The sequence below is a fragment of the Panthera uncia genome, chromosome X, assembly GCF_023721935.1.
Source record: "Panthera uncia isolate 11264 chromosome X, Puncia_PCG_1.0, whole genome shotgun sequence".
Lineage (NCBI taxonomy): Eukaryota > Metazoa > Chordata > Mammalia > Carnivora > Felidae > Panthera > Panthera uncia.
In genome coordinates this window covers 13,100,077-13,244,255 of record NC_064817.1, presented here as the reverse complement: position 1 = coordinate 13,244,255, position 144,179 = coordinate 13,100,077, and the positions used below count along the sequence as shown (strand labels likewise).

General features: G+C 45.9%; 1 protein-coding gene and 1 pseudogene across 5 annotated transcripts; both read left to right on the top strand.

Moving 5' to 3' along the window:
- The first annotated feature begins 26,570 nt into the window (after positions 1-26,570).
- LOC125932359 (zinc finger protein 831-like) lies at positions 26,571-27,091 on the top strand (annotated as a pseudogene).
- Positions 27,092-65,166: 38,075 nt separating this feature from the next.
- On the top strand, positions 65,167-126,794 carry RAI2 (retinoic acid induced 2). Of its 5 annotated transcripts, none has more exons than XM_049643536.1 (4): positions 65,168-65,392; positions 122,564-122,722; positions 123,014-124,164; positions 124,947-126,794. In XM_049643536.1, exons 2-4 carry the CDS (start codon positions 122,588-122,590, stop codon positions 124,951-124,953), a joined length of 1,293 nt encoding a protein of 430 aa, XP_049499493.1. In that variant the 5' UTR covers positions 65,168-65,392; positions 122,564-122,587; the 3' UTR covers positions 124,954-126,794. The 5 variants fall into 5 exon arrangements, with proteins under 5 accessions (XP_049499488.1, XP_049499493.1, XP_049499491.1 ...); XM_049643534.1 differs by having other exon boundaries at positions 122,939-124,164; XM_049643531.1 differs by having other exon boundaries at positions 65,167-65,392; positions 122,564-124,164.
- Positions 126,795-144,179: the final 17,385 nt, after the last annotated feature.

Genomic DNA, 144,179 nt, shown 5'->3' with positions numbered 1-144,179 from the left:
GAGACACAGAATCCAAAGCAGGCTCCAGGCTCCAGGCTCCAGGCTCCAGGCTCCAGGCTCCAGGCTCTAGGCTCTGAGCTGTCAGCACAGAGCCAGATACGGGGCTCGAACTCACAAACGGCAAGATCATGAGTGGATCCGAAGTCAGACACTTTAACCGACTGAGCCACCCAGGCGCACCATGTACGTTTTCTCTTTAAATTGCCCAAGCCGAGGGCACCTGGGTGGCTCAGTCGGTTAAGTGTCCAACTTCAGCTCAGGTCGTGATCTCACGGTTTGTGAGTTCTAGCCCCACGTCGAGCTCTGGGCTGACAGCTCAGAGCCTGGAGCCTGGAGCCTGCTTCCAGTTCTGTGTCTCCTTCTCTCTCTGCCCCTCCCCCACTTGTGCTCTGCCTTTCTCTGTCTCTCAAAAATAAATAAATGTAAAAAAAAAAATTTTTTTTAAATAAAGTGCACAAGCCGAGCCAGTGAAGTAGACAGGTGGGGAGTGGTTGGAGCATCTATTTGATAGGGAGGAGGCTGGAGCTCAGAGAGGCCAGACCTTTTTTCCTCAGTCACATACTATGTGAACTCAGAGCCACATCTTGAACCCAGGTGTCATGACTCCGATTCCAGTGCTCCTTTTACTATAAAATTGCCTCTTCATCCTTGGAGACCTTAAGACATAGCCCTATATGTTCACCAGAGGGAAATCTGCATTCATTGAAACTCCTGCTGTTTTGGTGGCTTAAGCATCCCCATGTAGCTCTTACCCTCTCCTTTCCGCTTCCTCCCAACTGCCCACCCCACAAACAGCAAAAAAGCAAAGCTCTGTAAAGCAGGGTTTTTAAAAATGGTCGATGGCCTTGGTTAATATCAGAACTTTCAAGGATCGGTGGGGAGAAGGAGTTGCAGTGGGAGGAGTATTTTATCAATGACACTGTTTAGAATTGCCAGCACACGGGGTAATAAAAAGCAGAACAACTTTTAGTCAGTGTTATTATTGTTTTAAAATTCTCTACAGGCATTGGACCCGTCATTACCTGTACCTGCTTTTTGCTTGTACCTTGGATGGACCACTTCTATTACCCGCCCCCTGTTTAGTATGCTACAAAATAATAGTAATGAAGGAAAGCAAAATCACAAAATGCAAAATCCAATGAGCTCTTGCCTTGCTGTGTTTGATATGTATACATGTCCAGGAAGTGGCTGGGATGTTTTTACCAATTGTTGCCTGTTACATTTAGAAGAGCTTCTGTAAAGAAAAGGAGAGCTTGTCTGTTTCCTTGGGTTTTTCCTTCCGTCTTATCTCCATAGTTACAAGAGTTGGTTCTGTGCATTTTTTTTTTTTAAAGCTGGCATCTCGCCCAACTCAAATTGATTATAAAGGTTGGGAGGGACAGTCGAGATCTGCAGCTTGATTCCCGGTAAGTTGGCTGTTTGGGAGGATAGCACTGACAGCCGAAACAGCCTGCAGACAGGAAGGCAAGTCTAGAGATTCCCTTGTTTATTATGGAGCGCCGAATGACTCACTGGGTTGTGCTCTTCCTTGGAGGAACACAGAAAGATAAGTTTCTGAGTGCCTGGCAGAAATCAGCACAGATTCTTTCCTCAAAGGCTTTATAGCAGAGTTGCCAGATTAAAGACAGGACACCAGTTAAATGTGCATTTCAAATAAGCAGCAGCTATGTTTTAGTATAAGTATGTCCAAACTATTAAATGGAATATAGTCTACTAATAGATACAGGATACCCAGTTAAGCTTGCATTTCAGAAATGCAAATTTTAACAAAGCATCCTGTATTTTTATTTGGTAAATCTGACAGCCCTACTTCTAGAAATCTAGCAAGATTTCATGAAATAGTCTCTTTCAGCTCAGGAATAGCCAATGCTGTTTTTCCCTTGCAAGGTGATGCGGGCTGTTTGGATGTGTTTATTGGAGGGGTGGGGACATGTAGGGGAGAAGATCAAGGGGAAAGAGACTGGACTGGAAGACAGGAGACTGAGATCTGAGTCCTCTGCCAGCAACTGGCTGTGTGAAGCTGGACAAGGCGCTTCACCTGTCTGAGCCTTAGTACCCTAAAAGGAGAGGATTAAATGGTCCCTCTAAGGATAAAATGATCCTGTAGTCCTGTGTTCTTCCCCATGCTACAAATATTATGATGGAATTCATTTTCCCCAGAGATGATGTAGATTGGTGCTGTCCAATAGAAATAAAATGCAAGCTACATGTGTGGCTTTAGATTTTCTAGTAGCCACATTATAAACGTCAAAAGAAACAGGTGAAATTAATTGTACTAGTATATTTTATTGAACCAGTTATATTAAGATATTATCATTGCAGTATGTAATCAATATAAAAATCATTAATGAGATAGTTTACATTCTTTTCTTTGTACTAAGTCTTCAAAATCTGCTGGGGATCCTTGTGGCGCAACTCACTTTGGACTAACCACATTTAAAGTACCAAGCCACATGTAGCTATTACACAGCACAAGTAGAGACTAAATAACTAAATAGATGGATAAATGAATAAATTGTAGAGTTTAACAAGCTCAAAAGTGAGAAATCTGTAGTGGGTTATGGAGAAAACTTAGGCTATTTAAGAACATATTCATAAGCTTTTTAAAATTACCATACAGTTGGCCCTTATTATTCATGGATTCCATATTTGTGAATTCACCTGCTTGCTACAATTTATCTGTAACCCTCAAATCAATACTTGTGGCATTTTGCAGTCATTTGTGAATGTGACATATGTGCAGGGTGACAAATTTGAGTTGTGCAATGCGCATGTTCCCACCTGGGGAGGAACAAGGTGATGTTCTGCTTTCTTGTATCAGCTCTCATACTGCACAGAAGGTCCTTTTTGTGGTCTGTTTAGTGTCATGGTTTTTGCATGTTTTGTGCCTTTTGTGGGTGATTTCACTGTTTAAAATGGCCCCCAAGAATAGTGCTGAAGTGCTTTCTAGTGCAAGAAGGCTGAGCTGTGCCTCATGGAAAAAATGTGTGTTAGATCAGCTTCTTTCGGGCTTGAGCTGGAGTGCCATTTGCCATCAATTCAATGCTAATGAATCAACTCTGTAGTAAATGAGGTTCTTTAAAGAGGAACACACATAAAACAAGGTTCCGTATTGATCCAGAAGTGTTGTGACCTGAGGTTCACGGCCAAGGGTAATGGCTCAGTATTCACCAATACCAGTTCACCCCATGACTACCGCGAATAATGAGCATCAACTGGACTTTGTTTTTTAGAATAGTTTTAGATTTACAAAAAAGTCGAACAGATTGTATAAAGATTTCCTGTATACCCACCTTCTGAACACAGTTTCTCCTATTGTTGACATGTTACATCAGTATGGTACGTTCATTACAATTAATGAACCAATATCAATACATTATTACTAAGTGAAGTCCATAGTTTATTCATATTTGCTCGGCTTTTACTTAATGCCACTTTTCCGGATATCAGGACTCCACATTACACGTAATTGTCACACCTCCTTCTTGGCTGTGATGGTTTCTCAGACTTCCCTTGTCTTTGATGACCGTGATAGGTTTGAAGAGTACTGGGTAGGTATGTTGTAGAATGCTCCCCTTGCTGGGATTTATCTGATGTTTTTCTCATGATTGGGCTAAAGTTATGGGTTTGGGGAGGAAGATCACAGATGTAAAGTGCCATTTTCATCACTTGATATCAAGGGTATGTGCTATCAACATGACTGATGATATTGGCCTTGGTCACCTGCCTGAGGTAGTGTTGCAGATTTTTCCACTGTGAAGTTAGTCTTTATTCCCCTTTCCATGCTGTCTTCTTTAGAAGGAAGTCGTTATGGGTAGCCCACACCTAAGGAGTGGGGAGTTGTGTTCTACCTCCTTGAGGGTGAATTATCTACATAATTTATTTGGAATTCTCCTGCACAGGAGAGTGTCTCTTCCCCTCCATTTATTAAGATATTCGGTGATTTATTTATATCAGTAGGGACTCACGGATATTTATTTTATATTTTGGGTTAGAACCCAATACTACTTTATATATTTTGTTGCTCAAATTCGTCCAGCTTTGGCGATGGGGAGCTTTCTCAGTTTACCCTTCTGACCAGTTAACATACTCTATCGTTGTATATGTGTGTGCATGAGGGGGTGGAGGGGAGAGGGAGAAGGAGAGGGAAAGAGAAAGCACTTCCTTACTTTCTGGCACTACAAGATACTCCAGGCTCATTCTGTATATTTCCTGGAATCAACCATTTCTCCAAGGAGCCCTGGTTCCTTTTATTGGAGACTAGTATTAGAAACAAGTATCTGGGAAGTAGGTTTGCTCATTGTTACTGGGGTATTGTGGCTCAGCTGACAGAACAAAGAAATATAGGTGTGTATACTAACCCATACATACATACATCTCTCTAAATATTTCTATATATATCCACCTGTATCCATATTAAACTAAACCTAAATTCATACTGATGTCTCCAACTAATCCATTACCACATGGATCGTTCTAGCCTCCTCCCCTTGCTGATCTGTAAATTTCCACTCCAACAGTGAGAAATCTGGCTGCCACCATCTGCCATCCATGTACTTAATTATTCAATTCCAGTGTGCATGCATTGAGGTATTTGCTATACAGGAGTACTATAGGCTTGTGTAAAATGAATTTATTTCCATTATAAAATTGCCATATGTTTAATAAAGAAAATAGGAAAACTAGATACAAATTGAGAAAAAGCGTCAAAAGTAGGCCCCGTCACCCCAATACAACCTTTGCTGATATTCAGGGTTATTTTCTTCCCTTCTACCTTCTCACTGGCTCTTTAAAACCAGCCAGACTCTCGCCACACCCCCTAAAGCCACTAGTAGCCACCTCTCAGGACTCTTCCTGTCTCCCACTGTGTGGGCACTAACTCCAGTCTCCATACCCAGAGGCTGACCTGCTCTTCACCCTTGGCCATCCCAAGGACACCAGCATTGCCTTATTTCACCTCTTGAAATGAGACACTGATTTGTCTCAGACCCTACTCCCTAGCCCCCACACCCCAAGACCCAACTCCAGCCTTGTCCTGGTTCCAGTCTCGTTCCTACTATCACCTTTTGGTCCACTTTTCGTAGTTGTAGTCATGTTTTAGGTATGATTTTGAATGTTACTTTTTCTGTCTTAACATTATGCTCATAAGCATATTCCATGTTATTGCAGTTTTCCTAATCACCATTTTCCTATGTTTGTTCCATCAACAGGATTTACCATGTTTTTTTTTAAAACTATATCTTATCAGAAACCTGAGCAGTCCCAATTTCCAGCTATTATAAGTCCCCCTGAAATGACACCTTAGTACCCTATAGCCTTTTCTGTATTTAGAACAAATAAGACACATTAGAATATATTTAGAGTCACTCCCAGAAATTGAGTTATTAAATCAAAGAGTGTTTGAAATTTTCAATGTACATTAGGAAATTTCTTAAACCTGTGTGGTACTAATTCAGCTTAGGTTTCGTGTTGAAAGAGGCGGCCTCAGGTTTCCCACTCCCTAGCCCCAGAGGGCTGCCTTTGGGTATTCTTGGAAGAAACAGAAAGGACCCCAGATCTGACCCAATGAGGCGATTCTTTGGTTTTCTTTTTATATTATGATATGAATCCAGATATACTACAGACAAATCAGGGCCTCAAAGCATTGTAGTAATGGTAGCTGACATTTACTGTGTGACGGGCACTCTTTCTGACACTTTTACCGGTATTCAAGAATTTCATTCTTGCAACACCAAAAGGTGGACATCTGCTGATCTCCATTTTATGGATGGAGATACTGAGGCATAGAGAAATTAAAGAACTTGCCCAAGATCACTTGGTCCATACATGGTACAGACAGGATCTGAACTCAGGCAGTCTAATGCCAGAAGCCATTCTCTTGATGCCCAGTTCTGGCTATGTGAGATGAAAACTATTTATTTGTTTATTTATTTATTTATTTATTTATTAAAAATTTTTAATGAAAACTCTTTTTTAAAAATGTTTATTTGAGAGAGAGAGAATGCACAAATGGGGAAGGAGCAGAGAGAGAGAGAGAGAGAGAGAGAGAGAGAGAGAATGAGAGAGAATCCCAAGCAGGCTCCACACCACTGGCATGGAGCCTGACATGGGGCTCGAACCCACGAACTGTGAGTAAGATCATGACCTGATCCGAAATCAAGAGTTGGAAGCTTAGCCATCTGAGCCCCTCAGGCACCCCACGATGAAAACTCCTAATAAAACAGTCACCTTTGGACACCTGAGTGGCTCATCTGGTTGAACATTGGACTTCAGCTCAGGTCATGATCTCACAGTGGGTGAGTTGGAGGCCCCCATGGGGCTCGGTGCTGATAGCACCGCAGAAGCTGTCAGCGCAGAGCCAGCTTTGGATCTTCTGTACCCCTCTCTCTCTGCCCCTCCCTCACTTGCACTCTCTCTCAAAAATGAAGAAACATTAAAAAAAACCCAGTCACCTCAGTGCTGTGTATTATATACTCTTTCCCAATATCAGCATTATAAAGGGTGCGCCCTTGTCATTCTATGTGTCTTTTTTTTAAAGTTTCCATTATAGAAAAACTTACTTAAATGGGTCAAAGAGCACTATGAATAAAGGTTACTTTCTTTACTGACAAGCTTTCCAAAAGAGAAATTTGCATTTCTTCTGATTAAAAGTGTATCACAGATATAGGTAATGGTTCAGTTTCTAGCAAAGAAGGAAGTGCAAGGTGCTGAGCTGAGCTTATCAACTAACTCATGGGCTTTCCTTGTTCCGTGTGGACTAGTCTTTCCCCACTGCCTCAGGGATTCCTAGAAACAATCTTGAAAAAGGTGCATGAGTGTAGAAAATGTTTTCTTATTTACAAAAAAAAATCATTTCCTTATTTTTCTGCATATAATGTCTAAGAATTCTCCTTCCTATACAAGTAAGGGCATCTGGTTGCTGTGGTCTTCAATAGCTGGAAAAAGCAAAGGAGATGATTTTAAAAAATGGCCTTTGAAAAGGTTAAGATTCCCTCCACCATCCCTGGTATAACCATGTTAGTTACGGTAATACTAGAATCTCAGTAGATGAATCCAGCAGCTGTTTATTTCCCACTAATGTCAAGTTCCATTGGCAGGGCCCTTGTTCAGCAGGTGGCCTTCCATGGCCTCCCTCAGGGCCCAAGCTCCCTCCATCTTGAGATAGGTTCTCAGCGTCAGTGAATGGGGAAAGAGACCCTGCAGGAGGTACCCTTGCTTCTTAAGCACCTCAGCCCAGAAGTGAGATGTGTATTTCCACTCACGTTGTGCTCATAATGAGCAGTCAAAGAGCCACCTGCCGCCGGAGTGTGGGAAATGGACTCCCTGACTAGGCAGCTGCTTTCCAGCCACACCTCAACGTCTTGGAGGGAAAGGCCAATCCTGATGGCTAGTGCATCATCTCTGCCATGAGAACCTTAGATGGAATGAGCCAGGTCCTCAGAATGTTGAAGCCAGCAGAAATGGTGCAAGACTGCCAAGGAAACAATCAACAAAACTAAAAGGCAACCAACAGAATGGGAAAACATATTTGCAAATGACATCTCGGACAAAGGACTAGTATCCAAAATCTATAAAGAGCTCACCAAACTCCACACCTGAAAAACAAATAATCCAGTGAAGAAATGGGCAGAAAACATGAATAGACACTTCTCTAAAGAACACATCCAGATGGCCAACAGACACATGAAAAGATGCTCAACGTCGCTCCTCATCAGGGAAATACAAATCAAAACCACACTCAGATATCACCTCACGCCAGAGTGGCTCAAATGAACAAATCAAGAGACTATAGATGCTGGCGAGGATGTGGAGAAACGGGAACCTTCTTGCATTGTTGATGGGAATGCAAACTGGTTGCAGCCGCTCTGGAAAACAGTGTGGAGGTTCCTCAAAAAAAATTAAAAATGGACCTACCCTATGACCCAGCAATAGCACTGCTAGGAATTTACCCAAGGGATACAGGAGTGCTGATGCATAGGGGCACTTGTACCCCAATGTTTATAGCAGCACTCTCAATAATAGCCAAATTATGGAAAGAGCCTAAATGTCCATCAACTGATGAATGGATAAAGAAATTGTGGTTTATATACACAATGGAATACTACGTGGCAATGAGAAAGAATGGAATCTGGCCTTTTGTAGCAACATGGATGGAACTGGAGAGTGTTATGCTAAGTGAAATAAGTCCTACAGAGAAAGACAGATACCATATGTTTTCACTCTTATGTGGGTCCTGAAAAACTTAACAGAAGACCATGGGGGAGGGGAAGGAAAAAAAAAAAGAGGTTAGAGAGGGAGGGAGGCAAACCATAAGAGACTCTTAAAAACTGAGAACAAACTGAGGGTTGATGGGGGTGGGAGGGAGGGGAGGGTGGGTGATGGGTATTGAGGAAGGCACCTTTTGGAATGAGCACTGGGTGTTGTATGGAAACTAATTTGACAATAAATTTCATATTTAAAAAAATAAAAAAGAAATGGTACAGGAGGGTGCTCCGTGGAACCATCTAGAGAGCACCGACCCCACACTCTCTGCTGACCTGTGCCACGTGTCCCCCAGCTGCCACTGGCTACTGAAATGAGAAGAGAGCTATCTTCCTGAGCACTGGACACAGAAATCCTGGAGAAATCTTGGTGGTTTGACTACAAACTGAGCACAGAATAAGAAGAGTTAATGAGGCATGTGGAACAAACAAATGGAAGTGGTGATGTGGGCTGGTTTATCCATGGGCACTGCCTTAGTTAAGCAACATCAGAACTGCCTGATGTTTTAAAATAAAACAAAACCAAAAAACCAGATGCTCTCTAACTGCATGGCCTTGTGCCTGACATTGGCCACTCTGGGGCTTAGTTTATGCAAAAATAATGATGTGGGCCCAATTGTTTCCAAAGCATCTTCTATGATCCTATGACCTATGAACTACAGAATGGTAATGAGCACTTCCAGAGCCCTGAGCAAAGCCCCCTGTAACATATCTTGATCTGGCTGCTGGTTGCACAGATGTGTTTACTTTGTAAGCATTCACTGAGCTGTACACTTAGGATCTGTGCACTTGCCTTTATGTATGTTGTCCTTCCATTTTAAAAGTTTATAAAGGAAAACAAACCCTTGTCACCTTATCCACCTCTCTTCAAATAAGAAGCCTAACATGGTTTTCAAAGTCCAATTCAGGCCATGAAACATGCACAGGATGTAGACATCCTTCGCTGGGCATGTCCCCAAGATCTTCCCCCCTGCACTTGGTGTCTCTGGGATGGGGGAAGGGCAACTACCTGTTTCTTTTCTATTATTAAAAATTTTTTTTTAATATTAAAACATTTTTTAATCAAGTGTATTTATTTTGAGAGAGAGAACACACGGGAGGGACAGAGAGAGAGGGAGAGAGGGAGAGAGAGCTCCACACTATGACAGCATGGAGCCTGATGCTGCGTTTGAACCCACAAACCATGGGATCATGACCCGAGTCGAAATCAAGAGTCGGTCACTTAACTGACTGAGCTACCCAGAAGCCCTGGCCACTACCTATTTCAAATGCACTCAGACTTTTCTGGAATCCCTGCTCCTCATAGACCTCAAGTCCAGGGAAGGAGAAAGTGAGGCCAAACATGTCCATAATCTTTAAGCCCACTGACTGGTTTTCAGTGACTCTTGGCAGAATCTTTAGCAGGTCTCCTTGGTACTGGGCATGTCACATCTCTGGCCATCAGCCACATGTTGTAGGCCCCTCTGAATGGTCCCTGTTTTCAGGCAGTTCCTGAGCCAGAGGTCATTCTTATGCATGTGACCTCATCTTCAGACCACACCAGATTGGGCAGAGATGGACATGTGTCCCAAGAACAGCAGATCTAGAGGTGACCAGAAGCCAAGTGGTGGCCTGGAGTAAAAGTTCCACATCAATAGAGATGATGGAGATTAACTGGCACAACTCAATCATCCTGGGGACCTGGGTGTGTGTGACAGATACAGAGTCAGCCAGGTGGGGGAGAGCAGAAGAGGAGAGGTGCCTGACAGAAGCCCGGCAGAAGGGCCTTGAGGAGGAGGAGTCACGAGCGGCCGTGTCCATGAATAAGCTTTGCACAGGCAGAAACTAAGAGATTAGCCGGCTAGAAGCTGAGGCAGTTGATTGGCAGGAGCAGGCACAAAAATCCCAACGATGAGGACACTGAGTCACAGAGATGGCAGAGCCTAGAGAAGGCGGCCATGGAGCCATGAGCTGCCAGCAAAGAGGCCCCACAACTCCGTTCAGGCTCCCCTGAGGCCACCCCTGCTGTTCTTTCCCCGTGTGAGCACAAGGTCAAGGCTACTGTCACCTTTATTTAATCTCTCAGTTCCCACATCCATAAAATGGGGCCAATAATAATGCCTCCTCCTCAGCATTTTATGGAGTTTAAGTAAGTTAATACATGTAAGACACTTAGGATAGTGCTTCCCACATACTAGGTGCTCGATAAACATTAGTTATATTGATGGTGAAGATGTTGATTATTGCCACATGTATTCTTAAGCCCGCAAGACCCAAGGCAATCAGAGTGACTCTGCTACTTGAAACAAAAGGGCCTAATTATTTTAACTGGTATTTTTAATTCCAAAGTATGGGGGTCAATATTCACTCAATTCTGGCCTTACCTCCACTCATAACTTTGCTTTCAGACACAGCCCAGTTTCCTCTCTTGAGGCTGTCCTCTAAAAGAGTTGTTTCCCAAAAAAAAAAAAAAAAAAAAAAAAAAAAAAAGGGGGCGCCTGGGTGGCGCAGTCGGTTAAGCGTCCGACTTCAGCCAGGTCACGATCTCGCGGTCCGTGAGTTCGAGCCCCGCGTCAGGCTCTGGGCTGATGGCTCGGAGCCTGGAGCCTGTTTCCGATTCTGTGTCTCCCTCTCTCTCTGCCCCTTCCCTGCTCATGCTCTGTCTCTCTCTGTCTCAAAAATAAATAAAAGCATTTAAAAAAAAAAAAAAAAAAGAGTTGTTTCCCGTCACAGCTCTTAGTGGCATCACCATCATCTGAAGGGACCCTGTGCATCTGTTAGGCACTAGCGAACTTGCCACAAGCTAGAAGCATAGGAACCTTGCAGCAAGTCTGACCCAAGGAGTAAGAAAGAGAGATGTGCACGGTATACCGATGTGAGCTTGGAATGCAAGACTGGCTTTTAACACCAACAGTAAACTGGAAAACGTGTGCCCACCTGACGCAGCATTTTAATATATGTCTTCCTCACCAGATGTCTCGACATCTTGAAGCCTGCCAAAATGTTCAGTTGCAGAGACCCCTGGTAGAAGAGAATTAGCTGAGCTCGGGTTTCTCCAGAGGCTGACTTGGCAACAAGGTCTCAACTACACAGAGCCGGCTTGGGAATGGGTCTGAGGAAACACCGCAGGGGAGCAGGCAAGCGAAACAAGGAAAGGAAGGCAGCCAACTGGGCGCTGTCAAGCCTGTGATCGCAGTGGGCAACTAGCATTGAGCCCCTAGCACTTCCGGCCTGCCACAGAGGAGAGCCATGCAGATTTCAGAGGCCGGGAAAGGTTGAGAAGTGCAGGTCCTGGCCCGGGGAAGTCAGGCTGGAATGCACACAAGTGGTCAGGACCAGGGGAGATGAGCACAAGCCTGGCCGCGCCTGCTGCGAGAGCCCAGGCCTCCCTGGGAGTCGTGGCCGCGTCTGCACTTCTGGGGATCAGGTGGTTGTCTTACAAGCCACACGGACAACCTGCAGTTCGTCAGTTTGCAAATCATTTGGGTTGAGACAAATGTAATGGTTCTCCTAAAATGGTAATTGCATTTTCCTGGAAATCAGCACAGGTTTGTTTATCTGCCACTTGCGTGTTACAGCACATAGCACATGCAGATCTTGAACATGTTGAAAAAGCAGAACAGAGACCCAGCACAAGTCTGTTCACAGACCTGCCCGGAGGACACCAAATGGCATGTTATTTCCTCCCCTCAACTGCATGTCACCAACAAAGGAACCCTCCAGGCCGGAGGTGGTGCTTTTCAGAGATGTCGTAGGAGGCAGCAGATGTGAGGTTTCTGTCACTGGAAGGTCTGGCAGCCTTTCTACAGTGTGCCAGTGACTCGGGTGAATACTCAGGATGGGGAAGGTTGCTAGTTTCATTTACATGCTATTGCTACTCGTTTTGGCTGGCTTACCCACAATGCCCCAGACACCTATTTGAATGGGAAGTGTTCCATATTTGTGAGACAGACCATCTTGTGGAAATTGGTGTTTTGTCACTCTCCCGAACAGTGTGAAGTTAGGAAAATGGCTTGTGTGTCTTGTTTGTGTTGTAAAATTCCAGCATTTTTTTTCTCCATCTTTCTTTATTATCAACATTTTTCTCGAGGGAGCTCACAAAAGCCAAAAGGATCCTTTTTACAATTTTTTTTCAGAACCATGCAACATGAAAAATAAAACCTTCTGTTATGCCTTAATTATTGTTTGCAAAAACTACGAGTACTTTCATGCCATGGTTTCTATATACCACTAACATTACTTGGTAGAAATGTGAAAGTTATCAAAAATCATTTTGAGAATTCCTTCTTTTTCTTTTTCTCTTGGAATATTGATATATTAAACCAAAGTGGCTCTTTGTCCAAGGTCCAATATTATGGTCTTATTTGCCATAGGTATTTACTTTTAAAAGCTATATAATTTCTTTTATATCCTAACTATTATTTTGCGGTGTATTTCTATGCATTATTGAATTATTGTATTTTTCAATTTCATTTCTATACAATGAATTTTGTTTATAGAACACTCAAATTGCCATACATAATATACGTGTATATTAAAATGATAGAGAGAAGCATTCAAAATTCCAACAAGAGTCTCATATAATTGCAGTGGTGTAATGTAATATAATGCAATAAAAATGCAGTTTATCCCAAGGACATATTGGACAGAATGGAAAGGTCACTGTTTTCTGACCCTGATTTTCAAGCTTCTGTCTGACATTTACATTGTATATCATTAAGAGCATACACAAGTATATCATGTCTTTTTCAGACCAATTTTACATAAATTATGTGTCTCTATGATTTGTTTGCATAATGGGGTATTCACTCTTTATTAGAAATGTCCCATAGACCAGCCCCCTGCCGTCACAAGAATGCTAGAAGTAAATCAGAGAAAAGAGGTTGGAGAGTTCTGAGACATTCTAAAAAGAATCAACAGGAGGCTTCTTCCAGTGATAAAACAGACTGAGCTCATGATAAGAACTCTCTTCTATTACTAATATGTAGAAATTCTCGAAAAACATATCCCCAGAATTTAAATATATACATGAGCTCAGAAAAGGATAAAGGAAATCCCCAAGTGCCTGGACAGGAAGAACGGAATCAAAGTCAGAGCACTAAGGCCAAACAGGTACCCCAGGACCATGAAGATCTCACCTCAGACTGCTGTCCTATCCAGGAGCTGAAAAGGGACATGGCAGGCTTGCCAGGAAAGCAAGCCTGGCCCAGGGATGATGAGGAGGCTGGTGGCTGGGCCCCTGGGTGGAAGGAAGCCCTGTGCAGGAGGTGAAAAACCCAGGATTACACCCTACTTGGTGTAGAATTTGAGTTTATATTACCTGTATGGCACAGGAACACAAGCCAAACAACTAACATAAAAATGGATCTGGAACCTTTGAAAACTCCAGAATTCCCAACTGAAACAAATGCAAAACCACTCTGCGGGTCCATTTTCACAGCTAGTGACTCACAGGACTCCAGGAAAAAAAAAAAATACAGCCCACTAAAGAAGAATTCACAATAAACGATTATGGTTGTATAGAATAATGCACCTATTGTGAGGGACAGTTAGAAAGTTCAGCAGACAAGAGAATAGACACCCCAAATTGGGTATTAGAGAATCATCGTAACAACACAATAAATATATTTTGAATAGTTGAAGACATAAAAGAGAGAACCAGAATGAAAGCCCAATGTAATATGAAGAAAGACCAGAGAGATTTGAATGAGAACCAAATAGAGTTTTTACTAATGAAAAATAGAGTCATAGAAATGAGTGGACAGGCTAAACAGTAGTGTAAATAATGGCAAAAAGAAAATTAGTTAAATGGTATATGTGAGGAAATTACCCCAAATGTGGCCGAGTGGAGGGGGAGCGAGCGAGAGAGAGAGAAGTAAAGAAAAATGAACTATGAAAATAATTCGAGGGCGCCTGTGTAGCTCAGTCAGTTGAGTGTCTGCCTCTTGATTTCGGCTCAGGTCATGATTTCGTGGTTGTGAGATCAAGCCCCACATTGGGCTCCACGTTGGGCTCTGTGCTGAGCGTGGAGTCGGCTTAGGACTCTTTCTCTCTCTCTCTCTCTCCCTCTACCCCTCTCCCCAACTTGTGCTTCCTCTCTCAAACAATTTTTTAAAAGAAAGTTAATTTGGAGCAAGTTCCAACATATGTCTAATCAAAGTTGCAGAATGAAAAATTAAAGGGAGACGGGGGCAGAACAATATTCAAAGAGATAACAACAGAACAAGTTCTGGGACTGAAAAAAGACATGAGTTTTTATTTTTATTTTATTTTATTTTTTTTTTTTTTTGTTTTTTTTTTTTTTTTTTTGTTTTTGTTTTTAAGACATGAGTTTTTAGATTAAACAAAGCATATCTTTTCCCAAGCAAGATAAAATAAATCCACACCTAGAAAAATGTGGTAAAACTACAGAGCACTCCAGTAAAGGAGAAAATCTCAAAACCAGAGGGGAAAAGAAAAAAAAAAAAATAGCCTGCGAAGAAACCATACACACTATAATTCAGTCACATGACCAAACCTAACTGCACAAAAAGTGGGAAATGTAGTCAGGCTATGTGTCTGAGAAGATGGCAACATGGCTTTCAGAGACCAGATGCCGTCTCTGCCACAGTATAATTATCACCTTCTGAGTGTTGAGCTCAGAACTGTGGAAGAAGAAGGGAAGATTAAAGATGCTCTTGGGAGATGAAGCCTTTTTAACTATCCTCAAATCACACTACACATAGCACTGGAACTTTCTTCTCTGATATTATTTTGGCTTTAACTGTCGTGAATGGCAGTGAAAGAATTCCCTCACCCAGATCGAATATAACATGTTCTAGAAATGAATCTTGTCCAACTTAAACTCACAGAGAAGGGTGAAAATTTGGGTTTATTTCTCAAACACTGAGTTGGCCACTCATAGAATAATAAACTCAAGAAGATCTCAGTGAGTATCCCAGGTTAGCCCCTGGCCAATGCACTGCTGAGTAACGAGGATCTCATTTGCGTGTGGCACATGACAAACTCAGCAAAAGCCTGTTGAATCCATTTATTCTTAAATTCAACAGACATTTTTTGGATGGCTACACTGAACCATTGTTCTCGATCTGCACTGTCTGATAGGATAGCCATTAGTCATATATGGCTACTTAAATTAACTAAAATTAGAAATTCAGTCGCACTAGCCACATTTCACATGCTCAGTAGATACATGTGGCCGGTGGCTACACTGGACAGCACAGATACAGAATATTGTCACAGAAGGGTTTATTGGGTAGATGCTGGAAGTACCGTAGCAAACACAACAGACACATTTCCTGTCTTCATGAAGCCTAAATGCTGTGTCAGATGATCATAAGTCTATGGAGAAAAATTAAGCCAGAGTGGAAAACAGGGAGTGGGAGTGGAGGAATGGAGGGGAAGCAGTTGCAATTTTAAATACAGTAATCTAGGAAGATGTCCCTGAAAAATGACTGTACTAGTTAACGTAATGCTAGCTGATATAACAAATAAGCCCTCAAATCTCAGTGGCTAAATACAAGAGTTTATTTCTTGCTCTGATCACTGGGTTGTGGGGAGGGACTATGGGATCATTAGGTGGCATCTGTTCTAATAGAGGCTCTGCCACCCACTACACGGAGCTTCCAGAGTTGCTCTGGGTGTTAACCTCAGCTCAGCAGATGGGAGAAAAGGAAAAATGGAGTCTCGTTTAAGAGGTTCCCATGGTCTGTGATGCAGGCCTGGAAATGGTGTGATCGTTTTCACTGGCATTCACTTGGCCAAAACCCAGCCAGCTTAGCACATATCCTTATCTAGATGTACCTATTGTCCCAGCAATAATTCTACAATATGGACAGGGAGCATACGTTTTGGTAGGTCGCTGTCTACTACAGCCACAGTCCCTCAAAGAATTGAGGGAGCCAGCATGCAATATGGGGGGAAGGGGAGAAGAACAGTTTACCCAGAGAGGACAGCAAATACAAAGGCCCTGAGGCAGGAGTGTATCTGGCATAGAGAGGGAAAAGCAAGGGGACCAGTGTGGCTGGAATAGGGAGGGGAGCTAGAATATCCCAGGGGTATCTTCTCAGGTTCCCGCTGACCCACCAGCGAGCCTCTCGGAGTGTGCTTGTTCACTTCCATCTGACCGGCCATAATTTGTTTATGAAAAAACTATGACGATCTTGGCCAACTCCTTTGCCAAAACCCAGTTACACAGTCCATGGCCTTTCCCTGGCTTAATAGTTTGATAGCCTATCAAAACAGTTAACTGGCATGGGCTACCAGGGCTTAAGCTTGGAGGCCCCTCGCCTGCAGAGACCCCTCGTGAGCCCCTGGAAGGGGCCCTGACAACATGTTCACATGTCATGTGATTTTGCAAAATTTGCAAAAATAAGACGTTCTAACCACAGTCGGTTAAGTCCTCTGTGTCAAGTTTACTTCCTCTCTGCCATACATCCACCCTACACCTGGCTGGGTTTTGGTGAATGCTGGTGAAAACGATCACACCATTTCCAGGCCTGCACCACAGCCCATGGGAACCTCTTAAACGAGACTCCATTTTTCCTTTTCTCCCATCTGCTGAGCTGAGGTTAACACCCAGAGCAACTTTGGAAGCTCCGTGTAGTGGATGGCATAGCTTCCTTCAAATCTGCTGGTATCGAAGTGGCCACAGACGTTTTTGAGATCGGGCTGAGGGCAATTTGAGTTAGGGGTGCGCTTAGTGTACTCTTAGCGGGAAATATTTATGTGGTGCACAGTGACTTGTGTGTGTAGTTAATTTATTGTGAGCCGTCCCAATACAAGGGTGTCTCTGGAGTCGTGCTTATTTATTGTGCCAAGACATGTGGCATTGTGACAAAGTGTCCTCTGGCCATATTGAGATATCGGCTGGACCTACAGCAGCAAGTACCAAAGATATGTGCACAGTGGAGGAGGAAAAAGGTCTGGAAAGTATATAGCGTGATGTTGTGGAAAACCTTTCCCATCAGCAGACACAGTGGGGGCTTTGGTTCTCATTAACGCCTAATCAAAATGGAAGTTCTCCGGGGCGCCTGGGTGGCGCAGTCGGTTAAGCCTCCGACTTCAGCCAGGTCACGATCTCGCGGTGCGTGAGTTCGAGCCCCGCGTCGGGCTCTGGGCTGATGGCTCAGAGCCTGGAGCCTGTTTCCGATTCTGTGTCTCCCTCTCTCTCTGCCCCTCCCCCGTTCATGCTCTGTCTCTCTCTGTCCCAAAAATAAATAAAAAACATTGAAAAAAAAATTAAAAAAAAAAAATGGAAGTTCTCCTGCCAGGGGTATAGTTGGTGTGCTGGGGTGAATAGTGTCCCCCAAAACTCATGTCCACCTGGAACCACCTAACACGGACCTTACTGGGAAATAAGTCCTCGAAGATGTAATTAAGTTAAGATGAGGCCATTCTGGATTAAAGCGAGCACTAATCCAATGGCTGGTGTCCTTATGGAGGAGAGGGCACACAGAGACACAGAGAAGGCTGTGGGAAGATGGAGGCAGATGCTGGGGTGATGTGACAGGCCCAGAAATGCTAGGAGCCACAAAAAGCTGGAAGAGACAGGAGGGATTCTCCCCTCCAAGCTTTGGAGGGAGCATGGCCCTGCCGACACCTTGATTTGGGACTTTTGCTTCCAGAAGTGTGAGAGAATACACTCCTGAGGTGTCAGGCCACTCAACTTGCAGTCATTTGCTGTGGCAGCAGTAGGCAATGAATACACTTATTAATGCAGCATTTATGGGGGCGCCTGAGTGGCTTGGTCGATTAAGCATCTGACTTCGGCTCAGGTCATGATCTCACAGTTTGTGAGTTCAAGGCCCACATCAGGCTGTGTGCTGACAGCTCAGAGCCTGGAGCCTGCTTCAGATTCTATGTCTCCCTTCCTCCCCTCCCTGCTCACACTCTGTTTCTCTCTCTCAAAAATGAATAAACATTAGAAAAATTTGTTAAAAATAAATAAATGTAGTATTTATAATTGTAACCACCTAACGTGTCTTTTTTCTTTGATTAATTGGAGCAAATAGAAATAGAATTCTCGTGCTTGTGTGTACAGACTTGTAGCAATACTCTAAGCAGTAAGAACATGTGTGTGTGTGAAGTTTATATGTTAACAGGCATCCCCTCTATCGATAAGATAGATTGCAATCAGCTACGGTGGATGTAAGGCTGAATTATTTTTATTTTTTTTTTATTTTTTATTTTTTTTCAACGTTTATTTATTTTTGGGACAGAGAGAGACACAGCATGAACGGGGGAGGGGCAGAGAGAGAGGGAGACACAGAATCGGAAACAGGCTCCAGGCTCTGAGCCATCAGCCCAGAGCCTGACGCGGGGCTCGCACTCACGGACCGCGAGATCGTGACCTGGCTGAAGTCGGACGCCCAACCGACTGCGCCACCCAGGCGCCCCATATTTTTATTATTTCATTGGAAAATGACGTTGTAAAATTATTGTCATGTAAAGATGTTATCAGAGCATCTAGCCAGAAAAAAGGGAAAAATATTGTAAATATAATTCAGGAAGCTAATTCACACAAAATACTATTATTTTTATGATTTTTGTTTGGGAAATTTGTCAATTTTTTTTTGAAATTTACAATTTGTTGCAAGTTTTGTTCTTACTCTAAGTAAATATTCGTGTTGGTACCTAATTTTATATTTGTTATTTTGTATGATATCTAGTTATTAAATGTTTGTTTATTTTTGAGAGATAGTGCAAACAGGGGAGGGGCAGAGAGAGGGAGAGAGAGAATTCCAAGCAGGCTGCACTCTTGATGTCAGTGTGGAGCCTGATGCAGGGCTTGAACTCACAAACCATGAGATCATGACTGGAGCTGAAATGAGGAGTTGGATGCTCAACCAACTAAGCCACCCAGGCGCCTCCGTGTAGTTTGTAACAGAGCCTTCTCCCACCAGATGCTACAAAGCTCCAGGCCCCTCAAAGCCTGGTCTGTGATTGGGCACGAGAAACTGACTCCAAGGGAATTTTGCATCAGCATCTGTTCACTGCATGATTTTTTGAAATCTATGGGCAAGTTAAGCCCTCTGGAAGCTTGTATCATAAGTGAACCCAGTAATCTCTAGATTTACAGCTATCCTGCACAAACAGGATTTCTATGAGGCAGTGAAAACAGCTCTAAAATTGCTCGTGCTTCTGGTGGTTTCTCCACAGCAGTTCAAATGGCATTTGGGCAGAACACAAGTTTGTTGTTCTAGGCTGTCCCGGGCACTGCAGACCATTTGGCATCCCTGGCCCCTGCCCGCTGGATGCCAGCAATAGGCTCCAGTCGTTGACAATTGGAATCATCCTCAAACATCTTGAAACTTCCCCGAGGCCTGTTGTCGGGGGAGAGGTACTGCTCCCATTGAGAACTGCTGCTGCACAGATGGCCCTGAGATATTCTCTGTAAATCCCACTTTATCAGATTAAAATTAAATTGGAACTTAATGCGAGGGAAGGGCCCCTCGCTTTGTGCCTCACTTACGGGGCAGACCCTCCTCGGCTCTCCCACATCAGCCTGTCACCCCCACAAGTAAGCCTGGGAAACATATTATGAAAATGTGAAATCATGAGATTCTAACATCCACTGCAGCACTGGTCCTCAAATGAGAGTGATTTTGTCCCCCAGGGGGTATTTGGCAATGTGTGGGAACAGTTTTGGTTGTGACAGCTAGGGAGTGGGTGCCACTAGCATCTAGGAAGTGGAGGGCAGGAATGCTTCTGAACACCCTTCAGTGCATAGGACAGCCCCCATGACAAACATTGATCTAGCCCCAAATATCACTAGTACCAAGGTTGAGAAACCCCGATCTGGACCTTAGATGGATTCCTGAAATAGTCTATGTAAGACCCATTTTATTTAAAAAAAAAAATCAAATTCTATTTTAATGTCATTGAGACTTTGTGTCTACCAAGTCCTAAGGCTTTCAACGAGGCTGACTTGCCTGGGAACCATAAGCAGTGTGCCCGGGGCAGTCCAGTCATCCTCTGAATTGTTGGGAACCTTCGGGCTTTGCCTCCTTTCCCTTTCCCATACCTTTCAGGCTGCCCCCAGCCCTTCTCGGGTCCGACAGGGTTTGCCTGAGCCCCCAGGGAGTCCTGGTCTCACCTAGCCTCTCTAGGCAATTATGACACAGCCGGTCTATAAATACTCACCGGACCTTTCCTTTTTGGGTACACAGGAATCTTACATTCCCCAGCCTCTCTTGCAGTCAGCTTGAGGACCAAGTGCTGGCTCATGAAATGTGGGCAGAAGTGCTACATGCTATTTTCCTGGATGCCTTCACTCCGGGGTAGCAGGGAGGGCACCCAGAAGGGCCCTATCGAGGGAAGCCAACAGTAACCATAATGCTGGCCTGTGAACCCACTAAAGGAGGTGCTACAGGGGCACAGAGTGACCTCAGGGTTGAGGGCTGCAAGGTGAACCTGGGGGCCCTGGGGAGTCCCACCTGGACTTCAGGAGGATACACAGCATGTATAAGAGAGAGCCAGAAGAGAGAAAGCGGGGCCATGAGGAGCTGGGTGCCACAGCTCTAGGAGTTGCCAGCTGTACACCCCAGCAGGAGAGACAGCAGGAGGCACAGGGGCGAATGGACAGGGACACCGTTGCTACTGAAGCCTGCATGGACCCAAAGAATGTCAGGAGGACATGGCAGCCTCAACTCTATGTCCACACCCCTGTCTCTTGAGGATGCTGGGTGGAGCTCAGAAAGGGATTTTTCTCAGATAGTCCCCTAAATTTTTTATTTTTAAACTTGTTAAACATTAAGAAAAGTTGAAAAGTAATACAGTCATCATCTGTGAACTCTTCAGCAAGAGGTACCTAACATTTCTCCTGACCTTATTCCATTATTCTTTCTTTCCACTCTGTTCTTTTTCTGCCTCCCTCTCTCCCCCTCTTTTCTCCCTCTCTCCCTCCCTCCTTCTCTCTCTCTTCCACCCCCTCTCCGCACTCCTCCTTCCCTTTCTCTCCCTTCCTCTCCCTCTCCCTCTCCCTCTCCCTCTCCCTCTCCCTCTCCCTCTCTTCCCTCCCTCCCTCCCTCTCTCCCTCCTTTTGCTGAAACCTTTGCAAATAAGTAGCATAAACTGTGTTACAATCCATTCCTCCCATTAGGCTTTGTGATGGTCAATTTTATGCATCAACTTGACTGGGCTAAGGGATATCCAGACAGCTGGTGAAACATTACTTCTGGGTGTGTTTGTCAAGGTGTTTCTGAAAGGGATTAGCATTTGAATCAGCAGACTGAAGAAGAGCTGTCCTCACCAATGTGACCTTGAGGGGCTGAATAGAAGAAAAAGGCTGAAAAAGGGAAATGTGCTCTTTGCTTGAAGTGAGAGAACCATATTCTCCTGCCCTCAGACATTAGTGCTCCTGGTGCTGGCCTTGTAGACTCAGACGAGTACTTACACTGTTGGGCTTCCCTGGTTCTCAGGCCTTCAGAACTGAATTACACCAGCTTTTCTGTGTCTCCAGCTTGTAGACAGCAGATCAAGGGGCTTCTCAGCCTCTAGAACTGTGTAAACCAATTCCTATAATAACTTTCCTCTATCTATCTATCTGTCTGTCTCATCTATCTATCCATCCATCCATCCTTCCATCCTATTGGTTCTGTTTCTCTGGAGAACCCTAATAGGATTTTGGTGCCAAGAGTGGTTCCAGAGGAACAAATTTTTAAGGATGAATATTCTGAATTGGTCCTGGATTTCTGGAATTGGCTCTCTAACCTCATTAGATTTAAAGATATTAATGAGTCTATTCTCAGCAGTAAGCAGAGTGGAGATAATTTTGTTACATAGCGTCAACCCCCCTCCACAGTGGCTATGGGTGCTTTCCCTTCCAGCAGGAATGTTTGCCAGCAGCCTTGCCAGCAGAGGGTTTTGTCAAGTCTGTGAATTTTTGCCCAACGGATGGATGAGAAATGTAGTCTCACTGTAGTTTTAACTTATTGTGAGCGAAGATGAGTGTTATTTTCTTATATTCAAGAATCGTGTATTCTTTTCTCCAGACTGTCTATACTTGTCCATCTAAAAATTTTGCTTTTGGTCTTTTTCATCTTGATCTTTAAGAGCTCTTTATATCTGTGAGGGAGATTAGGCCAGAAAGGGGCATTTTTAAACTGAAAGAGAAGTTTTAAAACTGGGAGACATGAAGGCACGATGGATTGAAAAGTTGAACTTGCTCTGCTTATAAGCAGGAGGGAACACGAATATGATTAGGTCCTACCCAGAAAAACAAGTAAGAGCTTTTTCTTTTTTTTTTTTCCTGCATAGAAGTCTCGCGTGAACAGAGCTGTGATGCACCACATATGGCTAACACTCCAGAAGAATTTCAAATCAAATGGGCTTTCCCCCTGGACTTCCTAAAAGTGAGACCAGCTGCTGATACATGTAGCCAATTTGCCAACCAGCTCCTTTTTAAAGAACAAGATGCTGGGGCGCCTGGGTGGCGCAGTCGGTTAAGCGTCCGGCTTCAGCCAGGTCACGATCTCGCGGTCCGTGAGTTCGAGCCCCGCGTCAGGCTCTGGGCTGATGGCTCGGAGCCTGGAGCCTGTTTCCGATTCTGTGTCTCCCTCTCTGTCTGCCCCTCCCCCGTTCATGCTCTGTCTCTCTCTGTCCCAAAAATAAATAAAAGACGTTGAAAAAAAAAATTTAAAAAAAAAAAAGAACAAGATGCTGATGTGATCTCAAAAAGAAAAGTCTTCCAGAAGAGGACAGACACAGTTCTGGTTTTTGAACACTGTAACCGGTGGCATGATTAGGGCTGGCTCCTCTATCCACGAGGCCAGGTGTTTCATAACGAACAGTAACACTCTCTTGGCCCTAATTTGAATTTGGGGCGTGTGTTTAAAGTAGAGAACAGCAATAGAAAAATGTGGAACTCAAGCTCTTGCTCTCCAGATAAACATCTTGTAGTAACGACAACTTGAGAATGTCCTGAATAGGAGAGTTGGCCATGCAGTGTCCACACGGCATTCTCTTCGATGAGGAATGAAAAGGAAAGGAAAAGAAAGCAAGCGCCCGAAGGGAAAGCATCTTGATTCCTCCCTTGAATCTTTGCTGTGGCTGAGATGTTCTCCAAGAAGAGAGGCGTCAGGCAGGACAGGTCCCGGAGCGAGTGTTTCCGGTCCTCTTCTCAGCCTTAGAGAGACAGCGTCAGCTTGTATGTGGACGCGCAGCGGTGCAGACTGACCCTTGCAGGGACGCTCACTCAGCAGGCTGCTCACCCTGACCATCGTAAGAGGAAAAGGTAAGCGGAGAGTCCGGAGGGAATAACAGTGGCATTTTAATGTGATAATAGACAAAACCTGATTGGAGTGTGGTCGGAAAAAGAGGAGAGCAGGTGAAGATGACAAACATAGCTCATTCTAGGAATTTGAGTGCAAAATGGAGTAAATACATGAGGGCTGTCCGTGGCATTGGATGTGGAAGCAGGGGATATATATGTGTTTTTAAAGTTTTGGAGTTTCTCTTTACCACGTGTTTGTAAGCTGGTCCGGCTTTCTCCAGTACAGAGAGAGAACTTGATGAGCCAGTTGCTGGGGTGAGTCCTTGAGGAGGCAAGCAGGTAGGACTGGCATCACACACCCACGACCTGGGTCGGCACTCAGGGCCCCATGCTCTGAAAGGCCCTGAACTCTCTTTAATGCTCTGTTGTTGCCGTCTGGAAATTCTTGATAATTTTGCCTTTGAAAATGAAGTCCAGCAGAACTTAGGAACAAGTACCAGGGGCTTGGAGCCTCAGCTCACACGCAGTCCTGCCTCCTCTACCTCCTCGGGACAGGCTCTCAGGCACCTGCTCCCAAGATGTCTGGTGCCCCGGGCCCCACCTGGCCTCCCCCTCACCCGTCCCCACCCCATGCCTGGGACAGCAGCTGGGTGGCAGGTAGGAGGAGAGAGGGTGGAGAGCCCGATTGGTGCCGTCAGCATCCACTCCCAAGGGGGCCCGGGTGCAGGCTGCTTGAGCTCAGGTGCACACACCCTGGGAAGTTTCAGGGCAGGCTGTGTGGTAGTTGCCCTGCCCTGGAGTTGGCATTGCCACGACATGTCCAGGCAGCTTAGCAGAGGCTGCATCCTGGGGGAGATGAGCCTCTCGTCCACCCCGGATCCAGGTACCTAGCGTGCCCTGGTGCACAGGTTTAAGGACCCCCAAGCATCGTCCATCTGCCATGGATTGGGGAGAGACACCGGTGGGAAGCAGAGCTCGACCTGCTCAGAGCTCACCCCCAGTCTCAGTGCAGTGGCTAGGCAAGGTGGCTGGTGGGAGGGGAAACCTGGTAGCCATCAGGCCCAAGTGTGGGCAGTAAAATTTGTGCTAATAATATAAACCTTGAATTTTTTCTCTATCATGACCTTACATAGCAAAAAGAAGCCCCATGACAAGTCAAGAGAGAAACTGAGAAAGATAGGGTTTTATATTTGAGTACTGTTTTCCCTGTTTTTTAAGCAAGGTGCTCCTCATTTTTGTGTTACACTGGGCCCTGCGAGTTATGACTGAATACCTCCTCTAGGCCAGGCACTGCACTAGATGTTTTTACACAAATGATCTCATCTGACTTTCCTGGTAATTCTGCCCTAATGACACTGTTCTTAGAGCCGAGGGAGGGCATCCTTGAGCAAGCATGATGGCTGAGGAGGGATGGGAACTCAGGTCTGTTCTTTTCCTGGAAGCACCTTGAAGTTCTCCAGGCGGCAGAGATGATGCAGTTTCTTGAGATAAGCCTTTATGTTAATATCAGCGCTTATCAACTTCAGTAGCTGCTGATCTCTAAATAATTCTGTTCTTAATTCTTTCCTTTAAAAACATATAAGGGTTCAGATATTTCGAGAGGCAGGGGGGCTTTGCAGGTGGCCCAGTGCTACAAGATCCAGAGCGGTAGGTGTTTGTGGTTGGAGAGAGGATAGGCAAGATGGCCTGATCTGCCCTCACTTCTCTCCAGTGGGATGCCAGGAAATGGTAAACAACCAGCTCTTACTCAAAATTAAAAGCTTCTTCTGTGGCATTTGCCAGTCTTCATGGTGTAAATCCTCTCACCGTAGTTGATTTTAAGCTCCCAACGTGATGAGGAGTTGGGAAGAGGTGCGTGGCAATACAGCATTATATGGCGTTTCCATGGTACAGATGTAAGACCTAAAACCTGCTCAATATCGTAGATACTATAAAATATAGTACAATACTTAGTAAATTATTTTGTTTTCACTGTCATTTATGTAATTGTATGTTTATTTAGCTCTTTTCATATTTCAAGTGTTTAATTTTTAAAAGTTTATTTATTTTTGAGACAGAGAGAGAGAGAGACAGAGTGTGAGTGGGGGAGGGGCAGAGAGAGAGGGAGATACAGAATCCAAAGCAGGCTCCAGCCTCCGAGTTGTCAGCACAGAGGCCGACATGGGGCTTGAACTCAGTAACCATGAGGTCATGACTTGAGCTGAAGTCAGACGCCCTTCAAGTTTTCATTTCAATTCTAGTTAGTTAACGTATAGTGTAATATTGGTTTCAGGAGTAGAATTTAGCAATTCATCACTTCCATACAATACCCAGTGCTTCATTCTTCATAATGGCTGTATTTAAATCAACCAGCTCACACAATCCTGAAAACGTAACAATCAGCTCTCGTGAGCCAGTGTGAGCTAGTATAAGCAGCATGGGCTGATAGGAGGTGATATGAGCCAGTGGAGGCCAGCTGTAGCACAGCGTTGCTTCTGAGGAGCTGAGGAAGGCCGTCCTGTCCCTTGAGCCAATTTTCTTTCTTGTTACGAACATCCCAGGGCAGGGATAGAACCCCAGAGTGGGAAGGGCTCTGGGAAGCTGCTGGGTCCCTGCCCATTTTACAGATATGGAAATGGAGTCCCAGAGGATGCAAGGGGCTTGCCCTCGGTACGCTGGATACTTGTGGACCTCCAGGGTCTTGGACACCCTGCATGTCTTTTCCCCCACACAGTCAAGACAGTTTCTGAGTGTCGATTCTATACCAGGCAGACCTGGGTCTGAGTCTTGACTCCGCCATTTAGTAGCTGCAGGACAGGTCACTTCAGTTCTGGGAGCCTCAGTCCTTCTTTTCTTATATGGAGAAAATAGTGCTTTTCTTGGGTGGTTGTTGTGAGACTTTGACGGGGTGATGTATGTGCCTGGCCTGGGGCAAGGGTTTACTGAATGTGGAGGGAAGAGAGGCACCCATGGGAACATCTGCTTGTTGCTGCAGCTTGCCCAGCATCCTGGGCTGCCCTGAACTATGTGGGGTGAAGGTGCTAGAACCCGCTCGTCTTGCTGTGCCTGCCAGGGACTGACAGCTCCTGCTCGCAGCTGCCCCGGGGCCTAAGGTAGTCTGTCCTCCTTTCTGCCTAATGCTGGGCCCCATCATCTTATCACTGGAGCAGGGCCTGGCACCGGCCATGTTCCTGAAGGCCCTGCCCATTCTCCTTGACCACGCAGCGCCTGCTGGGGGTGTTCAGCCACATGCTTCCCTAGAGATGGGCAGCCTGGATTGGGGCAGCATGCCCTTTGTCCTTAACCCTCCTGCTGTGGCCCAAGTGGCCCATCCCTGGCCAACTCGGACAGCCAGTGGCCCCAGTGCTGAGCGTGTACACCATGGGTACTCCACCTGTCCTGTTGCCAGGCCTGGGAAACCCAGGTAAGATGAGTAAGCCAGCATGTACTGTGCCTGCACTGTGGCCAGGACTGCCCGAAGCCCAGCTTTTTGGAAAAGCACATTCAGTCCTACACACACAAGAGACCCTTCCTGTGTGACACCTCTAGCCTTGCCTTTATGACCCAGAGCAACACATATAAGCACAGGCAGATCCAGACACATCTCAGCAACTCCCAACTGTCCTCTGAGTCTGATGGGAGTGGGACAGCCTCCTAGTGGAGGGAGTGAGTCTGGAGAGACACTCAGAAGAGAGGGAAGGTGACAGGGCATAAAGCAATTTCCTTCTCCAGGCACCCAGGGTATTGGGCTGGACCCAAAGTCCACCATGCATTTGTCCCTTGCTGCTAAGAGCCTAGACATGAATCAGAAACTGTTTCCTGTCCAGGTCCACATTTAGAGACTCCCAACAGGGAAGCCCCTTTGGACTCCAAAACATGGCTTTCCCTGGGTTCCTGCCGGCATAAAATGCCAGAGTAGAAGTCTCTGACTGCCATTAAGCTTGGGCTGCTGCAGTGACAGCAGGCACTCTCCTTGGAGAAGTCCCAAAACACCAAGGCCTCTGAGGACAGGCTGAGAAAGTGTGAGAGCACAGTCTCAGGCTATCTGTCCCCCTCCAACAGCGCAGGGTTGCTGATGGTTCCCGCCAAGTACCCTGTGCCTACAAGGACTCCTTCTGTTTTGACATCTGGGCCCCGAGCTCAGTGGAGGAAGCACACCACCCTCTCCACAGCCCCTTCCACCTTCACTCCTCTGGACAAATCTAGGCCCCTCTTCTTTTACTCTGTTTCCACTCAGTTTGCCACCACTGCAAAATGTATGCTGATCATCAGGAGCAACTTGTTGCTTTTTATTAAGAGCAGCAGAGCACAGCACGAAGAGGGCCAGAGCCCGTGGAAGCCTGCCCCAGGAAGCAGAAGCTTCTGAGCCCCAGACACTACCTGGTCCTCTTGGGCTACAGCTTGGACACAACCTTAGTAGGTGTCCCCAACTGTCCCCCTTGAGCCCATGATGCCACAGATGGCCTGCCTTTTAACCTGATGGAGATATCCTGACCACCACAGAAAGCCGAGATGGAAAGAGAAACGCCACAGGGGAGGAGGCTGCCGGCCAATGTGGCCAGTAAAAAAAGTGCAGCCGGGAGGAACTGAAGGTGTGTTCCCAGGAGAAGTGGTAAGATGTTGAAGAGCATCCACTAGAAAATGAAAGGCTGACACCATGGAGGCAAGAAGATGAAGGAGGTGAGGATGGGCAGTGAGATACAACTGAACCTGCCTCCACAGGAAGAAGCAGTAGGGAAGGAGGGGAGGCAAGTGGGTGCAGCCCAGCCAGGGGATAGGAGGACCCATCTGTGTGATGCCATTTTCCCTCCCGACACCATTTCTGTTGGGGAAGATGGGGCTTCACGGAAGTCAGCCAACCCAAGAAGTCTCTTTGGTGACTGAGTCTCCCAAGCAGAAGGCTAGAGCAGTCAGAACAGAAACTGGTGACCAGCCCAGGGGGAACAGAGCCATGTCATTTCCCCCCATCCTAAACTGCAGAGACCCCCTGCCAATCTGGACAGTAAGAGTCCTCTGATTCCTCCATACGGGAGGGTGGAGCCAGAGTGTCAGCTGCCACCAGCACCTGGCCTTCAAGAAAGGTGACGCAGAAGCCCTGAGGCTGGTTTTGCCAGACCCCAAGCGGGAAAGAGGCCTCCATGGTGATGACAGGAAGGAGATCTATCAGGGGGCCCAAGACATCCCCAGGTTGCCCAACTGTAGTTCCAGCAAATTCTATCCCATGGAGGATAAGCTCCCTTCAGAAAAGAAGAAACTGAAGTGGACTTGCTGAGCAGCCAGGAGAAGCTAGATGTCCCCAAACCAGGGGACACGATCCCAGGGAGACCATGATCCCAAGGAGAAACGGAGTGCTGACTACATGGAGTGAGTGAGACAGGTTGGCAGATGTGTCCTTGGAGTGCTCTGGTGTTTCCTTAGCTTCTCTGTGGGCTGTCCTGAGACATGTTGGGCCGAGGGCAAAGGAACCCCAGTTTCAGTGTGTGGGCTGTGGTTACCAGCCAGTGTCTCAAAACCTAGGTGCAAGTGGCTCCCTGCTGGCTGCCTAGCCTTGATTTCCTGGTTTGCTCGCTTCTCTGGAAGACCATGCCTGTTCCCTGAAGTACCTCCTCAGGTTACCTCAGCAAGAGACCCACTCACCACTGCCAGGATTCTTTCCATGGGAGAAGGTGGCTTAAGGAATAAGGCCAGGTCAGGGCCAGGGCCCAGTTTCATGGACATGTGATCTGTGCAGTCACCCAGGACCATGGTGTCAGAAGGGCACCTTGCTTGGTTTAACACTCTGCTGGTGGGGTCTTGGGATTCTTAACAATTTTTGAATAATAGACTCTCCATTTTCATTCTGTACTGGGCTCCCCAAATTATGTAGTTGGTCTGATAAGTGGGGATGGGAACCACTTCACAAGTAAGAGGTCAGCCTTAGCTAAGAACAGACAATTCACTTGTAGTAGAGGAGGGGAAGGCACAGACACAGGTAGGTTGTGGCTGTGGTAGTGGGAACCTGAGGGACTATTCTGTGACTGCTGTTGCATTTCCAGTGGAATAAGAACCAAGGTCTCAGTGAGACCTCAGTGAGAGTGAAGAAGGAGGAGAAGTTTTTGTGGTTTGAGCAAACAAGATAAGGTATGGAATCGTAGTCTATGAGGGTGGGCTGATTGAGTCCTTCCCAACATCTGGGATGATTCATGAACCCCCTCATGGGGCACTATGTTTAGAGGGTCTGAGAGGGTCAACTGGCTAGAAGGACTTCTATCCCACCCAATAAACAGGCTTTTGGAGCCAACCTTGACAACCGTTGTCCAGTTTGGGGGAGGAGCTTAAAAAACAGGCCCACCCAACTGAGGTGGGGGCTGATAGAGCTGTTTTAACAGCCTCCAATATTCCCTGAATGGGGAAAAAAATAATGGTCTGAAGTGTAGGTGATCAAAGATAAATCACTGAAACTGCTCTTATGAAGGATGTTAATGGCCCCTCTGTTACCAAATCCCATGGTCAGTTCTTAGGGCTCATCCTGCTTGAACCATCAGCAATAGAAACAATGTTGATCACCATCCCTTCCTTAAACTCTTTATTTGGTGCCTGAGACACCACCCTCTCTTGGTTTGCCGTTTTCTTACTGGCTTCTCCTTCCCACCCACCTCCCCTATACTTCCTTATCTTCCCAACCTCTAAGCTTTGGAATACCCTCAGACTTGGTCTTCATGTTTCTTCTCATTTTCTCTCACTCCCTAGGTGATTTTATCCAAGCCTATGGCCGAAAACACCACCTGTATACTCATGCTTCCCAAATTTGCATCTCTAGCTCAGCCCTCTCTTCTAAACTCCATACTTATATATCCACCTGCCTACTGGTCATCTTGATTAGGAGGTCTAATACACATATCAACTTAACATATCTAAAACAGAGCTACTGATATCTCTTACAAACCTTCTGCCCTACAGACTTCTTCCTCTCAGTGAACACCAAAAGCTCTGCTACTCCTGTGTCCCAGAAAGATAGATCCTTCTACCACCAACCACTCCTCAACCAACTCCCCATGGAGCTCACCCACTCCCACTTTAAATTCCAATTGGTAGAGCCTACATTGCGTGCCTGCTCCCCAGCTACAAGGGAGGCTGGGAGAATGAATTCTGACTTTGACCTTGAAAAGGGAAATTCTCCAAACATAGGCAGAGTTTTCAAAGATGCTGAGTAGCCACAACTTATGATTTCCTCATATTTTGTGAGGAAATATCAGTACTAACTCTTTCTAGAATTTTCTGATGTTCATCTATTTTATACCTGAATCTACTACATCCAGACCAGTAACTTTTTTTTTTTTTTTTTTTTTACCTCGAGCAGTTTGCCTTAATCAAGTCTATCCAATAACTCTCAAGCTTTTAATAATCTTTTAAATATCAATTTAGGTCACATCTAATTAGGTTACAGAACTCTGATAACAACTATATGCATAAACAGGTTTGGGAACAAATTTACCTTGTTCATGGCTAAATATACAACTCAGCCAGTGGTAACAAAAGTATTCTGGCATTTTACAGAGTAGTCTTCTATCCCTGAGCAGTTTTAGGACCTGGGCATCAATATTGTTTCCAGTGGTGAGTATTGGTTAGTAAGGTGAATCAAGTAAGCAGAGACGGGTTAAGAGAACTTCTGTGTGCTTTACGTATTACTATTGTGAGTGATGACTTCATGTTTAGTGTCTATCCGGATTCCCTTTTGACATTGAACACATTGGGCTCTTATATGTTTCCTGCCCCCACACTTAGGGAAAGGCTGGTTCTTCTCTCTTCCAGACACATCAGTCTGTTGTTGACACATCATTCTGTTGCCCTCTAGAAAAATAAGTTGCACCTTCAGTCCAGTTCTGAAAGTCTGACTGCAAGGAGGAATAAATTTTATAGATCGATAGAATCAAATATTACATATATCAACTATTAAATATATATGTATCAACTAACCAGACACTTTTGCGAGTGAGCAAAGGGGGCACTATTAAAAACTAGGATGGGACAGTAAGTGTTAACAACTGAGGTATTTTGTCTTGGTAAAGTGAAACATCTGATAACCCTGATGCATAGATGCTCATGCAATGGTAATCTTCTCCAAAGTTCACAGAGAGGCTCCTAGGGATTGCCAACATGGTGAATTTTGTTTATTATATGTCATATGGGTAATGCAGTGATTTTAGGGATTGAGATAAACCATTTTGGCTGTAGTAAGTAGCATTCCAGAAGGATAGACTGCCTGGGATAGACACACAGGGATAATATGATCCTATCTGGTAAGATTCTGTTCCGTATCTGGAAAGCCAACATCTGGTTCTGGTTCCAAACCACTGAATTCTGGTATGTACTTAGACTGTGCCAGCTTGGAGAGCTGGATGGTGATGGATACCACTTTATTTATGCTTAAAAATGCCATACCCTGCAATCGCATTGTGTATTGTATAACTCCAAGATTGATGAGGTGTACCTGGACCAATGCTTTGAGTCTTCCCAGCCTAGGTGCCAGATTATGTGAGTGAGTGAGTTTTCAGATGATTTCAACTCCAGCCATCTGCATTCATCCGAGAGATCTTGGGCCAAAACCTGCCCAACCAAGTCAGTCTTAAGTTCCTGACCCATAGAAACTCTGAGAGATAATAAATTATTGTTACTGTTTGAAGCCACTAAGTTTATGGGTGATTTGGTAGGCATTAATGAATAACTAGAACAGGTACTTATATGCTGCCACAACAGAGTGTCCCAACAATCAATAGATTTTATGAGTTAGAACTTCAAGGAGGGCTCAATGCTGAAGACAATTTAGGGGAGAACCTGAATATATATGGTGGTTAAAAAGGCTGAATGTGAAACCAGAGGTCAGTGCATCCATGAAAAAGGTCAAAGAAGGACAGTCAGAAATTTAAGCCTGTTTTCCCAAACCCCACTTTCTCATGGCTCTCCTCTATCTCACTGGCCATTGCTTCTAAGTGTCTTTGCTGCTTTCTCCTCATTCCTCTGGCCTCTAAACTTTGGAGTTCTAGGGCTCAGACCGAGGCTGCTTCTCTCCTATACATATTTCATAAGCAATCTTATCTAAACTCATGACTAAATACTATCCATGTGCTGATGACTCCTCTCTTTGATTCTCCAGATCTAACCTCTCTTCATAACTCCAGACATATGTGCCCAGCTGCCTGCTGTACATCTCCACTTGGAGATCTAGGAATCTCAAACTCAGCATATCCAAAGCCAGACTCCCAATTTTTCCCCAAACATGCTCCTCTTTCAGTCTTCCCCATCTCAGTAAATAATGAATCCATCATTCAAATGGCCCAGGAAAAATTTGGAGTCGTGTTTGGATTTCTCCATTTATGTTTGATCCATCAGCAAATACTTTCGGTTCTACCTTCCAAATACACCCAGAAAGTGCCCATTTACCATTTTTACCACTTCCTCCCTAGTCCAAGTCAGTATCAGCTCCCATCTGGTAGATGAAGGTAATGGAGATGGTGATACAGCCAGAAGATAATGATTCAAAACAGGAGGGTTTTTAAAAATGTTTTTTATTGGGGTGCCTGGGTGGCTCAGTCAGTTAAGCATTCAACTTCCGCTCAGGTCATGATTTCACCATCCATGAGTTCAAGCCCCGCATCAGGCTCTGTGCTGATAGCTCAGAGCCTGGAGCCTGCTTCGGATTCTGTGTCTCCCTCTCTCTCTGCCCCTCCCCCACTCACACTCTGTCTCTCTGTCTGTCTGTCTGTCTCTCTCTCTCTCTCTCTCAAAAATAAATATTAAAAAAAATTTAAATGTTTTTTATTAAATTAAACTTTTTATTTAAGATAATCGTAGATTCTCACGCAGATAAGAAATAGTAAATAGAGGTCCAGTGTTTTCCCCCAGTGGTAACATCTTGTAAAACAATAGTACAATATCACAACAAAGATATTGTCATTCATATGGTCGAGATACAGAACATTCCCATCACAAGGATCCCTCTATTGCCCGTTTATAACCACACCCATTTTTCTTCCACCCTTCTACCCCATCCCTAACCACTGGAAACCATCACTCTGTTCTCCATTTCTAGAATTTTGGTCATTTCAAAAATGTTATATAAATGTTATCATACAGCTTATAATCTTTTGGGATTGGCTTTTTTCCCCACTCTGCATAATTCTCTGTAGATTCATCCAAGGGTTTTTTGTATGTGTGTATCTCAATAGTTTATTCCTTTTTATTACTGAGTAGTACCATAGCTTGTGTAACAACTCACCTGTGGTAGGACATCTGGGTTGTTTCCAGTTTGGGGCTAGTATGAATAAAGCAGCTACGGACATTCATGTACAGATTTTTTCATGAACGTAAGTTTTCATTTTTCTGGGATAAATGCCCAGTAGTACAATTGTCGAATCATATGATACTTGCATGTTTCATTTTTTCAAATAATTGCCAAATTATTTTCCAGAATAGCTATGCCATTTTACATTTCCAGCAATAGTTTGAATCAACCAGTTTCTGTGCATTCTTGCCAGCATTTGGTGCTGTCACTGTTTTTAATTTTAGCCATTCTGATAGCTGCACTGATATCTCATGGAGGTTTTAGTTTCAGTTTTCCTAACAGTTTGTGATGTTGAACACTTTTTCTTGTGCTTACTTGCCATTTGTGTATCCTCTTCTGTGAAATGTCTCTTCATGTTTTTTGCCCATCTTTTAATTGGATTGTTTATATTTTACCATTGGGTTTTGAGAATTCTTTATATATTCTAGATACTATCCTTTGTTCAATAAGTGCTCTGCAAATATTTTCTCCCAGTCTGCAGCTTGCCTCTGTGTCCTTTCACAGAAAAAAGTTCATAATTTTGATAAAGTCCAATTTATCAGTTTTTCTTTTTATGGATCATGCTTTTGCTGTCAAGTCTAAGAATTTGCCTAACTCTAGCAAAGATCTTCTGCTATGTTTTTTCTAAAATGTTTTATAGTTTTATATTTTTCATTTGTGTCCTGACACCATTTGTTTAAAAGGCTATCCTTTTGAACTGTTTTTGCATCTTTGTCAAAAATCAGCTAGGCATAGTTATGTAGGTCTGTTTCTGGGTTCTCTGTTCTGTTCTACTGATCTAACTCTCTGCCAACCACACTATTCGGATTATGGTAGCTAAGTAGTATGCCTTATTACTGGGTAAAGTTATTTCTCCCATTTTATTCTTTTTTAAAATTATTTTAGCTGTTCTAACTTCTTTACCTTTCCATATATATTGTAGAAAAGTTTTGCCTATATCTACCAAAGATCTTGCTAGGATTTTGATAGGAATTGCATTAAACCTGTATATCAATTTGGTGAGTGCTGACATTTTTTCAATACTGAACCTTTGAATCGTGGGCTTAGTATGTCACTGTTTACCTTGTTCTCTTTCTTTCATCAGTGTTTTGTAGTTTTCAGCATACAAGTCCTACACACATTTTGTTAGAGTTACACATATGTATTTATTTTAGGTATTGTAAATGGCATTGTATTCTTAATTTCAGTGTTTGTATGCTCATTGCTAGTGTACAGAAATGTCATTGACTTTTGTATGTTCATCTTGTGTCATGCCACTTTGTTGAACTCACTTATTTGTTCTAGGAGTATTTTGTAGATTTCTTGGAATTTTCTACCTAGACAATCATGTCATCTGCAAATAGAGAGGGTATCATTGTTTTTCTTTCCAAACTCTCTGCATTTTATTTCTTTTTCTTTCCTTATTACACTGGCTAGAACTTCCAGTACTATGTTGAATAAGAATGGTAAGAGCAAACATTCCTACTTTCCTCCTGATCTTAGGGGGAAAGCAGTCAGTCTTTTATCATTAATATATATTAGCTCTAGCTTTTTGGTAGATGTTCTTTATGAAATTGAGGAAGTTACCCTCTATTCCTGGTTGTGATTATTCTTTTATTATGAATGGATATTGAATTTTGTCAAATGTTCTTCCTGCATTATTTGACATGATCCTGTGATTTTTATTCTTTATATTGTTATTATGGTGGATGATGTTGATTGATTTTGGAATATGAACCAGCCTTGCATCCTTGGAATAAGCCCTACTTGGTCATGATGTATAATTCTTTTTGTATCTTGGTGAATTCTTTTGCTAAAATGTTGTTAAAGATTTTTGTATCTACATTTATGAAAGAGACCATTTTTGTTTTGTTTTGGTACTGTTTTTGTCTGGTTTGGTATCTGGCTAATACTAGTGTAATAAAATGAACTGAGAAATGTTTCTTCCTCTTCCGTTTTCTGGAAGAGATTGTATAGAATTGGCGTTAATTCTTTAAACATTTGGTAGTATTCTCCAATGAAACCGTTTGGCCCTAGAGATTTCTTTCTGGGCAGTTTTAAAATTATAGATTCGATTTCTTTAATAGTTATAGGACTGTTCAAATTATTTGTATCTTATTGGGTGAGTTGTACTACTTTGTACTTTTTAAAAAATATTTTATTCATTTTTGAGAGAGAGAGAGAGAGTGCACACACAAGCAGGGGAGGGGCAGAGAGAGAAGTGGACAGAGGATCTGAAGTGGCCTGGGGCTGACAGCAGTGAGCCCGATGCAAGGCTCAAACTCACGAACCAACTGTGAGATCATGACCTGAGCCAAAGTTGGACGCTCAACTGACTGAGCCACCAGGCACCCTGTACTACTTTGTACTTTTTGAAGAATTGGTCATTTTCATCTAAGTAGTCAAATTTATGTATGTAGAGTTTTCATAGTATTTCCTTCTTATACTGTTGATGTCCGCAGAGTCTGTTGTGATAATCCATATTGAATTCCTGACCTTGGTAATTTGTGTCTTCACTCTTTTTTTTTAGTCTTGCCAGTGGTTTGTTATTTTTACTGATTTTTTTTCAAAAGACCAGCTTTTTGTTTCATTTATTTTCTCTATTGTTTTTATGTTGTAATTTCATTGATTTTTTTTGTACTTATTCTCACCTTTCTTCTGTTTGTTTTGGGTTTATTTTGTTCTTTTTCTAGGTTCTTGAGGTGGGTACATTGATTTGAGACTTTTCCTCTTTTCTAATGTAAATATTTTATGCTATAAATTTCCCTTTCAGCTTTAGCTAGGTCTCATATATTTTTCATATGGATATTTTCATTTTTATTCAGTTCATTGTATTTTTTTAATTTTTTTTAATTGTTTAATGTTTATTTTGGAGAGAGACAGAGGGAGAGAAAGTGTGATCAGGGGAGGGGCAGAGAGAGGGGGAGACACAGAATCTGAAGCAGGCTCCAGGCTTTGAGCTGTCAGCAAAGAGCCTGATGCAGGGCTTGAACTCATAAACCCCTGAGATCATGACCTGAGTCAAAGTCAGTCACTCAACCAACTGAGCCACAGAGGCGCCCCTTGTGTATTTTTTAAATTTCCCTTGAGACTTCCTCTTTAACACATGGATTATTAAGAAGTGTGTTTAATTTCTTTTTTTTCTTTTAAACAGCTTTATTGAGATATAATTCACATTATGCCATTTTATGCCATTTTGAATTCCATACAATTCACCATTTTTTTTTAATTCTCAAGTTAACTAACATACAGTGTAGTCTTGGCCTCAGGAGTAGATTCTGGTGATTCATCACTAACACATAACACCCAGTGCTCACCCCAACAAGTGCCCTCCTTAATACCCATCACCCATTTTCCCTACCCCCATCAGCCCTCACTTTGTTTTCTGTATTTGAGAGTCAGAAGTGTGTTTAATTTCTATCTGTTTAGAGATTTTCCTGTTATCTTACAGTTGTTGATTTCCAGTTTGAATCCATTATGGTTGAAGAACATATTTTGTGTTATTACAATTCTGTTCAATAAGTTGAGGTATTTTTTAATGGCTGGGCTATGGTCTATCTTCATATATCATCCATGGACACTTGAAAATAATATGTATTTTTCCATTGTTGGGCTGAGTGTTGTATAACTGTCTATTAGATCTCATTGGTTGGTAGTGGTATTGAGTTCTTTGACATCCTTCTTGATTTCCTTTCTAGATGTTCTATCAATTCCTGAGAGAAGGGTATTGTAGCTTCTAAATATGATGGTAGATTTTTCTATTTCTCCTTTCACTTGTATCATTTTATTGCTTCACAGATCTTGCAGCTCTGTCATTTGATGCATACATATTTAAGATTGCTATGTGTGCCTGGTGGGTTGACTGTTTTATTGTTATGTAATAAACCCTTTGTGTCTGGTAATTTACTTTATAGTCTCACTTTATCTAATATTAATGTAGCCATTTCTGCTTTCTTTTGACTGTTTATGTGATATATCCTTTTACTTTCAACCTACCTATGTCACTATATTTAAAGTTAGTTATAGTTGCATTATGTTTTTTAATCCACTATGCCAATTTCAGTCTTTTAGTTGGTATGTTTAGACCAGTTAAATCTGATGTAATTTTTGGCCTATTAAGTCTTAAGTATCCATTTCATTGTTTTGTTTTCTGTTTGTTCTCTGTGTTTATGATGTCTGTCTTGTTTTTCCTGCCCTTCTGTGGGTTAAACATTTTTTAGAATTCAACTTTGGGTTATCTATAGTGTCTTTGAGCGTATCCCTGTATAGCCTTTTTAGTAGTTGCTCTAGGCATTATATTACATATACAAAGCTCATGCCAGTCTACTAGAGATTTTACCACTTCCAGTGAAGTACAGATACCTTACCTCCCTTTACCCTCCTTTGTTTAGAGTATAATTGTCTTAAATATTTTCTCTGCATACATTTAGAAACACATTAGATAGTGTTATAATTTTTGCTTCAATCATGAAACATAATTCGGGAGACTAAAGAGAAGGAAAATGTATTTGCCCCCATTTTTACTCTCTGTTGTACTTCCTTCCTTCCTGATGTTCTCCTTTTATCATTTCCTTTCTGTTTAAAAATTTTACTTTAGGCATTCTTTTAAGATAGGTCTGCTGGTGACAATTTCTTTGAGTTTTTCTTCATCTGAGAGTGTCTTGATTTCCCCTTTCCTCTTCATTCCTGATGGATATTTTCACTGGATATAGAATTCTAGATTGACAGTTCTTTTTTCTTTCAGCACTTGAAAAATGTTGTGCCGCTTTATTTTGGTCTCCATGGTTTTGGATGAGAAACCTGTTGTTAATTGAATTATTTTCCCCCTATAGGTAATGTGTTGTTTGTCTCTTACTGCTTTCAAGATTTATCTTCAGCTTTAGCTTTCAAAAGTTGGACTATTATATGACTTGGTGTGGATTTCTTTGGTTTTATCCTGTCTGAGGTTTGCCCAATTACTTGAACCTGTAGACTTATATATCTTAACATATTTGGAGAGTTTGGGCTATTTTTCTTTAAGCACATTTCCAGCCCCATCCTCTCCCCTCTCTATATGGGGCTCCAATGACCCAGATGTTAGATCTTTCCTTAATTTATTTTTTGGAGTTTATTTATTTATTTTGAGAGAGAGAGAGAAGGGGAGAAGCAGAAAGAGAGGGAGAGAGTGAGAATTCCAAGCAGCTCTGCACTGTCAGCACGGAGCCTGATGCAGGGCTCGAACTCATGAACTGTGAGATCATGACCTGAGCTAAAACCAAGAGCCAGGCGCTCAACTGACTGAGCCACCCAGGAGCCCCAGATCTTTTATTATAGTCCCACAGTTCCTTGAAGCTCTGTTCATGTTTTTCAGTCTATTTTTTCTCTGTTTTTCAGATTTGGTAATCTTTAGTGAACATTAAAGGTTCTTCAGGTTCACCTCTTCTGTCTTCTATCCTTTCCATCCTGCTATTGAGCCCATCTATTGTTTTTTTTTTTTTTTTTAATTTGGGTTACTGTATTTTCAGTTCTACAAATTCCATTTGGGTCTTCCTTATATCTTCCTTTTCTTTGCTGAGACTTCCTATTTCTTTGCTGATGTTGTCTGCTTTTTTAACATTTGAATTGTAATTGCTCATCGAAGCATTTTTATGATGGCTGCTTTGGTCTTTGTCATATAATTCTAACAGCTCTTCCATCTTAGTGTTGGCATCTATTGATTGTCTTTTACATTCAAATTGAGATTTTCCTGGTTCTTTGTATGATGAGTGATTTCTTATTGAGACCTGGACACTTATGCTATGATACTCTGGCTCTTGTTTAAACCTCCTGTTTCAGCTGGCTTCCTGACACTGCTCTGGTAGGAGAAGTAGGAGTGGCACTTCATTCCTGCCAGATAAGCATAGAAGCTCAGGTTCCCCACTCAGCCTCTGTCGTCATCCTAGGGGAGTTCCAGCTCCCTACAGAGCCTTCACTGACACTGGGGCTGGTTGTCTCATTACCAATGGATAGTGGTGAAAGTCCTGACTCTCCCCTTGGACTCCTGGTGGGGAGGAGGGAAGGGAAGGTGGGTATGGGGGTGCAGACTTCCCACATGGTCTCCACCAGCACTGCAAGGGATGTGTGTTTGTTACCGCCAAGCAGAGATGAAAGACATGGCTCCCTACTCAGCTTCCTCTGACCACTCTGGTGAGAGGAGAGGCTTGTTACAGCCACGCAATGGTGCAAGTCTAGAGTACAGCTCTTTCTGTGGTGTTTGGCCAGAGTAAGGTAGTTATTTTCTAAAGGTTCTGTCTTGCAAGGCTGTCTCTTTCCTGGTACTTGGGCTGGAGGTAGAAGGCTTTTGTTCAGGGTTTGGTTTTTTTTTTTTTTTGTCTGAATCTGTTTGTGTTCCAGATTGTCCACTTCTTCAGCTCCAATTCTATGATACATGAGGCAAAAAGAAAATCCACAGAATTCACGACCTTGTTGTTCTTCAGGTCCTAAGGTCCCTAGCCAGTCTGACTTCCTTTCTCCACCTTTCAGAATCTTTTTATGTTTGCTTTATATATAATGTTTGTGGTTTTTAGTTGTACTTAGTAGGAGGAATAAGGAAAAGTAGATCCATTACATCTTCCTGAAAAGTAGAAGTTCCCCAGAAGTTTTTTATATAAAGGTTTTCTTATAAAGATGGGGAGAGAATAGGTGAATGATGATCATCATCTTCCTGAAACCCAGCAGAATGGACAACATCTGCCTAAAGGAGCTTTAGGAAGTAGAGAGCTTCATGGAAAAGCCAGGTTTCAGTTAACACTAGATGATTAAGGAATGGCCATCCACGAGATTGCTTGCCATGGAAGGGGGCATTGGAATTCCAGTGGACACTGTATAAAGGATTGGGAGGGACAGGAAGAGCAAGAGAGGTGATAAGCAAAGCAAAGAAACTTTTGGCTGAGAATATGAGACAGGAGAGATGACCTGTGGGGTTTGTTTATATTTGAGAGGTGACACAGGTGTGACAAGCAAGATTGGTTGCTTTAGCAGTCACAGAGAAATTTGGTATCACATCAGAACCTGAGCATAGTACACCCTTAGTGGCTGGGAAATGGGGTGCTATGATGAGCAGGTTGGTTAGGAGCAGGAATGGCACCTGCAATATTTGGGTTCCATTTTCCCAAAGGCACAGCCAGCTCTGATGTAAATAATCCCTAAAATGAAGAGTTGAATTTCCAAAATGTTTTGGAAGAGTGACAGACCTCTCATGAACGCAATCTCTACCCCTTATTTTCTCATTCTAATAAGGTTCTCAGGTAAGCCAGTATGATTCCTTTGCAGCTAGGCATTGTCTGGTATAAATTTTTCGAAGATTTGAATATTAGGGTTGTCACTTCACAATAAATTGCTGTTGTATTGCAACAACTATAATAATAATAAATGTATTGAGTGCTTATTAGGTGCCATGTACTGTCCTAAGTGCTCGGCATATTTTAAGTCATTTAATCCTTACAACCACCCCATAAGGTGGGTACTAATTATTGTATTAGCTCCATTTTAGGCATGAAAACCTGGGGATGTGTCAAAGGAATTAGAAATATGTTCTAAACCTTCACTGAATTAAAAACTGGGATAGCCACCTTCTCTGTCACCACATTCATTACACAAGAATCACAAAGAATGATGTTTTCCAGTGCTTTCCTAAATAATTGCAACAATCCAGTTCTTGTATTTATTTCAGTTACTGGGGTAAAAAGTAATGGGTGCTAATCTCATTCATTTCATCTCTGGCAAATCACTTAATCCATTATCCTTATTTTCCCTGCCTTTAAACTTGGGGCAGTCATACCAGGCCACCACCCCTCTAGCCACAGAGAACAAAAGCAGTAAGATTTTATTGCAAAACAGTTTTTAAAAATTGAACTTGTACTAAATTATTATTCCACCCATAGGGAGCTGGGTGGTGACTACAGAATGAGAAAAGCAGGAAATGGCAGAAAAACCACAGAGGAGAGGAGGGTTGCCTAGCAAGGTGGAACCCAAGAGAAAAAAGGTGCAGGAACATTTTGAGATGCCAGAGGTTTGTTTTGAACTGTACCAACCCCATGTTGGCTCTAGGCCCCTTCAGGCAGGGCCCGTGGGCTTACCTTGGGGCCTCCCAGATGTCTGTATCCATGTTAAGTAATGACTTGAGTTGTCAAAAGAGCTTCCTTGGATGGTTTCCCAAGTCTTCACCCTTGTCTCTCACCTCCTCTTTCATCTACCTTTCCAAAAGTTCCCAACAGATGGTTTTCAGTTTCACCCATATTGATTTTGCTTCATGCAGAAATATGCCCGAGCATCTCTCTCAGTGCAGAGCTCCCAGCCAATACAATGTGGGGTGGGCATGTATGTGCGTGTGCCTTCAGAGCACAATTCCCTTGCCTGATGTCGAATCAGTGTCAAACATGTTGCATTTATTTTCACAGAGGAAGAAAAGAAAAAAAAAAATTTTGGTATAATCATATTATAAACCATTTTAAATACTGAATATTTCCTCTTAGTGATGCACTTTCAGGGTGGGGCAAATTTGGATCTCTTTTGAGTCAAGACTATAAACAGAAAATTCCTCACTCCTGGGTTGAAGGCCACCACAGATCAACTTACTGCTTGAAAATCTGCAGATTCTCCCATCAAATTGGCTCAGATTCCAAGCAGACTTGAAGATTTCCATGCTGCCACTTTTTAGGAAAGTTTGAATAATGGAAGACCAAAACTCAGATGCCATTTGTTTGCCTCATTCTTCTTTTCCGAGGGGAATGCTGGCCCAAGTTTCTCATCAAAATGCAGTCCCCCAAGAAGCACTTCTTTTCTCTCCTCTGTTTGGAAAGAATGGTATACAAAGTAGACTTTATACAACTTAAGTAAATTTACAAGCTCTTACATATTTGTGTCCACCTCTTCCCTTCCCCTGTTCACACAATGGAATATACTGTAAACAAACAGTTCTAAAATAAAGTTTCCATCATGTCATGTCACTACCCAAACACATTCAATGACTCTCAGTTGCCTACAGGATAAATTTCAAAATCTGCAGACAGGCCTTTACATTCTTGTCTCTGACTCTTCTGTTATACAATCTCTTCACTGCGGAATCCTTCTAAACATGGTTTCTGCTTTTCCCTGCAGAATAAGGTAACACCTTCCTCATGAAAGCATTCTTGGACTATTAAAGTGTAGTTAGTACGTGTGGGAGAGACCAGAATGCTAGGGACCTAACACACCCCAGGAATGACTCTTAACCAATGAAAGACAAGAGTCAGTGGATAAATACTCCAACTTCCTTGCACCTCAGAAGGACAGTTTTGGTCTACACAGGCCCTCAGAGGGTCCTGGGTGCCCAAAGTAGTGATCCATTTATCAGCATACCCTTTATTGGCTTTCCTGCCTTTGTACGTCACTTCCCTACTCCCTCAATGTGCTTCCTGGAATCACCTCCCAGATAAGACACTTGCATCTTAATCCTCATCTTGGAGTCTGTTTTGGAGGGACTCCAAGCAAAGATAATTGTTAACAACATATTTTAAATGGTCTCCTTAATAACTTCTATTTTTAAGTAATCTGATTTGAATTCATTATTTTATAATAATGCTGATCCTGAGCTACTACTAGGATGGAAGAATTGTTAGTGCTGACATTTCTCTTACACTTTTGTGAGTTTGTACTAATGGTCATATCTTGATCTATGGTTTCTTTGCAAGGATTTTTTAAGTTCCTTGCCAAATTCGAGAGAGTTATTAGTTAAAACTGAGTAACTTAATTTGTAATGCCACCTAACCAGGAACATATCAATGGTAATACTTGTCAATATGCTGAAAGAAATGATCATGTGAAGTCTCCATTGTCAACTATTCCCAGTATGGAACATTCACTCCTTCCCCAGGATACCTTGAAAAACACATAGCCCTCTCATACAGACTGAGGGAGGGCACTGGTGGTGATCTATATATTAAATAATAATAAAACTGAATCTGCCTATCTATTGATTCTGACATTTGCTCTCTATACCCCAGTGTGTTATCTCACTTACTCCTGGGGTGTGACCACCTCATTTTGGAGACCACTGCTCTAGAGAATCCAAGGCCATGTCAAAACATGGTGGAAAACCAAGTGGAGGATTGAAGGCAATGAAAGATATACTATCTCACAGAGAATCACTTACCACTGGCAGCAGAGGGGTTTGGTAGGGTGGGCAATATTTCTCTGAATTGAGAAATGCATCCTTGAGTTCTTGACTTTTGCATCTGAAGGAAGAAAGAGGAGTTTGATGCATGTATTACACAGGTAGAGAAGGGTGGAAAATTGGAAATGAGGGCCAGAGTGTACAACACAAGATTATTGTTCTCGCCTGGTTTGATACAGTGGTTTTGAGCCTTGATGGAGAAAGGTATTATTGATATATAACATGGAAGGAACTATTTTATGAAGCACTCTGAGACTGAACACACAGATTTTTGCTTTGAGGCTCAGGTGACAAAGAATATCACATGGCAGAGAAGAGAGACATACTCTAGACTGCTGCCCCCAAATGAACATCTCTCTGCTACTGCATCATGGACCATTTAAGGAGCATAGCAAGAGAGCACAGTCAGTGGGGAAATCGAAGTTCTTACCCTCAGCAGAAGTACTGGGAAGAGACCTCATTCCACTTTTGAGTAGATGACACTGACAAGAGGAAGCCATTGCGGGAGAGGAGGAAATTTTGATTCTAGTGGATGTGTGGAAGCTGTGGCTATCGTATCCGTTCATGAGCTCCCTGTGAAAACCCTCCAGGGACACCCAGGAATACTTGCTTGGGAAGGGGCTTTTCTAGAAAGCTGTCTGTTCAGGCTGCTATAACAAAAATGCCATAAACTGGCTGGCTCATAAACCAACATTTATATCTCACAATTCTGGAGGCTGGAAGTCCAAGATCAGAATGTCAACATGACTGGGTTCTGGTGACAGCCCTCTTCCAGGTTGCAGACTGCTGACTTCTTGTTGTATCGGCACATGCTAGAAGGAGTAAGGAACTCGGTGAGGTCTCTCTTATAAGGGCACTAATCCCAATCATGAGGGCTCCATCCTTACGACCTCATCACCCCCCATAGGCCACCACCTCCTAATGCCATCCTCTTAGGGGTTAGGATTTCAAAAGTGAATTTGGGGAAGGGTGGCCCAGATATTCAGACTGTAGCACTGGTGACTCTGAATAAGCAGGTGGAGTTAAGATCCAGGGAGTTTGGATTAATTTGACCTCATTCATATCCCCCAGGAGACATTTGGGTTACAATAATAAGTTGGGATTTTTTTTACTATCAAAAAAGCAAATGATTACTTAACATTAAATAAGTATTTGTCCAGTTTGCCTTGGCACTTGCAGAGCCAGTCACTACTGCAGTGAAAATAACGATGGCTTTTTACCAGTTCAATTCACATGAGGACAGTTTTTGGTGCAGGGGAATATTCTAAAGTATCAGTTGATCACCTGATATTGCCAAACAAATGATTAGGAAAACTAATAATATCAGTGCTTCTAGGCAGGTTTGCAAGGGCAGACTTGCTTCCTGTTGCCTAAAGTAGCAGGATTATAGATGTTAGAACCTGCCCTAGAAATGAGCGCCATCGCTCCTCTTGGTGAAATCATTTGTACATCATATTTTGTGGCTCTGACCCTTAGATTCTTCCAAGTTGAGTAATAATTTATATTATTGGATGAATTCTTGCACCTGTAATTTATAAACCTAATCATTCCTACTCAAATCCTTGCCATCTCACCTCCTCATAGAGTCGTGATTTAATAGCTCAGCTGTGAGTTGAGGTCTCAAATTACCAAAGCATCATAACTTTTCCCACAAATACTCTAAGACACGCAGGAGGAAGCCAAGACCCTTGAAATCAGTTGCACCTCAGGCAGGAGTGTCAGCTAACTGCAAGATGAACACTTTTGGAAGCTTGTTTCACTTTTTCCGGATGCTGGGAGGCTATTTAATGTGCTGGAGGAAATTTGGGGTAGGTGAGATGGCATCCCAACATCTTGAAAGTGTTAAGAGATTTTCCAAAGATACCTTAATCTATTTCCAGTGAGTAGTTTCCCATGGCTCAATATAACAAATAATCACAGCCCAATTGCACTTGCCAAAATACATAAACTTTTTGTATTGGGTAGTGAATTTCATCCAGAATGCTATCTGTAGTTTGGTTTCATTTGGAGATAGTTTTCCTGGAGGATTTTGGGGGGAAGGAAGTCTCTTGTCTTACATTTCTTTAAAAACAAAGTTCTCTTTGGAAAAAACTCCTAAATATTATGAATTTATATATATATATACACATATATATATACATATATATATATACATATATACACACACACACAAATTTATAAATATATAAATTATATATGTATATATACATATATATCTGAAAAAACTCATATATGTGTGTGTATATACATATACATATATACGCATATATTTGAGTATACATATATTTGAGTCTTTCATTAGATTTCTAAAAATTGACCCTGAAAAAGTCAGGAATATAGATTTCATTATATACAGAGATTTAATGAAAGACTGAAACACATTTAATCAGGAAGTGGTCAGCTTTTATCTGAAACCCTGCATGTACTATTGGGAATAAAGGTTTAGCTTATATGGAAGTGATCATGGGCAAAAGAAACTTGGAGAAATGTGACATATTAGAAATTGTCACAGATGAATTTGAGAAATCAGTTGCTTGAAGAAAGACATAAGAAATGGCTTTACAAACTTACCCAAATGCCAATTAGAATTTAATACTCCTCCTCTAAAAGTAAGCACTCCTTTGGTAATCATTAGCTTGAAATGAATTCATGAACATTAATTAAGCCCCCTCCATGCAGGATGATTAAGAGACAATTAATAACAGACATTTAATACCAGTCAAATTTAGTAAACATTTTTCTTTTGAAAGTTTTTGTTCATTTGCCAGATAGGCAAAAAGTACTTGACTCTTGTGGTGTATCTTCTAGAAAATGTTGTGTTTGGAGTTTGAAAGTGGCACCCTGGGAAACAGTGTGCTGTTACCATGGTCTTGGAATGTCATAATCCTGAATTCTGCAACCATCCTGCAGCCAAATGCCAAAGCAATTTTGGGCAAGCAACCTAATGCTTCAGATCCTCTGGTTTCTAATCCCATCATAAAGCAAATATAATAATAACCTCTCTCAGCTTCTTAACACTTTCCACCCTTGGCTTCAAGGCTGTTTCTCACAATCTTTCTAATCTCTCCTTTTACTTTCCTCACTCTTAGTGACATCGCTAGTATATTATACACCTGGAGCAGATAATTTTTTTTAAATGCCTTTTATTTCTATGCCAAAATTATTTCTAGTAGCAATCACATAATCATAATGATACTCTCTTAAATTGTTCTTTAGTTTTAAAATAAATAATTAAAAGTTAAAAAGAAATTTTGGTCTGGACAAGATGGCTTAGACACATTTCTCCCTGCTCCCCCCTGCTAAGTACAACTATAAACCCTGGAAAGGACTAAGAGGCAACCAAAGGAGCCCTCTGGAAGGTGGGAAGAGAAAGCCAAGCTGGTTTGAGATCCTGGGACAATAGGAACAACACAGCAGCAGGATGTCTTATACCTCCCTTTCTTCTCCCCACCCAACAGGAGAAGGCAACCCAGACCCAGCATTTTCAGACCCTCAACCTAGCGACACAGGGCAACCCAGGTGGGCTCATTTCTCTACCAGTTCAGACAGTAGGCCCTCTGACAACAGCAGGTGATCCTGACAATACTGGCAAAGGGGATCCATTAGGAACCTGGCTAAAAGCAAGCAACTAAAGGAAGTGCTGTCTTCCCTTGCCAGACCTGAGACTCTCCTTCCTTGCCAATAGACACCTAGTGGTAGGTTGGCCCTCAAAAAGAGATTCTGCTATACACAAGTTGCCTGGCCCGGGAAACATTCTTCATCCTTGTGGGCCAGAGACTTTCTTCTTCTACCTAGAGACATCAGGCAACCCTGACTAGGGCAACTCCTTTGGTCCCCTCAAGCAGCACCCCAAGAGACCACTGGGAGTTCCTGCAGCACCAGATAAACCAAGCACTCCAAAAAATACTGCAGAGGCTCTGAAAACTAAGCTGTCATTCAAGCCACACCACAAAAATAGGTCAGGACCTGCATGTTAAACCTAAGCAGGTGACTACCTACTGAAATAAAAGATTTAAATGGGACGTAGAGTCTCACAACATAGTAAAAAGTCCAGGATACAATAAAAAAATCACCCATCATATCAAGAGCCAGGAAAATCACAACTTGAATGAAAAAAGACAAAACCTATGCCAACACAGAGATGAATCAGATGTTGGAATTATCTGACGAGGAGTTTAAAGAAGCCATCACAAATAAACTTCAACAAGCAATAACAAATTCTTGTGAAATAAATGAAAAAAATAGAAAATCTCAGAAAAGAAATACAAGTTATTAAAAAGATTAAAATGGAAATCTTCAAATCGAAAAACACAATATCCCAAATTTTAAAACTTGCTAAATGAACTCAATACCAGAGTAAATATGTCAGCAGATAGAATCAGTGAATTTGAGGACAAATAATAAAATTTACCCAGTCTGAATGACAGGAAATATATTGAAAAAAAATAATAATCAGACTGTCAGGAACTTGTGGAACAATAAGGAAAATATTCAGAGCATTGGAGTCCCAGGAGGAAAGGAGAAAGAGAGTGAGACTGAAAGAATATTAGAAAAAATAATGACTTAAAACACTCCAAAGAAAGAGAATGCACAGATAAAAAAAATATAAGCAAGCCCCAACAGGATAAAAAATTTTTTAAATCATATTAAAACATCATAGGTAAACCTCTGAAAACTAAAGGCAAAGAAAAAATCTTGAAAGGAGCAGAAATGACACATTACCTATCGGAACACCAATTTGAATAGCAGTGGATTTCTCATCTGAAACCATGGAAGACAGAAGGAAGTGGTATAATATTTTTTAAATTCTGAAAGGGAAGAGTATCCTTTAGGTGTGAAGGGGAATCGGGACATTTGTAGATAAAGAAAAATTAAAAGAATTTGTCGTTACTAGACTTACTCTTAAATAATGTCTGCAGTAAGTTCTTCAAGTTATAAAAGAAGGAATCTTGAAGCATCAAGAAGGAAGAAAGTTAATTTTGTGTCCGGCAACTTAGCTGAATTCGTTTATTAGCTTTAGTGGGTTTTTTGGTGGAGTCTTTAGAATTTTCTGTGTATAAGATCATGTCCTCTACAGAGACAATTATATTTCTTCCTTTCCAATTTAGGTGTCTTTTATCTTTTTCTTGCCTAATTGCTCTCACTACAACTAGAAGTAGGGAAAGTAAGCATCCTGATATTACAGGAAAAGCTTTACCTTTGTACCCTTTGTACCCTTTGTACCCTTGCGTATGATGTTAACATGGGCTTGTCATATATGGCCTTTGTCATGTTGAAATACATTCTTTCTATACCTAATTTGTTAAGGGTCTTTTTTATCATGAAAGGATGTTGAATTTTTCTACATTTATTGAGATGATATGGCTTTTATCCTTCATTCTGTTCATGTTATGTATCATGCTTTTTGATGTGTATATGTTCAACCACCTTGCATCCCAGGGTTAAATTCCACTTGATCATGGTGTATGATCATTTTAATGTGTTGTTGAATTCAGTTGCTAGTATTTTGTTGGGGATTCTTGGATCTATGTTCATCAAAGATATTGGCTTATAATTTTCTTTTATAGTAGTATGCTTGTCTGGCTTTGGTATCAGGGTAATGCTGGCACAATAAAATGAGTTTGGAACTGTTCCCTCCTCTTCAATTTGCTGGAAGAATTTGAGAAGGATTGGCATTAATTCTTCTTAATGTTTGGTAGATTTCACCAGTGAAGCCATCTGGTCCTAGGCTTTTCTTTGTTGGGAGGTTTTTTTGTTTTTTGTTTTTTGTTTTTGTTTTTGTTTTTGTTTTTACTGATTCAATCTCCTTATTCATTATTACTCTGTTCAGATTTTTTTCTTTTTTTAATGTTTATTTTTGAGAGAGCATGAGTGGGGGAGGGGCAGAGAGAAGGGGACAAAAGAACTGTGAGATCATGACCTGAGCCAAAGTCCAACGCTCAACCGACTGAGTCGTCCAGGTGCCCTTGTTCAGGATTTTCTATTTCCTCATGATTCGGTGTTTGTAGGTTGTACATTTCTAGAAATTTATCCATTTCTTTTACGATATCCAATTTGTTGGCACATCATTTTTCAAAGTAGTCTCTTGTGATCCTTCTTATTTTTGTGCTATCAGTTGTGATGTCTCCTCTTTCATTTATAATTTATTTATTTGAGTCTTTTCTTAGTCTAGCTAAACTTTTGTCAGCTTTGTCTTTTCAACCCCTCAGTTTCATTGATCTTTTTCATTGTTTACCTAGTCTTTATTTCATTTATTTCTGTCCTAATCTTTATTATTTACTTCCTTGAACAACAGAAAGAGCAGCCATATGAGTGAATACGGTAGACTATCCTTCTCTGCCCAAATTTTACAAATTGTATTTTATGATTGAAACAAAAGTTATAACACCATCTGATACTCAAGACAATAATGGTTGAAGGAAATGAGAGTAAAGGGACCTAAATGGAAGCAAGATTTCCATACTTTACTTGAAGTGGCAAAATGTTAATATAGTAGACTGTTACATCACATATTGATGTTGTAATATCTAGAGCAGCCACTAAGAAAGCTATGCAAAGAGAAATCCAGAAACACTGTGAATATTTTAAGATGTATTCATAAAAAAAGTTCATGTAATCCACAGGAAAACAAAAAGAGAAGGAAGAAACTATAAAAATAATAATAAAGGCAGACTTAAGTTCTAATATATCAGTCATTATCTTAAATGTAAATGGTCTGAATACACCACTAAAAAGGCAGACGCACTGAGTGAATTGAAAAAACAGGACCAAATATATTCAGTTTATAAAAGAATTCACTTCAAATTTCATGTTACAGGTAGGTTGAAAGTAAAAGGATGGAAATAGATCTATACAGACATTAATTAAAACAATCAGAGAGGCTATATTAATATCAGATAAAGTAGACTACAGATGAAAGAAAATTAGCAGAGACAGGCACATTACATAATAATGAAAGGGTCAATACATTTATTAGCTATAATGACTCTGATTACGCACCAAACAGCAAAGCCTTAAAATGAATGAAAGAAAAACTAATAGAGCTGAAAGTTGAAATAGACCAGTTCACAATTATAGGTAGGGACTTCAACATTTGCCTCTCATCAAATGAAGAATTATTAGGCAGAAAATCAAAGAGGATATAGAAAATCTGAACAAGATAACCAACAGTGTCTAATTGGCATATATAAAACACTCCACCTAACAATAGCATCCATGTAATGGTCACCAAAATAGACAATATCTTGAGCCATAAAGCAAAATTCAAAGAATTTGAAAGCATTGAGATCATACATAGCATGTTTTCTGACCGTATGGAATCAAACTAGTAACCAATAACAACAACAAAAAAAAGAACAAGAAAATCTCTAAACACCTGAAAATTAAGCACTCCTAAATAACTCAAATGTCAGAGGATGTCTCCAGGAAATAAAAAATACACAGAAAAATTTAAAATAAAAACACAACAGAAGAAAACATATGGGATGTAGCTAAAGCAGTGCTGAGAGGGAAATTTATAGCAGAAAAGAGGAAAGATCAAAAATCAGTAACCAAAGTTTCTATTTCAAGAAGCTAGGAAAAGAAGAGTAAAATAAACCATAGCAAGCAGAAAGAAAGAAATAATAAAAATCAGAAATAAATGAAATTGAAAATAGGAAAATAATAGTAAAAATGAAATACAATTTTGGTTCATTAAAAATAAAATAATATTGATAAAGTTCTAGTACAGCTGATAAAAATTAAAATAGAAAAGAAATAAGTCACCAATATCAGAAATTAAACAGGGGATTTCACTACAGATCTTATTAATCATTAAAAAGTTACTGATGGTATACTACAAAAAATTTACACCAATAAATTTAATAACTTAGAAGAAATGGACTAATTCTTCTAAAACCACAAGCTACCAAAACTCAACGAAAACGAAATAGATAATCTGGATAGTCCTATGACCACTAAAGAAATTGAATTTGTAATTTTAGAACTCCCCTAAATAGAATTACTGAGGCCCAGTTTCATAAGAGAATTCTACCAAACATTTAAAGAAGAGTTAACACCAATTATACAAAATCTTTTCCAGAGAATAGGAGGAAAATTTTGCAACTTATTTTATGAGGCAAATGTTACCCTGACACCAAAACTAGAACAACTAGGCCTCCCGAAAAACCAAAACCCAAAAACCACAACACACTAGTATCACTCATGAATTTAGACACAAAAATTGTCAACAAAATATTAAATATAAAATTCAACAATGTATAAAAAGAATACACCATGACCAAGTGGAATTTATTCCAGATATGCAAGTCTGGCTCAACATTCAAAAATGCACCGATGCTGATCTTTGGCAAAGGAGCAAAAGCAATACAATGGAGTAAAGATAGTCTCTTCAACACGTGGTGCTAGAACAACTGGACATTCGCATACAAAGAAAAGTAACCTAAGCACAGACCCTACACCTTTCACAAAAATTAACTCAAAGTGGATCATAGACCTAAATGTAAAATGCAACTATAAAACTCCCAGAAGATAACATAAGAGAAAACCTAGATGAACTTGGGAATGGCAGTGACTTTTTAGAGCAACACCAAAGGCATGATCAATGAAAGAAATAATTGGTAGGCTGGACTTCATTAAAGTTAAAACGTTCTGCTCTGCAAAAGATAATGTCAAGAGAATTAGAAGACAAAGCACAGACTGGGAGAAAAGATTTTCAAAAGACACATCTGATATAGGACTGTTATCCCAAAATAAAAAGAACTCTTAAAATTCAACCATAAAAAACAACCCAATTAAAAAATAGGCCAAAGACTTTAACAGACACTTCACCAAAGAAGATGCACGGATGGCAAATAACATATAAAAATGCTTCCTATCATATGTCATAATGGAAATTGAAGTTAAAACAACAGTGAGATACTACTACACACCTATTAGAATGGCCAAAATCTGGAACACTGACAACACCAAATGTTAGCTAGGATGTGGAGCAACAGGAACTCCTATACATTGCTGGTGGGAATTCAAAATGGTACTGTTACTTTGGAAGACAGTTTGCTAGTTTCTTAGAAAACTAAACGTGTTCTTACCATAAGATTCAGCAATCATATTACTTAGTATTTACCCAAAGGAGCTGAAAACTTATGTCCACACAAAAACCAGCACATGGATACTTATAGCAGCTTTATTCATAATTGCCAAAAGTTCAAAATGACCAGGATGCCCTTCAGCAGGTGAATGGATAAATAAACCATGGTACATGCAGACAATAGAATATTATTCAGCACTAAAAAGAAGTGACCTATCAGGCCACAAAAAGACGTGGAAGAACCTTAAGTGCATATTACTAAGTGAAAGAAACCAATTGACTGACATTCTGGGAAAGGCAAAACTATGGCGACACTAAAAGGATCAGTGGTTGCTAAGGGTTGGAGGAGAGAGGAGGAAAGAAGAGCTGAAGCACAGAGGGCTTTGGGGGCAATGAGAGTACTCTCTATCATATTATAATGATGGAGATATGTCATCTCAATGATACATATACATTTGTCAAACTCTATAAAATGTACAACACTAAGAATGAAACTAAAGGCTTTGGGTGGTTATGATGTGTCAACGTAAGTTCTTCAACTGTAACAAATGTACCAGTCTTGTGAATGATATTGATAATGCGGAGAGGGGCTATGCTTGGGTAGGGGTTGGGAGTATATGGGAAATCCATACCTTCCCCTCAATTTTTCTATGCACCTAAAACTGCTCTAAAGAAATAAAGTCTTTTTAAAAATACATCAATGTAATCTATCATATCAACAGACTAAAGAAGAAAAATCAGATAATCGCTATTAATTGTTGCAGAAAACACATTTAACAAGATTCAACACTCATTCGTGATCAAAAAAGCTCTCAGTAGTTTCTTCTTTCCCAAGATTGCTTTGGCTATTTGGGGTCTTCTGTGGTTGTATATGAATATGAAGATTGTTTTTGCTATTTCTATGAGAAATGCCATTGGAATTTTGATAGGGATTGCACTGAATTTTTAGATTACTTTAGGTAGTATGGGCACTTTAACAATATTAACTCTTCTGATCCAAGAATACAAGATATCTCTCCATTTATTTGTGTCTTCTTTGATTTCTTTTCATCGTGGTCTTAATAGTTTTCAATAACAGAACTTTCACCTCCTTGGTGAAATTTATTCCAAAGTATTTTATTCTTTTCTTTTTTTTTTTTTTAATTTTTTTTTTAACATTTTATTTATTTTTGAGACAGAGAGAGACAGAGCATGAACAAGGGAGGGGCAGAGAGAGAGGGAGACACAGAATCGGAAGCAGGCTCCAGGCTCTGAGCCGTCAGCCCAGAGCCCGACGCGGGGCTCGAACTCACGGACCGCGAGATCGTGACCTGAGCCGAAGTCGGACGCTTAACCGACTGAGCCACCCAGGCGCCCCTCAATGCTATTATAACTGGGGTTTTCCCCCCAGCTTCTTTTTCAGATAGTGTGTTGTCAGTATACAGAAACACAACTGGTTTTTGTATATTGATTTTGTATCTCGCAACTTTACTGAATTTGTTAATTAGTTCTAACAGTTTTTTGGTGGAATCTTTAGGGTTTTTTTCTTTTTTTTTTCTTTTAGAGAAAGCATGTGAGCCAGGAAGAGGGGGGGGGGGGGGGGGGGAGAGAGAGAGAATCCTAAGAAGGCTCCATGCTCAGCACAGAGTCTGATGCAGGGTCAATCTCACTACCCTGGGATCATGACCTGAGCCAAAATCAAGAGTTGAATGCTCAACTGACTGAGCCACCCAGGCATCCCTGGGGTTTTTTTCTATATAAGATCATGTCATCTGCAGAGAGACCATTTACTTTCTTCTTTTTGAATTTGAACACCTTTTATTTCTTTTTCTTGCCTAATTGCTCTAGTTAGGACTTTCATGCTATGTTGAATAGAAGTGAAGAGAGTGGGCACCCTTGTGTTATTTCCAATCTTAGAGGAAAAACTTTTAGCTTTTCACTGTTGTGTATGATATTAACTATGGACTTGTCATATATGGCCTTTATTATGTTGAGGCATACTCCTTGTATACCTAATTTATTGAGAGATTTTAACATGAAAGGATGTTGAATTTTTTCAAATACTTTACTACATCTGCTGAGATGATCACATGGTTTTTATCCTTTATTCTGTTAATGTGGTGTATCACACTTATTGATTTGTATATATTGAACCATCTTTGCATCCAAGGGATAAATGAAACCACAAAAGACCCCAAATAGCCAAAACAGTCTTGATCAAGAAGAACAAAGCTGGAGGCATCACACTTCCTGGTTTCGAATTATATTTCAAAGCTACAGTAATCAAAACAATATGGTACTGGCATAAAAACAGACACATAGATCAATGGAACATAATAGAGAGCCCGGAAATAAAACCACACATATATGGTCAACTAATCTTTGACAAGGGTGCCAAGAATACACAATGGGTACAGAATAGTCTCTTTGATAAATGGTGCTGGGAAAACTGGATATACACACATAAAAGAATGAAGTTGGACCCCTATCTGGCACCATACAAAAAAGTTAACCCAAAACAGGTGAAAGATTTAAATGCAAGACCTGCAACTGTAAAATTCCTAGAAGAAAACACAAGGTAAAAGCCCCTTGACATTGGTCTTGGCAATAATTTTTTTATATATGACATCAAAAGCACAAGCAACAAAAGCAGAAATAAACACGTGAGACCACATCAAACTAGAAAGCTTTTAGACAGCAAAGTAAACCATTAACAAAATGAAAAGGTAACATATAGAGTGGGAGAAAATATTTGCAAACCATGTTTCTGAGGTGTAGCAGAGGTTAATATCCAAAATATATAAGGAACTCATACAACTCAAGAGCCAAACACCACAAATAATCCAATTAAAAAAATGAACCTGGATAGCTCAGTCAGTTTAGTGTCTGACTCTTGATTTCAGCTCAGGTCATGATCCCAGGGTCATGGGATGAAACCCCACATCAGGCTCCACACTGAGCATGGAGTATGCTTAGGATTCCCTCTCTCTCACTCTCTCAATCTCTCTCTCTCTCCCTCCCTCCCTCCTTCTGCCCCTCTCCCCTTCTCTCTCTCTCTCAAAAAAAAAAAAAAAAAGGGCAAAAGACCTGAATAGATATTTTTCCAAAGAAGACATACAAGTAGCCACAGGTACATGAAAAAGTGGTGAGCATAACTAATCATCATGGAAATGCAAATCAAAAACACAATGAGATATCACTTCACCTATTAAGACAGCTATTATGAAAAAGACAAGAGATAACAAATGTTGTTGAGAGTGTGAAGAGAGACCCCTTATGTAACGTTAGTGGGAATGTAAATTGGTACAGCCATCATGTAAAACAGTATGGAAGCTCCTCCACAAAATTAAAAATAGAATTCACATGGGCGCCTGGGTGGCTCAGTAGGTTGGATGTCTGACTCTTGGTTTCAACTCAGGACATGATCTCACAGTTGGTGGGGTAAAGCCCCACATCTGGCTCTGTGCTGACAGCATTAAGCCTACCTGGGATTCTCTCTCTCCCTCTCTCTGCCCATCCCCCACACGCATGTACACCCTCCCTCCCTCCCTCCCTCTCTCTCAAAATAAACAAATAATAAAACATTTAAAAAATAGAACTCCCATATGATCCAGCAATCCCACTTTTGGGATTTGTTGTTATTGTGACTTACATTTATGTTATATTAACTAAAGGATAGATACACACAAATAAGATGCAAATACTATAATCAATAAGTGTGTAAAACCAATAAACTGAAAACTGCCTTAGGTATACAAGTAGAAAGCACAAAGATAAAAATGGCCTACCTCCCTGGTAATAAGTGAAATATAGTTTAAAACAAAATAATATTTTGGCCTAGGCCAGTGAGTACTCATAAGGCAAGTACTCTCAGGGCTCATATTTGGAATTAGTGGAATATCCTTTTTAAAATCAGTTTGGCAACATGTAAGTGTTTCTGTCTCTGCCCCAGAAATATTACAGCTGTGTATTTATTCTGAGAAATAATTATTAATGGGGAACATTGATATACACAAAGAAACTAATTGTAGTGTTCATTAGAACAGCAGAATTTGGAAAGAGCCTACACTTCTGACAGTAGTAGAAAAGCTAAGTATATGGTGATGAATCTACAGGATAAAATTGTTCATTGAACTGTCGAAAATGTCTGTCTTGATTATGTAATATTATCAGAATGCTATGGGAAATGCTTACTCGTTGAAGATATTAAGAGACAAAAGCAGGACTGTAATCATATGTAATATTATTTCAGATGAGTAAATGCTATAAAGAGAAAAACATGAAGGGAATATACAGATCATTGGGAGTGGTTATGATTGAATGTTTATACTGAAGATAGAATTGCCTGTTACACTAATATGTAATTTTTAATGAATGTCACAATAAAAAATCATTTGAAAAGAATAAATTATATGTATTCTAAAGTATATCTATATTAATTGTGAATTTTTCCTAAAGCAATGCTATAGTTTTCAAAAGATCACCTTATTTGTGAGTAAAATGTTTGTTCTTCAAAAAAACAAAAACGATCATTATAAATCTCTAACAAAGACCCATCTAATACAAGGAATGAAAGAGATAATCCGGGATGGTGGTAGTCTGCAATTTATACAAATACTCTTGTCAAGTTTTGGAGCACTCTCTTTAAGGAAAGAGGTCAGTGAATGAGAAACTAACTCTGTCCCACACAGACAGCAACGTGGCCATCGCAGATTGATGGGAAATACTTTAGTGAGTGGGATTAGGTGGTAGAGCTACATCCCCAATGGAAGGCATGAGAGCTTTACAGAGAAATGGACCCAGGAGCCTAATCCTAGGGCTGAGGCCAATGCGGGAGAGGGTCCTGGAGAGGCTGACTGGAGAATTCCGTGACTCGGTGGCCAAGCGATGCTTCGGGACCACAAGGAGCTCAGACGGGAGAAGCCAGCTTCATGTCAGACCCAACACACTGGTGGTCTGGTTCAGAAACCGGGCAGGCATAATCGCAGAGATGAAAAGCATCAGAAAATTCACTTGCAAGGGGCCGAGGTAGGCCGGGGCTGACGTTGAGCAATCTCGAGAGAGTGCTTGGATGTTGACCTGGCACAGAGAGGCCACAAATGCAAAGAACAGCAATCAAAACTGCTAGCCATCCCTAGCAAGAGAGGTTTTACTCTTGTTCTCTTTTCCCCCTTCCATGAAATTGTTCTGTTCATAAAATTCTATAATTTGAGAAACTCTCCCAGCTGAAGACAGACAACATGACTGCAGTCCATTCTGTATTATACATTGATGCCCTGTTCCAAAATGAATGACCTTGTCAGCTGCTTTCACCTCTTGAACTTACAGCAACAGAAGCCTTGTCAGTTATGTTGGAGAGACTCGCCATGCATGAATCGGGACAGACCTGACAGGCCATCCACACACTGGAGGTTGCAGGAGCATACGATCATTTGGAGGCATGGACCATTTGTGAAATTGACGGGCACTTTCTCGTTTGTTTATAAGCTGCGTGCTAGCTAGGTCAGATAGGTTGCATCTGGGAGGGAGGTAATCACTTCCGACAGCCCGTGGGTCTGATGGCCGAGAAAGCCCTCAGTAGCTCTGCTTCCAAGAGACAGTGGCAGGGATAGAACCTCGCTGTCACCACAGCACCAGGCACAGGGGACTGTGGTTTTCGGCGATCGGGGATATTTAGGGGTCGCTGTTCGTTGTGTCCTGTAACATTAACACTCCCGCCTTGGAGTGTCTCAGCAGCTATTTTTTTTTTTAATTTTTTTTTAACGTTTATTTATTTTTGAGACAGAGAGAGACAGAGCATGAACGGGGGAGGGTCACAGAGAGAGGGAGGCACAGAATCTGAAACAGGCTCCAGGCTCTGAGCGGTCAGCACAGAGCCCGGCGCGGGGCTCGAACCCACGGACCGTGAGATCATGACCTGAGCCGAAGTCGGACGCTTAACCGACCGAGCCACCCAGGCGCCCCTCTCAGCAGCTATTTTTAACGATTGTTTTGGATAATATTCTAATTGTCACCCCAGGGCAACTTTGATGATTTTCCCTTTCTCACTGAGAGATCAATCTGGCTCATTTGTGAATAAATTTCTAAGAAAGGAAAAGGTAAGTCTGACACCTGGAAAGAGAAGAGAACTTGGCTTGTGTAAAGGTGTGTGTGTGTGTGTTTCTCTACTGAGCATGATTTTCCCCGTCAGGAGACTGGGTTGTGCGGGGTCATCTCTGAGCTAGTCTATTCTTGGTCCTTTGTGTGCCAGTATTTCAACCACACTCGTGTTATAGTCGGCATCGTTTTCCCATCCAGCAAAATAGTTTACCTCTCCAAAACCGAATCTGTGTCTATTTTCCACTTAATCAAAATCCACTGCCTATTATTCCGTGCCCCACGACTCCAAATCTCCCTCCCGGCTTTAATTTTGGTTTCTGGTCCTTTCTTGCTGATGAGCATGCTCTCGACTCTGTCTCATGCAATCTGGCTTCTCCCTTGCCTTGTACAGGGCTCTCCATTAATTAGGACAAACCCTGCTCGCCTCAGGTGACAGTTGCATGGCTCCAACCCCAAACCCACTCTGTCCACCTCTCTCTCTAGGTAAGGGGTGTTGAAGCTCCTTGGGAATAAGAGACCAAAGCACAAACGTGAGGGGAGATCATCGTGGCTAGCCATCACTTACTGAAGGCCTCCTCCCTAAAGAGAACTAAGGTAGATTCTGTGGGAGATGTAAGCCAAGGGTCCCCCTTGATGATGACAGTCAAGTCAGGAAGATGGGATGTCCTGGGGAAGACAGCTAGAAAGAGAGCAGAGCTGGTTCACAACCACTCAGAGCGGTGAGAGAGCAAGAGATAGAATAAACTCCCCTGACCCCAGGACCCTGAGCGCAGGACCCTGAGCCCTTTGTTGAGGCAGGAGCGTGCCTGTGAGGCTAGAATGGAAAACCGCCGTGGCCATGTACGTGGCCGGCCTTCCAAATTCGGCAGAACCGTGCGCCTCAGCTGTGTTCTTATTTACACTTGTCTTTGAAGTCAGACTGCAATATCAATTCCTGACCTACTTCCCCCCTCCACTTGTTTTTGTTAGATGTCTTGATTCCAGAATGGCCCTTATCCCATCTGGGACAAAACAAAACAAAACAAAAACAATTCTGTAATTGCATGTGTGTCTTAGGATGCTTTTGATTGTAAGCAACAGAGACCTGACGCCGAGAAGTTTAAGCTAGGAAACAGTGGAACAACTTGGGTAACTAGAACTACAAGTTCCGGTGGTGCCGGAAGTGGTTGGTTGGTCCAGCAGTTCAGTACCACCACTGGAGTTTCGGGTTCTTTTTCTATGTTTATTGTGTTGCCTTTCGCAGTAGGAAAGTACATACTAAAACACACAGAGAAATAAAGTACTGTCTTTGCTCTGCACTGAAGTCTCCCATAGTCCAGTGGTAGCTCTGTCTAGTCTCACAATCAGGAGAGCATTTAGTGTCAGAGGATTTCGAGATGCTGTCACGAGTAAGAAGGAGGCCCATTTTAAAGGGTCTGGCTTGTGGCTGCTTCATTCTGCATTCCGCAATCCAGTTTCCTAAGAGAACCCTAATGTTGTGCAGGTATCCATCCCTGTCCATGAAACCACGTGCCTTAGAATTTGATGCTAGCTTTAGGGTGGGGACCTACTGTACTTTCCTAGCTCCCTCCTAGGCCTGGCTCCTGGCATCATCATGACCATTCATCCTGCTGTGATGGGAAGACCCAGTTTATGCCTTTTGCCCTGATCACAGTGAGTCCTGGAACACCCATTCACTGTCAGCAGTGTCCCCGTGTAGATGGTCAGTTATACGGTCACCGGCATCATGTTTTTGCTGCCAGTTGCAAATGTGGTTACATTATTTTCACATCTATTGAGAGAGGGCAGGTGCCCCTCCTGGAAGAGTCAGAGCTTACCCATAGAGCCCCAAGCAAATCTCTCCTCTCATCTCTTGGGTCCAAGTTTTGCAGGAAGGATGCCATTTGCCTCGGATCAAATGGTCCCCACCATTTGAAAGCAATGGATCCTTTCCCCCAAACACATTCGCACCCATGAGCGCTAACCTGGCTTGTACAACTTCAGGAGTTCCTGGCACCCCTAGAGAAACCCACCAGGATGTTCATGCAGATCAGGTCAAATCATGTGAGCATACCACGGGGTGATGGACTCAGCCGCCAACTCAAGTCACATATGTCTTTGGCAGAGCTCAGTACCCACTGGCTCAACCAACACCAAGGACACAACCACTCCCAAATTTAGGTCTTCGGCTTAGAATTTTAACTTCTCCTGCAAATGCCTATTGGACTTCTCTATGTGGCTACCCAACAGGCACTTCCCACTCAAGATGCCCTAACCAGAACTCCCTGGAGCAGATGCTAATGGTGCCCCACCCACATCCCCTAGAGGCTACTGTCTCAGTGTGCTCCACAGATGGCCAGCTGCCAGTGTCTTCTCTCTGCCCCTGAAAAGGACTCTCTGCCTATGCTGGGTGCCAGACCAGGATTACCAGAAAATCAGCACTCCCTGGGCAGCCCTCAACCAGCTTCCTCACCTCTTTGTTCTGAAGTGGAGGTTTTGTACCATATCCAGGAGTTTACCCATGGACTTAAGCTCCACAGTGGTAACTGGCCTTATTAACATACCCCCATTGGCTGCCATCCCTCTGACTGCCTCTCCCACACCCCTACCCGTGTTTCCTTCACCCTCCAAATCAACTTTCTGCACTTGAATCCTTGTCTCAGGATCTGCTTCTGGGGGAACATACAGCATTCGCCATCTCCAGTCCCAAACCTGCGTCTCTTTCTAGGACTTCTGTCTCAGTGACGACACCCCCAGCCCACCCTGTCACCCAGTTCAGAAAGCCAGGCACCAGTTGCCCTAACTCCTGTCTCCTCCATCACCAAGTCCCGCCAGTTCTGCATCCTGCTCTTCATCTCTGCTCGCACTACCTTGATTCAAACCCTGATCGTTGCCAAAGCATCTCTCACCTGGTCTCCTTGCCGCCAACCTCACTCCCTCCGGCTGGCCCTTCACACCCGCCAACACAGTGAGCATTCCTCGACCCACATCTTTCTTGGTCATCCCCTTGCTTGAAGTCTTCATTGGTTCCCCATGGACTCCAAGAAAAAGGTCCTTTATAGGACAGACCACGGGCTTCAGCTGCCCCCAGCCTCCTCCACCCCCACCCCTGCTATTCTTCACAGCCTCTACTCCAGTCTCACCGAATATCTGCAGTGTCCAGAATGTGCTTTGCGTTCAAGTTTTGGTGCTTGCTGTTCCTTTCATTTGTAATGTATTTCCCTCACTTCGAAAAACTCCTATTTATTTCTCAGTGCTCGGCTCTTGACGCCATCTCTGTGCAGGCTTTTCTGACTGCCCTGCCCCGTGCCATTCCCTACCCTTTCCCAGCCCGGGTCTGGCCCCGCTCCTTCAGGGTCAACCTAGTCAATGGGATAACTCCTCATGCACCACATAGTGTTACGCTGTATCATTAACAGTTCATTTACTGGCCTCTGAGCTCCTTGAGGTCAGCAACCATATGTTAACCTTCTCTCTAACAACAGTCCTTAGCTCAGTGACTGGCATACAGCAGGTGCTTAATAGGTGTTTATTGGATAAGTAAATGAATCCTACATCTGGCAAGTTTGTGAAAACTAGATCATGAGGAGATGCTATATTAGAGAAGCAAGGTATAGATAAAACAATTAGGTCTGAGATGTGAAATTTGTTGAGTCCTTACTTAAAAGCAACAATATTAAAATTACAGATCTCAAAAATCACCGTGAGCAGCTCTGGAAGGTTTTTGTGGTTCTTTCCTGCTGTTTGGGCACATCCTTTCTTCTCTCCATTTTCTGGGGCATCCTTTAACTGTATGAATACAGTTCTTCCACATTAATGTCCCGTTTCTGTCCCCAGACATCTCTTCCCCCATGCAGACCTGCTCTGTAATTATGGACTTCTCTTTTTTCCTTCTCGCTGCAAGGGCACTCACGATGAAAATACAGAGGGTGGCACTGTACCCTTCTTTGGGACCATAATGCCTGTTTAGTATGCATTAATCTGAATCAATATAGTGTCTCCTGAAAACATAAGCACCTCAAAGGGCAGCAAATATGAATCACAACTGCCAGTGGGGATCAAACATTAACCCAGGGTTGTGATGAGGCCAACAAAAGAAATAGGCTAGTAATTGCCTTCCAGGATATCAATCCGTACCTTATACACACATACCCCCTCAGCACACACAAAACCTTTATGGATCTTTCATCCATGAACTTGCCCAATTATAATTGCCCAGCTGTGTCTTTAGTTGTATTCAGGCTAGGTCCTGGCAACAGAGACCTCACATACCTGATCCAAGGATTCAGAACAGTTCTGAGATCTCTAGAGGAAGTCTTTGGTTACTAAAATGGTTGAAGACACATTCACAGACAGATATTTCCACAGGTATCATTAATGACTTCAAGTTGATTTAAGGCCCCAAGAGCCTGACTGACACGAGTAGGAACTGGTACTTTCTGTTGATATTCATTATTATCAGTTCTTTTTTAAAATATATATATTTTTTATTTTGGGGAGAGTACAAGCAGGGGAGGGGCAGAGAGAGAGGGACAGAGGATCCAAAGCAGGCTCTGTCCTGACAGGCTGACAGCAGCAAGCCCACTGTGGGGCTTGAACTCCCAAACCAGGAGATCATCACCTGAGATGAAGTCGGACACTCAACCGATTGAGCCACCCAGGTGCCCCGATTCATTATTATCAGTTCTTAAAGTTGTATTGTGTGTCTTTCTGTGTCTGTGTCAGCTCAGTATTTTTTAATTTAACTCTTTTTTTTTTTTTTTTTTTCAAAAGAGGGAATTCATTATCAAGGAATGGTACCAACAGGGCCTAATTCTTTGTTACCAGCAGTGGGCACAGAGCCTGGGGCCCACAGTACTTTTAGGAGCCCACAGAAATGTTTTCATTTCTTTTGAAATCAGAAGAAAAATTGATCTTCTAGGTTGAAGAAAATGTATTAATATATAATATCAATATATTTGTCTTTTTACCAAAGCAATTGTAAAATAGAACTTTTCGGTTTTTGTGTTTTTGTTTTTGTTTTTATTTTTTTTAATGGAAGAGGGAATCCAGTAAAGGCAAAAGTACCCTCAGAATAATAAGGCATTATGTGGCCCTGGTTTCTATTACATTATGCTTGCAACACTACAAGGTTAGAATAGAACCTCTCCAACACAAGTTCAGGTTCCCTTGCTAATTGTAAACTTGCCAGGCTGCTCTCTCTGTCTTTCACACTCTGTGTGGCCACCTCAAATTCTGCAAGAGGGAAGTTGTGGTTACGAGTCACAGTGTTGGGGTGGAGGATTGAATGTGCAAAGGATAGCTAGATTCAGACGCTCTCTTCTCTGATTAAAGTAACTTAAGTTCTGCCATTCTCTCTCAAATATCTTCATCCTGTTTTGATTTCCAGAAAAAAATCTTTACATCTTTAGGGATTAATTAAAGCAGTGTAGTTGCTTCCTTTGCTCTCTTAAAACATTTACAGGATTTAGGTTTTTTATTTTGTTTTTAAATCATCAATAGTACTACTAACATCTATTACTTATTTACTGTTTAGCAGCCGGGTAGTCAATAGTCTCTAACTCCAGGTCTCAGCCCCGGTGTCTGGCAAACACCAGGTGTTCAAGAAATGTTAGATTAATAAATAAATCATCTCTCAGGCAAGTTTGTGGAAATTAGATTGTGTCCGTGGGCTCATTTCGTCTTTCATAATCTCACACCTTGTGAGAAGGATCTTCTACGTGTATCACCCTGGCATTTTAGGGGGTGGTCACTGGGCCCTCCCCACCTCTCCCGCCTCCATCAGCCAGCCACTTCCTCTCTTCTGGGCTCCGTTCTGGCTCCTCTTCATCGTGGGGTCTGGAATGGTCCCCAGCCCGCCAGTTGGCAGCAGGATCCCCGCTCTGCCGGCCCTCCTCCGTGTCCATCTCCCCCTCCCCTGGCCCACGCCTCGGGCGACCCTTCCTCCTGCCACCCTGCGCCGCCCACAGCCACGCCCTCCCCGTGGGCGAGATCACCTGTCCCTCCTTCGCCGCCGCCTCCTCCTTGGGTACCCTCTCGCCCCCCTCCTGCTCCCCCTCCTCCGCCACCTCCCCCAAGCCCTCCCCTTCCCCGCCTCCTCCCACCCCTTGGTGTATATAGTAAAGGCCGGGCGCCGCACGCAGACACACACTCGTCCGGACACAGGCGCACACACACTCACGCACGACCGGCAGCGGCGGCGACAGCGGCTCGGTGACAGCGGCGACGGCGGCTCCCACCGCTGCGCACCCCCTTCAGGCGGCGGGCGGCGAGGCCAGACCGGAGAGTTCCCACACCCGCGACCACCCCGTGGCTTCCTGGAGGCGGCGGCCGCGATCGCGAGGTAGCCACCGCGGTGCCCCCCAGCGCGGGCCGGGGTCCCCCTCCCCCGCCTTCCCCGTGCGGACCTGCCACCGGGACGCAGGGGGCGCGTCGGGCTGGGCGAGCCTGGCGGGGCCCGGCGCCCGGGGAGGGGCCTGCTCCCGTGGGCAGGACGGCGCCCGGAGGCCGGGGCCAGCTGGGAGGGCCGGGCGGGGGCGGGGACGCGCGGGCTCAGGCCGCCACCCGTGCGGCGTCCCCGGGCCCCGCTCCTGCTCCCGGCGCCGCGCACTGGCTGGCGGGGCCGGAGAGGCGGCGCCGGCCGGCGGGGCGGGGGCCCCGAAGTGGGTTTCGGGCCGCCACCAGCGCTGGCACCCGGCACAGAGGGCGGCGCGCGGCGGACTCCGCTCCCGGGCACCGCACCGGGCCGCCTCTGGGCTCTGCCGCTCTGCCCCGGCCCGGAAAACCCGGCGCCTTCCAGGCCCTTCGAAAGATGGATTCTGTTGACGTATCTGGCGGCCCTGGCGAGCCGGGTGGAAAGTTGGGTTTTGCCAGATCGCGCTGGGCTTGTCTTTGTGACGTTCGGCCAGCCCCGCATCCTCCCGAAGCCGGGTGAGTGTGTGTCGGCGCCCCGGGAGCCTTCGAACCCCCCAATGCCCAGACCCGGGGTGGCCGCACCGGCTCGGGCTTTCTGCCATGTTAGGCACCGAGCAGCGTTCTCGCAGCATTTTTGCGTGCGTTTCGGCGGCGCCTTTTGCTGCGGAGGGAGTTACCGCTTCTCTCCGTGTTGGCTTTTTCGTGGTTGAGGTTGTGCTCTGTGTGTTTGCTTGTTTGCCGTTTAAAGCCCGACTATTGTTCAGCATAAGCTCCGCCTGGGTGGGGAAATGGCATCCCACCACAGTTGCCGGCGAGGGGTAGAAATGTTGCCAAACAGCTGCTGCTTTGTGTTTCCCTATCACAAGTCCCTGGAGTAGGTTTGGGGCACGACGGATGGATGGAGAGAGGGATGGGGCATGGAAGAAGAAGGTGGCTTTGGAAGAGCGAATTGTCACCCACCCCATGGCATGCAGTCAGCCTCCCTTTCTGCCTGCCAAACTTTTATGAATATTCCTTTTGTGGCAGGGGGAAGCTTAATGAATTCAGCCCAGTTTTCCAGGGAAAAGCAACCCGGCTTTTAACAATGGTTTGAGAACTTAATCAATGAGAAAGGCCAGGGCGGGGGGTGGGGGGGGGGAGGAGGCGCTGACACCATATCAGGGATGTGGCTGCTTCTTGCAGAGTCAGGTAGGGGAGAGGTGGGCAGGGCAGAGTGCAGCTCCTGGGTGGCTGAGTTCCGGGAACTGTCGGTAGCTCTTACCTGTGCCCGTTGGAGCCAACCCCATCGTGCCCCCATCTCATGGTCTGCCCAGCCGTGGGCGATCGGGCTTCAGGGGCGCCTTGCGGCAGCGCGCCGACCGGCCCCCCTCATCTGGCGTTTTTAAGGATGTGTAAATATTTTGCTGAGGATAAGTGACATCAACAGAATGATATTCCGCAGAGCCCGGGTGTGCAGCGATGATAAATAGATACGGCCAAACAAAGTTTTGATAGCCGCAGATTCTCATGGCTCGCTCTGTTTCATTTGGGTCTTTGTTTTTGTTGATTTAGCATTATCTCTCATCCTCTGGTGTGATCCCTTTATTTAGCCGATTTCGGATGCTTCTCTTTAGAACAGAGAGAAAAGCAGCCAGCAGGGAGAAAACAATTCCTAGCCTTGCATACATCATGCAAGGTTTTCTCTGCTTTTCCCCAGGAATCCTTCCCACCGTTGTCTAGATGTCTCTCTTCCTCCTTTTGAGTCTTCAGAATGTTGTTGATTGACCAAGAGACTTAAGATAACTTAGAAAATGTGTTGTGATGTGCTTTTGTCACGGTGGAGGGGTGGCAATGTGGGAGGAGGCTAGTGGGGAGGCTCGGGCATGGGAGCTGCTCACCAGGCAGCATTATGCCCCCTCTCGCTGTTTTGTCCTTTGCATTTTCTTCTCAAGAGGAACATGGGGAGCTGTGCCACTTTCAGAAGTCGGGGGTGGGCTGGAGGGCACAGAATCATAAACCGGGTGACATTCCAGTTCATCTGCCCCTTAGAAGCCCCGAGAGGCCACCCACCCACCCCTGAATCCACAGACCCCATAAATATCCTACGAATGACCACTTGAGTGTCATCCCGACTGATTCCCACTAGAGGCATTCCAACGCGCAGCCCAGGCACGGTGAGCCAAGTCAGACTGGAACTTAGGGTATTGGCCGCTTTGGCACCAGCCATGGGACGTTTGGGGGGGGGGGGAGTGCCTCCCCCCACCCCCCGCGGAGTCCTTTATCATGCAAAGAAGCACCAGACTTCCAGCTGTGAGGTTTGGCCCCAGGGAAAACTTGCCCATCTCAGGAAAAAATGAGAACACAGTTTTCCAGGTGATGCTAGTTGCCAGTGTAAGAACTTGGTTGGTGGGCAGTTGGGTAAGAACCATAAAATAAATAAAAGGTCTTGTAGCCAGAAAACAGAGCCTCTGAGACAGGGCCTCTGAAAGGCTAGAAAGAAAAAGAAAAATCGAGAGGTGTGTGATGAGGTGTTGCTGGGAGTGCTATAGCACCAGGGGAACAGATACAGCTCTTAGCTACAGTGACCCAACGACTAAATAGGACCGGCCTCCCCAACTCTACTTGATCCTGAACGGAGGTATTCTGTATATGGCAGTGTCCACACACAGTGTGCTCCCAATCTCCGGTAAGAAAATAGCAAGTGTCTATTCTCTGGTTCCTTCCCTAACCTTAGATTTGGGGGGAGGAGGGTATTGGAGGGAAATAAATTAGGAAAGGAATTAACATTTGTTGCTACTCTCTGTCTGCCAAACACTTGACATGTGGGAAACCATGATGTGATGGAGGCATTATTTTACAGATAAGGAATCTGAGGCTCAGAGAAATTTCCAGTCGCGTGTCTGATTCCAGACTTTGGTGGTTATGAGTTAAAGGGGCTACGTGTCCCTCTAACCCCTCTGTCTCTTATTTTTTTCTCCCTAAGGCCAGGGCCCTCAGCCCCTATGCATTCACAACGTATGGTACCTAACTTGGGGGCAGGGAGCCTACCAGTGAGGCAGCCCAGTCAACCCAGGGCACATGCTCATAGCCAAGCAGATAGACCCCAAATAGTCCCAAACTATTTCAGATGGAAAGACTGCCTCTTCCTTTTGGAATCCCCAACGCCCAGCCGTTGGTGAATGAATAAGAGTTGAGTGATGAAATGATGGAGCTGATGGAGTGGATGGTGGTGGGGAGGCAGCTGTAAGTCATTGTCAAGGGAGACTCAGCAGGGACAAATGCAGAGATTTTTATGTTTCTCTGGGGACTTGGAGTTCCTGGTGTCATGCTCCATTTCTAGCCTGGGGTAGGTCCAAGATGACAAGTTCTTGCGACATGGGCAAAGATAATTCCCATTTTATAGATGAGGAAAGTGAGGCTAAGACAGCTTAAATAATTTAGCCTGAGGTCCATGGTAGGACCAAAGGATGCATGAGGGATTTCTGACTCTGAACGTCTCAAATAAATAAATTCTCAGTAAAAGTGAGATGAGGTCTTGCTATGCAATTGAATTAGGTAAGCAAGTCCCTTAGCTCCTTTCCAACCAGATGGTAGCCTTTAACCCCTCTGCAGAAACTCTGGAGCCACTGGGAGAGCCAGAATTTGAATCCAGATATGATTCTGTGCCTCCCTAATCAGAATATGAGGGGGACCTCCGAGAATGAGACACTCGAGCAGAGGGAAAGATGGCTAATTGCACTCTCCCCTGCACAAAAGCCTGCGTGGGATTTTGAATTAAGCTTGATTTGGGGAACAGGGTGACATCTTTGCTATAGAGTTGGCAGCTCTTGTCTTTGGAGAATGCCTCTGATTACCACTTCTCCCTCCCACCTGTTTGTCTGCCCGGATGCCCATCATCTCATTCTTTCCAGGCGTCTCCTTTGTGGCTCAAAATGTTTCATGAGCTTCTTAAGTCTACCGCTCTCCTGTGCTCTGATGGCAGCTGGTGAGCAGGTGATTTTGGTGGTCACATTCGTACTTCTGGGTTTTGCACATGACCCTCCTTCCCTCTCCAGCCAGGAACACACACGCAAACACACATACACGCACAAACACAGGCACACGTAATTTGATCATGTTTCTTTATCTGCTTCACCAAATTAGATTGCAAACCCAGAATTGTTATTGAAAGATCGTACGTGACTTTGGTGATCTTCTGTCCCAGCCCCTGCTGTAAACAGATCAGAAGAGCTAATATGGAGGCGGCTCAAGCGGCAGATGCCTTGAGTAGTGATTATACTTGCCGGCCTTCTCACTGCTGTGGAGCGGCCTCCCCATGATGTATGCATGGGCCCCGAGCCTCTCATAAAAGCCTGTTTTAATCTCCCCTTAGACGTGGAGGTGGGCTTCCAGAATATCCCAATCCTTACGATTCCCATTTTCACTGTAATTCTTTGCTCCAATAACTTGATGGCTCACCCTGCACTCACCCGTCACTCTTTCTTCCCACAGCTTTTTGGTCTCTCAGCACTGCACTGTCTATGAGAACTGTTTATGATGAAGGAAATGTTCTGTATCTGCACCATCCCATATAGTAGCCACTAGTCACATGTGGCTATTAAGCAGTCACAAGGTGGCTAGTCCAAAGCAGGGTGTGCTATAAGGATAAAATATGCGTGGGATTTCCAAGACTTAGTACAAAAAAAAAAGGATGCAAGATAGCCAATTAACAATTTTATATCGATTACATGGCACAATGATAGTATTTTGAATATGTTGGTCAAATAAGCTATAATATTAAAATGAGTGTCACCTGTTTCTTTTAATCTTTTTTAATGTACCTACCAGAAACTTAAACAAAATTTTTTTAAGTTTATTTATTTTGAGAGAGAGAGAGAGAGAATGAGTGGGGAGGGGCAGACAGGGAGAGAGAGAATCCCAAGCAGGCTTCACATTGTCAGCACAGAGCCCAATCAGGGGCTCGAATTTACAATCCGTAGGATCATGATCTGAACAAAAATCAGGAGTCGGACAGCTTAACCGACTGAGCCACCCACGTGCCCCTGTACCTACCACAAATTTTTAAATGACGTATGTATTTCTATTAGGCAGTGCTCTTTAGAGCAGACTAACCAGCAACCTGTGTCTTCAGCCTCATAGTACCTCCAGGTATTTTAGGGACATAAATACCCTGTGTCTCCATGGCAGATGGGAGGCATGGGCTGACTCAGTAGCCACAACAGCCTGGCGTCAGGCCACTTTGATTTTCCGTGGCTAAGGAGTCCTTGGGGCGGGGGGGGGGGGGGGGTTGCACGATCAAGTCTATCCCTGAGCATGCTTGCTCAGCCAAGTGCTCCTGAGGAATGTGGGCTCCTGAAACTCAATGGAGATGAGAGAGCAAGATGGGGGATGGGAACGGACAAGGATGGCTTGAACAAAATGACCCCTTTCCTCTCCTCTCCTCCACCTCTCCCCACCTCAGGCTGGTGTCCTTGTCCACTGGGGAGCCGTGTCTTGCCTGGGCAGTTGATTTCCTTGACACCTGGTCTAATAATATCCTTCCTGGGGATTTGTGTTTGGAGAATAGTGTCCCAAGTAGACACCCTAATGGGGAGAGTGGCTTATTTGGGGCTGGAGCCAGTCTTAAAGAAGGGAAAGGATAAGAGAGGATGCACATAGTTATTTCCTGACAGCTTGATCAAAACAAGAGCAAGGAAATAAATACGGTTTCCGTGAGAAAGAGTCAACGCAAGGAAGCCCGCTCTCACGTGCCGTGGTGCGGCAGATGAGGAAACCTGAGCAAGACACAGTTCCTGGAGATGGGGGAAGGGTCACGGCTGGCATTGTAGTCTTCCTGGGCCCTTCTGTGGAGCGCTGGGCATGGCTCGAGTAGATGGAAAGGGCTGGAATAATGAACTTGGGGCTGTGGTGATTTATAGGTCAGGCGCCTGTGGCTCTGGCTCCTGAGGGGGCTGCCCCCACAGGGGACCCTTGGCTGACCTCCTTGAGCTCCTCGGAAGGAGCTGGTTTTGTTTCCCATGGCAGAAGCAGACTGTTTACTGGAGCACAGGAAGAATCCGACATTCTGGCGAAAAATAATTCATTAACAGCCAGGGTATTACCAGTTCCCTGGAAAAGCTCCTCCAGCTGCACTGTAGCAACTGTTCTTTTTCAGCAGCAGATTCGGGCCTCGCTGGCAGCCAAGACTGGGTGTGTTTGGGCGGTTTTTGTCATTGTTGTTATTTTTGCCTTTGTGTGTATGGCCACTTTTGCCTGATAATTCAGAGAAAGGAACCGTGGCCTGGAAGGGTCGAAATGGTATAGCTGTCAGCCATTATTTCCTTCATAGTTTAGAAGCTCTAGGCTGACTCTAGGAACGTGCATTTTTCCTGACCAAAGCCCACCCCCATGCTAGGGGCACAGTACAGCCACACAGAATATTCTAGAACTAAAGGAATTTTATAGACTCTCAACACCTGCTCTTAAGACCCTCTGGAAACAATTGGCGAAGGACTCCCACCCCCAACCCCACCCTCCCACATATGCACAAACATCAGGCAGAACGTCCTGTCTTGGCTGTGTAGGATTCTTTGCTTACTATTAATTGACACAGTGGGGCCAAAGTGTATGATTCATCATCCCAGTTTTGAGGGCATTTGGAAAGCCAGGCAGGCATGACCGAGAGAATGGGCTGCATGTTTTGCTCACTAAAGAATGATTGAATCTACAGTAAATAAAAATGGAATGATTCCGGAAGCTTTTTATGCCCTGGAAAAATCTGCCTTAAAAAAAAGGTGTTTTTGTCTGCTTGTTTGTTTTCTGTGCCTCATGTTCAGAAATATGTACCCAGCTAGCAAGAAATGGAAAAGAATGGCATTTCCTTGTTTTAGTGTTTTAAAAACTCTAATTGCAGGTTAAGTGAGATACAAGGTATTGATTTTGGTTTTGTATGGAACATAACTAGATCATCATTTTATTTTATGGGATATTAATTTCCATCCATTTTCACTGATGAAATATGCATTTAAAATGCACCCCTGCCATCATCACGGTATTTCTTTAATGTTCCTGCGTTCAGACTGAGAACCTATGGCATTTATTTGGAAAGGAATAAATACATCCTTAGCTAACACGTAAGCCAACCTTAGATTTCAAAGAAAACGATGTCTTCTCTCTTTGATGACGGCCAAAGATAAGAATATTAAAGGTAAGCATATTTGGCTTTGTCTAGAGCACAGTGTCTCCACCGGGGCACTATTGACATTTGAGGCCAGCTTCGTCTTTGTTGGGGGCGGGGGAGGGCTGCACACCGTAGGATTTTAGCAGTCTCCCACTAGATGCCTGTAGCATCGTTCCCTCCCACCACAGTCGTGACAACCAAAAATATCTCCAGACCTTGCCAAATGTCCTCTCGGGGACAGAATTGCCCCTGGTTGGGAAACACTGGTCTAGACCAAGGTTTAATAAGTAATTTGTGGGTTTTGGCAAATTCAATTTGAAATAATAAAAGATGCAATTTATCCTTCTGACTTTTACATATACTGTTCATGGGGGCGATTAATTAACAGTTGGAAGTGGGTCATGTGCCTGACTTAATTCCCAGGTTGGTGGATGAGTCTGTAAGATTGTATAAGCACCAAGATTTTTTTAAGGCAGGCGACCGAATAAGGCATAGGTAATTAATTGGGGGGCACATTGTAATAACTAACGGCTTTGCTGGTTTTTCAGAAAGAGAGTAGGTTTATTCCTCCCTAATTTCTTTTTCATATGCACCTGATTCCAGGCATTGCCTTCAAAGCCACCAGGCGTCTTCCTCTACCCGCCCCCCTCTTCACTGTCATTTCTCCTGTAGCATCTGAAGCCTGAGCCAATTAATTTAGCCCTTTAGTGTACTTGGGAGAGCTACGCGCCGAACACTGTAATAGACTCATTTCAGGTTGTGGCAGCCCTTTACCCACCGCTAATTTCTGTTTTCCAGTACTGTTGAGAGAGAAGGTCCGTGGTGGGTAGATGGGGCATTTTTCAAAATTATGGGACGTTCCAATTTAGGTGGTGCTCACAGCTCCTCCCAATTTTCTCCCTCTCGCACACATTTGTTTCCTTGCACCAGTTCCGCTCGGGAAAGAGAATGTCAGCAGAGCTCCTTCAGGCAGCTCGAAGCTGGTAATGCCTGCAGTCGGCAGCGACAAATGAAATGCTGCTGCCGGGACCAGCCCTTAGCCATCTTCTTTCTGAGGTTCCCCTGAAAGGCGAGAAAGGAGGGTCCTGCATTCTCAGGGAAGGCGTCAGGGGGGTAAAGCGTGGAAACGGGGTGAGCGAGAACAGAGGGAGAACAGAGAGGTGGGTCACTCATTACACAGCAAAGTGTCCCGAGGCCAGCCCTACCCGGCCCGTCTTTGAAGTGGGATGGGTGTTTGGGGGTGCTCGAGGACAGAGGCAGGTGCTCGGTGCAGTCAGCGGGGGCCACTTCGTTTTGCCGCCATCCAAGGTAGGCTGACCTCCCGAAGAGTGTCTGAAGGAGCTCAGAGTGTCAGGCTCCGCCGGTGAGGAGAGCTGGACAAGCTGGGCACGGAGGGGTTGGCCAGGCCACCAGGACACCTTCGTCGGTGAGCTGTAGCCTCACGAGAAGACCAATGTGATTCTTCCCCGTCGTCTTGAAGGAAGAGGCAGTGAGCTTGGCAGGCAGCCACAGCGTGCCAGGCCCAGGCAGCACGTGACGCTTGGTCATTCTAAGCAGCCAGGCCCTCGCAGGCCAGGATTCGGGTGATGACTGCAGCTCTGGGAGAGGAAACAGGATCATCAATCTGGGCTTTGGAGGCCAGTTTCGTGGCGCAGAGGCCACCGGGGCCACTGCTGTGTGCTGCAGAAGCAAACAGACAGGTCCAAGTGGTATGTTGTTCCTCAAAATAATGGCAATGGCGATGGCTGTGAAAAACATTTAGACCCTTGTCATAAAAATGCAAACAGTCTTCCTGCTATAGGGAAAAGCTAAATAAACTCTATTGCAGCTGTATTAAGTAGAAACAGATTTGAAAATGGGGTGTTTTTTTTTTTTTTTTCCTGAGACACTTATTTATAGCAGGTTGGGCAAAGGCTGCCACTATCTTGTGCGGCTCCGGAAGAGTGTTTTCCAGATGGTGCTTGCTGGTTTTCTCTTTATTAAGCTTAGCTGAACACGGCCTCACTTGGAAAGGTTCGTAGAAACTGGTGTTATTTTTTTCAGATTACAGCGATCATTGATTGGCCAACAGATCAATGGCTGGGAATGGATTGAGCCTGTGCCGATGAATTTCCTTTTGCATTTTAGAAACAAGAAAAATATCAAGGAAAGCTCAAAATAGGGGTGCTCTCTCTTTGGCTGTATACATAGCAGAGCTTTGAAAATCATATGGGGCTACATTTTATACTAATTTACATTTGCCTTTTTTCTAAATTAATGCCCTTCTTTTTACTAAAATCTCTCCAACATCACTGTTTCCTTTCCAACATCTAAACAATGTCCAGATACATTTCAGATTGAGCAATTAGCTCTGGCTGCAATTTCCTTTTATGAATAAAAATCACTAACCCGCTAGACTAAATATGAAATTATTGAATGTGAAAATATCAATCTGAGACCATTTGTTCTAGGATCCTTTGTGGCTTATCACTGGCATTTTAAGAAGGCAACAAAGGCTGATTCTGCCCTGCCTTTCCATGCTGGACACACCCACACCAAGAAACCTCAAGCTTTGTTTTTGCTTTTAGGAGCTGTGCAGCTGGGTTTGGGGTCATCCAGACTAATTCTTGACAGCCCAAGCCACACAGGGAAGCATTTTGGAATGTCACGTAAACCGGTGGTCCCCACAGACCAGGCATGGGACAAAATTTCTACCCATTCACAGTGAAATGGAGGAAATGTGAGAATGTAGTGCATTTCTTTTTTAAAGCTAAACCTTTTCCATTTCACAGACCTGCCTTTTATTCTAAAATGGCCTTTCCTGCTTTTCAGGGTGTTAATGTCTCTTTTCTGAATGATCAAGGTAGTACCTGGCATTTACAGTTTAACATCTTTTCTGGCAAAGTCAGAAGTTGGACTCTCCATTTTTTTTTGTCAGCGTTCCTCATCCAGAACATTGGAAAGTGTGGGATTCACCCAGGAGGCCTAAGTGAATTGTGAAGGGGAGCCATTGTTATGATTCCTAAGCCAGAAAAGCCACCCTGAGCAAGGGTCCTGCTCTGAGTTCCCTCACCCCACTCTGCTGACCCACCGCCAGAGAGCTGGCTTTGTCCCCAGCCCACTTGAAGAACGGGATCGCATCTCCAGAGGAGTTTGAAAGGGAAAACTGGCCTCTTGGACATAATGTCTGAGCGTGCAGCCTGAACTCTGAGAGCCTGGACCTTTTATCCGTGATTCTGTTTTCGACTCTGTTGCCAGCTCACATGGGCTCCACCCACCTTCCTCCTCTCCTCAGCCCTGCCCACTGCTCCCAGAGCCAGGCCTCAGCAGGGCTCACCCAGGTGTGGCCCTGATCTCCTTGCTGGTCTGCTCTACTCCTGTCCTTGCTCCCTCAGCTAATATTCCTCTCAATAAAGCATCTCTCTAACCTCATCACCCCCCAGCTCAAGAACATTCAGTCACTCTCAATTTCCTAATTAGTTAGAATAAAACTCCCATATGGAGCCCTCTTCCCATTTTCCCTATCCATTCTCCCCCTCGTGACTGGCCTTCAGTAGGGAGGATGTCTCTGGGTTGTACAGTTGCTCTGGCTTTTGTTTTCTCATATGGGGGGAGATTTGCAAGAAGGTTGCAAGATCTCTTAGGCGTCTTTCTAGATGAAGAACACTGAAGCCTTGAGTCTAATGTAATGGACCATCCCAGGGATTGTGACATTCATACCTGGAAGGAAGGAAGGAAGGAAGGAAGGAAGGAAGGAAGGAAGGGAGGGAAGAAGGGAGGGAGAGAGGGAGGGAGGGAGGAGGCAGGCTCAAAGAAAGAAAGCAAGCCCCACAGAAAATGAGGCTCTCTGGCTTCATGAATTATAGCCTTCTTACAAGGATTGTACATACTGCTTCTGGATGAGGATGCCACATTTCTGGCCTGCCAACAAATTGGTATTGATTCAACATGGTACTGCTGACTGGTCCTACTGAAAACAGAGCCACTTATAGAAGTTCTGAAATTTGCAATTGAAACACAGTGGAAAGAATCTGTCCTAGCCAATGCAGACTGTCCCTTCCACGAGAAGATATCTCTAATGGCCACTGATAAAATCATAGTAGCAACAATATTACCTGTCATTTATCAGGCTTCTGCTACAGACTGGACAGTTGTCCCAGGTGATTTACACTTACTATTTTATTTCCAGCTTCATAACAGCCTTAATGATGTGAGTGGGTACTATGAGTTTCAATTCATAAAGGAGGAATCGGGGCTCAGAAAGGGTTAGTAACTTACACAAGGTCACACAACCCATAGGAGGTGGAACGGGGCTTCTATACAGCCTGGTTCAATAGAACTTCCATTCTACACTGGAAATGTACTATATGATGGATTGGCTATCCAATATGGTAGCCACTAGCCACAAGTTGCTATTGAGCACTAGAAATGTGACTAGTGTGGCTGAGACCTGACTTGTAAATTTTATTCTTAACTAATTTTATTTTTAATTTTTTCTTAAGCATTTGAAGTGTACAACTCAGTGGTATTAAGTACATTCATATTGTTGTGCGGCTCTCACCACCATCCGTCACCAGAACTCTTTCATCTTGCAAACCGATTCACTGTACCCATTAAACACTAACTACCTGGGACCCCTCCTCCCAGTCCCTGGCAACCACCATTCTGCGTTCTTTTTTCTTTTTCTTTTTCTTTTTCTTTTTCTTTTTCTTTTTCTTTTTCTTTTTCTTTTTCTTTTTCTTTTTCTTTTTCTTTTTCTTTAAATTGCCTCTTTCCCCCCACACCTGAGCCTCTGGTAACCACCATTCTACTCTCTGTTACTATCAGTTTGGCTTTTGTTAATTCCGCACTTAAGTGAGATTATGAATATTTATCTTTCTTTTTAAATGTTAAAATGTAAATTGCCACATGGAGCTAGTGGCTACCGTATTGGACAGCGCAGCTCTAGAACATGCTGATTTCACGGTGCCCTTCTGATCCCAGCTTTCCTGTAATGCCCTCCCAGCCCAGCACAGTCTCTCCCTTTCTCAGAGACCTGTGGACCAGCGGTTCTCAAGGGTCAGTGTGCATTCGGATCACCTGGACAGCTTGTTAAACTACAGATCCCTGGCACCAACCCCCTGAGCAGGTTGGGAGTGAGGCCCAAGAATTTGCAGCTCTAACAAGTGCCCAGGTGCCAGGGCCTTTGGTTGAACATTATCTACCTGGGCTTAGGGACTAATTCCTGCATCTTAAAGTGGTGTAGCCTGAGATTCAGCTGTTCCCTTCTGGTACACAGAGAGCAGTGGTCGCTGGCTCAGCTCAGCTGGGAGAAGCTTTCTTCTTGCTGCTGTCCTGGAGGCCAGGCCCTCTACCAGCCCCAGCTTTATTTGGGCCACAGTTAGCCTTGGTCACTCCCTTGGCAATTGTTCTGGCATGCATTCATTTTAATTTGGAGCTCCTTGGGAGAGGGGATGGAGAACCAGGCGGGGCGAAGAAAGAGGCACGGTCTCTAGGAATTGCCTGACCGCCCTGGTGATGTAAGGCAAGTCTGCACAAAGACGCCTATTTGTTGTCCGATCTGCTGTTCTCTGCAGTTAAACAGTGGCAGAAAAGTTAACAAGGAAAGAAAAAAATATGAACCAGGCGAAGCGGACAGATAACGAGCTGTGTCTGCCCACTCTCGTGTCTTCATCCTAATTAAAGTCCTTGTCCCTTTTGGAAGGCAAAGGCCATTTGCCCTGGGGCAGGATTCGAGAGGGTGTGAGTGGCCAGGGGGCCGGGGAGGTCCCCAGAAAGGGGACTGTCGTGTTGGCCACCTTGACTCTTGATCTAGCTTTCATTGGTGCTGAGAATGTTGTTCTTGTTAAAAAAAAATATATATATATACAGGTGTCAAGAAGTAACTGAGCTTACTCATGAAAGTAGCTGTTAGGCTGTTTTTCTTATGAATATTTATACAATAAAAGAGCAATGTGGAATCACTTTTTGTCCAAGTGTGCACAGATCTTCTGTGTTTTCTCCCAGGGAGCCTGTTCTGTTCTCTCGCTGTCTTTCCCCTCTTTGTTTTGTTGTTGTTGTCGTTGTCGTTTCATGTTTGGAGAGCAGGAATCATGTGTCTTTTTTTGTGGCTTGAGCCAAGCAGCACTTCCTAAAGTTCATTTTAATCGGCATGTTTAACAACCCAGCCCTCCTTTGCTCCTGGCAGCCTGCTCCATGGCTCTCAGATGCTGGTGATATGTTTCACACAAAAGTACAAACACACAAATTTCTCCCAGTTTATCTGTTTCCAAAAGCAAGTCTTCAAAGGCATGAACTCAAGGCCTCATTTCTGCTGTTACAGGGGTTCTGTCCCTGTTAATCGGTGGTGAAATGTCAACTTCCTGTGCTTTGAGTACTTCCGTCTACTCAGCTCTGTGTCATCTCCCCACGAGAGAGCTCCAGTGGGGCCCCACCCCCCTCCCTCTTGTCGGTGACACGCCCACTCATCAGGAGTAAGGCCCACCTTCCTCTAGTCAGCTGGACCTACCCTCAACTCCATCTTGGACATTTAGAACATGAAGCTCTTCATCCCCCCATCTGTATGGGATGTTTCTTTCCTTCCTTCAGATCTGTTGCCTGGTCCCATCTCTATAGTGACCAGTGCCAAATGCCCTATGCCTTTTCACCACTTCCGTGGATGGGGTGAAGAACTTCAGGTTCTCCAAATCCACAATGGAGCTGAAACGCCTGACCAGGAATTTTATATATGTGCTTTCACTTAAATCACACGATAATGTTTAGAAACAGCTATTTCTGTTGCAGATGAGGAAACCAAGATGGCAAAAGGGCAGCTTATGGATGATGAGCAGAAAAGGTGGGCAGGGCCCAGGTCATAATGAGTCTTATAAGCCTTGATAAACAACTTGGACTTTATCCTGAACAGTTTCATAGAGGCCAGTGACAGTATCTATTCTTTGTGTTTGGTGCTTTGTCCTAGTGGAGAATCAACTGGGGTAGGATGGAAAGAAGACCAAAAAGGCTCTGTTGCAGTGATCACGGAGAGCAATGACCTTGAACTGAAGCCTCATAGTGGCAGATGCAAGGGGCTAGATTGTAGAAGTTTTGAGGAGGCCAACTATGGGACTTGGTAATGGCTGGTAGGTAGAGTAAATTATGATAACACCCTAGTTTCTGTCATGCAGGCCCCTTGATGGGCCAGGGAACTCAGGAGAGGGGAGACATTGGGTATCTGGGCTCTCCCTCCCTTTGCAGTCAGGCAGGTGGGCCGACAATCTTGGCATTGGCCCATGTAATTATCTGAGCCCTAAACTCTGAAGGGAGTGTATTGAAAACGATGAATGGGCCAAAAACTGGGGGAGAGAAAAGGGAAACTTGACAGACATGGTCACCAGCCGGAGTACCTTCAGTCAGCGGCTTTAAATACACTTTCCAAATTCATATACTCTTTAAATAGGCCAGAATTTGTAAGCAGTGGGTGGCATGGGGTAATCCTGCCAGTTAGGCCTTGACCGGGCCCCGCTGGAAGAGAGGGATTTGGCTAGTGGCCTGCCACTAGGGTGACCAACTGTCGTGGTTCTCCCAGGATTGAGAGGGTTTCTGAGACATGAGACTTTCAGCTTTAAAACCTGGGCAGTCCTGGGCAAACCAGGATGAGTTGGTCAGTCCACCTGCCAGGGGAAGGTGTTGTAACATGGATAGCTGGGCTGGTCGGGGCCAAAGCAGCGAAGACTCAGTTCCTGCCTGGGGACTCAGCATGGCGATGCCACCACAGAGCGGAAAGGGAGCTCAGGGATGAAAAGGCAAGAATGTATCTCAGGCCCTTTCAGATAACTTTTCTGGGTTCAGATGAAAGGCTTCTCTTAAAATAGGAGCCTGGGAACTCCATTCTGCTCTCCCGGAAACTAGCCTGTGCTGCATCCTCCTTGTAGCCCCTCCCTGCTTCCAATCCTGGGGATTCATCCGGACATTTCGGGTGAATTTCAGGTGAGTGAACAAATACTTTGGTCCTACCAGCATGTCGGACTCAGAGGCCCTTAATCGAATGTGGGAATATTTTAAACTGGGTCCTAGGTGGTCAAAACCATTTCTTTACGTAACACATTCCTACATCCTTGACATTGTAGTTAGAAAAGACTTTTTTTTTTTTTTTTTTGAAGAGCAGCAAAATGCAAAATCATTTGTAGCCGTAGACCATTTGGATCTTCATCTGCAAAGGAACCATAGCCTTCCATTATTCATAAGTCTTTTGAAACCAAATGACATTTTTTTTTGTCTTCAAAAGCTTCCCTTCCCCACCCCCACCACAACTATTTCTCTTGCAAAATTAGCCTCAGTCAATAAGCAGACGACACGTGGTAAATGGTAGGACAGAGCCACGCTTAGAATAGAAAGCTAATGAAATAGATTTTTCCTGTGAAGGCCTGTCCCGGTGCAAGCCTCCAGCTCCATCCAGAAATTCAGAGAGACACAGAGGGTGAGGTGACAACGCTCATCTGACACCAGTGTCACCAGTGACAGGGAAACACATCGGCATCTGTTCTCGGCGGTGGGGCGGCAGCAGCAGGAATAAGGACGAGCTCAGTGCAGGGAAGTAAAAGAGAAAGGGGGAAGAAAAGTAAGGATGAGATTCTTCTGGCCACGCGGCTCAGGTAGCGAAGGAGGGAGCAAGGTGCCAAGTGGGACTTCGGTCTTTGGAAAGAGCCTCCGACGGTACCCTGTCCTCTGCTGAATCCGAGAGTGAAACTGAACTTTGTCATTTCTCTGTGCCCTCCTGTGTCACTTCATGGGGAGTGGTTATCAGTTATGGCAAAACTGCCTGCACCACATTCTTACCCAAGCGTAAAGGACATGGTGGGTAAAAGCTTAAATAATAGTATCAGCATTTAAAAAAGGTGTTTTATTTCACATACATTTTAAATAGGTCCAAATGTTTAAGCAATGAGGGGATATGGTTTATTCTTTTCTTGGTAATGTTCGGTTTTTAATGGCAGCTATACCAGCTCTATGGATGGGAGAAGTCCTAAAAGTGATCCATTACAGGGTTTTATTTTCAGGTTTTTGTCTAAAATCCTAACATACGTACAGAAAAGTACATGGGCTGTTAAGTGTACGGCTTGAAGAATTTTCACAAACAGCACACCAAGCCACCAGCACCCCATGGAGTTGGAGGCCACACCGGCCCCCAGAAGACCCCCTCCCCATGTCTTTTTCATTACCCCTCACCAACAGTAACCACTGGCTCTCAACAACATGGATTAGTCGTGTCTCACACAGAATTTTCCAGTCGTAGCTTTCTGTAGGAGTACCCCCCAAAAAAAGCCCTTGAGACTTTTTTTTAGGGAGGAGGGCAGAAATTTTCTAATGGTTTGCTTTCTCTGGCTGCTCTGAATTAGGCCTGTTGAACAGGAAGTTTCCGAGCTGGGTCCCTGCTGGTGCAGGGCTTGGGGCAGGCTGGTCTCTGCTGCCCAGGACGATGCCCAGGCTGTGAGCCAGTAGCCTGCCCTTGGCGTCACCTCTGCCAAAGGCAGCCACCAAGCTTGCCTTATCTCGCCCGCGAAAGCCTCTGGCAGATCTTGCAAAGACACGTGTCTAGAAGCATTGAGGACAGGACAATAAAATGGCCGAGAGTCCCCTGAACATATTGGCCTTCCGGAAAAGAAGGTCAGTCACAACCATCATCACAGCATATCCAACGTGCTGGGTTTTTTCCACCTTGCAAATGAGAGCGCAATTGATTAATTTCGCTTCGTCACAGGCTTCGTCGAAGCTTTCGACGTGCTTTCTGCCCCCTTTTCTCACTGCAGGAAGCAAGCAGTACGAGTGCGGGAATAAAGCTATGGAACATACATCGTAATGTGTCTGGAGCAGCATCAGAAAAGGACTTATTTGTTCTCCTGGGCTGTGTAGTGCCGAGTGATTGAATGCTCGCCAAGCTGTCAGTTTTATGAAACAAATTCCCTAACCCCCTTGGCCCAGAGCTTTGCTCAGCCTGAGATGGAAAAGAAATAACTTTTAATAGAAAACTCATTGCTAAAATCTAAGATAAGATTTCAGAGTTACTTCTCTCCTAAGAATAAAATGAAGTATTGAAGAAAGCATTTGATGGGGGACTCGTAGGGAACCTTATTTCTTGGTTCTTGCTTAACAAACTATGTTAATAAAAATATTTAGACCTTCGTGATGCATAATGCATTTTTATTCCTAGTGAGCTAGCCTGTTTGTATACACAGATGTTTCCTGTGGTCCTTCTATCATTGCTTCTGCTTTTTCTGAAACAATATTTCTAGCCGGAAACAGAATCTTATGTTAAGAACCTAAGCCCCTCACAGACCCTGTTAGTTTGAGTGAGGGCATTTTTATTGCTAGATTTGATACTTGGTGGGGGAGGAGGTGGTGGGAGTCTTGTTTTATTCAAAAAATACAGAAAACACTTTGAATAAAAAGATGATGCCATGAACCCACTGTATCAAGACTAAATTATTAGACAATTCTTCCTTGGCTTCTAAATTACACCTGGCCAATTCATCCAGGCACATTCATTACTGAAGAGCTGGCCGGCTTTCTAGTCTCCGTTCTCACTGTCAAAGCCGCCGTGAGTAATGCCTGCCCTTTCGTACAAACCTTAGGTGTGTTCGACTGGGTTTTACAGATTTTCCAAAGCATTGTTCTCACAGAGCTGCAGTTTCCTTTCCAGCGCCAGGAACACCGTGGCAACACAGTTTACCAGCGCAGTTTCTCTACCACTCTTAGGAACACATGGAAATCAATTAAAAATAAAACCCATCGGCCAGTTGTGCTAAGGAAGGAAATGAGGTTTTACACATCAGCACTTTTCAAAAAAAAAAAAAAACTATCTTAATTGAAAAATGGCACGATGCCCTAATGAAAAATTAAGCTTCAGGATTCAGTCCTTAATATCTCAGTGATGAGTGTGTGTTTCCTCCTGTGGCTACCCCTATGAGCGAATTCTGAAAGAATCAGGCAGGGTGTTGAAATAAGATATCACTCAGCGTGACTATTGGAGTGAGGCATCGCCCTGTCTGGCTCGCTTGTCAGTGGCTGCCTATATGCCAGGAGAGGAAGGTTCTGGTTCTTTGAAGTTCTATTTACTGTCTTTAATGTTTTAGTAAATTTTGTTTGTCTATGATAATAAAAGTAATACATACTTATTTTAGAAAATTTGAAAATGTAGAAAGGCAACGAGAAGAGAATAAATATCATCTGTAATCCTGCCACGCAGAGATCACCACTATCAATGACTTTGGTTACTCTCCTTAAGGGTCTTTTGTGCCTATGCGTACATCCTTTCTCTTCTCCGGGAATTTGGAAGGTGTGTTCCACAAGTTGGTTCCCCCCTCCAAACTTCTGTTAACATACATTTCTCTAATTATCAACATCGAGAATGGAAAGGTATCTATATTACCTCTCAGGTGTGACAAAAATTGTCAGGATGTTTATTCCTCTCTCTCTCACTGTCCCCCCCCCCCCCGCCAGACGCCCCACTACCAGGTCTTGTTCACTGCCATCTCCCCAGCACCCAGAACAGCACCTGGCACTTGGCTGTTGCTCAGTAAATGCTGCTGAAGCAATGAGTGAATGGTGAGAGTTTATCCTCACAGGACTTCCAGGAGGTGAGGACTGACTCCTGAGGCCAACCTCTTTCTTTCTCCCTTCCTTTGCTGCCTCTTCCAAGAAGTCTGATGAAGCCATAGGTCCCACCTCTGTCCACTGGGTCTGCTTACCCTGAATTTCCACGTGGGGAGGCGGTGAGAGGTGAAGTGCCCAGTCTTCAGAGTCAAACAGACCAAATTCCCAGGCCTTCAGAGGATGAAGTAATGGGGCAAGTGTCTTCATCTCTCTGGGTGTCAGGGATGCCATCTGAAAAATGGGCAGTGGTGAGACTTGCCCGGCAAGGTGAATGTCAAGTATGCACGGTGCCTGGTACACAGGAGTGATCCAAGATCTGTAGCTACTAGTGTTGTCCCCGCTTCTCTTTCAAATGACAGCATAAATAAAGAGCCCTCGGGGTCCTGGACATTTTCTTTTCGTATTTCCAGTCATGTCATCTAATGAGTACAGGAGAGTTTCTGATGGGTTACTTTATGCTTCTGTGCCAAGTAAATCAGAAATGGCAAAGAATCAAGTGGGCTTTCTAATAATCTGTGCTTCTCCTGCCATCCCCTGCAGCACGCTTCTTGTTGCATTGCAATTGTGTATCCTTGTTGCCCTGTAATTGTGCATCGGTGTAGCTGGCTCTCTCACTATACAGTGAAAGCACATTGCATCTTGATATCCTGAACCCAAGACCCACAGTGCTGTAACTGAGGAGTCACTCAATATGTATTTGTTGAACGAACGAACGAATGAATGAATGAATGAGTAGTATCAACTTGTCCACATCTTGCCTTATCTCTACCATACCTGGGGGCTTTCTGCCATCTCCTGGATGGCAAAAGCAAACCAAACCATAGAAGTAAACCTCTAGCCTTCTGAATGTATAATGTAAGCTTCTGAATGTATAATTGTAAGCTTACGTACTTCTAGATACGTAAGTATTGGTTTTGAAAAGGGCCAGTTCAAGGGGGAAAAAAAATATTCCCATTTAGTTCCTATGATTAAGTCCACTGGCTGGCTTATCAGATACCTTAGGAGAGGAGGAGTGACAATGTGTGCACAGTAAAGCTCCTGTCTGCAGCTTTCAGTTTGAGTTATATGTGTGTTGGCATCTCTTTCACACAGAATCTGATGAGTTGGCATTTATTTTTGACAGCATCTCAAATCTTGTGAAAGTCAGGGCTCGGGGCTGGTGTTGTTTTTTAGTAATATCTCAGATGGTGGCAGGATAACCTTGATAGTAAAACAGAAAGGTTTAAAAAGATGTCTTAGAGTTCTTTGAGAAAACTAAAAGCTCAGCAAAGAAGAGCTTCCCAATTTCCCAGGGCAAAGGCTTCCTTGAACATTGGGCTTTTTGTAGGCTGCACACAAATAAACACACAGACACATAGTCGCTGAGGTGTGTTTCCTCCTCTAATTCACTGTGGCAGCGATTGCTGATTGGTCCCACGCCTGTTTTGTTCATCTTCCCAGACACCCACCTAGACTACATTTCCCAGCCTCCCTTGCAGTTTTTTACCTGTGGCCATGTGACTGGGTTCTGCCTAATAGGATGTGAGTGGCAATGATGGGTGTACCTCTGCTACAATCATATAGGCTTTCCAGGTTTTCCTCCAGGTTCTTTTCTCATGCACTGGCTGTCTGGGATGGAGCAAAGTCCCAGGGTAACCTTGGAAGGCTGCAGGGCCTCCTCTGCCTGGGGAGGGTCACTGCCTGAAATGGAAGTACCTGATCTGGAGCCCCCACCTTAGACTGTTACATGAGCAAGAAATAGGCATCCATTAGGGAGTTATTACGAGTGTGAAGCAGTTTGTTAGGCAGCCTATCCTACCTTAACAAAGTCATAGTCCTTGGATGTTTAAAAAAAAAAAAGTAGCTGGACAGCTTTCAAAGCTCCATTTATGTGCCAGAAATTGTTTATGTTAATAACAATCCGTTCAGTAGCCTTACCAAGTTACCCTCATTTTACAGCTATAGATAGAACTCCAAGTGGGAAGGGAGTGAGTATTTTGTCCACCATGGTGGCTCCAGGGTTGACACAGAGGTTGGAACTGACTTGGCCCTCTATGAGGCTTGTTGATGATGGAAGAAAAGAGGTGACCCAATAAGGTGGTCACATATCCAGGGCCCACAGCTGGAAAACGCTGGACCCACTGTTTCATCCAGATCCCCCTGGCTTCAAGGTCCATCTTGCCTCTGAGCATCTGTAACCCAGGATTTTAAAAAGAATGGGTGAGGAGCCATTGATGGACCCTAAGAAAAAACATTTTAGTCTCTCATCTTATATTTCTGATTGGAAAAAGCAACATATTAAAAATAAACACAGAAACATTTCTAAAACAAAGAAAGGAACAACCCTCCATAAGCTTATGACAGAAAATTGGTACGAGCTCGATTTTATTCTGTAAGTTCTTAACATATGCACACATTCAACAAACGTTAGTTCACTTTGTATATAGAAAATTTCTCTCCTGCCACATTTTTTTTTATTATTAATTTACTATTAGTTCTTTTCCCCTTAAATGATTTCCTTGGGCATTACTTCCATGTCAGGACACACCAATCTGTGCTATCCTCTGCAACAACTGGTAATAGTGTGTGTAACCATCTGCAGTAATTAACAAGTTGCCTCCCGGTTGTCGCTTAGGTTGTTTCCAGTCCTTAGAACACAAAAGAGCTGTGATCAACATGCTTGTGTGCCTCTCTAGGGTAGGATGCTAAAGGGGCAACTGTGAGCACACCGACAGGCACGTGTCACTGTCTGCCACATGGGGAGACCTATTGCTACGGAAGGTCCACGTGGTCAACGGATTCTCGGACTCTGTGGGTTTAGTTCTTCAAGTTAAGGCAACCAAGAACAGTGGAAGAAAGGGTTTGTAGAATCTCACTCAGAGCGTTGCAGATAGGCTCCAAGCCCTGGCAAAGATGAACAGTAAGGAGGCACTGGCATCCCAGCTCGGGGAGGTGGCTCCTTCATGCTCTCAGCTGGTTTCTCAGCAACCGGACGGCAGTGTTGTCCGGAAGGCCAGAGCCCCCGAGGAGACACTGTCCGGCACTAAGAAGTGAAGCAAGGCTTCCTTTCAGAGGCAGGGCAATGGCCAGTGGGCCAGAGAGAAAGGAAGGAAGAGGGTATATAGATGTCGCCCAAGGTTCCTGCTGGGGCTGGAGCCGAAGGCTGCAGGACACTCCCTTCTCAGAACCAGGCATAAACCTGATGTGCCTGGACAGCTTTCAGGGCAAGCAGGCGATTCCAGACACATGTCTTTGGGCACAGCTGTGTGAGCTCTACAATGTCCCTGTCCATGAGGGATGCTCATGAAATGACGGCGATGATGATAATGATGATGACAGTGGCCGTGGTTGGCAGCGGGAGGAGGGAGATGATTACCCAGACAGTGCTCAAACACGAAGAGCTGAACGTGCAAGAAGAGCTGCCTTCCGTGTGTGCGTGTGTGTGTGCGCGCGCGCGCGCACGCACGAGCACATCGTGTTGTGGTTATGTATGTGAATGTGGTGTACATATGTGGTGTGTCGTGAACGCGTGATGTGTGCAGCACTCTGTGTGTGTGTGAGATCGTGCGGGATATGCGCCGTGTCGCAATGGTCGTGTGTGAGTGTGCTGTGTGTGGATGTGTTTGAGGGGGGATGTGTTTAAGTCCCCCAGGGCATTCATGTGGCCTACCAGAGGCTTCATACTGCTCACTTTTGAGTTTTTCCTCCTGTCTTCCCTGTTTCCTGTGGCAGAAATGCCAGCTTCGCCCAAGAGAACCCTCTCGACCATTTTTTCCCTTAGGGAGCTAAGCTCCAGGGACACACTTAGGTTTCCGCTGATCGTCTCATTACCTGGCAGACTTAGAAACAGGGCAGCGGTGTTCTCTAGAGCTATCTTATTTTAGTTTATTATTCTTTTTACTTACTATTCTATTTTACTTTTTACTGAGGTATATATAACACACACAGTAAAGTGCATGGAGCACACAAATTTTAAGTGTTGATACACTCATGTAACCACCCCTCATTTCAAAGTAGAATCCATTTCCCGCACCCCATAAAGCTCCCTTGAGCCCTTTCTCAGTATCCCCCGAAGGCAACCACAATTCTGACTTCTGTCTCCGTAGATTAATTCTGTCTGTTCTAGAATTTCATATAAATGGAACCATGCAGTATATTGGTCTTTTGTGCCTGGCTGCTTTCACTTAGCACAATGCTTTTGAGATCTATCCATGTTGCCGCATGTATCAGCAGCTCGCGCCTTCCTACTGCTGTGTAGTATCTTAGTGTATGGATGTATCACAGTTTGTTTATCCATTTTTCTGCTGACGGACATCTGGGTGGTTTCCAGTTTGGGGTCATTGCAAATAAAGCTGCTGTGAACTTTCTTGAACGTGTCTTTTGGTGGCCATATGTAGAGCTGTCTTAATGTTGCCTATGATACCATTTGACAGAGATAGAGCTTGGAAAAATCATACAACAACAACAAAACCCCCAACGTACTCCAGAGTTTCCCAGGAAGAATGAAGCAGTTGACTTGATGTGGCCTGTCTTGAATCCAACTACATCCCTTCCTTTGGGAGAAAAGAGCATCACGTGGGGGAGAGTAACAGCCTGTCTGTCTGTCTGTGTGTCTGTCTCTCTCTCTCTCTCTCTCTCTATATATATATATGTGTGTGTGTGTGTGTGTGTGTGTGTATATATATATATATATATATATATATATATATATATAAAGCCAGGTTTCCCAATGTAAAAATGACTCCTTGCTGGTACACTGGGGTGTTTGGGAGGGCCATTGGCTACTGCACTCTGTGGCTTGTGATTTGGGTTCCAATGCCACGATTTTCCCTAGTGGGAGTCCCAGTAAGGCTGGGTGCAGACTACTTGGAAAGGTGCCCAGTTTACTGTGAGGAGGCTCAGATGTTGGGAAAGTCCGGCCTGTTGCCTGACCCTGGGATACCAGGAGGGATTTCAGGGACTGAAGAAAGAGGAACGAACAGGCTTGCACCTACACAGTGCTCCAACTTTCTGGTGTCTGTAGCACCTAAACCCTTGCCCTACTCTCTAAAGAAGCTTTGGGGCCCAACCCCTATGTCTTTGGCCCTCATCCCACCTGCCCATGCACTCACTGCCACCCCCAGCAGCTCTCTTCCACAAGACTGCCATGCTGGCTCTGGGAGCATGCTCGGCTCAGACCTTGGGCAGGCAGGAGGCAGTGGTGTTTCTGTCCCCAGGGGCAGCCCCTGACCAATGCCACAGTGGAGTTGGAAGATGGGCACCCCGGTTAATCCCCCTTGGTGGAGATAGCTATGAGGTTACCTCCCAGAGGAACTGAGCCCTGACTGCCTACAGCAGCCACCTGCCCATTAAAGTGCCTCTGGATGGCCACCTGCCCTTCTGGGCTCACTTCCCACCCCCACACTGGAGCTGCCTGGGACCCTCTCCTACACAAACTATCTGCACTTGAATCTTTGTCTCAGGGTCTGCTTTTGAGGGGATCCCAAACGAAGCCATGCTATTCTCCAAGAAAAATGCTCTTTGGCACATATGTTGATTTTGTCTGGCAATTTTGCACATTCCGTGGCATCTTTTGCATCGTCCACTCTGGGATTCAGCCAGGCCACTTCCGGCTATATTTGCCATGCAGAAGTTTGAGATCAGTGGCCGGCTCAAGGGAGAACAGTAACAAATAGTATTTAATTTTCAAGCTGCAGTGAAGGTAGACAGCCTTGGTCCCATTGCTCCCTGTCACTGTCGCTGCCAATTCTGTGTACAATGAATGTGACACTACAGAAAAGTGTGAGTTAATGGAATCATTTAAGACCCCCATGATGGTGGGGGGAATATGCAGGTGGGGATGGGATCGGGGGTGGGCATTGCTCTTTAAGGAGATTCCAAGCTATTCTGTAGCCCTGAGGAAATGGTTTATCATAAAATAGAAAGTGAAAAAGAAAAGGCAAAACTTGTCTCTCTGCCATGCTAGGTTGTTTCCTTAAAAAAAGAAAACCATAAAACCAAATAAATAGCTTTGATTTGTTGGGGGCCTATGATTCCTGAATGAATTTTTCCTTTTGTTTTTCGTTTTCCAAAATATGGTTGTGATGTAGGCGTGGACGTTTTTTAAAAGAACTCTAGGGTGAATCCTTTTGAGGAGAAAAATCATACTACCCAAAGCACTTTGTCCAGTTTCTTTTGAGTCTTTTCCCGGAGGAGTATTTTTCCACATAAGTTAAGGAAGGGAACAGAGGAGGAAAGTGGGGCTTGGGGCAGAGGGCTAGAATCAGTTGATGATTTGCGTTTGAATTTGCGGTTCTGGGAGGATAAACACACGCACGGACCTCTCTCCGCGGGCTGGGGCATCCGCAGGCCTCCTGCATTTTAGGGAGGGTGGGACGTCCAACTGCAGATGCGGTTGGATGTATTGGGGGGATTTGAGGGCACAAACTTGCTCTGCAAGCGTCGGATGGCGGAGCTGGGTGTTTTGGGTCCTGAGGACTCCCCTTTGTCTGGTTCTTCGCACCGCCCTGCATTTTTAGAAGCACACAGCTGTTTAAGTTACATCCTATTAATCTTTCCCCAGGGCTGTATTTGCCTGAGTTGATCAGCATAACACCACACACATTTTCTAATCGTTTTTGCTGTTTCACTGATTGCGGAATTAGAAGCCTCCCCTGTCTGGTAAAAGTAGGTCAGGGAAGTTCCTGGCTTCGCTACGCAGCTAATAGATTTCTGAATGACAGCACGCAGGGCGCCTGCATGTGACATTTGAGCAGAACAATGGTGATCACTCACTGCCGCTCTTGAGTCTGAGTCATTCTCTTCCCGGCGAGGCAGGAGCGCATGTGGGCGAGGTGTCAGGGACTACAGGTGCCGCTGCGGTGAGCCGGCTCCCGACTGTTCCTCTGTTCGAGGGAACGCAGAGCCTTCTCCCTCCGGGTTGCCTCTCCCCGCGGCCCTGTGCCACTGCCCTCCCCCGTCACCTCTCCCTCCCTGGGCCACCGCCACGGAAACCTCTTCTGTGCCTCCTCACGTGGTCAAGCCGCACACACAGCATCCCCTTCCATTGAGCCTCCCCTCCCATCGGTGGCCTCAGCTTGGCTGGCGCGCCTTCTCCCAAACTTCCTTCTTCCTCCTCTGGTCCGTGTGCCTCTTCCCTTGTTATTTCAGCTTTAGGATACTGTTGGCCGTGCAGAACCCATAGGAAATGAAACTGCATAGCCTTGCGATAAAACAGTTAAGCCTTTAGGTTGCCCCCAGGAAAAAGCAAATGGCATCAAATTATTAAGACCTAGGCATTGTCAAATTCACCAAATGGCATTGCTCCTGTCAAGTAATAACTTTGACAGGGAACGCTGCGGGTGTCTCCTTTCCGTCTCCCCCCCCACACACACACACTTTTTTTTAATTTTTAAGATGAACAATTTTTGTTTAAACCATTTCTTTCTTCCAGCTCCAGACAATGGCAATCATAATCACGTCTGACCAGAACATATTGCTTGTGTGTGCTCATGTTTAATTTGAAAAATGACAACAGTGATTTCTTTGAAGTCTCATACTCACCCAGAGCTACCCCACAATTGGAATCTCCTAGAGGAGGAGAAAGAATAAATCAACATAAAATGATGTCATAAAACCCTCTTAAATAACAGCCAGGTAGTAAATTAACATCTACACGACCTTTGAAATGATCATGTACAGGGAAGCCGAATCCAGCAAACAGCTGGCTGGGTGCCTGCCCTTGACTAATAGGCTGAGAGATACAGCTGCTGGAAGGATATTTGAGAGTGAGTCCTAAATGCAGAAAGCTGTCTTCTATAAAAAATAAAAAATCAGATCTTTCGTTTGACAGACCCTAATTTCATTGAGATTGACAGCGTTGCCTTTGTCGAACATACATTTAACAAATGAGATTGAGCAAGTACCCCGCTCAGTTTCATCTAATTTGATTTGACAGCCAAAGCAGGTAGGCAGAGTAATGTACTTACAGAGAAGGTAAGAAGGCTTTCCCAGGGTTAAATGACGGGGCTTGCTGGATCAGGCTTCAGCGAGTTATCACCTCTGTTGCTTTTGCGTGTTTGTTTTTGTTTTGCCATCCACACATGTAACTTTTTTTTTTAATTTTTAATTGAAGTAGAGTTGTGATACGTATTTTTTTTTATTTCTTTAAATGTTTATTTTTGAGAGAGCATGGAGGAGGGGCGGAGAGAGGGGGACAGAGGATGTGAAGGGGGCTCTGTGCGGATAGCACAGAGCCCGATGTGGGGCTTGAACTCAGGAACTGTGAGATCATGACCTGAGCCGAAGTCGGTTGCTTAACCAACTGAGCCACCCAGGCGCCCCTTGTTTTACTTTTTAAATTGACATACCAAGTACATCAAGTGAGCTAATGTGCAACTTAACCAAATTTTGCCAGTATGTACATTTGTATCGCCACCATCTCCATCAAGACATAGAAAATTTCCATCCTGCCAAAAGTTTACTTCCTGATGAATATAACACCCCTTTCCTGCTCTCAAGGTAACCACTACCCTGACTTCTAACAGTTTTTGTCGCCCGTTTTTGAACTTCATATAAAGTGTATCATACATTACGTCCTTTTGTGCCTGTTTTCCTTCACTCAATGGGAAGTTCGTCCATGTTGTAGCAGGTATCAGTAATTCATTCTCTGTTAGTGCTCTGTAATATTCGATTATATGAATAGAGCACAGTGTATGTATTATTGATGGATAGTTGGGTTGTTTCTGGTTTCCCCCTTGCCTTCAGTTTTAACTTCTATTTCTAGAAGTCTTTAGAAGGGCATCCTAGAAATAAGCAAGAATGATATACACCCCCAGGTGAACTTGTTCCAGGCGGGCTGCAAAATGCACTCCCTAATTGCATAAGCAAGGGTTTTGGATCCTGAATGAGGGAACTGTCTTGGGTCATCTACCACTAGGAATCAAGCCAGCCCCATGTTCCCTTGTCTCGTTGCCCACAGAATTGTGGGGCAAGGAGGCTGCCTCATCGCCTCCTGTCCTTTAACCGCGAGATGGAGAAGAGAGAGGTGAGCAAGGCCTGAGGCCAGTCCTGTGAAGATAGCTTAGTGGACAGATGAGAAGGCGGGCCTCGGGGTGTGTTTGAAGGCAGCTAGGGAGGGAGAGGAGCAGTTTCTCATCGGGAAACTGGCACCATGCCCACCTCTGGGCAGACTCAGGGACACAGCTTAAATTTGGGCATTCCTCTTGATCATTTTGACACCTTCCCATTTTCCGAGTCTGGGAAATAAAGCAACCATTATTATCTCTCACAAAGAAGCTGACCAGGCAGTGTGGCTAGGGTAGGCATTTGTCACTGGGTAGAAACGGGGCACAAAGGGTTGTCATCTTAGAAGGCCACCCCCTCCCTCCAGCTGCTGGGTAAGTCGAGCAGCTGTACATACAGGTGTGGCAGGGCTGGGAACTTCTGGAAACGGCAGGTCTGCAAGCTGCATTTGGTGGTGTGGCAATGAAGGGAGAGGGTAAGCTGTTTATCTGGCCCTGTTTACCTGGGACTGTTGCCAGTTGAGCACGGAGAGTCTCAGGTCCTGGAAAGCCCCTCAGTCCAGCATGATTGGCCACCCTAAAATAGAGAGACTTTTTCACTCATCTGTGCATTCATTTAACAAATATTAATGAACTTCTGTTACACACTACGCACCTTGCAGGGCTGTGGGGTTAGAACGGTAATCAACAAGGTAGCAGTGATCCCTGCCCCGCCCCGCCCCCACAGTACTTCCTCTGGAGAGAAAGATGGGATTTAAGGAAGTGATTACAAGCCAGTGCAACACTTGCTTTGATAGAGATAATAAGGCAGTGAGTGCTTAATTGGGAAAATACCGGAGGCTGTGGAAGCAGGTGGGGAAGACAGTCCGCTACCGGTTCTTTATCTCCTTAGCATATCCACAAAGTTCTAGAGCTGCTCAGAAAAGCAATTTACAGCAAACTCTGATGCATTCAATGGCTGTGGAATAAAGAGGGTGGGGATGGGGGTGATAAGAAAGTGGCCAGGTTCAAGTCTACCCACGTGCTGCTTAGACCTTGTGCTCGCGTCTCCCTGCCTTGTATCTTCTACCACTCGGAGGGCACCTACTGGGTGGTACAAAGAAGCCAGTTGTGTGGTGAGCGGAAGATCTTGGACTTGTCCATCCCCATGAATTCACATTGACAACCATTCCCTGGCAAACCTTCTGCCTCTTTTCGGGTCATGTAGATAAAACAGGGTCAGGGGTTGGGGGTTGGGAGGTAGGATAAGTGCCAGAGTTGATAACGCATTATGTTTGTAAACAGGGCTCTAGGAGTGAAAAGTTAGTGCCAGATTATCTGTGTGTTGTGTTACAACAGAACAGCATGCGCTCCTCCAAGTATCTAAAACTAATGGACGTGTGCTTTTGCCTAAGAGGCCTAGTTATTGTTGGTTAAAAAAAGAAAAAAAAATTTAATGCATTGGAAATGTATGGCAGCTGTTGTAAGATCTGCAAAGCTAGCCCAAAGCAGGTTCATTCATTCATTCATCCATTCCACAGATATCTGTTGACATACATGTGCAACTGTATCAGAGATCCATCCAAAGTATTCTTTTTCTGTCACCTGGGAAGCAACGCACTGCCCACCTACTCTGCGTACTGACTCTTTGGGCATTCCCAATGATCACGCAGCTCTTTCCAGGCTCGCTTTTGACAGGTTAAGGAGGGACAATAACACCCTCGCCTGGATGACCTCTGAGCTTTCTTTCGCAAGCAAGGAAGCAATAATGGAGACCTAGCCATGAGGAAAGAAGTGCCTCTTCCCTTTACAGTTTGACAATGCCTTCCTTTGTGGCTCGTTCAACACGCTCGTCCAGATTTATGATTTTTTGCCATCTGGTTTATTTCTCTTGTTGTTTTCTATTGTTTTAAATACGCTCGAGGCCATCTTTGAGTCTTTTCTTTAAAAAAAAAATACAAATTAAAAAAACAAATCATGTGAGTGTCATTTGAAGGTTAGGCATGAAAGAGAAGTTTAAATAGGACTCGGATCTTCCCTGTGAAGTTCAGTAGCTAAAAATAAAGTTCTTTTTGCTTTGTTGATTACATAATGGAACACGGTTCTCAGATGTGAACTTTATGGAATGTCTCCGTTGTTTGAGGAATTCTTGTTTGGGTTTTCGTAAATGGTGGCGCGAGAGCATTCTATGAAATAATTGAATTGGGGAGCCTGTCCACTGGGCCAGCTGCTGCTGAGGGTCACTTTGTGATGCTGATGAGTTTTAACCAGAGGCAGGACTTGCCTTTCACTTGGTCGAACTTCATTTTCATTCTCTTAGGCCAGGTTTCTCTTTCTAAAGAAACATTTGTGCAGAAAGCAACGGGGAGGGAGTCTTTCTGTAAGAGGAAAGGGTGGAGTTGGGTGGGGCGGTCTTTGTTTTAAAAAGAAAAGGTACTCTGGGTGCTGTGTGCTGTGTTCTGGGAAGCCATGAAATACCAGTGACCTGGATAACTATGTTTAAACCATGTTCTTATTAAAACCAGCAGTCCTGGCTTTCCCAGACAAAGAGATTCTGAAACAATTTTGGAAATACATTCACAAGAGTGGAATTCATAAAAGGAACTGTATGGCTGTCCGCTGCACTGTGTAGACATAAAATTGGATGGGCAAAGGGGGAATTTCACAAGTATGGATTCAAAGCTTTTAGTTGAACTCTCCTAATTGGTAGTGGTGATGTAGAGCATCTTGCTGGAAGGAAAACAAATCTCGCATCTTAAAATGTTCTCATCAAAGTAAAAGTAAATGCAGCTTCAGACAATGCTTGGGAAACATCTTGGTTAAGGATTTTGGAAGCGACTTAAAGATCATGGCTTGGTGCCTGGCACTTGGTAAATCGCTGCACACGCTTTAGAAATCTTGTCAAGAGGTCCCTAAATCCAATCCCACTGACCTTAGAGTCACCTGGGGCGAGTTTGGAACCTGCGCAGCCTTGGGCGCTGCCATCAGATGTGTTGGGTCAGGCTTGTGGGTGTCCGGCAGAGGATCCGTGCGCTCAGAGAGCACGCAGAGGACACCGCTCGGGAGGGCATGGTCTGTCTCTGTCTCTGGTCTTTCCTGTGCTTTCAGGGCTGACCACCCCATGACAGAGTCATTCTGTCTTCACACATGTTATTAGTACTTGGAATCAGGTTGTTTGGTCTTGCTGACTGAAGGTCCATCTGTCTCTCTGGGGTGACAGTGCCTGCTTCTGATCGGCTCTTAGCTAATCTCATAGTTTCTCTTAGAAAGTGACCTTCCTCCTGGGGATTTTGATGATTAGCCCAGTTTTGAGAACGGCCGGCCCAGTCCATTTCTCTAGACAGAATCCTATCCATACCATCCCAGACAACTTTCTGCCACACAGATGGCCATGAAACAGCATCTTGGCAAATGCCATGGACTCTGGATTGTAGGTTTGTTCGTTAGCTGAAGCCCAATTTTAAAATCCAGTCAACTATGATTCCTTCAAATGACTTCAAATCAAGTCACATACGGTGCTCCTTAAAGTTGATTTTGTTTCTTCTTACTCCCCTGAATGCTCAGGACATCTGACTGCTCCTGGGTTGGTGGGCTAGAGCCATAGGTAATAGGTTTTGGATCCCTCAGATGCCAGGACAGTTAAAAGGATAAATGATGAAAAGAGAACAACAGGATGAAGGTCCGTGGGTGAACAAACAACAATTGGACAAGGTTCTGTTCTCATCTCCACAGAGTGCGAGGCCATTTTGCGGCACCCCCTGCTGACCTTCGTGACATCTTTGCGGGGATGTCTCAAGCCCCGTTTCACAGGAGGGAGAGATAGGGTGATGATCCCAGGTCACAGAGCCAGCATTCAGGGCAGGCCTTCAGGATGTTTCTATACCACTCAGTTACCCCACTCTCTTCCACCCCAAATCTGATCCTGAGTTCTCTTCTTTTGAAAAAAAATTTTTAAATGTTTATTTGTTTTTGAGAGAGCAACAGAATACAAGCGGGGGAGGGGCAGAGAGCGAGGGAGACACAGAATCCGAAGCAGGCTCCAGGCTCCGAGCTGTCGGCACAGAGCCTGACGTGGAGCTCGAACTCATGAACTGCGAGATCACGACCTGAGCCGAAGTCAGACAGACATTTAACCAACTGACTGAGCCACCCAGGTGCCCCCTGAGTTTTCTTCTTTTTGTTATCTATCAAGAGCATTTGCACTTTTCTTCGGTTCTGCCGGGGGGTCAAGCTTGGGTATCTGGTTCGGTTCTGGCTGGGTTCATAAGGCCCGCTCACTTCTCCAGAGGCCTCCCTCACCCTTCTGGAGGACTAGCCCAGTCCTCTGCTGCTTCGGCAGGCTTGGAAACAAGCAAAGGTAGGACCGTTCATTTCTGAATCATGCATGGGTTTCCCTTCATCTGTAGAATGTAATTAAGAAAAAGGGCTTGAGGAATACCAGATTCCAAGCCAAGAATCTTAAGAAGCTGCCAAAGGAATTGGGTATTAGCAGCCTGTGCCGTGTGCCGTGTGAGCTGAGGCTGCTCTTAGCTTCTCGGCAGGAGGGAGTGGCCGTGGTGCCAGGAGACAAGAGCCAGAGGCGGTGAGAAGGAAGGCCCTTGCCTTCCGCCGTTGGGATTTTGGAGAGGTAAAGCAGGATCCAGGCTGAGATTTCTCGGGGATTTCCAGGGGGGCCCTCCCTTCTCGGCCGCACCACCGTTTGCACTAATGTCCTGAAAGGTGGTCTCTGGACCACCAGGGTTACTCACCCTTACACTTCTGACACTGGGAATGAGATCATTCTTGGCCGTTGGGGCTGACCTGTGCGTCGTGGGGTGTTTAACAGCATCCGTGGCCTCCACCCAGTAGATGCCAACAGAAACCCCCTTCCCCGGGTTGTGACAACAAAAAAATGTCCCCAGACATTGCTCAATGTCCCCTTGGCAGCAGGGACAGAATCACACCAGCTGAGAGCTGCAGGAGCAACAGGAAAGGAAGGAGGGATCTGCGGCTGGGGGTGGAGCCCCGGGTTGGAAATGGTGGCAGGCCCCCCACAATTCCTGCCCTCCCCACCCCCCCTCAGGTGACTCAAGGGTGAGCCTTCACCACCCAGGGTTCCCATAAGGAGTAAGTCCCCAGCTTTCGCATTTTTACCCCATTTTCACGCTGCCTCCCTCCGCCTGTCCTCAGTATGCGGTGCCATGGCCCTCGATCAGACCTCAGCTCTGCCACTGAGTAGCAAGTCCCCTGTTCTTTTCATGCCTCCGTTTCCTCATCTGTAAAGTAGCCATAATGATAGCGTCTCCTTTTTAGGGTAGTTTGTGAGGATTGAGTATTTATCAACATTTCAAACCCTACCAGCACACGATAAGCTCTTTATAGAAGTGTTTTGTAAATGAAACATAAATAACCTGGCTGAAGAAACCTCTGTTACATACAGCTATTTATTCACTGAATGTTGTTGGGTGCTGAACAAGACCTCACCCCTACCTTCCAGGTGCTCAGGTTGGCCATGAGCCAACAGTAACTTAGGTGGGTAAGTTAGTAAGGGGCACTGCCCTGATCAGGCTCTCACACATAGTCCCAAAGGAAAGTTCTCAGCCCCCCAGTGGACATACCATCCAGCCTTAGCGTCCCATGTAGTGCTTTCTCACTTACCATAAGTTGAAGGCGACTTCACCTTGCCATCAACTCAACATTCTGTTTGACAATGATTCAACTCCATGTAGCCTCAGCTGTGGCCAAAATTAATGGAACCCATTATCCAAAACTTAGGGACACCTCTGTGAGGAGTTTGAGGTATTACCAGTCTTTGAGTACACTAGTCAGGAACACTGTCCTCCCTCCCTCCCTTCCTCCCTCGCTTCTTCCCTCCCACCTTCCCTCTTTCTCCCTTTCCCTCCCTTCATCCTCCATTCCTTGTTACAAATAAATATCCACTGAGCACTCCCTATGGACTGAACATCATTCCAGGTGTTGGGGACATTGCAGTGAACATGGCAGAGGAGGAGCTTACATTCCAGACAGGATGGAGGGAGACAGTAAATAATGAAAAAGAAGATAATTTGCAAATGGGATAGATGCTCAAGGAAAGGCACACCGAGATTGATGTGAGGGAGAATAACTGGATGAAAGTGGGGACTTACAGATGGTCGTGGAATCTTCTCTAAGTTGATTGTTTTGATTTGAGACTGAAAGGCTGAGAAGGAACCAGCTGTGGGAAGGTCGGTCCAAGCTGAGGAAACAGCCAGTGCAAAGATCCTGAGGCAGGAAGGAGCTTGGTAGCTTCTAGGAATAGAAATATTCTGATGGAGGAGGAAAGTGGTAGGAGATAAGATTGGAAAGGGTTAGAGTGGGGCCAGGTCAGATGGGGCTCTGTGGGGCTTGGCTTTTACTTTAGAATGAGAAGCCATTGGCGAGTTTTATGCAGCTGAGTAAAACAACCTGCGTTGTGTTTGAAAAGAAGGAAGGAGTGGTCAACTGTGTGGAACACTGCCAGGATGAGTAAGATGAGGGCCAAGAGACTCTCTCAGTGGATCTGGCCACGTGGAGGTCGGCGTGACCCCCGCGAGAGCTGCTGCGGTCAGGGAGTGGGCAGCAGCTGTGTGCCCTGCCTTTTGGTTCCAGAACATACAGTCTCCCCAAGGAATAGGCATTGTCATTCAAAGGGATCCATAATTTGATCACATTTCTTAGCCCTGCTTTGTGTGGCCTCAGGGAATTACTTGGTTTTATTCTCTCTTCAGTAAAAGACCTACTGCAGGGGTCACAACGATGGTGGTGGTGGTGATGTCATCCACCCCTATGTGCCCACCGTGGATCGCTTCAGTGATTTTCCGGCTGTGGGACAGGGCCTGCCCTGCCACACACAGCCCGTGAGCCATGCAGGCCTCAGAGGGGTGACCTCGGCCTCCTCGGTGCCCTGTTCTGATGGCTGTCCTCTGGGTGGCCCTGCACTTCCAAAGTCCACCCACCTCCTTAACCTTGCCTGAACTTTTAAGCCCAAGAATGGCACAACATCCCTCAGAATAAATCCCTAAAGAGGCATTTGACAAAGCATATAGAAACTTACACTTGGTGAAAAGTGACTGTAGAAAAGAAGTATGTTTAGCACAAGCTTAAATATTACTGTGCTTTTTATGCGGTCTCCCGCGGCATTTTGGATCTCTGACATTTTTCCTGACTGATCGTTCCCTTTGATTTTTTTTTTCCCCCTACACTGCTTTGATTTTGTAACACAAGAATAATATTTTTTCTGGACTAAGCTTCTTATAAGTGGTCTTACCCAGGGAATGTTTTAAAATGTAAAGATGATTCTGTTTTCTCTTAAGTACCAAGAAGTCCATATACACACACACCAAAAAACACATTTAATAGCTTCAGATGAGATGATTTGACTAATATTTAAAGGCATATTGGAAAAAGTTGTTCCTCTTAATTCCAGCCCCTAGTTCAGAGCCCCATCATTTTAACACTGTTGCGTGCACAGCGACGAAGGTCCCTCATCACCTGCACGGTAGAAACCCTGTCCTGAGGGGCAGGCCTTGGTTCTTGACAAATGGATTCGCCCTAATGTATTGTGTCTTCAAGATGGACTCAAAGGTGAAGCCATTCCATTTCACAAAGAGAAGATTTTTAACTCCTCCTTGTTAAATGCCCATCTTCAGTGTGTCGGACAAGGCTCCAAAATGCCAACACCTTCGTTCTTACCGGCTGGCTGGCAGGATTGGGTCTGGGCATTAATCACATGGGGGCACACTTTACAGTTAACTCATCCTGGGGAGGTGGGGGGCTGAAAGAGGGCTGCTGTGCTCAAAATCGACATCAGACATTGGGCACTGCCTTACTGTGCCGATTTTTTTATTATATTTTTTAAAAGGTGTATTTATTTTGAGAGAGAGAGAGAATGAGCAGGGGCAGGGCAGAGAGAGAGAGAGAGAGGGAGGGAGAGAATCCCAAACAGGCTCTGTGCTATTAGCACAGAGCCCAACACAGGGCTCCAACTCACAAACCATGCAATCTCGACCTGAGCTGGAATCAAGTCAGACGCTTAACTGGCTGAGCCACCCAGGTGCTCCTGTCATTTTTTTTTTTTTTTAGTAGCTTAGGTGTTGGCTAGCAGTAATCTTTCTCCTATCTAGAAGAGTCTGTTTTGTGCTTATGCCACTGAACTCTGGGGTCTAAGATGAATTCTTATCTGGAAGTCTGTGCAAATCCTGAACCCTAATGGAAGAAAAAAAAAATATTGGCCTTGTCTGAGGGTACCCTTTTCCCACCTCTCCAAGGTAGTAGAGTTGCAAAGGCATAGTCACTCTGGGGAGTCTACTCATTCACTTCTTTCGCCCACGGATCTCTCTTCAATCAGAACTGCAGGCACTTGAAAGAAAATCCAGCCAGGGCCTGCATTGTCTTGAGATGACTCCAACCAGCAGATTTTCTGGGTCAGTGAGTACGAATGCTTTTAAATTGCCCTTCAGAAAGTTCTTGACCAATTTTACTTCCATATCAGCAGACATTTACTATGGTGCTGTTTTTGCTCATCCATCCATCCATCCATCCATCCACTTACTGATTCAGCACCTAGACAGTTTCCCAGGTACTGTGACTCCTACACAAATACAATCAATTCCTGTCCTAGATGGGGTGTGGTGGATTTTCTCTGTCTCTGTGAAGAGCATTGAGGCTGTTTTCTTGGGCCTCTTGAGGACTGACCAGGATAAGCACTCATTTGTGTTGGGAAGAAGAGGATCCAGACCTGCGGGTGGGGTTCTCATCCCTGGCTGCACCTGCATCCCTGGAATCACCTAAGGAGCTCTAGCAAATCCTGATACCCAAGCCAACAGTGAAAGATTCTAATTTTATTAGTGTAGGTGTGGCCTATCTGAATCTTTCAAAGCCTCCCTCCCAGCCAAGTCTCCTGCTCAGCCTGAGTTGATTGTCCCTCCACAACCCTTTATTCTGGGGAGTCTGGCCTAATGAAAACCCTCCATTAGACCCCCACTACCTCTGTTCTTGACCTTATACTTGTCACCTCAGATGTGATGGCAGTTACTGATCCCCTGCACATCTTGCCCACCTTGGGCCATGCGATGCCAGTGCCACGCCAGGCTTAACTGCTGAGAAGAGGGGCACCTGGGTGGCTCAGTCAGTTGAGTGTCCAACTTCGGCTCAGGTCATGATCTCACGGCTCGTGAGTTCGAGCCCCGTGTCGGGCTCCGTGCTGACAGCGCAGAGCCTGGAGCCTGCTTCTAGTTCTGTGTCTCATTCTCTCTCTGCCCCTCCCCCACTCACGCTCTGTCTCTGTCTCTCTGAAAAATAAACATTCAAAAAAAATTTTTTTAATTAAAAAAAACCTGAGAAGAAAAACCACTTCCTTTTCATCTTATTTATTGTTTATTTATAGTTTAGAAGGAAATTCTCACCTTATTTATTTAGCCTTCCACAGTGAGGGTCCTTTGGCTCCCTGTCTTTATCGTAGCAATATTTGCCAACCCCTACTGAGGGCTTACTGTGTGCCAGGAACTGTTCTAAGTGTCTTGCGTGGTAGCTCTTAATCTCTGACAACCCTGAGGCATAAAGACTATTCGCATCCCCATTGCACAGATGAGGACACCGAGGCATAGCAAGGTTAAGAAACTTGCTTCTGCCCCACAGCCAGTCCATGGGGCATCTCCCCCCTATTTCACCGCATAGGGCTCCCCTCTATAAGTCAGAAGGGCTTGGACTTGTTGTGCTTCTGCACTATTGTCTTCCCATAGTACAAGTATGGGGGGGGGAAGGAGTGAGGGTTCACCTACAAGGTCTACCGGCGTCCCGACACTTTCACGGTGGCGAGCGGCTAGGGACGCGGAGCTTAGCAAGGAGTCATCCGTCCGCTTCTCGGCCAACGGTTTGAGTCACTTCAGTTGCATCCGCTGGACAGAGCTGTTTTGGTCTTGTGAGACACACTGAAGTAAGTAACTGAAAGCAGATGGTTCTTACCTGCGCCAAGCACTGCCATTAGCACTCTCCCGTCTGCACACTTTCGGAATTGTCCTCCAGGCGGAGAAAAGCCTGGGCGGGATTCAGAAACAGCCTGAATTCATCTCTTTGAAAATACGTAGAACTTCTCATCTGCGTATTCTCCTGCGGGAAGTCAGAGGCTCTAGGAAGTCAGTCATTTCTGCAGTTGTAACAGAGCCCGGTGTGGGGATGCGCGATGGAAACTGCACGTGGGTTTGTTGCCATAGACGAGGCGCAGAGTGGGGGGGCTGACATCTCCTCCTGGAAGGAAGGGATTAGCCGGCCAAAGTGGAAAACAGATTTGAGAAATCCATTTACCCTGAAGGTTTAGTAGGGAATGCAGGTCAGACTTACTGTAATGTCTTTAGTCACGGCTCTGTCTCCTGGTTTTATCTTGGACGGGGCTCAGGGTTTCAAAAGAAAGGGGGTATGTGAGCCTTTAAACCCTGGCCTTAATATTTCCAACCACATTATTAGGAATAAGAATTCTCGTCATTTATTGAACTGAAGGGATGGCATGAAAGTGTGTGTAAAATTATTAATTTACTACTTGTATATTTCTCAGTTATTTGTAGGTTATTAAGAAAAATTCTTGCTTCTGCGTATACGATCATAGCACCCAACTCAGACTTCAAGGAACCTCGGTAGCATATCCTTGATTTTTCTCCTGAGAAAGATATCACCTATGATAGGAAAATAACTTGGAAACATTCACAAGGAGTTGACATGGCCCCAGGCCGTAAATGAATGTCAGAATCCTAATTAGTCTTCAAATAATCTTTTTTATGGCCAAGAACTTCTGCTTGCAAGAGCACCATTTCAATATGCTATTTGTCACCTCATTACCTGAAAGCCTCTTGGAGGCATTGTATGGAACTCAAACCATTTGAAGGCCCTTTGAATTCCACCCATAATCTTGCCCCTAACTAGATGCACGGCCGGAGGCAAGTCATGTTTTCTGAACCTGTTTCCTCATCTGTAAAATGTGTTGCACTAGATGGTCTTTGTAAAATGAAAATTAGAAGGCTGGGTGTGATGTAGTCCCTTCCTTTTCTTTCCTACCACTCGGACTTGCTCCCTCCCTCCTGTTAACACAAGCGCACGCGCGCGCATGCACACGCTCACACAAGCACGCACACACAGGCCTTCTTGGCACACTGGAATGCATTATACCACGGTGTCTCCTGTCTTTCAGGTCTTTACTCAAAGCGACATCACCTAGGAGAGGTTTCCCCCTCTTGCGCTCCCTGAGATAGCCTCTTCCCCACCTCGTTCCCCCTTGTCACTCACCACGATTTACTTTCTTCTTAGCGCTTAGCACCATCAGAAAGCATAAGACACTGGGATGCCAGTGCAGGGGTAGAGGAAGGGAGTCACAGAATACAAGAGAAAGTCCAACAGATGCACATGAGGAGTTGGGTCATGGCTTCATGAGTGTTTATTTTGTTAGTTGAAATTTTATGGTCTTAAAAATAAAAACAATTTTCAAAATCAAAACAAGCGAACCATGCCTGGAACAGTGTCATGAACTGAAGATTATGATTATACAGATTCCACGCACCTGAAATCCAAACATTTAAAGATGAATGTTAATTCAGCTGGAGGGGACTCCTCCTCCAGCTGAGAGATTGGCATAGATGACCAGAAGGACCTCTGGGGCCCAGAGAACATTCCAGGTTGAGTGTACCTGACAGTTTATATTTCACTAGCAGTACCCCCCCCCCCCCCGCCATTTCATAGACAAGGAAACTGTAGCTCAGAGAGGCTGGGTCACTTTCCCAAGGCCACACAGTCTGAAGGGGCAGAGCGGAGGCGGGCCTGATTCACAAGCACATGTCTGTGTCAGTATACCATAAAGCCTCCCTGGGCTGTTTGAGGGCTGAACACAGCAAATGGGAGTGTTGTCTCAGCCTCTTACTAGGGAAATAGAAGATTCCTCTCTGCCATGCATAATAGGAGACCTTTGCCCTTAAGGAACTTCCAGTTTCTGCTCCAGCAGGGATTTTTCTGGGTGGCGCACCCCAGAGATCTGAGAAGGAAGTCTCAGTAGCAGCATTTGAAGGCTCTCTCATGGGGCCCCTCACTCGGGCAGCGGTTGTTGTCCAAAGACCACACGTTTTGGCTTTTGCTCGCCTTAATATTCCCTCCCCTTTCCCAAACACAAAAATATTGGCATTTCCTGGAAAGTGGTTTTGGCCCAAAGCCTGATAGCTATCCCACACTCTCAGGCTAGTTTTCCTTGGGGCCTCTGTTCTTTCATTTTGTCGAGCGTTTGTTTGGGAGCTGAGGTTGCTGCCTCCTTTGTTTGCACCTGAGGTAAAGGGCCCCTCACAGGTGCCCTGGGGAGTGCCTGTACCCCTCGCCACCAGCCAGCCCCTGCTCCATCTCTCCTGTCTCCACTACACTCACAATTGGTCAGAACTCACGATGCACACACACAGTACCACTTTGGGTGTTGATTTTTCCTTTTTGCAGTTTGATAGTATTTTCAATGTTTTTTTTTTCCTTAAATCGAGAGTAATGAACATAAAATCAAATCATTCTTATGTGGTCAGATGAATCAGTTTGGAGAAATCTGTGTACTTATGTAACCACTGTCTGAAAGAGACTTTAAAACGTTCCCGTCACCCCAGAAAAGTCCTTCCTCCTCCCCCTCCCCCAAGCAACCACTTTCTGATTTCTACCATACGTTTTGTGGCCTGTTTTTGGATATTGCATCAATGAAATCTTAGAGCATGTACACTTTTGTATCTGGCTTCTTTCGCTCAGCACAGTGTTTTTGAGACTCATTTATGTTGTCGCACGTGGCAAGAGTTCACCGCTTTCCATTGCTGAGTAGAAGCCCGCTGTGTGAGTGTCACACAGTGTATTTATCCATTCGTCCATTCACAGACATTTGGGTTTCCAGTTTGTGCCTTTTATGATCAGACATCTGTGTACAACTCTTTTCGTGAATATATGTTTTCATTTCTTTTGGGAGGATACCAATGAGTGGAATTGCTGAGCCCAAGGGCGGACAGTTGTTTAATGTCGTTGGAAACTGCCGGACAGTTCTCCGAAGCAACTGCACCATGGAGCCGGCAATATATGAGCGGCCCAGTTGTTGCATAGCCCCACCAACTTTTGGTGCTAGTCTTTTTTATTTCGGTTGTTCTAGTGGATGTGATCTGATCCCTTAGTGTTTTATTTTAAAGGACAATTTTAAGAATTTTCTAGCGTGTCAGTCAGTGCCAGCTCAGACACGGAAAAGGTCCTGTGAGAGGGGAAATCAAGTGTTACATCCTTATGGACAGGAGGTTTCCGCTCATCATCCCTGTCCCTGAAGCAGAGTCTCCAGCCCCAAGGGCATTGTCTACGGGCTGCCACAGGGCAAGCTGAAGGCCAGAGCCCCAGAGGGGCAAGGCAGGGCAGGGCAGGAGAAGGAGGCGGGCAAGAGAGCCAGAGTAGAGGAGGGAGGGACTCCTACACAGAGAGCTCGGAACCGCACTGTGACGCCCTAGGACCAGCCTCGGGGCAAATGAGGCTCTGCACACGCGTGGGCACACACACGGCTGGTGAGAAACTAACACATAAGTAGCTACCAGGCACAGATCGGTTCACGAGCCTGTTCCAGGGAGTCCCAGCCGCTGTCCTTTCTGCTGCCATGACCACACATGATACAAAAGCTTCACTCGATGCAGATATGACAATATGTCCAAGGCAGAATTTTGGCAAGGCAGCTGGAAATCCTCCAAAACCAATTGCCAGGCATGGGGCCAGCTGGGTGGCAGGCATGAGAACCACCCCTGGGGTGCTGGCTGTGGGCTTTCCTGGCTTCTCCGGCACTGTGCACAGAGGGCGGGGAGCGCTTCTAAAACAGTTTTTCTAATCCATATATCTTTTTCTTTAATGTTTATTTTGAGAGAGAGAGAGAGAGAGCGCGCGCGCGCGCATGCCAGCATAAGCTGGGGAGGGGCAGAGAGAAAATCCCAAGCAGTATCTGTGGTGTCAGTGCAGAGCCTGATGCAGAGCTTGAACTCACGAACCGTGTTACATCATGACCTGAGCTAAAGTTGGGTGCTTAACCGACTGAGCCACCCAGGCGCCCCTCTAATCCATGTATCTTGAATGTCACTATTTTACCCATTTCTTTTTTTTTTAATGGATTACACCCTTTTTTAAATTACACTCTTTTTTTACACTCTTTATTTATTTATTTTGAGAGAGAGAATGAGTGGGTGAGGGGCAGAGAGAGGGAAAGAGAGAATCCCAAGCAGGCTCCATGCTGTCAGCACGGAGCCCAACGCAGGGCTCAAACTCATGAACCGTGAGATCATGACCTGAGCCCAAATCAAGAGTCAGACGCTCAATCAGCTGAGCCACCCAGGCGCCCCTATTTTACCCATTTCTTACAGTTCTCAGGCTAATTAGCAATCTACCCATTTCACCACCTGTGAATTTTAATATTTCCTGTGCTCTGGAGACAAATCTCAAGTATTGATAGAGATGAAGAGATAACTGGAACTCCAATAGCACTCTGGGAAGGAGTCTTGCTGATTAGAACTTGAGCTGACACACATCCTCCCTCTCCCCCCCATCCCACGGTGTATGGGCTTGATGACAATGCTGGTTGACAAGGTCAGGATTCTGCCCGAGTCATGGACAGGAAATGTCCCACTGTAGGTGCTGGTGCCTCGTTTGTGTAGAAAGTGTTGTCCTCAGTTCATTCCAAAGTGGCAATGTCCCAAAGTCTTTAGACGGATCAGTATTTTGGACAGGAACCCAGAAAGAGGTCAGTAATGTTGAACACAAGGTAAGAGCTTGCTAGCAGTGAAACTTCAGTGGTTGGTAGAAGGGAAGGATGCCATTGGATGGGCATTCTTTGCCTAGAAACTCAATTATGGAGGGTGCAAAGGAAAAGCTGGCCCAGACCCTTGAGCCATACATAGATGATGAGCTCCCCTAAAGGAAAATCCACAGGGACGTTTCCGATAAAAAATCTGGTGTGACTGGGGGAAATGGCAGACATCCCAGGCCTTCCTGCTCCACAGACCAACCAAACATCCAAGGGTGCAAACAGAGAAGGGGTGTCGTGGCTCCAGCAGTCTCCTCTGGCCAGGTGCCCCGTGCACTGGCTTTGCGGGTGTGTTTGCCCACGTCATGCCGGGGCCCTGCTTCTCCCTCCCACACCCACACCCGCTCACACAGGCCAGGGCCGCCTCTGGCTCTCCAGGGAGGAAGGCCGCTGAAAGGTCTGCCCCTCCTCTGTGAAGGCAGCTTGGGCCTCCTGCTCTCTCTCAACGCTGCCAGCTCTGGGAATGCCTATGAAATGGACCCTTTCAGTGGATATTTATGCAGGAACCAGGCAAAAAATCGTTCTGAACCCACGTTAATAAATTGATTCAAGTCAGAAGGAACAGCCAAAGTGTCAGCGCTTTTTATGCAGAGAAGTTAGCACAGGGAAGCTCGAATTGGTCTCTGAGCACTTGAGCTACTCATGCAGTTCCGGTTTCCAGCTTGTGGGGTTCAGGGCGCTCGAAGGCTGCAAGTCAGTCTGTCCCTGGCGCTCACTGTGCAGAATGGGTCCCAGGAAGCGCTGTGTCAGTTGATGTAATGCTAGCTGCTGTTTCAAACAAGTCAGGAGTGCGTCACGGCTCAAACACAGTATAAGTTTATTTTTCGCTTAACAAAAACCCAAAAATGAATGATCCTGATGGCAGGTGGCCCTCCTCCAAACTGTGATTCAGGCATGCAGGCCCTTCCCATCTTGTGGCTCCACTTCCTCCAACAGGCAGCTTCTGAGAGGCCCTGGTGCATCAAGCTCAGGCAAGAAGGAAGAGACTAGAGCATCATGTATGGAAGGTTTGTAGCAGCCAGCCCTGGAAGTGGCACACATCACTTCCACCCACATTCTCTAACTGCAAAGGAGGCCAGGAAATGTAGTCCAGGCAGAACAGGAAATGGGTATGGTGAACAGCTGACCAGTCACCCACAGATGACATATATTCCTGGGAAGGATGGGAATGAATCCCTGCCTGGGATGCAGGCTTGTCCAGAGACGTAGGAAGGAAGAGTTAGGCCACAAAAGAAATGGGAGCTCCTGTGTCCTTCAGGGGCCAGCCGTGGCTGGCTGTACGACAATGGTGGAGGGGGAGCTCAGGGCTGGGCTGCCCCAGCTACAGAAGCAGGCCAGGGAACTCTAGGCTCTGGCCAGAGGCGAGAAGATCCCTTCCCCTCCTCCCTCCCTCCCTCCCTGCCCTTCCCCAGCCCCATCAGCACCTACACATGATGCCAGGAACCTTTGCCCTCCCTTTTCCCCACCTCCCTCAGACCTGCCTTCTCTGTACTAAATGTTGTTCACATTCTGGAAGGCTCTGGCCCTCCTTCCCATCAAAATAGTCATTCCCTGGAGATTCACAGTTCAGTTCCTGGAAGGAAAATAAAACCAACAAACCAATTCACACCAAGGTGGTACTGACCTGCTGGGGTTTCTGAGTCGTGGAGAGGAGAAAATGAATGTCAAATACCTAGCAGGGTGCCTGGCACAGAGGTAAATGCTTAGTAAATAGTTTATTAATATCATCTTGTGAGCGTGTGTGTATGGGGGGGAGGTACGGGAAGAAAGGCAGAGAAATAGACATAGAGGAGGAGAGAAGGAACTAGAAAAGCCCTGCAAATTAATTTCCTTTCTCTTCCCCTCCCAACCTCATGGTCTCCCTACTGAATCATGGCATGGTGCTCACTGGGACCTGTGAAGACCTCAAAGTAGTGGAGGTTGAGGTGGCAGTCCCGGGGGGGTATAAGGCAACTTTTCACATCCTGTGGAAGAGCCAGATGCCCGCTCAGGTTCACAGCACCCCGTCTCTCCCTCAAGCCCTCACGAGCCCTGAGCTCCAGCCCTGGCCAGGCCCCACACACCTTTCCTTTTGGACCTTTTCTCCTGCACTTCTGGAACTCTCCACCCCATTCCACTATCTCCTCTGTTGAAATCTGACCGGTGGGGCGAGGCAAAGCTGTGATGACTGGAACCCTGAGGTGGACTAGGTGAGGACAAAGTAAATTCGACATGAATTCTGGTTTGAGAGTTAGAGGGACAACAAGTGGCCTCATTGCTACTCACCCAGTGTGCCGTGTGTGTGTGTGTGTGTGTGTAAACACATGCGTTCCAGAAGAAGTCTTTCCTGAAAGAAACTAGGAAATAACACCTGTAATCTTCATTGTCAACTAACCAGATGTTATGCAGCAGTTTCTTCCTCCCCCCATCCCACCTTTGCCTTGTTTATGCTATATTAGCTGCAGTCACAATACTTGCTTTAAGATAAATATAGTGAATTTATAGGACTTCAAAAGGCTGAGCAGCCCTAAGATTCTGCAGTGTGTTGTTCTGCTCTTGAAAGAACTCGCCTCCAGGCAGAGGGACGCTTCTGACAAACAGAATTCCAGAAAGAAGGCTCCATGTTTAAAAGATGAGCATTCCCCACCCTCTTCTTCCCCCATTGTCTGTGTACTTCTCAGGTCAAGGCTGTTATTATTTTTATTTTTAGGTAGTATGCAGCTGATGAAGTGAAGTGGCGTTTGTTTATTTATTGTTTTTTGGTCCCTGAGTTGGAACACAGGATCACCAGAAGAGAAACTCCCTCTGTGACTCATTGCAGGAACATCTAGCATTCCAGCCAGCACAAATAGGATTAAAACAACTTTCCCGAGGGCCCCAGTCATATTCTAGCAAAGGAACACATTGGCCAAACTGACCACCTCTGGACCATTTTGCTTTTGCAAAGAGAGCTATCTGTGGCCTTCTTGTGTGCTAGGCTCTTTATGAGATCTCCAAACAGCTTCTCATGAGCTGATTCCTCTGTGGCCTAGAGATTGTCATCAGCACAGAGGGTCTTCTTCACAGGGTCATAGAAAGTGTCACCCATTCGGGAAACACCTGGCCATGGTGGCCTGAATTGGTGACATTTGGGTCTTCACATAATAAACACTGCAACTTTCCAGGGCATGGCTGGTGTAGCAGACATGGTTTGTCCCCTGCCCCCATGTCCCCTCAGATTGGCCTCTATATGCCGAAGGCCACCTACTGCAAATAGCTGTGACTATTCTAGAGGACATGTTTTTTCCCTCAGGAGCATAGTAGGCCCGCTAGCTGGGCTAGTTCAAAGCACCAAGGAATTAACGCACCATCCAGGAGCAACCCTTGACCTGTGATGGATGGGAGTTGGTGAATAAACACCCTGACTCCGAGGCATATGTTTTCCCCTGCCTCCCAGCATCCCCAGTAGAATCGAGCCCTAGTTGCCCTCATTGGTAACTTAGTTGATAAATTGCCTTCCTTCTCTTTGCCGTCTCGCCGCTTCACTCCTCTACTGGTATTTTCTGGGATCTTCTCCCAAACAAACTACTTCCAGGCAAATCAGTCTGTTTACGGAGCAATCTAGCTGGTTGAGTTCATCAAAACCGAACAGCACCCCCCCTCACCATATCCATCACCACTGGTGATGGTCATTAAGTTTCCCTTGTGGCTTTAGCACTGCTGTAGCACATCATACATGGGGACACAGTCCTTTGAGAGCCACTAACTTCTGCATGGAAATCTGGTAAGACAGAAACCAGAGTTTCAAAAGGTAGCCAGTTCAGCAGCAGGGCCCCCCTGTACCACGAAGTAAGGACAACTTTGGACACTGCTAAAATCTCTGTATTCAGGAAGCACATACTCATGAGGTTCCTGTGAGTGAACAGTAAGCATTTGTTGACTGAGTCTATAAAGGAATGAATAAGTGACTCACATTCACTTCTTCACTTAATTCTGAGTGCTTAGAGGTTGAGGGCACATCCCACCACTGTTTTTGAACCTCAAATGCCTTTTTTTTAAATTTTTAATGTTTATTTATCTTTGAGAGAGAGAGACAGAGTGCAAGTGGGGGAGGGGCAGAGAGAGAGGGAGACACAGAATCCAAAACAGGCTCTGCGTTCTGAGCTGTCAGCATAGAGCCTGATGCGGGGCTCGAACCCATGAACACAGGATCATGACCTGAGCAGAAGCTCAACCGACTGAGCCACCCAGGAGCTCCTCAAATGGCTTTTAGTAGAGCCAGCAATCCTGGCCATAGTTGTATGTTCTTGTTTCTATGGAGAGATTTCAAGACAGTAAGATCCTTCCCATGATTGCTATCTGACACCTCTAGATTAGAGTTTTATTTCTTTGTCCATAACTTTGTCCACTGATTGAATTATGTTTATTATACCAATAAAGGAAACATAATCCTTAAACCTATCAGTCATAGACCTCAGTGAGAATGATTTTATCACCTTCTTTCTGGAAAACTCAATTTTGATGGGGGAAACCCAATTCTGACCATCTAAGGAAGGGTGAGGAGTAGGCAAAAATGAATCTCAGGCATCCAGAGAAGATAAATCTATGTGTTGTTTTTTTTTTTTTCTAGGACTGACAGCCCAGCCAAGTCATAAGTGAATGCGCTTGGTGGTTTTAAAAGCTTGGGAGATTTCCCCAAATTTGGATCACCCTCCCTTTGTACTTCTAGTGCTGGTGAACAATTTCTTATCTTCTTCACGCCCTCATCCTCCTGAGAATCTCCACTCCCACCTCTGCCTGCACCACTCTGCACAGCAACCAAGCTGTTGTAGCTCAAAGCGCCCCCTTGTGGCCAGATGAATAACAGTCAGTGCTTTTCTCAGTGTTACCCAGTTTCTCAGTGTCTTCTCTCTTCCAGCTGAGCAACCTTTTTCTGATTTGGACCTACAAATACTTTTAAATGGTCTCCCCCCCTTATTTCCTTTAATTCTTGCCCAGTTACCTCAGAAAATCCCTTTACTTTCCCTCTCCCTCTTGTCCTTAACCCTCTTCCTTGGCTATTCCACCCTTTCTTTGTTTTTGTTCCTCTTCTGAGTGACAAAATGACCCTAATCCAGTTGATAAACAGGAGAGGAGGGCTGCTTAGGTCCTTGGGCCGGAGGGAAAGAAACCCCTAGGACCTAAAGTGAAATTATACATCATAGCCAATCAGCAGTAAATGCTGATGAGTCCATATTCAAGCTACAAAAGGCTCTGGCCACCTCCCCTTTCTCCCCTAGCCTATCTGCCTGAATGAGAAATAGATTTTTGTATTTAGTTGTTTTCCCATGGTCTCTCATTTCCAATAGTGGGACAGTGTTGTTTTCTATTTTCACTGCAAGCGTTCTGTGTTTCAGCTATGTTGGGGGGCAAGTGAATATTTGTGGAGACCTCACCATAAGGTATATAATATTCTACATTAAATGCCTTCCTAGTTCCTTGCAGCTGATTTGAAAACGAACCTTTGAACAAACAGGGTTTTAACTTAGGAGCTTAATGTACAAACCCATCGGGAGCATCAGCAATGCTATTTAAGATGCTCAGAGGAAATACGAGCAGTGGATCTGATAATGATGACAGTGATGCCAGTAACGAGGTGACAACGGTGATGATGCCGACGATGATGGTGGTGGTGGCGATAGCCATGTTTTGTCGAGTACATTCCACGTGCCAGGCATGATGCCAAGTACTTTACCTAGATTATTTCCTTCAGTCGTTACAGCCACCTCAGGTCTGTAATCCCCGTTTTACAGAGAGGGAAACTGAGACTTAGAACTAACTTGCCCAAGGCCACACAGCTAGCAAAGCTAGGCAGAGCTGAAATTTGATTCTAGGCCTGTCTGAGTTCAAAGCTTGTACCTTGTGACCACTGTCATGGGGGGCCCAGTGCCCAGGCTGAGGCTGGCACTCTTTCTGTGCTGATAGCTGTCGAGGGGCTCACATGCATTAGGAGAAAGGGAAAATCTGAACTCCAGTCCTATGACTTCACAAATCTACACCCCTTCCTTCCAGTGACCCCTCAAAGGGTCTATTTCTGGCACACTAGTCTCTGGAAAATGTCCTGCTAATGACACGGGATTATAAACAGTCCTTTTCCCAGAACAAAAATTTAACCTTTGTATCTCAATCTAATTAGAAGTATTTTCTCTTCCAGAGGCAGGTTTTCCCCCTTCTTTGTTCCATATTTCAGAGGTTTCTTTATTGCCAAAAAAAAAAAAAAATCTCCAAAAATCACAGTGTTTTAAGAAGATAGACCCTGGCCTGAGACCTTAAACGTGACCTGTGCTCCTGCACAAGATGGCCACTCAGGCACTAGCACCTGAGGGTGTTTGGGGTTTTCTGTGTCCTGCAGAAGGCTGTGGACCTTGACCAAATGCAGGGACAGACGCTCACTGACTGTCACAGCCCACTGTCTAGGTGAGTGTCCCCTGCTACCAATAGCCGCTCTTCAGGATATTTTCCCATGATCCACCAAGACCCCAGGAGGAATCTTTTTTCCTTGTAGTTTCTAGAAAATAAGCATTTCTTCTCTACTTTAGAGAGGTCCTTGCCTTAACATCTCTTCCCACTGCTGTCTCGGGATGGGGGTTCTTCCTCTAGAGACTTCCTGCTTTACCCCTGCAGGAAACGTGGGCCTTGAAGGAGCCCTAGTAGAGGCAGATAATCCCGGGAGAGTATCAATTGGTTAATACTTTGGGAATTGAGCCAAGAGAGAAGGCAACAAGCCTATGGAGAAAACAGTACCAGGGCAGAGAAATGGGAAGTACATGCCTAGCACACAGTAGGTGCTCAGATAGTTTTTGAAAGAACAAATAAATGAATGGATGTGAATACAGTTCCCGTTCTAGCCCTCATGCAGTCCTGCATGGCCCAAGGTCCACCATCCATCCCTGGGGGCAGGCTAGAGGTAACTGGGAGTATGAAATGAGACCATAAATACAAAGACCTATGACATTCTCCACCTGGGCAAAGAAGGAGGTAAGGCAAACCCACAATGCTCCCCACCCCCGCCAGTCTCCCAGATCCCTCTTGTGCTCTACTGGAACATCATCATCTCTCCTGCTGAGTTGCAACATTTTTGTTCTTGCACTCCTACTAGAAAATAATTTTTGCACACTCCCCCAGTGCAACAGACACAAAATTATGCATCTACTTATATTTATTTGTTACATATGCTACAGAATAGAAAAATGGGAATAAAAACGATAGATGAGGAGGCATAATGACCCTAAATAAGTTTTATGGTGACCTTCCCCTGCTCCCGGGAAGACCTCGCAGTCCCCTGGTGTCAATGATGCTTGGGCGCCCTGCTAGCCCCTCCTGACTCACCCACCTCTGCCAGGTTTCACCAAGATCGTGTGAGAGCCAAGAGTTGCAGTCTGTGCTCTCTGCATAAATGCCCACAGCCTCTGGCCATCTAGATGAAGGGGATACTCAGTCCTGAACCATGAGACCACCAATGTTTTCATAAATGAGATAACATGTCAGGGAACTGATTTCCAAAGCTCACCTGGGTGGTCATATTTCTTTTGGAGGGCTGTGTGGGTCCCTGGATATAAAAGGCAATCACCTCTAAGGTGGGCAACTATTTTGTGTATTCTCCATATTTTCACTAATTTGGGAACACATTCACTTGACAGTTGTGTTCACGGTTTCAGTAGAATAGCCCTGTGCTGGTGTTTAAAGCTCAGAAAATGGAATCACTGGGACAAGTAACTAACAAGTATTACACCCTATGGGAAGAGCAAAACCATTTTTTTTTTTTTTTACCTAGCTGGCATTACTTCTTAGATATTTAGTGCATATCAGGTCCTGAACGGTGAAAGCACATCCACGTTGTGTTAATGGACGAAACTTATGCATTGCTCATTTAACTCCTGGGAAGTGGCTGGGGATTTTTATACAGAATTGTCAATCATTGGTGTGGTTAAAGTGCTGGACAGAAAGCAGAAAACAGACTCAGAATAGATGGAGGGGCAGGATTCTTAGCACAGTTCTCTGCCAAGTCAGCCTTCCAAAAGGGAGAGATGTGTCACCTTTTCCCCGGAGCAAGGGGACATGGGGAAACGCCATGAGATCTGGGGATTGGTTGGGGGAGCTTGGGTTGATGGCTTTAGTTTTTCCTGTGAAGCACGAAGTCAGATCAGCCACTGGGAAGGTTGGCCAACCAGCTGCCTCATCCTCTGGCCTCTGAATTAAGAGTTCCCAACCTGACTGCACAGTAGAATCACCTAGGGGATTTCTTAAACCCCCAGAGCCCCAGTTGCACCCCAGACCAATTAAATCAGAGTCAGGGTGGGGGGACCCAGACATCCATAGTTTTTAAAAGCTCCCAAGGGATTCTAATGGGCGGCCAAGTTCGGGAACCAGTGTTAAGCCCGAACTCGTCAGACTTTAACATGCGTGTGCACAAAGCACCCAGGAGAGCCTGTCAAGGTACGGATTCTGATGCAGGAGACCTGAGGTGGGACCCAAGAGCCTGCATTTCTAGCCAGTTCCCGGAGATGATGCTGCAGCTGCTTCAGGGATCCCGCTTTGAGCCGTGAGCACATGGAATATCCTATTTTGACCTGAAATAATTGATAACTGCCTACAGGCCCCGTAAAAATCAAAGCTGTCGATATTTTACAGTTGGACAATATGTATCTTGAGAGAATTATCAAGATATATATTTTTAAATGAATGTTGTAGAGGAAGAAATTCATCTTGATAGAAAAATCTAGATGAGGCTTATTTCAGTGGAAGAGGAGAGCAGGTCACATCTGCCCGCTATTGGTGCTGAAGGGGGCATACTCAGGCAGGAGCAAGGGCAGGGCCGGGGCCCGGGCGTGGAGTCTGCCCAGTGCAGCCCAGCCTCCCTAAGATCGCTTCCCCTGAGGCTGGGCTTGCCTTCCAGTGACCTCAGGTCGTGCCCCTCAGGTTTGAGTTGCTATGAAGTAATCTCTGCCCCTCGTGCCTGGGTCTCCAGCCGTAAAGGGTTTGCTCAGGGCCACTGGGCTCTGCGGACCAGGGCCTTGTGATCATCTTGATAGTTGTTTCTGTGGTAAAAGTGCTCTAAAGTCACAAAATAAAATTAAGCCTCTCCCTAGAAGATGATTTGGGCCTCTGAAGGACACTCCTGGAGTGCTCCAGGGTTTTTTCCAAATTCTCTGCTCAGAAACCAGACTAGACCTGAGCTGGTCTTGAGACTCCGTCTTGGGTCAGTGGGGAGTTCACAGCCACGTTTGAAGTTCCTTCAGTTCGAGTTGGTGTGGGCTCTTCAGGGGGCCCTGGCATCATTTGGGATATGGCTGAGGGCATTAGGAGTGAGGGGACTGGCCTATGGGGGAGAGAGAGAGAGAGAGAGAGAGAGACAGACAGACAGACAGACACACACTCAGTGATAAATGCCCATAATGAGGAAATAGATGGACTCTAGGACCCAGAGAATAGTCTGAGTTATCTGAGCGCTCAAGTGTTTTCACTTTTTAAATTAAGCCATAAACGAATCCTTATTATAAAAATGTCAATGTGCAAGGAGGCCCATAGGGTGATGCGAGTGCTTTGTGCGGCGCTCTGGAGGCAGCAGGCCTGCAAGGCAGGCATGGCTTTTGCAGCGGCACCTGGTGGGACACGGATGTGGTGCTGGTCCCTAACTGACTGTCCCAGAGTTAGGCCCCAGGTCTGCTTCTTCGAGAATGTACCTCCTTATAAGGAAAACAGCACACAGGAAACTTGACTTTGGTTTTTTCCTGGGTGCATCAGAGAAACACCGGAACCCAGGGTGGATTCATTCACATGCCCCTGGCTGGTGAAGGTGGGTGGCTGTCACGTTACCCTCCATGGTGCCAGTGGGGCCTGACCCTCTACTTTTGTCCCAGTGCGAGCATGGTGACCTTGGTAATAACTGGTCTCAGGCAAAATTTGGGTCAGACTTTCTGGGTCACGGTTTCCTCATCTGTAAGTAGAATCAGGAAGGGGATGGAGATGTGACCTTGACCACCCCTTCCAGCCTTGATGTGCGTGCCATGGTTCTGTAAACGGTGAGCCTGCACCGGAGGCTGGGTAGAAGCCAGACTCAGGAAGGCCTAGACGCTCATTCGGACACCCGTTCGCTCAGAAAGTGTTTCCTGAGCGCCTGCCATTCCCCAGAGGCGGATAGAAAGATGCGGCAGTGAGGCAGCCCCTCCCTCCTGGAGAAATGAGTGAGCAGGCAATCCCAATGTGAGGAGAAGGCTCAGGACTAGACAAGGGCAAGTTGGGGTGCTGTGTGGGAGCCCAGTGAGGTGGGGATGAGATCTGAGAGGAGGAAACCGCAGAGTCTGACAGAAGAGCAGGAAGGAGTTGGTCGGGTGACACAGAGGCCCAAGAGGGCTCCAGGCTGAGACACAGATCCCAGGGAGAAGCTGCCCGGACTTAGGTCGGTAGCTAGACGAGGGCTCCGTATAACGGTTCTGTGATCCCACAGGTCGCTGAGCCCAAGTACTGCCCCAGACAGCCTCTCCTCACCCCCTCACTTGCCCTGGGCCCCGAGGCATTTCCCCCAGAGTCTCCAGCTGGGGGCCACATGGCCTATACTGGGGTGGACCCCAACCTTTAAGCTCTAGCAGCTGGCCAAGGGCCAAGAGATTGATAGTGACCCACAGATCCAAATTGCCCACTCCCCATCCGGCCACACTGCATTTACCAACCCTGGCCCATACCCTTCCCCCATTCCCCCCATCATCACGGGTGTAGGCAAGACAGATGGGTGACCTGATTTAAACCCATTTGCAGAAGATGTTTTGAAAAACCTGAACAAAACATTCCCTGTCCCCTCTGAAGCCATCGTGCCCCTTAGCTTGAGCATTAGTTGGTGGCTCCTAGGATACTTCCTGATTTGTAGAGTTCCTCAGCACACCTGCTGCCCCATGCTAATCAGCAGGGAAGGGAGGACAGCTCTCTGCCTTCTCTCCAGTCAGCTTGTTTCCCACTCATCCTGGGGAAGGGATAGAGACTTGCCCTGTGAACTCTCATCTTACAAGCTGGTTGTGAGTGAGGGTCATTGCTGGGGCTTCCAGCACTGGCTCCTACAGCGGCTCCACTTACTCTGCCTGCACTGGGGGTGCTCAGGCCCCCCGGCGGCTGACCCAGAGTTGGGGCACCCACCGGCAGGGTGAGTGACAAGGGGAAGGGGAGCAAAGAGAAAGAGAAGAACCTTTCTGGGAGGCAGGAGGGTGCATGATGAAGGTAGGGCTACCGTTTCCTTTGCCCGTGTAGCCGAATACCAGCCTCATCTCAGCAGGCCAGTGGCTCTAGGGAAGCGACCGGGGGTGCTCACAAGGCCTACTGCCCGAAGACAGGAACTCTAGTGCAGGGCAAGAAGGCCTGCATCCTCTCGGCCTCAGCCTTTCTGAGACAGATGTCAGGTGGGTGGGCGGGCATCTCAGCACCTATGAGCTACAGGGAGACCCTTAGATCTCCCACTGGGGACTCAAAGCTCCGGGAGCAGGGCTGGGGCAAAGCGGAATGGAAGCGTGGGCCCAATGTCACTTCCCCCTCCTCCCACATGACAGCTGTGGACCTGCCTGACTACTTGGCCAAAGTAGTCATGGGGCGCCCCATGGGGGCTGTCCTCCCCAAAGACAGGAACTCTGGTGACCCTTCGGCTCCTTCCCCGGTGAGAGGGACAGAGGAGGGTCCTGGTGGACAAAAGAGAATAAGCAAACAGTTCGATGATTTTCTGGAAAGGACTTGGCCACCACTTTGAAGAAATCTCATGCTCGAGTGCTCTCTTTTACACAGCTCTGCAGGCACATGCGCTCGGTGTTGAACAGGCGGCTGGAGAGCACTGTTCTTGCCAAGAAACAAAATGCACGAACGAGTGTGGTCCTCACAGCTTCCACTGGGAAAAGAAGCCTGGGATTAACCCTGAACTCGAATCCCACCATCAGTGTCCCTTATCCTAGTCACCTAAACTTCCTATGGAATCAGTTTTCTCATCAGCAAAATGGGCATAATTATAGGCCCCTCCTCATAGGGTTGTTCTGAGGATTAAGTGAAGTAATGCGTGGAAAGTTCTGAGCATTCTTGGCAGAGGCCTGGCACATGGTAAATGCCCAGTCCATTTTGGCTCTGGCCATCTGTGAAACGAACAGGGGCCCCCTGTCCTGGCGAGGTCCCCTCCTCACACTGAACCAGAAGGTTCTGGGGGAGTGGGAGGCCTAGAACCAGGGCCAGGCAAGAAAGGAGTGAGGTTGGCAGGAAGAGGTGAGAGCTGGCACCTGAGCTAAGTTGTGGACCAAGAGCCGGGGGAAGAAGCCCTGAGAAGTCTGCCTTCTCTGCCTGGGACGGGGCAGGGGTGTGCGAAAGAGGCAGAGGCGAGTGTGGGCCGGGGAGGGGAGGCTCTCTTGTCCAGAAGGGCAGATAGGTGCAGCCCCTTACATGCAAGCAGTCTTCAACTCACAGGAAGCCCAAAGATGGCACAGAACAGGTCTTGACCTCTCCCAGTAGTCACCTCGAAGGCCATCAGAAGCCACCTCAGATGGGTGGCTGTGGGTGCCTTCTCTTCCCATTGCCATCCTTGTCCTCCCCGGCGCCTCCCCAGCTTCCCTTTAGCCTTTGCTCACCCCTCCCTGAGAGTCTTGGCCACTGGGAGGGACAGGGCAGACCCTTCTGGAGGAGATCCTAGGTTCTCAGGTCCTTTACAGGGCCGTGACCAAGTGGCCACCAAAGCTTCGTCCTGCTGATGTTGATGCCTCTCCTGACGTAACTTTGATGCCTTCTCACGCTAGCAGATCTCTGTCTGTGGAAAGACGTGTGCACCACTGAACTGTAATCTCCACTAAAGCAGGAACCTTGTCTGTCAGGCTCACCACAGCATCTCCAGCCCCCAGCAAAGTGCTGGTGTGCATTAGGCGTTCAGCCAATCAGTGGGTTGAATGAGTGAATGAATGAATGCGTGCGTGAAGGAATGAGTGAACAAGTGATATTTTCTGGGCTAAATCAGGGAACATTCCTCTCAGGAAAAACCAGGACCCTTCAGTTGGGGCAGGCCCCCGCAACTGCCCTGGCTTGGGCTGCCTCCCTACTCTGCCCTAAAGGCATCATTGGCCAGCACTCTGGGTCACCTCCTGGTTTCCAGAGGATACCCTGCCCCTAGGGTGCTGGGCTGTGGAGCCCTCCATCAGAGGCACCACTGTGCACCCTGCTGAGGGCATTACCAGCGAGTCCTTCTCCCCAAAGTTGTGTGCACAGCATCCTTCTGCTTGCTGCCCTTCCTCCTGCTTCAGAGAAACTCCTTGTTCTATGCATTTGACACATTTTGATTGTCTGGAAATATCACACGGTTGTTCATTTGTTAAAGCTGCCTTCCTGTAGCGAGGCCTTGTTTGTTTATTTCTACTCCTATGGTGTGCCAGGCGGGCTGTCCTACGGGTTGTGGATGGTGTGTTGGTAATTTGGGGGTGAGGAGAGGAGGACGCGAGATGACCGTGGGACTAAAGTCTACAACAGCTCCAACAGGTGAGGTCGAGAATCTGAGTTGCCCAAGGCCTGCCCGGCAAGCCTGAGGATTATTGAATTATTATTGAGCCCAAGCAGACTCCAGGGCCACACAGATCCCTGAGTTAGACATGGTGCCTGCCTTCTCCATGGTAACGAGGCTAAATATGGACGCGTTTCCATGGAGAGTCGTATCGCAGCTGCAGCCCTGCTTCCTCCAGGAAGCACCCGTGCTGGGTTCCTTGGGCCTCTCAGGAGGCCGTCAGGGATGCCAGGGATATCAGTGAAGAGTATCTCCCCGTGGAAGACGTTTGCTTCCAACAGGTGTTCCATTTCCCCAGCCCTAGAATCAGCGACGTCCCCTCTTGACAACTAGAAGAAGTTAGGGGAGGTCACGGGTCACGCAGAGGAGCTGATTAGGGAAAGCGACACTGGACCCTGTGAGCATTCGTGCAGTTATCCTGTCTCCACCTGGCTCCGTGGGGAGGGTTTGCCTGTTATGGGGAGGGAAGGAGATAGCATTGGTCAGAGGAAGCCCGTGAGACAACTGTGCCGATCCTTGTGAAAACGCACTGCTGTTCTTTTCATCGAGCCTCTTCGGGAAGAACGATTGCTTGAAAGAGTTTTTAAGATGCTTTCTGTAAGTGGGATGTCCTGCTTCCACTTTCTTAGAATGTTCTAATGTGACAGGACCTTATTTTGTTTTTGAGGTAAAGTAAGTCTTTGCCGCCCATTTGCGTGTGAGCAAGTCAAGTCTCCACGTATCTTGACCGTCCCAACGGCAATGTGGAATGGAACTTTGTGTTTGGCGAAAACTAAACATATAAGCTGAGTATTAGGCTTAGAAATACTCTGTTTAACCTCTCTCGGCTGTTTAGTCATTACATCATCTGTGTTTATAGCTTAGTCGTCTGTTAAATTGGGCCTCTCCATGCACAGCTGATCACTTGGGTGTGTTTGTATATATTAGGCAATATCTATAGCATGTATGTGTACATAGAGGGACGGGTGTGCTCTGTGGCTCACTAAGATATGGAGACTCTTGAAAGACGTGGAGAGAGCACTTAAGGCAATTGTAAGTGGTCTCTGACGGAAGGTTCATGTTGTGATTTTGCCTTGCAGGCCCAGTGGCATCAGAGCCGAGTGATGGACGATCTGCAGTCCCAGAACCTCTCCATGGACATGACTGACTCCTCTCCCGCCTTGGCCAATAACAGACTGGAGAATGGCATGGCCCAGCTGATCACCACCGAGGCCTGGAACATCAACTCCACCGACCTGGTAAAGAAGGCCCTGGTGACCGTGCCGGCCCCATCCATCCTGAACCCCCCAGCCGAGTCTCAGGGCGGCATGGCTCTGAAGGTGGCGGCCACTGTGCTGCAGCCCCTGTGCCTCGGGGAGAGCCCGGTGGTGATGCCCATTCACATGCAGGTGGAGGGAAACCCTGCGCCCGAGCTCAACCCTAACGGCCATGCGGCCTATGTCATGACCACGCAGGGCCCCGTGCAGCTGCCGGTGGTGCTGGAGCAGCACGTCTTCCAGCACCTCAACTCCCCTCTGGTCCTGCCGCAGGAGGCCCCGTGCTCCTCCAGTGCTATCCACAACAACCTGTTCCAGGGAGCCGAGGACCCCGAGGCCCGACCGCAGCTCCTGGACCTGCGGATCCCCAGCCGGCCACAGGAGCCCACGTTGCCGTTTGAAGCTGTGCTCCAGAATTTGTTCCCCTCGCAGGGCGCTCTCGGCCCCCCACCCTGTCAGCCTCCTCCTGGATACGCGCCTGTGCCCCCCCAGCCCTTTAACTCCCCCCTGTCCCCCCTGGTCCCTCCGGCCACCCTCCTGGTACCCTACCCTGTGATCGTCCCCTTGCCCGTGCCCGTCCCCATCCCCATCCCCATCCCCGTGCCTCAGAGTCCCGAATCCAAGCTCAGCTCCGCTTTCCCCAAGCCGCCATCTTCCTTCGGCCTACACCCCTTCAAAGGCACCCCTAGCCCTCTGGAGAAGGAGGAACTGAAGCCCTTCGATATCCTGCAGCCGAGGGAGTACTTCCAGCTTAGCCGCCACACGGTCATCAAGATGGGGAGTGAGAACGAGGCCCTGGATCTGTCCATGAAGTCGGTGCCCTGGCTTAAGGCTGGCGAAGCCAGTCCCCCCGTATGCCAGGAAGATGCGGTCCTGGACCTGTCGCTGGCAGCCCACCGAAAATCTGAGCCTCCCGTTGAGACACTGTATGACAGCAGCAGCTCAGTGGACAGCCCAGGTCACGCCGGTGGCATGGAAGTGCCCTTTGCCCCTGCCACAGCACACGGGGCCTCGGCTGTGATGGATAGCCACGCGGGCGGCAGCAACCCCGCCCAGCTGCCCGGCCAGCCCGGCCAGCCCGGCCAGCCCGGCGGCGAGGTCAAGGCTGAAAATCACATGGAGATCGTGAGCGAGTCCCAGGCCGCCAAGGTTATCGTCTCGGTGGAAGACGCCGTGCCTGCCATCTTCTGCGGCAAGATCAAAGGCCTCTCGGGCGTGTCCACCAAAAACTTCTCCTTCAAAAGAGAAGACTCCATGCTTCAGGGCTATGACATCAATAGCCAAGGAGAAGAGCCCATGGGAAGCACAGAGCCCCTTAGGAAACCCGTCAAAAACAGGAGCATAAAGTTAAAGAAAGTGAACTCCCAGGAAATACACATGCTCCCGATCAAAAAACAACGGCTGGCCACCTTTTTTCCAAGAAAGTAAATAATGGCTTTTTAAAATTTTTATGATTATAATATGGGGAAAGGTGCATTGGTTTTATAAAAAGGCATTTAAAACAAATTATCTTTGTTAATTATTTTGGGGAGTAGTTGGGAAGCGGGAAGGCGAATTGGCTCTAGAGGCCCTGTAAGCTAGTATTGTTTTCTTTTTTAATTTTTGACTTTTCACAAATGAGTAAATAAGAGCAACCTATTTTTCAAGCAGATTGCACATTTTTTGCAGCTTTAATGGAATATTGGGTGAATCAGAGGGGTAAAAAAGCTATTTTCATTGCCACAAAGTGCTTTGATGATGTAATACCTAATAAAGGGTAGGATGAATATTTCACAATAAATGTTTGTTTGCACTAATTGGTTGCAGCATTCTATCATTTTGTAAATTTGCATTCCTTAACTGGTGTGGTTTGGCCAAAACTGTTGCTTGTAAAGCGCTACAAGTTCTTTGTGTTTTGAGACCTAAGCTCTCCAGGCATATGGGGCAAAGAAGAATTATATTGGCCTATGCCACCATTAAAAGAAGACTAGGAATATGTACGGCCTGGAGCCAGTCACTTTCCCCTCTAAACGTTGCTTTCTTCATTTGTAAAAATGTGGCACAGAGAAGGAAGAGGTGGGGAGGTGAGTTTCAAGCACCCGAGGCCCTTTCCAGTTGACGTAGACCCTGGGTGTGGAGAATTCTGTGTCTGAGCCTTCTGTAGACCAAAACCGACAAATGTGTCTAAAAGGAAAATTTACCTGCTTCCTCCCCACCCCCCCCTCAGAATTTAGCTGGAGAGGACCTTCTTTTCAAAGGCAGTAACAGCATTGTTCTGAATGACTGAAAGTCTTGCAAGCCAAAAGTATTACTGAAGACCCCTCAGAACGAGAGGTAAGTCCTTTGCTGGTGGATCAGGAGATGCCCCATAAACGTTCCTGGCTTGGGATAGAGATGCTTGGGAGTGGGGTTGGGAAGGGAAGAGAAAGTCGCTCCTCCTTCGTTTAGGCCAGCGGTTCTCAACTGGGGGTGACGGTGCCTCCCCAGGGAACATCTGGCAATGCCGGGAGACACTTTTGGTTGTCACAGCTGGGGAGGATGCTCCTGGCCTCTGGTGGGTAGGGACGGAGGGCACTGCTGAACATCTCACAGGCACGGAACCCCCCACAACAGCAGATGATCCGGCCCAAACGTCAATGGTGCCGAGGCTGAAAAACACTGGCTGAGCCATCTCTCCGTGGACGAAAGCGAGGCACCTGGAAGAAGGGAACAGCCCGTGGCTCTTCCCTGACAGCACAAAGCCACCCCTGCAAATGAGGCAGTTTGAGTGTACATTTAAGCTAGATCTGCTAGGCGGCACATCGCACTTGTGTCTGAAACTGTGCTGGCGACAGACTGATGATGGCATGCCTGCTTTTAAACTTAGAGCTCTTTCTTTCACTTCTTGCAATTAGTATGTATCCAGCTGTTACCGTGAACATGAACAGGAGGAAAAGCAGTTGCGAGACTGTTCTTTTATTACCAGGCTCTCTGTGTATAGGGTTACCATTTCAGCTGGTGCTGTACTGAACACCCAGAATGGCTTTTCTTTTTCCTGCTCTTTTCCTATGCCGTTAAAATTTATTTTTCAAAGTGCGACGTGGTGGTAATCACCAAACAGCCGTTGCTCGTCAGGCTAGCTTAGTCCCGTTCAACGGCACCAGCCAGACTCCATCCCTCCGCCTCTACACAGTGCAGGCTTTTTCCATTTTTACGCCCATGGTGGGTTTCTGGCCGTGTTTCCTGAGCGTGGCACGTGTGCTAGTCTCAACTACAACAACATGAACGTGCCCGGGGGCTTGCACTTGCCGTTTACCTGACGTCTCTTCTCACCACGTTCGCGGTTGTCTCTGCTGCCCCTGCAGCGCGGGGGGCCGCCTTTGTACACCGGCCAGCAGGGGACCCGGTTCACAGTGTCCTGGGGACACCTGCTGCTTACCCGGCTTTGAGGGAACAGGATTCTCAATTTGGCCTTTAGAAGAAGCCAGTGCTTAAAGCTGAGTGACATATAGGTGGAAAGGAAGGCATTTGCAGCCTCTAATTACATTATAAACCTCAAGCCACAAATCTCTCTTTGATGGGTCTGGAAATGCCCCTTTCTCCTGAGACGTCAGTGCTGCTTGGGTGAGAATTGTTGGCTCCACAGCCAGCCAGGGTGTCGAGTCAGCACGGGCTGTCTCCTACCCTGGGTCGGACTCCCACCCACCCATGCTGCGCTTAGCCCCAGGCCCTGTCATTCGTGGCTGGGGGGGGAGCTTTGGGAAGAGGCCGCTGTGGCGTGGGGAGACGTGCCCACTGAGGTCTATGAGGGCCACACGCGGTGTTGTCTAGGGACCGGGCTTGTGCCACTGGGGCAGTGATACCCTCTGCTTGCCCCCCTTCCCAGCCTTTGACGGGAACTGGAATCCACCTGGCTACCTGCAGGCCAGGGAATCGGGAGAAGAACAAAGGGCTTGTTGCTGCGGCCAAGGTGAGCCTATGGATCCCTGGTGGTTCGGTTCCATGCTCCCTCCCGAGTCAGAAGTTCGCAGCCTTTCAACACAAACTTTACCTAAGAATTATCAGCCTGGAACCATGATTCCTGGTCTGAGGCATGTGATCCACACAAGGGTCACAGGGGGGTGGGGGGTGGGGGGTGGGCACTGGCAAACTTCAGGCCCCATCATTATTCTGCTTGATTCAGATAGCTTGGGTCACTTACCTCCCCACCCCTCACAACTGTCTCCAGCTAACCTCCTTTAAGGTTTCGGCGGGATTTCTATCAGACTCTTTCTCATGACTTAATTTCCCATTTCTTCTAAAAAAAATGTTTGGGTCAACTAGCCTACAGAATAGCTTTTCAGAGTCTTTTAGGAAATAGAATTAGTCCCCAAGAATGTTGATAATTTGCTCGGACTTGTCACGATGGCTTCGGCTGGCTTCAGTTCAGAAATGATAAAAAATTGGAATGACTTACAAAAATCCATATTTGGGGGTAGTGATCCTCCTTGTAAAATAAAAACTAGAGAGAAAAATGAAAGATTTAAAGATGGTACAGTTACTGTCTTAACCAAGAAAGTCCTCAACAGTGAGTAGGAAATTCTAAAGTGAGATCAAAGATTTGTTTAGATTCAAATGCAAAACTCTCATACTTTAAGCATGAAAAAGTACATCTGTAATGGTGAAAACTCCAAGCAAAAGGAGGAAGGGAGGGAGGAAGGAAGGAAGGAAGGAAGGAAGGAGGGAGGGAGGGAGGGAGGAAGAGAGGGAGGAAAGGAGGGAAGGAAAGGTAGCCAATTACTGAGAGATGATGTCAATATAGTGATTATCTTCATAAACAGCATAATTAATACAGCAGGAAAGGATTTAGATTCCATTTTACGAGTGAGGAAATTGAGGCTCAGAAGAGTTTTCTGCTTTCAGTTTGTAAGTATCAACAACTTAAAATATGTACTTTGCAATGATTCTTAAATATCGGGTTTGAAGCCCAATGAACCCACAGGAATTTGGATCCTTTTGGGGGCAAAACCCAGTATGAATTAGTGAAGAGTCTGAATTACAGATTTTTTTTTCAATTATTTTCGAGACCATTCCAGTTAACTGCAATGCCCAGAGCACCTGGTACAATTGTAAAGGGAGATTTCAAGCTGAAGGGTGGTGATGCCAAACCTCTAAAAGCCACACTCAAAAGCTGCTAAGCTGAAAACTTTAACAGCAGGGAAAAAAGCGTGAGAGGTCATTCTGGCCGACTTTACTCCTCATTAAATAAAAAAGGCAATTTTCCAGAACAGCTCACTACCACCAGGTCAAATAACTGACCTCCCACATCAGTGAAACAAAATAGGGTGTATTTGGGGTCCTCAGGGCGCCATTTTAATAAATTGCTATTTATTTTAATTAATGTATTGGTGGATTTTATAGTAAGTAGCATATATGAGTGCTGGAAAAGAACTAGTTCCAAATATTGCAAATAATCCAACTGAAACTGTTATTAGACCAAGGGATTTCTAAGCAAAGTGAGATTGTAGCAATGCCCTGCCGAAATTGTGAACAAGTTCAAGTTAAAGGAGATGAACTGTTAAGGTTTACTATATTAACCCAACTTGTAGGTTATTTTCCATCTGTGTTCTAGCTATACACTCAAAAAGTGTAGGCTCACCCTGCTGATAAAGATAAGTCACCTGGAAGCTGTCCACCCTCTGCTTAAATAATTTTTTAAATCGAAGGTTTGATAACCAGTCAATTAGTAAGAATTTAATGAACCTCTTTATATCGATAGCCCCACGCTGTCCTGAATGGCTCTGGGAATTCAGTTTTATTTAAAATCCCTTCACATAAGGATCTTGGAGAGGTGTTTTCAATGCAGATATTTTCAGTGGGTCACATTTCAAGCCACGGTAAGAAACAATGAACAGAGCAAATTCTTTGAAAGCAGGAACTGAACCTTACTTCTTTACTTCAAGGTTTCTCCACTTTGGCACTATTAACATTTGGGACCGGATGATTCTCTGTTGTAGGGCACTGTCCTGGGCACTGTAGGATATTGAGCAGCATCTCTGGTCTCTCGCATGAGATTCCAGTAGCCCCCCTCCCTCCTGCCCCCCATCGCCCCAGTCGGGACAACAAAAATGTCTGCAGGCATTGCCAAAAGTCCCCTGAGGGGCAAAGTCACCCCTGGTTGAGAAACACTGTTTTATCCCCAGGGTTTGTTTTATTGTACCTGGTCCACAGCAGGACCTCATAAACTCTTTGCAGAAAGAATTTAATCAAGAAATGATCCAGGATAGAGATCTGTACCTGGTACCCTACTCCTATCTTCTGGCTTACCACCATGTGCCTGATCTGACCAGGAAACTATCCTTTGGAAACTATTCATTCGTCCAAAGGGCCATCACTCATCCAGCATGTAACAGGGCCCTCTAGAAGCTTCTCCCTAGAACACAGGGTTCAGCAAATCTATGACACCTCACAAAAAGGGCTGGAACTCAGCCAGTTCTGAAGGGATGCCTCACCAACACCATGAAACTCGAAGGAACCGTTACTCAAAACTCACCCTATGATGACCATTCGTCAGTCTTATTTGCAAGGGCAGCCTAACCCAGGAAGTTACAAACATTGCCAGGAAGTTGGGTGTATTTTACTTTTTCCTCATGTTTTACGTGAATTCTTCTTGGTGCACTTGAGCCTAGTCTTTTGCCTGTCCTTAATGGAAACAAAAGCCGAACCTCCTCCTCCTTGAAACACCAGATCTTTCCGCGGCTTCCTTCCCTTGGACTCGAGTCCCATCTCTTCTCACACTCTCTGAGCTCCTACTGTGTAGTCCTTCTGTCATCTGGCTTGCTCTTTCCCCAGTTTCTCCATTTACTTTGTAGAATCAAGAACTCCAGGTAGGTGACAGAAATGTTCTAAAATCGACTGCGGTGATGGTTGTACAACTCTGTGAATATACTAAAAAAATTGAATTGTACCATCTAAGTGGGTGAATTGTATGGTATGTGAATTGTATCTCAGTAAAGCTGTTATCTTTTTAAAAATAATAAAAGAACCCCAGATCGAAATTGGGACTGCTTGTGGGTTCCAGCAAAGCCTCCTAGAGCTAACTAGTTCCTTCCCATCTTTGGTCAGTTATGTACCTCGGGTAACATATCTCCACTTCCCATTGGGCCCTGACGTCTTTGATTAGTTATTTCCTGCTTACACCTCCTCATTTCCCTCTGGACCCCGCCCATCTGACTCTCCCAGGTTTCTCTTTACCGTCAGAACTTTGCTGGGAGCATCACCGGTCCATGTCTCATTTCTCTGAGTCTTGGATTCCTTCTTCCAAGTGGTTTGCCCTGAATAGGCCTTCCCAGGCCTTTAGCTTGGTCCTCACCATTTCTCTCCCAGGGTTCAAACCATATTTGGCCACAGCCTCTTAATTCAAGCAAAGTCACACAAAGGAGACCAGTGTATAAAAGAATCACACAACAGCAGCCGCTCTGGTCTAGAGTCCCGCCTGGCCCTGTGACTACAGCAGCTGTCACCCCACAGCACCCTCTCCATCAGGACTTCGGATAGCAGAGCCGTGTACCTTCTACTATTTTCTCTCTTACATCTTCTCCATGAGCAGAGGGGACATTCGGGGCACATGTGGTCCAGTAACCTCCGAGCTCAGAATTAGGAGACCAGGTTCCCGACTATCATTCCCTCCTCTGGAAGGAGGGCTGGGCACCAGCACCAGAGAAACGGTCAAGGACCCAAGCACTATCCTCACAAAGCAAAGACTCGTCCCCTGACTACAGGATGCAGCAGGAATCTGTCCCCAACGTGGCCACGGTGGCAGTGGAGACTGTTGAAATGCCTTCATGAATCCCGTCCTCCTTGAGGCAAGGCCAGCAAACAGAACAGAAAGTTGGTTCTTATCAAGTGATGCTTTTTTAATGCAGCATTATGATTTCAAGTGCCATACTAATGGAAACCGGCTAACAAGGTCTTGCCTGGCAGAAGTCCATGGGGGAATCTTGTTAGTACAGGGATAACATTATTGGTGAAGAGGATATCAACTATTTGTAGGTGAATGGGTGCTCCTAAGATACTTGAGGGTGGATGAGAACAGTGTGTTTTCTTTGTGTGGCAGGGGGTGGGGGAACGCGACCTGGCAGGCAGTAGAAGAGCCAGATAATGGAGGGCTCACTCTTTAAGCCCTGAGACCGTTTTATTGCAACTGTTTTCAATGGGAATCTTTTCAAAATGCATCAAGCACCTGGCAGGGGTAACCCTTCCTTGACTCTGTCATTGTCCTGGCCACAGGTGACTGGCCTAGGCAGGAATGATATGATGCCCTGCGGAGATGTCCAGGGGAGAGAGCCGTTTGTCTCCAGCTTGTATCGCTCTCCCATCCCCAGTGCACACTGCACACTGGTGCCTTGCTTCCTTTTCATGTCCCTTCTTTTCTTCCATGACGGCAGGGCATGCCTGGACAGCCATCACTAGCCAACGGGCTCTCACCCATAACCTGGCCCATAACACGAGATGGTCCCCACTCCCCTGGTAAGTGCCTTGTCACTGCCCTGTGAAGCCCAGCCCCAGCGTCCTGTCTAGAAAGATCCTCTGTGGCTCCTTTCCTCCACACACTTCCCTGAAACCCACTACAGGGCAGTGAGACTCTAGGGAAGGCCTCTCCCTCCCATCTAATTGAGCAAGCGAGGTTCTGGGCTTTAGGTTGGAAGCTCCCTGAGACGGGCCCACATCGTAGAAGTGACTGCTGCGTCCATGGCCCACAGTGCAGAGTAGCTAGGAAGGCCTCGACAGTTGCTTAATTGAACTGAAACACAGAGTCCCTTCTTTACTTTCTTATTTATCACTTCTTGGCTGTAGTGGCCCCTGCCCTTGACTCGGCCACTGTCAGGCCCTTCTGTGGGCTTATTCTGGATCCTGGTGACTTATGCAAGTACCAGATGCACAGGACACTGTATTTTAGACATTTCACTTAGAACTTGCCTGTCCTATTTATTAAGTCTTCAGGCCCTTCCCTTGTTGCCACCATGAAAGTTAAAATCCAGCAGAATCCTTTCAGGCCATTGCAAATTTCCAAATTAACGAAGTTGGAATCAGTGTCTCACTGAAGTTTCTCCCTCCCTTCCTTTGCTTCTCCCTCCCTCCCTTTGCTTCTCCCTCCCTCCCTCTCTTTCTTTCTTTTTGTTCTTTGGTAACATCCAGAAGTGCTGCTTCTGTTTCATGTTATAAGTGACAATAATTACCCAGGGAGCCATGGCACCTCTCAGGCCCCATCTCGCCTACTCCCTGGGTGCTTTTACCCCGCTCCCTTCTTAGCTTTCCTGGTGCACCTCTCACCACACTCTCCTGTCTCCCGAGTGTGTCTTCCTTTCCCCTCCGGACGGTGAGGCTGATGTTCCACCCTGTTCTCCCTCTCTGCTGCAGACGCAGACCCCCCTGTGGCTGCAGCCCTCACCCGCGTGCCCTCGCACTGTGCCCCCATCTGCTCTGCTAGCGGCGGCCAACATCTTCATTGTGTTGATTCCTCTCCATCGCCAACCCTTCACACTCAGACACCCAAGATCCTACCTGCCATCTTCACAGGGCGATCCTCTAGGTGCTTCAGACTTGTCATCCCTAAAACTTAATGCAGCGTCTCCCTTCCTCACCCCAGCCGTGGACTGAACTGAGCTGCACACCCTCTACCGCCCCTTCCCCACTGCCCAAGTGAGAAACGGGAGGCTGGTCTCTGTGACCTTGCCCTCTCCTTCACCTCCCACGTCCCCTCTTGCTCACTTTGCCTCCTTGATCTTCCCCAAATCCACCATTCCTTTCCTCCACACTTACTGTTCTTGACCCAACCAACATCATTTGCCCATGCTTCTATTTTTTTTCTTTTAAAGATTTCACTTTTTTAAAAGTAATCTCTACACCCAGTGTGGAACTCGAACCCACAACCCCAGGAACAAGAGTCCCATGCTCCACTGACTGAGCCAGCCAGGCACCCCTTGCCTCGAGTGTTAATTTTTTTTCAACGTTTATTTATTTTTGAGAGACGAAGAGAGTGCAAGCGGGACAGGGGCAGAGAGACAGGGGGACAGGATCTGAAGCAGGCTTCGCACTGTCAGCACAGAGCCCGATGGGAGTCTTGAACGCAAGAACCATGAGATCATGACCTGAGCTGAAGTTGGACGCTCAACCGGCCAAGCCACCCAGGTGCCCCACTTGCCTAGACTTTTAAAATGGCCTCAGAACTGGGTGGGGACCATGCCTCCATTTTCAGCCACTGCCTCCAATCTCTTTTCTATCTTCCGCCAGAATAGTTTTGGTAAAAGCCAAATCTTACCATGTCATTCCGGGATGTAGACGCTTCTGGTGTTGGATTTATCCTTATACCCTGAAGAGGCCTCCTATCTCCAGCCTTCTGAGATCAGACTCCAGACCACCTCTGTGACTGGAGCTCTCCCCTTCACCCCTGTGGATAAGCTCCAGGAATACAGAAGGTTAACAGTTCCCAGCATAAGCTTCTGTGGGTCCACCCTTCAGTGCCCTGACACTCCCTCTGGCTAATTCTTCAAGATTTAGCTCAAAATAACTCGTCCTCCAGAAAGGTTTCCGTGACTACTCCAGCATAAGCTGCCTCCTGCCCTCCCACGGCAACATGTGTACTCATATATCATTTTGTCCATCTCACTCACTTGAAAGCATGTGTCTGTCCATCCCACCATACCATAAACTGCTCTAGGGCCAAGGTCAAGTTCATTGTATCTCTCACACCTAGCACAGTGCATGGCATTTAGGGAGCCTTCAATTTAATTTAAGCTAGGAGGTGGCTAGGGACTCTCGATAGAAGTTAGAAGCACTGGCTTTAGAGCCAGAGTCTGGATTCAGCTGCCACTTCTCCTTTCTCCCATGTGACTTCACGCAAGTCACTTCATCTCTCTGTTCCCACTTCTTCACCTGTAAAATGGGAATAATAAAATACACGAGGTAATGCATCTGAGGCACCAAGGACAGGGTGCTTGATACATTCTTTGTGTTACATTTTGTTTATGGGTAGTGACAGAGAGCAAGGCCAACAAATGTCACAGAAATTCCTGATTTTATAAAGTCTTTAATTGCAGCTGACATGTTTTTAGGTTCCACTTCGTCCCACAAAGGTAGGTGTCTAGCCAAGCACTTTCATGCCCTCCTCCAGGCTACTGACTAATAGTTGAAGCATCTTCAATGTCATCTCATTTTCCTTCTGGGCCTGAGAGAGGGTTGCTCACTCGCCCATCACCAGGAGAAGGGACTAGTCAGAAAAGGAGAGGAATAGGGGCGCCTGGGCAGCTCAGTCGGTTGAGCACCCGACTGAGCCTCAGGTCATGATCTCGCCACCTGTGAGTTCGAGCCCCGTGTCGGGTTCTGTGCTGACAGCTTATAGCCTGCTTTGGATTCTGTTTCTTCCCCTCTCTCTGCCCCTCCCTCCCTCCCTCCCTCTCAAAACTAAATAAACACTTAAAAATTTTTACAAGAAAAGGAGATGAAGAGACCGGCGTGGAGAAAAAAACCTCAGAGGCAAGTCTGACCATGGAATCAGAGTGATACCTGTTCTTTAAGTTGATTCTCTTTTGGATTGCTCATCTGTGGAACCACTACTCGGTGGCCTTCTCGTGGGGAGTGGGGATCAGTGACATAAGGCACATGCCCGCGACCCTCCAGAACCAGGGCGCATTCCCTCCTCCTCCTGTAGCCGATGGGCCCCAGGGACAAGCCCTGTCCAGAGGCAGCTGGCTGCTCGGCCTCACGGTCCGCTGAAGGCCACGGCCCAGGGGCAGCTGTGTCACGACGCCGTGTCGCTGTGCAGCCCCGGGGTCCTTCAACCTCGCGGGCCAGGCCATGGGGCCTTCCTCTGAGGTAAATATATAGAGCGGTTCTCCCTTTTATCAAACTCTTCTTATAAATATCTGGTGTCCTACGGCAGATAAACCTTTATTTGAATTAGAAATATAAATTCGCTTTACAAGAGATAACGGTAGTTCCTTTTTTCGATGAGAGAGGTTTCTTGTGTGCCCTTTAAACAAGATCTAGCATGTGGGAAGCCTCTCAGGAGCACAGCTACTAGGCAAATTGGGGGCAACTGTATATGAAATAACTACGGGAAAGGGTCTTTGAGGTCAGTGTGGAAAAGAAATCCCTCACTCATCCTGTGTAAGAGCTCCTGACCTCCAACACAGAGAGGAGCCTTTGCAGTAAAGGGATTTTTAAAAAGTCAGAACAGCCTCTGCTTCTCCGATGGCCCGCTGGGGAGAAACCACCCTGTACCCACGCCGTCTTTGCTGGGAGGACAGCGCCTCCTGCCGGCAGCCACGGCGACAACCGCAGGGCACTCCCGCACACACAGTGGTGGGGACACAGGCACCTTGCTAATGACTTTGGTCCTCTGGAAGAAGCTAATCTGTGAGCAACTTCAAGGACATTCGTGGGAAGGATCCAGACCGAAAATCCTCGGGGGCCCAAGCTTTCAGGAAGGAGCCCCCTCACCCTTTAGTGGTGGATGGAAAACCTCATTTCAGCCAAGCCAGGGAGAGAGACCGAACGACACGCCGGAGGACGCCACGTGCTCAGAGCGCACGGAGCCCAAGTGGCTGCCCCGACCCTCGCGGGGACGAGAGAAATGCAGGCGGCGAAGGGCGGTGGGGCTGTCGGAAGGCCACAGGGAAGGACAGACGGCCAGGTCTCCGAGGGAGCGCGAGCCCCTGACTCGGGCCACTGGCCTCGGGGGAGGCGGGCCCCTTGCCCGCAGCGCCAGGGCCGCCACCCGTCGCCCCTCGAGGTGCCTGTCCTTAACCCGGGCTGCCCCTGGATTCGCCAGGGGAGCTGTGAGGAGTCCCAGCGCCCAGGCCTGGGGCCCAGAGGTTCCCGGGGCGCGGGGCAGGGGAGGCAGGGCGCTGAACTTGCCCCATTCCGGGGGATTCTCGGGCATAGGGCTGAGGGGCACCGCTCTGTAGGCCGCGTGGAGCCGGTCACCGGATCAGTGCATTTGACTCTCGCGTCGCCCCGGCCTGTTCACGTTACCGACCCGGTTTCCGTGCGGCAGGAAGCGGCGAGCCAGGCCCAGGGTGCGGCAAGGAGAGCTGGGAAGTACTGTCCATGCGACCCAGAGGACCGCGGCCCACTCTGCCCACGAGACACAAGGGTACAGCATGCTCACAGAGCAGCGCTGACCGTGTGGGGCGCGGGGCTCTCGGCGGGCTTCTAGTCGACTCCGTGACAACCTCTGCAACGCGGGGGATGGGCCCCAAGGCCCGCCTAACGATTGCCATCCCAGATGTGTGTGTGTCCGTGTGCGAGGGAGAGAGAGTGTGCGGGGGAGAGACTGTGGGGGGGAGGGAGGGAGGGAGGGAGAGAGAGAAAGGAAGGGAAAGAATGCGTGGGAGAGAGAGAGAGAGAGAGAGCCAGGGAGATAGAGCGAGAGACACAGACGTGGAGGGAGGAGTGGGGCTTCCGAGGGGCAGAGAACAGGAAGGAGACGGGCCAGGGGTCGGTAGGTGAAAGCCGACACCTCCCCATCGCTGTGCCAGTCTGACCGCAGCCAGCCTGCCTTCCAGGCTGAGTCTGGGCCTCAGACCCCTGGGAGGCAACCACCGGGGAGCGCTGGTGACCAGTGCTGACCCGGCTCTGGGGAGCCATGTGGCAACGAGCCCCCACCCTGCTCCGGGCTGAGCGACACCTTGTCCTGCCCGTGGTGGCCACGTGCCGTCCACCAGGCTCAGAAGTCGGGACCTCTCCTCACTTGCCTTTGTCCTGGCGGTGACGCCAGTCCCATGTTTCCTGGCAGTGGTCCCCGACCTCGGGCAATCTTGAACGGAACTCCTTCCCCCATTTTCAAGAGAAAGGTGGTTGTGCCTGATTATCTGCTGGCTTTGTTTCACCCAACAACTCGGGCCATCCTGAGACGGACACCTCCGCCTCTGAGAACAGCCCGGAAGAAGGTGAAACGGAGATGCTGGAGTCGCCTCCAAAGAGAATACCTGGACGGGATCCCATCAAGGGCACTGCGCATAGCGGATGATGGGTTCTGTCTGCTGACAGCTCGCCCCACCCCCACCCCCAATAGCTGCCAGAATGATCTGTCCAGAATGTCCGGAATGCTGGTCTGGCTGTGGGACACCCACCCCCCATTTATGATCCCTTCATTGCTTCCCACGGGCCCTGAGATCCCATCCAAAGGTGACCCAGGGGCCTTCCTGTTCCAGGCCTCGTTCAGCCCTCCAAGTTCATAATGACTCCCCAATACCCGGCCCACATTTCAATCTCTCTCGACACTTGTGGTTCACCACGTGCCTCAAGATCACACAGCCTGGCAGAGACCTGGAATGCAGGGAATGTGTCGTCCTTTCGGTGTGGCCCCCAACCGCTCTAGTGGCGGGCCGAGCACGGGCTGTTGTGAACATGAAGAATCTGAACCTGAACCAAGGTGGACCGGGGGGATGAGTGCTCACGGGCAGAGCCAAGATTCTTCTTAGAAACTTGGGGTTAGCTTTACCTCACAGATAAATAAAGGGCCGCTCAGAATCCCAGGTTCCCAGATCCTAAGATCTGACATTGGCAACACATAGGTCAGATTAGGCCTGCGTGACATTTTGTTTGGCCTGTGTTTGCATACACCTGCGCCCACATCTTAAAACTGGGACATTTCACGCTCCAATCGGCCTTTCTACTTGCTTTCGAAACACTGGAAGATCCGGAGCCTAAGACTCAAACTGTTGCATGTCAACAACCACAGGGATTACTGCTGTCCTTAGGGGCAACGGGGGTCCCCAACCGGACGCAGCCCCCTCCAGGCACCCGGGCACGACACCCAGCCAGCTTCTCACAGCCCGGCCACTGACCTGGCCCGGCCCGAAAGTATGTCTGCAGTCACTTGAGCCTGAAAAAACCGTTGACAGCCTCGTGCTAGAAGCAACGCTTCGCGTTCTCCACATCTTCCGTTTTCCTCTTCTTGGGAAAGCCGCTGTACCCAGCCCTGGTGCACGTAAGCAGGGCCACGTGAGTTCTACCAGTCGGCTCCGAGTACGAGTACCACGTGTCACCTGTGGACGGAGGCGATGAAAACATCTTTGGAGGCCACATGTTCCGTGAGCAGAGTGACCACAACCACATCTTAATCATTCGCTTTACTTATTACATAATCACAAAGCTCACGATCCTTCGCACTCTTGTCGTAAGTATATCCACTAGCAGGCCGTGCAAACGTTTGGCAATGTCTGGAGTGGAGCTCGGTGCTCATTGTCAACCTTCTCCACTCTGGCCAGTGCCTCTCCACAGTCGGCTGACGGAGGGAAGCTCGCACGTCACTGATTAAACCAGGCGTCTCAGGAAGGGATCGTTTCGGGGCACACTTTCCTAACCAGAGTCATTTCTTGTGTACCTGCAGTTTTTCTAACACAAACATTGCTGTGGATCTCAGCAGCATCCACGCTAACTTCTGAAATAGATGAGTACGTAAATGAATAAAGCAAGATGCCACATTAGAAAGCAGCAATCCTCACACTGTCGACGTTTCCAAACGGTGACCCTCATATGCTGATGGTACATTGTAGATCAACGTCCCATACAGAAATTAGATATATACTCATTATAGGAAAAGCAGACAACAAGAAAATACTGTAAAAGGATAAAAGGGGAAACCGAAAAAGAAGAAATAAATCTACATGACCACACATAACTTGCCCACAAAGTATATGCAGTAACCCCTTCTTCTTCTTGAGAGTTGACCTCATTGTGTCACACGCACGCACTGAAAGACAAGTGAAGACAAGAGCCAGGCACTCCATCAGAGAGAAGACATACAAATAACCACCGGAGCAGGTTGCACAAATCAACTATTTCATGCAACAAGAAGAAACTTTGCACATTTTCCTTTACAGGAAAGAGCATTCACTCCAAAACCTCACTGGGATGTTGGGCAAAGATTTGCCCAGCTCAGATTCGAGAGATGAGAACTTGAAACAGAAACCAGCCGCCAAGAATTTCCCATGTGCCCATAGGCGACAGACAGCTTTCCAGCAGATTTTGTGGTTGTTATCAGTGGAGGGAGGGAATCAGGGGGAGAAGGGTTCGGTGGTGAGGTTTGGGGGAAGATAGGATAATAATCGTCAAAACTTTGCCTTTAAAAACAGGGCAGAAAAATAGAATGGCTGTTTCAGTTAGAGATGGTTGTGTAACAACAAACATTTGTTCTCTCACATTTTCCGTGGGGCAGGAATTTGGCAGTGACTTAGCCAGTTGCCTGTATCTCAAGGCGTCTCGCTAGGTGGCAGTCAAGCTGTCAGCGGGGCTGTGATCTCATCTGAAGGCTCCACGGGCGGTGGAGTTGGGATCTGCCTCCCAGCTCACTCACAAAGTTGTTGGTAGTTAGTCCTCGGACCTCACACCTGAGATCTTTCAAGGGCTGCCTCACGGTATGGTCGCTGGCTCCCCCCAGAGCAAGCAGTTTGAGAGGGTGCCCAAGACAGAAGCCACAGTCTTTTTTCAATCTGGTCTCAAAACTGACATCTCATCACTTCTCCTGTATCTAGTCATGAGAAAGCAGAGAGCAAGTCCAACCACATTCAATGGGAGAGGAATACACAAAGGTGCGGGGACCAGGAAAATGGGATCATGGGGACATTTTCCACAGTGAGGAGAAAAGAGCCGCTTTCAATATTTCTAATGGGGTTTATGAGTTTAATGATAAGAGAGTACGGAAAATGGAAAGAGGACGAAGATGCCTTGGCTGGTATGAAGTGTGTGGGCCAGGACACAGCCAGAAACGAGATTAGCCAGGTAGGGGAGAATCCTATTAGAGTTCGGAGGGCCACAATTTTACAAATGTATCCAGCTGACGTAAAAATTTATTTCAGGTTCATGGTGAATAACATCCTGAAGAAGATAGGAAGGATTGACCATGAACACAGGTAACTTGTGTGTATAAAATACCACAGCAGAGATGATGCCAAAAGGGATGAAGAGACTTAGCTGTGTGCTACAGAAGGAAGCAACAGAACCTGATAATTGACTCTGTGTGTGTGTGTGTGTGTGTGTGTGTGTGTGTGTGAGAGAGAGAGAGAGAGAGAGAGAGAGAGAGAGAGAGAGAGAGACAGAGACAGAGAGAGAGAGACAGAGAGAGAGAGAGAGGTATAAGATACCAACTTTATGCTGCATGTTGAGATTTCCAAGCTCCAGGAAATATCACCCCTCCCCCCGCCCCCTGCTCCCAGGTTCTGAAAAGTTGAGAAATCAAAGAATAAAGATGGGCGGCCCCACTCTTGGTTTCTGATTCTGCAGGCCTGGGGTGGGCCCGAGAATATGCATTTCTCACAAGCTCCCAGGTGAAGCTGATACTGCTGGTCTGGGACCTAGAGACCCACATCTGACCTGTTCGATGGGGCCTTTCAATGCTGCAGCCACACGTGGCTGGTGAGCACGTGAACGGGGCCAGGCTGAAATGAGATGTGTCCCAAGTGCAAAACACACATCGAGCTTTAAAGACAAGACACAAAAACAGTGTATACTATCTCTTTAATAATTTCATTTACTTATATGTTGAAATGATAATATTTTAGATATGTTAGATTAAGTAATAATGTTAAAATCGATATTACCTGTTTATTTGTACTTCTTTACATTTTTTTTAAGCAAACCTGATAGCACATGTGGGGCTCAAACTCACAGCCCCGAGATCAAGAGATCAAGATCACACTCCACTGACTGAAGCAGCCAGGAACTCCTGTTTATTTTTACTTTTTTTTTTTAAGTTTAAATATTATGAGCGAGCTAGAAAGAGAGAGAGAGAGAGAGAGCAGGGGATGTGGCATCGAGAGAGAGGGAGGAAGAATCGCAAGCAGGCTCCGTGCTGTCAGCACAGACCCGACATAGGGCTCAATCTCATGAGTTGTGAGATCATGACCTGAGCCTAAATCAAGAGTTGATGTTTAACAGACTCTTAACTACACAGTTACCTCTATTTTTACTCCTTAATGTGGTTATTGGGAAACTTAAATTACGTGTATGGCTCGAATTATATCTCTATTGGACAGCACTATAACAGACAATTAAAAGAGGTAGGATATCAACCTGTGAAAAAGAAGGATGACAAGGGCGCCTGGGTGGCTCAGTCGGTTGAGCGTCCGACTTCGGCTCAGGTTGTGATCTCGCAGTATGTGGGTTCGAGCCCCGCATCAGGCTCTGTGCTGACAGCTCAGAGACTGGATCCTGCTTTGGATTCTGTGATTCCCTCTCTCTCTGCCCCTCCCCCGCTCTCTCTCTCTCTTTCTCTCTCTCTAAAAAATAAACATTTAAAATTTTTTTTAAAAAAGATGACATTGGGATAATCACAAATTTAAATACTGCATGGATGTTTAGTGATCTTAAGGAGTGGTTAAGTTTTAAAATACTTGTTAAGTTTTAGAATAGTTTCAGATTTAGGTAAAAGGTGCTGAGATAGTAGAGAGAGTACCCACACCCATTTCCCCCGCTTGCTAGTGTCTTGTAGTACATTCACCACAAAGAATGAATCAATATCGACACGTTATTACGAGCAAAAGCCCACCCTGAATTCAGATTTCCTTGGTTCTCCCCTGTTTCTGTTTCAGGATCCCGTGCAGGAAACCACATCGTGTTTACTCACCGTGCACGCCTCCTTGTGCTGCGACAGTTTCTCTGACTTTCCTTTTTTTGATGACCTTGGCAGTTTTGAGGAGGACTGGTCAGGTATTTGGAAGACTGTTCCCCAGCTGGGATTTGTCTGGTGATTTTCCTCATGATGGGACTGGGGTGATGGGTTCTGGAGGGGAAGACGGCAGGGGTGAAATGCCCTTCTCATTACATTGTCTCGGAGGGACGTGCTATCAGCATGACCGATGGCTGGTGCCGTTGACCCTGATCACCTGGCTGAGGTCGTGTTTATCGGGTCTCTCCACTGGAAACCTACACTCTGCCCCTGTCCACACTGTCCTCTTTGGAAGGAAGTCTCTGCACACCCCACACTTAAGGAGTGGGGAGCAGTGCTCCACCCTTGAGAGTGAGAATCTACAGAATTTGGGGTTCTCCTGTCTCTTCTCCCCCATTTGTTTGTTTCCTCGCTCCCTCATTTACAGCAGTGTGCACTCGTGGGGATCTCGTTCATGCGCCAGGTTCTAATCCTACGCTACTTCACTTGTTGCTCAAATTGTTCCAGACCGAACCGCTGGGAGCTCTTTCACTTGGCCCCTGTGTCGCTTTGAAATGCCCCACCGTGGGTGCTTTGTGGAGCACATCCCTCTGACACTACAGGATGCTCCAGACTCACCTGGAATGTTCCCTGCCCCAGTCCTAGGGTCAGACATTTCTCCGAGGAGCCCTGGTTCCTTTCCTTACAGAATAGCGTTAGAAATGAATTATTAAAGTGTGACAATAGTAGGGTTACTTTAAAAAAAATTTTTTTAACGTTCATTTATTTTTGAGACAGAGAGAGGCAGAGCATGAACGGGGGAGGGTCAGAGAGAGGGAGACACAGAATCTGAAACAGGCTCCGGGCTCTGAGCTGTCAGCACAGAGCCCGACGCGGGGCTCGAACTCACGGACCGCGAGATCATGACCTGAGCCGAAGTCGGCCGCTTCACCGACTGAGCCACCCAGGCGCCCCTAGGGTTACTTTTTTAAAAGTCTCTTTATCTTTTCGATATACACACTGACCTGTTTAGATTACGTGGTAAGTCATAGCTGCTTGAAAACAACTTGGAAATGAGGGGTGTGGGTGGGTGTATGGATGAAACAAGACTGGTCATGAGTTGATCATTATTGAAGCTGGGTGATCGGTCTGGGGTTCCTTTTACTCTTCTGTTTTTACAGGTTCTTGAAATGTACTATCACAAAGCTTTTTAAAAAGAAGGGAATAGTTGACAGAGCCGATGGAAACAGGTGTTTTATTGGAGATACCAACGATAAGCACATCTTTGACCCTTTGTACTTTTATTTTTAACCTCCAAGTCCAAAGCATGAAAAAAGTGGCCTCTCCATTGTAGAGAAAAATAGTAGCCTGGCTCAAACAAAATGGCATCAGCCACCAGCTGGTTTGGAGACATAAGATATAAATTGTCTATAGGACGTAGGACAGCTTTATTAAAACTTCAGTGTTTACAGGTCATAGTTAGATCTTCAAATCCTAGTTAAGCGCACACACACACACACACACACACACACACACACACACACCCGGAACACCAAGCCACTTATTCAAAGCACTTGGTTCATGAGTTGGACAAATTTTTCAGTATATTCATACTTAACGGTCAGGATTTCCTCAGTTCTTCTACAAGGCGCGTCTGCCTTGGTCACAAGAATCCTCTGGATCACTCATCTTTCGTGACCGTTCAAACATATGTGACGTGTCCCATGGTGGTAGTGGGGAGCCACACTTGGATTCATGAAGTACAAACATCAGTAACAATTAGTTTATTTTTAACTGGGAGACATACTGGAAATGGGGCCATGTTTTAAGAAGAAATTTGGCTTTTGTGTGCTTTTGTTTTTTCAACCAACATTTGAGTATCTCTACGTGGGAGATGCTGGGCTAAACCCTGGGAATACAAAAATAAATAAACGTACCAGCCTTGGAAGTGCTCACAGGGAGGAAATTGAGCATTTCCGGGATGCCATCTGGCAGCAAGCTCGGGGAACGACACACTGGGGGGCCCAGGGGACCAGAGAGAGGCGCGGGAGGTAGGATGTGCAGGACCTGGTGACCTGAGGGCCGCGGCCGGCGAGGACGACAGTGGCAGTCGCTGTGTCAGGGGCCCGGACGTGAGAGTGGACGGCGTGCTGTTGACAACACGGGACTGGAGAGGGGTGGATTGGCAAAGAGAAGGCAGGAGAAGAGTTGGGTGTGATGAGGATGAGATGTGTCTGTGGGCTCGCGGGTGGAGACGTCACTACACAACCGGATGTACAGCAGTCCCCTTAACCACGAGGGGACACGTTCCAAGACACCCAACGGGAGCCTGAGACCACGCTTAGTACCCGACACTATATATACCACGATTTCCCTGTACATACATACCTCAAATGGAGTTCAATTTCTCACGGAGGCAGAGGAAGAGATGAACAACAGTAAGTAATGATAGAGTAGGGAGCGCCTCCGACTCCTGATTTTGGCTTTGGGCGTGATCTCCCCGTTCGTTAGATGGAGCCCCACACCGGGCTCTCCACTCAGTGCTGAGCCTGCTTGGGATATTCTCTCTCTCTCTCTCTGCCCCTCACACACACACACACTCTCTCTCTCTCTCTCTCTCTCTCTCTCTCTCTCTCGCAAAATAAATAAATAAGTCAATTTTTTCCAGTTTAAAAAAATAACAAAATACAACCATTATAACAATATAATGAAAGTTACGTGAACGTGGTCTCTCTGTCTCTCAAAATGTCTCGTGCTGCACTCACCCTTCTTCTTCCTCCTGTGATGCTGTGAGCTGACAAAATGCCTGTGTCAATGATGAGATAAAGTGAGGCGGGAGACGCAGGCCTT

Coding starts and splice junctions, on each gene's coding strand:
- RAI2 (XM_049643531.1), top strand. CDS start 122,588: ATGGACGATCTGCAGTCCCAGAACCTCTCCATGGACATGACTGACTCC.